This window comes from Impatiens glandulifera, chromosome 2 (assembly GCF_907164915.1).
Source record: "Impatiens glandulifera chromosome 2, dImpGla2.1, whole genome shotgun sequence".
NCBI classification, from domain to species: Eukaryota; Viridiplantae; Streptophyta; class Magnoliopsida; order Ericales; family Balsaminaceae; genus Impatiens; species Impatiens glandulifera.
Window position 1 is genome coordinate 64,618,548 of NC_061863.1, and position 144,179 is coordinate 64,762,726.

Sequence of the window (144,179 nt, forward strand, 5' to 3'; positions counted from 1 at the left end):
GATGACTTTGGATTACTCTTCAGTTTGATATAAGATGTTGTGCTTCAGGAATCGAAACAAATTCATGATTTCAAATTTAATTAAAATGTTCATTTTCATAAAAGAAATTTCTGAATCAAAATCATATTTTTTAATACCTGAAAATTAAATACGATAAGCAACAGTAAAAATGTGAGATAATGAGAAAGTAGAAAACAGGTTCTTTTATTTGTGCACAAAGCAAGATCCAATTACACAAATTATTAAACAATTGAACAATATTCAAGCAAACCCAGAAACTATACACCAATAAATCACTCAAAAACATCATAAACAATAATCTATCATGAAAAATTAACAATTCACTTTTTTTGACTTCTGGGCTTCACTTCTTCATTCATCCTTCTTCCGCTTCATCAATAATATGAGCACAATGTGCAACATTGTCACCACAGAAGTAGGAGCAAATTGGTCCAAACTAAAAGTACTAAGTTTCACATATAAATTGACTAGGACCTTATTGAGAGAACCTAATTTTATTTCTCCATATTTGAACATTCCCTTCACAGAGCCTTCTTTTATTCTTGTTGCTTTGTGATCAACAACTGCAAGTAAGCACAAATATATAATTAAGTTATTAATTCATGGTTGATTATATAGTTTTACATAATCTAATATTAATAAATAAAATACTTACATTGAACATGAGTTGAAGAATCTATACTTAATAATGATATGGGGGTGGTGGAGAACCATATAGGTAAACCGGTGGAGGGGGAGACTTCAAAGGTGGTGGTGGGGAAGAATAGTAGTACGGGGGAGGAGGTGATGGTGATGGAGGAGGAGGAGATTTGTAGTAGTAGGGAGGTGGCGGAGACGGGGATGGTGGTGGGGGAGATTTGTAGTAATAAGGTGGTGGAGGAGATGGGGATGGTGGTGGGGGAGATTTGTAGTAATAGGGTGGTGGGGGAGATGGCGATGGTGGTGGTGGAGATTTGTAATAGTAGGGTGGAGGAGGAGATGGCGATGGAGGTGGGGGTGATTTGTAGTAGTAAGGAGGTGGAGGAGATGGCGATGGAGGTGGGGGAGATTTGTAGTAGTAAGGAGGTGGAGGAGATGGCGATGGTGGTGGGGGAGATTTGTAGTAGTAAGGAGGTGGAGGAGATGGCGATGGTGGTGGGGGAGATTTGTAATAGTATGGAGGTGGAGGAGAAGGCGATGGTGGTGGGGGAGATTTGTAGTAGTAAGGAGGTGGTGGGGATGGGGATGGTGGAGGGGGTGATTTGTAATAGTATGGAGGTGGTGGTGATGGGGATGGTGGAGGAGGAGATTTGTAGTAGTATGGTGGTGGAGGCGATGGCGATGGTGGTGGGGGTGATTTGTAGTAGTATGGTGGGGGTGGAGATGGGGATGGAGGAGGAGGTGACTTGTAGTAGTATGGTGGTGGAGGAGATGGCGATGGTGGTGGGGGAGACTTGTAATAATAGGGTGGTGGAGGAGATGGCGATGGTGGAGGAGGAGACTTGTAGTAGTATGGTGGAGGTGGAGATGGGGATGGTGGAGGAGGTGACTTGTAGTAGTATGGGGGTGGTGGAGATGGCGATGGTGGTGGTGGAGATTTGTAGTAGTATGGTGGGGGTGGGGATGGGGATGGGGATGGTGGTGGAGGAGATTTGTAGTAGTATGGTGGGGGTGGAGATGGGGATGGAGGAGGAGGTGACTTGTAGTAGTATGGTGGTGGAGGAGATGGCGATGGTGGTGGGGGAGACTTGTAATAGTATGGTGGTGGAGGAGATGGCGATGGTGGTGGTGGAGACTTGTAATAGTATGGTGGTGGAGGAGATGGCGATGGTGGTGGTGGAGACTTGTAATAGTATGGTGGTGGAGGAGATGGCGATGGTGGTGGAGGAGATTTGTAGTAGTATGGTGGGGGTGGAGATGGGGATGGAGGAGGAGGTGACTTGTAGTAGTATGGTGGTGGAGGAGATGGCGATGGTGGTGGGGGAGATTTGTAATAGTATGGTGGTGGAGGAGATGGCGATGGTGGTGGGGGAGACTTGTAATAGTACGGTGGTGGTGGAGATGGGGATGGTGGTGGTGGAGATTTGTAATAGTAGGGTGGTGGTGGAGATGGTGATGGTGGTGGAGGAGATTTGTAATAATATGGGGGTGGAGGAGATGGTGATGGTGGTGGGGGAGATTTGTAGTAGTACGGTGGTGGTGGAGATGGTGATGGCGGTGGGGGAGACTTGTAGTAGTACGGTGGTGGTGGAGATGGTGATGGCGGTGGGGGAGACTTATAGTAGTATGGTGGAGGAGGAGATTTCACGGGTGGGGGTGGTGACTTATAATAATAAGGTGGTGGAGGTGATTTATAAGCATAAGTTGGAGGTGGTGGTGGTGATTTGTAATAGTAGACCGGAGGAGGTGGAGGTGGTGATTTGTAATAGTATGGTGTAGGAGTTGGTGGCTTAGGTTTAGGCTTTTCACATTCCTTGTAAGGAGTCTTTGGGGCATAAGCAAATGGCTTGGCAGAGAGCACCACTTCATATCCGGTTTTGGACTTAACCTTCAACTTGGCACCTGTCTTTCCCCAGTGGAGGTTAGTCGGGATGTTGCATGCTGAGCCCTTAGGTGCGGCGTGGAGTTTGGCCTTACATGCCTCGGCTCCATATTTATTGTAATTAAAGCCATCAACGGTTATTGCGAACTTTCCGTTGATCTTGGTTTTACCATAAGCTACAATTTCCTTTTTGCCAATTGTACAGGTAACTTCCACAACAGCACCTATCCATGTGCATAAAACAATAAGAATTACATAAAATAAAAAGAAGACATTTTATAATGTAAATACATCAACCAACAATATTACACATGTCCACTAAAAGAACTAAAACATCATAATTACTTCAACTACTTTCTTAAACAATAAAGTATTTTCTTTATTATTAAAAAAACGTTATAAATAAATTCACTTATTTTAAGATGAATATTTAATTTTAATTGACCTTATAATCATATAATTATTTGGTTACTAAATTAGAAATTCAATTATCAATAATAAAAAATTCATAAATAGACTACATATATATATCACCTTTTTTTCAACTCCTTTCAACTTTATTATAACTAATTTATTGAATTGTACAAATTTTAATCTAGAAAAATATAATTTCAAAAAATTGATTATTTTGTAGGAGTTAATATTATATTTTTGCAAGAAGATAAAGATTGTACCTTTAAGATGTTTCTTGTCATGAGACTTCTTAGGATATGTCCAATCATAACACCTGTAGCAGTAGACTTTCCCGACCACCTTCACAACCAATGGGTGATTAGGGTGAGGAGGATAGTAAGCTGGTGGTGGTGGAGACTTATAGTAGTAAGGAGATGGTGGAGGAGGTGACTTATAAATGTAAGTTGGTGAAGGTGGTGGCGGTGATTTGTAATAGTAGGGAGGTGGTGGAGAAGGTGATGGCGGTGGTGGGGATTTGTAATAGTAGGGAGGTGGTGGAGAAGGTGATGGCGGTGGAGGGGATTTGTAATAGTAGGGAGGCGGTGGAGATGGGGATGGAGGAGGTGGTGACTTGTAGTAGTATGGCGGTGGAGGAGACGGAGATGGAGGAGGTGGTGACTTGTAGTAGTATGGCGGTGGAGGAGACGGAGATGGAGGAGGTGGGGACTTGTAGTAGTATGGCGGTGGAGGAGATGGGGATGGAGGAGGTGGTGACTTGTAATAGTATGGTGGAGGAGGAGATGGAGATGGGGGAGGAGGAGATTTGTAGTAGTATGGAGGAGGCGGTGATGGGGATGGGGGAGGAGGAGATTTGTAGTAGTATGGAGGAGGCGGTGATGGAGAGGGTGGTGGTGGAGACTTATAGTAGTAAGGAGGTGGAGGAGACGGGGATGGAGGAGGTGGTGACTTGTAGTAGTATGGCGGCGGAGGAGACGGGGATGGAGGAGGTGGTGACTTGTAGTAGTATGGCGGCGGAGGAGACGGGGATGGCGGTGGTGGTGATTTGTAATAGTATGGAGGAGGAGGTGAAGGTGATGGTGGCGGTGGGGATTTGTAATAATAAGGTGGTGGTGGAGACGGTGATGGAGGAGGAGGTGATTTGTAGTAGTATGGAGGAGGCGGTGATGGGGAGGGGGGTGGTGGTGATTTATAATAATAGGGTGGCGGTGGAGATGGAGACGGTGGAGGAGGGGATTTGTAATAGTATGGAGGAGGAGGTGAAGGGGAAGGCGGTGGCGGGGACTTGTAGTAGTACGGTGGTGGAGGAGACGGTGAAGGCGGTGGTGGTGACTTGTACACGTAAGGCGGTGGAGGTGACGGAGATGGTGGCGGGGGAGATTTGTACACGTAAGGCGGTGGAGGTGAAGGAGACGGTGGTGGAGGGGATTTATAGACGTAAGGCGGTGGAGGTGAGGGAGAAGGAGGAGGTGGCGATTTGTAGAGATACGGCGGCGGCGGCGATGGAGATGGGGGAGGCGGTGACTTGTATTCGTAAGGAGGAGGTGGGGAAGAATACAAGTAAGGATCAGCAGATACTGAAATGGTGAAAAGGGTCGCTAAAGCCACTCCGATGAATAAATGTGGCAAAAGACGGCCCCTTATGGGACCGCCGCCACGACGATCTCTCATGGCTGGTGCCGGAGGATGGAGAGAAAAAGGATAGAGAAAAGAAAGATGGGGGAAGTTGTCTGGTTTGAATGGGAGTGTGAAGAAAGGTTTTATAGGACAAAAAAGAGATTAAAGTCGTTGAGAGGGAGCTGTCAATTAGGGACCATTTCCTTCCTTCGATGGCTATTGGTTACTATACTACTTGCCAGCTGCTGGAAATAACAATCTTTCTTCCTCAAGGTATTATCCTATGCCCGACTCTACCTGATTATTCCTCCCCTTTTTTTCTTAATTAATTATTATTATTAGTAATAACGTGTTTGACAACTTGTGTTTCTTTTTTCTTTGTTTACTCATATAATATATAGTAATTATATTTATTTTCAAAATTATATATATATATATATATATAAAACTTAACCATAGTTTCTACGTACTTTCTAAAGTTAATAATGAGATTAGCTGATTAATAATACAATCAATCATCTACTAATAATTCACCTGCTACATTTTAAACACAATTAAAAGTATACGGTCATTGAATTAACTTTAATTTTAATTGATATCTCAGTTTCATCAAACCTTATCAATTATTTAATGAATTCTTTATTGATTACACTACTCCAGCACGACACACATTCAATATTTTCCTCAATAACCCATGTTTTCTTTTCACATTCTATCAATTTGTTTGATTAATCAATAGATATGATTAATTAATTAATTAATTAAAAATTACTTAACTTATCAAATACATAAATGTAGTAAATATTCTTTTGTTATATTAATTATAGTTTAATTTACATATGACCGGGCAACTTTGATGAACTACATTGAAAATAGTATGTTTAATTGAATAGGATTAATTTCTAAGTTGGAAACAGCTAATTAACTGATCATCATAATTAAATTTGAATATATACCTATTCATTTGACAATTGACATTGATAATTGTCACAATTATTGAACCAACCATAGTTGAATTTTTGAAAGTTTTTTTTTTTTCTAATTTATTGTGAATCATAATAAATAACTAATTTAGGTTATTTTATTTGGGACGAAAGATAAAGAATGCATGTAGTTGTTTCTAAATGTAGGGGCATAGGATGCTTTAGTTCTATACTTACCTAAAAAACATTATTCCACCTCCCTAGTTTACTTTGTTATCTACAAATAGGAATTAATTAATCAATTTCATCTATATTTAACATATAAATTAATCATCAAGTTATTCTCTTAAAAGATGAAACTTTAATTAAACTTCACCTATAATAATATGATCTTTCTTTCTCTCTATATATATTGATAAGATTTTATTTAAGTAATGAGTTATATATAACAAAATAATTTTTAAATAATACAAAATAACATCGATAAATTAAAATAATTTGAAAATTTATATGTTAAATTGTATGCCTAATTTATAAAAATAAAAATTTCAAATAAAAAATAATCAATAATCAAACAATGTATTAAAGGTGACTTTATAGACAAATTCATTTGAATTTTATAACGGTCCAAATATAATCAACCAACAAATTTATAAACATATTTTCATAATAATAAGAAATTCTTATAAATAATAAAAAGAAACATGAAAAATGGTATACATATAAAAAAATCAATTACAATAACTATTTATTAAATATATAAAAATAATAATCGGAGAATAAATAACATGTTTTTTTTAAATAAGTTGAACTTTTAAATTAGATATTTTCTTTCCTTTTCTGTATTGACAAAATATATATAATATATATATATAAGGAGAGAGAGAGAATGAGGAATGGTATCCCATCCATATGCATTGATGCAACATGATGTTTTGAAAATAACAAAAGTGACAAGTTATTTTCAAATTCTTACTAGCTTTTATTATTATATATATAATAATTAATTCTTTAGTCGCCTTTAATAAAGCATTATAATTCTTTTTAAAATTATAATCCAATATTTCATTTTAATCTATTTATGGGACAACTTGATGTATACTTATAATACTCATCTGAGCAGGAAGGTAAAATAACCCCTTCCTGCATTCCATTTCAATATGTTATTTTCAATAAAAATTTAAACCTAAAAGTAGAGTAGTCATTTTTGTCAAAGTATCTTGATATGTATATATATTTCATTCTTAAGGTTTAATTCAAAGAAAGTAATTAAAACGTTTAAAAAATATCAAATTATGCTTCGGTTTGGGGAATTCAAATGTTCTAAGGACCTAAATTTACAATCCGTCACACCATATTTGACAATTCAAGTGCGTATCAAGTTTTAAAAAAAAAAAAATAGAATCCACTTCAGATAAAATCAAAAGAATAACACACTTATTTTTTATTTTATTTTAAACGTAGGTAGTTGACGCACCATCCATAATTTTTATCTTTTCAACTTATGGTGTTTTATATGAGAATCGAATTTGTAACTTTTATTATTAGTATTTTTTTTTTTAAATGATTAGTGTTAAATAAAATATGACTTCCAATTTCAATAATAGGTGAAACATATATGCATAAAAAAATATAGACTCGATGACTATTCCTTTATAACACATAATTGAATGTGATTTCTCAATAATGAGAAAGTGCCATGTGCAAGCAAGAGGGTTCCAGGCTTTTATGCTTATATTATTTAGGGAATAAATGAGAAAATAAAATATTAGTTTAAGTGGTAAAATTTTAAATAGACCACCAAACTTTAGTTTGGTTCACATATTTAACCAAACTTAAGGAAACAAACTCTAATAGCCCACTTTAATAAGATAATCACGAGGTTATCCGAGAAATTCATAATCCTATAGTAAATACTTAAAACTGTCACACTAATAAACTTAAAACATAAGCTTTGAATAATGTAGTAAAAAAATAATAATCTATTTAAAGTTCAGTACATTATTTGAAATCTTTGTAAAAAAAATATATTTATTTATTTTCCTATTAATTAAATTAAAGTACCATGCATGTTCAAATTTCAAACATTGTCCTTAAAGTCTATTTTGGCCCTCCAATTTAAGGGATTAGGTTGGAAGGACAATTTAAATATGAATTCTATACAGTTATTGAAACATGCACGTACGTGGAAGAATATTCAACAATTTCTTCTTCTAATTAGGATGGCAGAAAAGTCAAATTACACCTCATAAATATATATAATATATATATTTTGTTTGTATATCCTTAATTTAATTTATGGCCCATCCCTCTTAAAAAAAATAGAAATTTGAAAAGATTTGTCGGATTAAGAGAGTAGTTGAGATAATAATATTTTATTTAATAGCTCTCAACGGAAACGTACAGTTTTAATTGTAAAAACATGTGTCAACTATCAATTCATATGAAAATGTGATTTATTTTCTAATTTTAAAACCTAATTAATCAGTTTACAAATTAATATTTAATTATTAATTAGAGGCCTTTATTTAAATATTTCAAGGATTTATTTAAATAACATTATTCCATTGAGTATTTAAAAAATATATAAAGAGATTTAAAGTTATTCATATATAATAAATAAACATTATTTTTTAAATAAAATAAAAATAATTTTCAATATTTAAGTGGTATAATAAATAAGATTATAAATAAAAAATATAATACTTTATTTAAATAATCTGAACATATTAGGGAGTTTACCTATACCTATATATTAAGATATATATAATCTTGAAATATTTTTTTAAGTTGAGTTCAAAGATATTAATTATAATAATTAATATATATCCTCATTTTTATCAATTTGAGTCATTATTTAATTCTTTTAAAAAATAATATTTTTGGAAAATTAAATTGAATTAAATAAAGTTTTTATGTTCTATTTTTATACACAAAATTAATGTTGATATTATGCTAAACTATTTTTTAGAGTAATTAATGAGCAAAATTTGATCATAAATAATAAATATCTTCTTTATATATTCCTATATATATATATATCTCTAAATGCTTATTGTATTTAAGATGGAAATGAAATACTGAATGTATCTAACTTTTTTTTAAAATTAAATATATATCCCCCACTTTTATTTAATGAATATGGAAATTTAATAATAAATAATCAATATTGTTACAATTTTGGCAGACATAAATGGACCTGCATGCTGCTGACATGTGCAAGTCCTGTATCTACTGCCACTAGATAATTTCATTTATTCGAATATTACATACAAAATCCGAAATAAAGTACAGCTGTGACGAGTTTATTATTTGAATTTTTATACAATTAAATTATACATCTCAACTTTTAGTGAGCTTTATTTATTATATACCTTTCATTGTTTATAAAATTATAGATATTTTTATTATTATTATTACAATTTATATCCACCTTCTATAATTAAATCATAATTAGAGATTTAGAATAAGTCAGAGTCTCAAGCCAATTTGTATTCTCATTATAATAAATTTACTGTGGTTTATTTGTGAATAATTAATTACCTTGACAATATTATTTACATGCATGATTGATCTCGAAAACAATGATTAAATATTGCAATTATTGATCTGTAAAGATTGTCTTGTTGTTTCTTTTAGTTTTACAAATAAAAATAATTAAAGGTTTTGCATCATGTGCATTAAAACAAAGTGTTCCCTCAAAGACATACTATAAAAATTATAATGGTCAGGGTCAGTAACAAAATATTATATTGGTTGTTAATTTTAACCTAGATCTCAGGTAGTGTAAATGTTTGATTTAAATGTTACCATTTTATTTTATTGGTCATTGGAAGATTTTGAATTGATTAGCTAAAGACAATATATATTTATTTATTTAATGTCACATAAATCGATGAAGATAAAATTTATACTTTCTAGACATCTATCTATATATATTATATGAGCCTAAAAAGTTAAAGCATCCTTTTGAATTCAACCATAGATAATTTCCAAGTTGATGGATCATATTCATATGTATTGAGTTATTTTTCCTTAACTAAATATAGGCAGCCTTGTATTGACTGACATAAATGACACTTCAGTTTGTCTTCATTCACATTGTAAAAAATTGCCAAACATATATAGGAATGTCATTCGAACCTAGAATATATGGTTTATAGAAACCTTTTTTGACTCTATTTTTAGAGTTAACCCTAAATCGACTCGGGAATGTTGGGAAATGGAGAATTTGATACGATATTTTTCTCTTTTTTTTTTTTTTCCGTAAAGTGTCACAAAATTATACGCTTGTCCATGACTAAAAACATGCAATTGGATTTATATGAGAGCTATCTTCATCAAATGAGTTCGAATTCAATCAACCTTTTTTTTTACTTTAACAAGTTAACACTACCTACTTAAATTTATATTATTTTTAGTGAAATCGAATCTCAGACATTTGATTTCTTAGACAATATTATTTTAATTTAACTTAACGAGTTAACTTGAATTAAATTAGTGTTGATGATGAAGAAATTAATTTTCTAGAGAATGGCATAATCTTCTTTACTATATGTTTTTTTTTTCTTAGAGCATATTATTAGTTCTTTGAACAATATATAGATAGATAGAGTGGTCCTAACTCCTAAATAGTCCAAATAAAATATAGCCTTTAGATTAAGCTTGAAATTTATAAATTGGAAAGTTAATGTATATAGACAATTGGCACAACAAATGTTACTATCAATAAAAAATAAATCATAAATTATTCCAAATTGAATTTTTAATTTTGATTCTTCAATTGCCCACTAATATTTTGTAAATTATAAATGAAGATTATGACGGTGACAATCAATTTTAATTTATTTATTATTTTAATAAAAATGAAGAATCTTATAAAATTCACCGGCCACCAATTGACATAAAAGACTTTGTAATTTCCAAATATTGGGGGTAGATAAAGGTTCCAAATGGATATTCCAAATTAAAGAAGAAGAGTTGGGGTCCAATTTCAATAATTATATAGTTTGCCAAACAGGCCTTAATTAATAATAATGATAATTATTTAAGTCATAGACAAAGTAATGCATGTAGTTCCAAAGGCGATTCTTTGACAGTCTATTGAGGACAGGGAGATAAAAGACATGTGCTAGGCGGCTATTCGATTTTCTATTATTATTATTATTATTATTATTGTGACTAACCCTTCCACCTTTATTATTATTAATTTATTTTACAAATATTTTTTTTTATATAAATCTATCATAAAAAAAATAAAAGAAAAAGAAGTGGTCCATTTAAAATACTTTTAATATAACTTACAAGGGTTCATAATAAATTAATTCAAAATTTTAATGAGAAATTAAAATAGTGATTATTTTCATTCTAAAACACCTCCTTATGGACACATTAAAGGATTTAACCAAAAATACAACTAAATGCAATTTTAGTAAACAAAAGAGTGTTTATTGGAAGACTTAGGGAATGAAATTAAATTATTTCCCAAAATATATTAAAAAAGTGTTTTTAAATTTTGGTTAATATATAAACAAAGGGGAAATTAGCATTTTCTTTTGATAACAGTAGTTCATTCTTTTGAAAATATTAAAAGAAAAACATATACTGTTGCAATCTTTCACTTAAATCAATGAAATAAAAATGTTTTTAATTATAAAAAACATATTTCTACACTTGTATTGTTAGGAGTACTATTTCTAATAATAAAATCCCAACATATCTTTTCTCATTTCCTCAAACATTTGTCATTTTGTTGGTATCATTCTCATACATGCCGCGCAATAATTGATTATAATTCTCATTTATAATATTTTTAAATTCATATAATTATCTCCCTATTTAATGATTGTGCTATTTATTGTTCCTATTTGATATATATATATTCATGATCTATATACATATAAATATAAGTTCATTAAATTTACTATATAAGGATGCTAATAATGAACAAATAAGAACAATAAATAGTTTTAGAAAGATTTTAGAGGTTTTTTTTTTTTTTCTATTAGTCAATAAATAGCTAGGCAAGGAAAAATAACATTCATTATTTCTTTTGGATTGATGATGATATATATATATATATATATATATATATATATATATATGATCTAAGAGATCCTTCAATTTTGAGTTATTTGATTTATCAGAAAAAAGTAATTATTTATCACATCACTTGTCATTTTAATTAAGAAGTCACTCAAACATCAAAATATATTTACTTAATTTTTTTTTATAAAAATAAATATAAAAAATAACATTTTAATTTCATAACCTAATATTTTTCAAATAACTACTTATTAGATATAAGAAAATAATTAAGGGGGGACAAATGATGAATACAAAATAATATTGAATAAACAGGTATTTTTGTGAATTAGATATAATTAATTAATTAATTAAACATGAAACTAGAAAGTTATCTCATTATCATGGAAGCTCAGATAGCCGTGGATTTCATGTCCAATAATATGAATTAATGTGGGCATAATTGATTACAAATTTAATTAATTAAAGTCTAAGGTCGTTTTATTTTGATATATAGTACTACATAGGGTAGGACCCAATAAATAAATAATTTTTTTATCATATATATGTGCATACAGAGCTTCCATGGCCACCATCTTAGTTTGTTCTTTCTTCTTCATCTTCTAATTAATTAGTCCAACTTGAAAGTGACGACCCTGACTCTGTTTAATTTCATTATTAATTGTTTTATATGTTATAGATATAAATGGAGACTATTCTTTTTAGTTTGTTGAAAAAATATATATATATAATTAATGTACAAATATATTAAATATATAATTCAGAGTAACTTGAAGTTAACGGTTCCATTTTCATTTAAAATACTTTAAATTTAAGTGAAAATTATGATGTTACTATAATTAAGACATTCGAATTAATATTTTAAATAAATTTATAAATATGTTTTGGGTCTTAATTTCCAAAATATATATTGAAGAATGATATTGGCTTTAAACAAAATTGAGCGTTTAAGCGGCTGGGGTCACGGGAGATATATATTGAAAAAGATATGAGTGGAATAATAATAATAGATAGAGGTCACTTTAATTAATAGTAATAGATAGATAGATAAATATTATTAATAAATTAACTTTAAAGTTTAAAGGAAAGAACCATATAATATGTTAGCACAAAAGAACAATATATACATAAAAGATGTTGTTTTATATAATTTATTAGGTTAAAGAAAAAGTTTAAAAATTAATTAATTAATTAATTTGTAGGGTCTGGCTAGGCTGCTATCTAGCTTATTAATGAACCTACAACTTGAAGATTATATTATTATTGACCTTAAACTTTGTTTGTGTTCAATTCTGGCCGACTGTCATTATTTTATTTATTTATTTTTATTTTTTTTAGTTGTAGAGAAGTGGAATGATAAGGCAAGTGAATTTTTGTTAGTCAATACTTTCATAGAAAATATTTGTTTTTCAGTTTTTTATTATTAAATATTTTGAATTTTAGTTCAATAATATAGTATATAATAAGTTTAAACATATTTAGTTACACATAAATATGTATTTTAAAACATTATATAATAATAATATATATAATTTTTTTATATTAATTTTTCTAACATTATAAATTAATAAATAAATTTTTTTAATATTAAAATGTATAAATATTCAAAAAAAAAATTATATACTTTTATTTTTAAATATGTATATAAATAACAAGTTTAAAAAAATATTATATAATTTATTTAAAATTATATATCTAAATATATATTTTTTAATTTAAAATGTATATATTTAATTTTATAACACACTATATTATTTAATTAAACAAAGACTCATACTTACTTTATAGTAGATTACGGATTATAGTAGATTACGGAGAATTTTTTGTAATTTATGTCATGGGTTCGAGTTTTGATCATTTATTATCTTTAAAATAAAATTTTATTAATTATTTTAATGTATAATTAATATTATATTGAGATCCTTCAAAATTGTGTTTTTAAATAAATTTATAATATGTATTTTTTTTAATGCATATTCAATTCTTCGCATAGTGTTCCTAAATAAATCTTGTAAATTGTAATATTATTAATAAACACTTTTAAACATAATTAGTTTGAGCAATGCCATTTATTTCACTCATTTTATGTAAAGATTAATAAATTATTATTTAATATTCAGTTTTTAAATTCAGTCAAGTTGGGGGTATATTTAGTTATGACTATATTCAAATTAAGTTCAGTATGAAATCTTAAATAAATTCAAGAATAAAATTGTGTTGTTAGCTTTATTTTGTCCTTTTTCATCTTCTTTAATTTTATATAAGTGCTATTTTTTCTTATTTAAAATGTTTTCATTTTTAATTAAATATGATGAAGTATAAGTTGTCACATGGAGCCACATGACACTATAGTTGTCTCAGATGTAGCCATGTTGTATAGTGTAACATAAATACCTTGATTCTTCTAAATTTTGAAAACTTAACCTTTTAATTTTTTTAAAAGCACACACAATTATGGATATATATTTTTTTTTGGGTTGAAAAAAATTGTAGGGAGCTAACACAAACCTACATCTATTTCAGTATATGTTATGAAAAAAATAATAAACAAAAATATTCAAATCCAATAAAAACATTGTAATAGAGAATAAACACATATAAATATCAAACAATGGGTGAGGGAGAAATAGGCTTGTTCTCTTTGGGTTATTTAAAAAATTCAAACCAAATCAATTTTTCAATCAATCACTTTTCAACAATCACATCACTCATTTCATTAACCAAAATACTAAAATACCCTCTAATTTAAATTATTATTTTATATTTTATTTATATATATCATTATCCTTTAAGTCTTTTTACCAAAAATAATCATTAACTCCTCAAAATCATCACCCATCAATCAATTTTTCTCTCTCTTGGTTTTTAAAAAAACCCATAACCGAACAAAGGCCATACATTATCAAGATTCGATTATCCAAATGAATGCACAATGTGTCGACATTCAAGTCACATAGTTGACTCACCAAGTATCATGCATATCTAGATTGTGGAAGAAGTCAACTCGGGGACATAACCAATATTGAGAAACTATAACAAAAACAATAATGGATGATACAAACAATTGGTACCATAACCATTAAACACCACAAGCAATGTCTGGAATAATGGTCATATTTTTTTTTTGTATTTTTATCAACACATATTGAAGTTCGTGAAGCAAGTATAAATCATCATCATTATAAGAATCTTTCTTTTTTCTTCATTCTATAACAAGCATCTTGTCCCTTTCTTTAACAGAGTATTATTTCTTTAAAGCAATCAATAATTAGTAGATTAATGAAACTTTTATTAGTATTCAAAGACTATACATGTAATACCATCATGCCATGAATTGATAAGCACACAAAGTCTTATCTAGAAGGATAAAAAATAAATAAGTAATAATGGAATAATAATATGAAGGAGAAAGAGACTAGGAAAGAAATATTCATTAATAATTTTATAAAGTTTTATATAATTTGAATTTTAATCCAAAATAATATACATTTATTATATTTAACAAAAAAATAAAATAATTTTAAAAGTAAAATAAATTAAGCATGATTATACCAAACCAACTAAACTAAACAAAACACAATAAATTTTGAATCATGATTTAAAATAAATACAATCTATAAAAATAAATACAATCTATAAAAATAAATATGGGTCATGATAAAAAAAAAAAAACATATTCTCATGCTGAATATAAAAAAAATGACTATCTATAAAAATACAAAAAACTATGACCATTATTCCACACATTACTTGTGAATGTGTCTTCCCCTCTCTTTTTACTTTTCTCCATATATATTTAAATATATATTTCTTTTTATCCTTTAAACATAAATTAAAAAAAAAAAGATATTTATTTGTTCCTTTAAAAAAATTTATATACCTTTGTCATTTAAATACCCTTTTCTCATCCTCTTTTCCATATTTAAATACCAAAAATTTATATATTACATTTTTTTTTCAAACTTCTCTCTAATTTCTTAATAAATCAATCAAAATAATTTAACTTTATTTTTATAAAATTTAAATTTATAAATATAAAAATATATTAAAATAATTCAACCAATTAAAAACACAAATAACTTATATTTTTATTTACTATTTTTTTCTTCTAAAAATTTATTAATTCTAAATAACCCGGCATTAAACAAGTTCTAATAATAATTATTATTTTTTGGGAAAATATAATAGTAATTATTATTATTATTATATAAAAGGTATTTATTATTTTTTATATGGTTACTAATTTAATAAAATGACTAATATTTAACAATTAAATCTAACTAACCATTAATTAAATTGTAAATTGATGGATGAATTTAAAAAAAAAAAAAATTAACAATTTGAATGAATTTTCATACTAAACTAAACTACTTAAGCACTTGTTTGGTTGTGATTATTTAAATAATAAAATATCATTTTACTTCTTTTTATCTATCATATTATTTAATTTATTAATAAAAATTCTAAAATACTTTCTATTCATTTATTCTTTTATCATTATATCTTAATATCATGTAAGTCTTTTTATCAAAATAAAATCAAACTCAATAAAATTATCACCAATGATTAATTTTAAATGAGAAAGTTATTCTCAAATCAAAAAACGCTCTCAATCTATCTTAATAGAGTTAATAAATCTTTTAAGAATATAAGGTTGATGGAGACATGCCCTTGTGATTTCTTTTAATTTTTTAATAATGTGTGATATTGATAATCACCCAATTATTTTAAATAATCTCTTGAAATCAACAAATTGAATAGTGGTTCATTTGTGGTCCATACCTTAGGTTAGGTTATTAGAATAGAAATGAAGATTCCTAACAACTTTAGCATCAAGACTGTTGACTAGCCACTAGCTATATATATAGAGATAGATAGATCAAGGACCAACTTATAATTAGCATATTTATGGTCCATTGCCAAATATTTAAATTGGCCCTTGAACTTATATAAAACTCAAATTCACTATTCTACTTCCAAAACTCCTATACCTTTTTCTATACATATATGATAAATCATTGTGACCCATGAAAATTTTTATCCATCAAAGTTATCTTACATAGTTTTTAATAATACAAACAATGTTTTGAGCATTTGATCCCATGATTGTTTTTATTAAAACAATGTCCAAGTTCCAAGGGCCAACTTATAATTGTATTGTTTTAACTTTAAGCAAGTTTTGTCTTCTACGTCTCCCCTTCCCTCCCATAACTTTGTTTATTTTCTACCAAACTTATAGTTGACATGATTACAATTACTTTATTTAAACATATTTTCTTATAAATTTATTTTATTTGGACCAAATTTAACATAGAATGTGATTAATCACTTACTCATAGTCATTCTTAAACTTGGTATTGAAATCTATATAGGCTATATGGCATGAAAAACAATCCTTTAGTGGCTCCATTTTTTTTAAAATAAATAAATACAAATACAATACTTTGTAACTACATAGACAACGAGAAGAATGAAAATAATCAAGACTTCATTCGAAAACAAATCAATGGTCAGATATCCTCGTCTTCTTCGTCACCAAAAGAGAAAACAGAAGCATCAGCTGCAATTGCCTTGATATCGCTCATTCCTACTCCAGAGTCCAATTTCGCCGCTTGTGAGCTCTCGTTTGAGGAAGGAGGAGGAGGGGTTTTCTCGGGCTGCTGCTTGTGAAGCGACAGTTGTTGAGTACCTTGTGTGAGGACTCCCATTAGTTTAGTGGTGGCGGATTCATTATGTACTAAAGGAGGTTTTGTTTCTGATGTTGTTGCCAGTTCAGATTTCTCGCGGTTCTGAGAAGGCGGGGATTCCTCTCCGTCACTGTCGGTGAAAACATCGTCGTTTTCTTGGTTTTCAATGGCCTTGCTTTTGTTCGGAGTAATAGGTTCTTCTGCCTCCTCATTACTTCTAGAAGGTGTGTTTCTGTCTCTTCCGGAATCATCCATCTTTTTCTTCATTGGAAAAGAACCGTCGTAATCGATCATCACTATCTCAACTTGGAATCCAGGTGAAGGCAATTTCCTCTGAGAGCAACAACAAGAATTGATGTAACAATTGCAAGAGGAATTAAAAAGAAAAATGTCACCATAATCAATAGTGCAAGTATTTATTATATACACCTTGTCGAATCCATCGAGATCAGATTGGTTTAAGATAAGTCTGTTTTCCATCATTGTTGTATTTAGCCAGCTGCAATACAAAAAGCAAAAGTAAAGGAATGAATGAAATAGAAACAAAATTGGACTTATTTATCATCACATTTTATGATTCAAAAATTAATGTATATCTAAAAAATGTCACTATAATTTGTAGATCATGATCTATAAAATAATATGGATCATGATGCAAAATATAATCTTATTCGATTAGAAAAAAAATTACTATTTTAACATTGCAGAGATTGTGACGAAATACCATCTTCTAGATTGGCTCAATATTTGATAAATAAAAGCAGTCCCCACAATACCACAAGACACACTTTATGCCTTTGTCAGTTTCTACCAATGAATATTGCTTCTTCAAAATGTGCTCTGCCCTCAGCAATCATTTACATCAAAAATAAGTAATCAGAAGAAAACTGATAAAGAATCTTTTCTTGTTTAAAGACTGACTGCAGAAAAAAATGATAAAATAGAAACCTCTTTTTTCATTTTTTTTTTCTTTCTGAAATTTGCTTTATCAATCCATACCTTCAGATATTTTAATCTTGACACATAACAGAAAACCTAAAACTAACTCCTAATCGAGTTCACATTTCTAGGGATGGTGATTAATATTAATCTCTTGCAAGAAAATAGCTTTAATTAAGTTGCAGGTACAAATTGTTGGGAGATCTCGATAGAACAAAGAAAAAATTGTTTCCTTATTAGAAAATTATATTTTCCAAGAAATTTGAATTGAATCGATCAAAGGTAATAACAGGTGAAAAAAAAGGTAGTGATAGTGTTTCAAACCAGTAAAAATCTCCTTGCCGGTCATGGAAATAGATCTTAAAGTCCCCCACCACCTCAGTTAGACCAGGTTCTCCAGGCAGAGCAAACACCACAATCCCTTTTCTTGCTGCTCGAAGCCAAAAATCTTCTGGCTAAAGGAATTGAATTACATGTCCTTAAATATATCAGTAGATTTTCACAAGATAATGAAAAGGGAGCATAACTTGTCTTTATAAAAAAGGAGCAAAAAAAATACCATTAAATCTTTAATTTTTGGATGTTTCTTTGTGGAGAACAGAATTCCTGTAAACATAAAAACATTCTCGTTTATTTATTTACTTTTCAGCCAAATACTATTATTCAATTTCTCCTATCTGTATAACATCTATGACAATATAAAGAAGCAGCATTAGAACCATTTATTATTTTCAAACGAACGAACCACTTGTATAATTCGATTGGAAATCCAGAAACCGTGAGCTTCCCAAAGGAACAAGTACAATAAGCATAATTAGAACTATTATTGGAATTTCATGGAAGAAAAAATAATATATTGGAACTTCACGGTTTTACCATTGTGGTCTGATATAGTAATGGAAGGCCGAATCCAGTATGGGCAGTTGTGAAGCCGAAATCCCCTCAGCATGCACCTATAGAAATGCAACCTTAGTAATTCCTATATCAAAAGACACATGAGAAAGAAGCTTTAGATTAATACCTACGTCCAGGTGGAGTCCCACCATTGAAGTCTGTCAAAATGCGTTCAAAGTAGTGCACATATCTCTAACCAAAGATAAAAAAAAAAAAAAAAAAAAAAAAGACCTCATCAGTTGTTAGTTCAAGAAGATGCAACAAAATACCAGTCTTCAATTAATTGACTTAACAATTTGACTTGGAAGAACAAGGCCCTTTCCGTCGATACATCGTTTTTGGTTATAGTAATCAATGCACTCCTTCGCTGTAGGGAAAAACTATCACCAAAGAAAGTAAAATAAAACTCCAATCCAGAGAAACAATACAAGAACACTTCCATTTTTTTACCAAACTGGGTAAATTAATTATATTTCTACCTTCAGGAACAAGATAAGGCTAGTTATCATTAAGCCAGTCCTTGCCATACCAGCTTTACAATGAACAACCACGACATTTTGAATATCTTCCTTTAGCCATGAGTATGCACTTTGGCAAAAGAGAGATATGAGTCCAATTGGGGGGCAGTTATGATCCTCAAACGGGAAGGAAGCCACCTGTAAAGCACTTGAATGAAGATGAGCAATTTATGGTCCCCTAGTAATATATCACCCTAAGAGACAAATAAATAAAAGAAAATCACCTTCCCCTCAAAAAGTGAAGCATCGTACAATCTCTCCAAGCAAAGATTATAAACTTTGTATTTATCCTGTGCATAAAGATATAAATATATAAAATCAGCAAAGCATAAACATTAATTCACATCTTAAGAGGACTGAACAACATTCTTTCATAAGGAAGCAGGTTTTTCCACTTCACACTTCAGTAGATAGCCTGAAAGCTCTGTTGTGGGCATCTATACATGTCTAAAGTGAAAGAAACAGAAACACTGATAGCATGTCATCTTCAGTTGACTACATTAGTTTATTAGAACTTTCTATTAAATTATGCCACCTGTCCTGTTGTGTTTGATACTTTGGACAATTTAGCCACAACTATGATGCCAAGTTTCGTTTAGTTTCTTCCCCATCAAATCAACATCTTCTGTTGTATGAATACGAAAAAGTACTTTGAACTTCTCTAATTAAATAATGACCATGTTGTTATTGACACTCATACATCCGTCAATTTTGTCACAAATATTGCACTCAGCACTTCCATCATATTTTTTGGAAGAACACTTTCTTTAACGAAATTAACTTTAATTTGTATTAATTTACTAAAACCACTTTTAACATAGGACAAAAGGGTAAAAGGCCTTTAAACATTAGCAAACGTGTAAATAAGCCCTTGAGTTTTGAGAAGGTACAAAATAACCCAAATGTTAGTAGAAATGGTATAAATTTTCTCACTGTTAAACAACAATCTCATGGAGAAACCTCCATTTGCACTTTTTTGTTAAAGTACTGCTACCTTAGCCTAGAATTTGCACAGGATAGTTGAGTTAACTAATATATATATTTAAATATGTTAATTTATATTTGAAAGTTTAAGTTAGTTAGGCATTCTTATTGTGACTTATAAATTCTAAAATAAGATTGCAGCGGTTTAAATTGAAGCTACAAATGGAGGAGGCTTTGTGGTGATAGTTGTTTAATGATGGGATCATATGTACCATGTTTATATCGTTTTAGTTTATCCATACCTTTGTAAAGTTCACGAGGTTATTTGTACCTTTAGCCAAATTCCAATAGCTTTGTTGTCACTATGTTCTCTTAAATCTTTTATCCAATTAAATAATGAGGAAATTTATCACAGAAGTTTCTGCCCACACTTATTGTAATATTCAGTAGGAGCATAAGCATCAAATAAATGGGACACAAAATTGGTTAATAACCAATTATACCCAAAATATACTTTGGCCATTTTATTCTTCTTTATTCAATCGCAAATAATGTTTAGATGACTTATACATTATTATTGTGTCAACAATATTGCCTTCTAATTTTCTGATAATTATGTGCAACCCACCCAGTGATAATCAAAAAGGATGCCTTAGAATATCATTATTAAGATGAGGATCAGCATTTATATGCCAAAATATTTTACTCTTTGTCAATACCCAACATAGTGTCATTATTAAATGAAGCATGGACATGATTCAAACTGATGTTACCTTATGATGAGTTTCAAAGAACTTGATCACTTCTTCCATGTGATTTCGATAGAAGCCCTGCATCAAAGAAATTAATTGTCATGGACTTTTTAATAGTATACATGATTAAATATCAGAGTGGTAATCAAATCAAACCTCAAAATATCCGAAGAAACCAGAGCTTAAATCACCAGCAGGAAATCCCATAGCAATTACATTCTCAGTAATATATGTCATATCTAAATCAAATCCCCCTTCCTGGAAGCACAGCAGAAAGTAAAAAAAATGACTATTTTCTTCAGGAGATAATGAAAAAGCATGGATCAGTTACATAAACTTTTATCATCCTAAAGAATAAGAGAAAATAAAATGTTGAAAATGCAACAAGTGAATAGTTTAGGTGTAAATTGTGAGGGATTAAGCCGGCATATGATAAACATAAGTTAACTAAGACAAACATTGTTGATGACTGAAAAATAGCAAGGGTTAGTGCATATCTTTCATCATAATGACCTGGGATTAAATGCTGGTGATTTTCCCTTTTTGTTAGTTCACTACGATTAGTGGTCACCACACAATCATTCAGCGTCAACAACAAATGTGTCAACGGAAGTGCAAGTTTGAGCAACTTTATGAAAGTTTAATATCAATGTTTGGTATTTTCAAAGTTTTATGTCACATTTTTAGCATTCATGCCAAGTTTGTGCAAATATAGGCTTTTATCTGAAAAAAATAGTGCTATTATCGACACACAAAAAAAGTCAGGCCTTGACACTTCATTGACTAACACTTTACAATCACATGCTATTCTGGTTTCTCATGAGCTTTTATGAGTACATGCCCAATTCTCATAGAAAGTGGTTCTCATAATCTTTCATCAGGGATTCCATCTAATCCTATCATCCAGTGTATATAAGTTACAATTTTATCAAGTCCAATTACATTGTCTCTAGTCTTCATTTCAAGTGAGTATTTTCACATGTGGCTCAAGATTTCTGGGCTTCAAGCTCCATCCCCTTTCGATGTCCTCATCTACAGATCATGATCGCTCATATCTATATTAAAAAAATCATATGAACCACCACATCTCTCCTCGACTTTCTTTGATAGTTATTTTAACTGATTTTGTCCATTCTTCTGCTCGACAATATGTTCTTTTCAAATTATTTGATTACTTCTTCCACTTAATTGTCAAATCAAAGTCTCACCTTTATATATACGTTCAAATATGTTACAAACACAGTAAAGTGTTATCATCGTATTATGCTATGCTAATCAATTTTTAAGATTGTTTCATTACCAAATAAATGAAAAAAAAGAAGGTATATATTGTGCTATAACTTAATTTTCTTTGCGCCTATATTGTTAGTGATTAGTCTATGCAAATCTAGCATCACATTGAAAATGAAAATATGTTACCATAACTTAAACAGTAATACCTGGTATCTTCTTTTGTTCTGAGAGACGATATGACGTGCTTTAACCTGCACGGCTTTAACTGCATTTAAAGAGGAGTCAACTAAACCTCTTCTCAATGATCCAAAAACACCCTGTTGCGCATCTGTTGAGGAATCAACAGTTTGTGCAGAAGCTTTTCCTGGTAACTGAAACCCAAACTCGCGGACTAGGCGAGAAAAAGCTGTCCCCCCGGCATCTTCTGTCTGTGAGACATCACCCGGCCCCACTGGTTGTGGAAATTTAAGATGTCTGGCCCAAGATGATATGACAGGAGTAGAAAATGAAGAAGCTGATTCATTTGCAGAAATATCTTGCCTAGTGACATCAGGCACAGTAGCTTTATCACTAGATTCTTGGGTAGGCCCCTTAGATGATGAATCATTAGATTCTGAATCCATTCTGGCATAGAAAAGATTATCACCTTAGAATAGTTTAATGTGGGTTCATATTAAGCCTAAATGGACCATCACTTTTATAAAAGAGCACCATGACTTTATACAAAGGAGATAGAAGAAAGAAATCAAGGTAATTCCAGTTAATTGAGAAAAACCTATTGCTCCATTTTATTGGTTTAATGACTGAAAGTCTCAGTGCATATCTAAACGTAATCTATCTAGTCCCCTCTTAATTTAATGTGAGTTGATATCAATTTTCTCCACATGTCACTTACAACTTTATTGGAGAATAAAATAAAATTGTTCAGGGGTCATTCTAATAATGATAGCTCACAAATTCGCCTGAGCTTAGCTCACAATCCGATAACCCTGGTCTGATGATTTGATGAATACCAGCTAATAACCGATAAAATCCACATATATGATAGTTTGGCACATCAATCAAGAAGGGAATTCAAACTGATACTCAAGGCCAAAATGATCATAATAGATGTGATGACTAGTGTGGAAGATACAATCATTAATTTAAAAAAACAGGTCCCAAGGCACTGGTGAACTCATGTTCGGAGTAGTTACTGGAGAACAACAGTGTGAGATAACTAGCCAACTGGAAGAAATACAATGATTTACAGCTAAAAGAAGAAACAAAATAACTAGTAAAAATGACATATATAAGGAAGGATATGATAGCTAGATCAATAGGCAAAGAGATATTGCAGCCCTGTGGACACTAGATAGTTGTGTAATAAGTTTAGGCTGGCTAGATCATTATTTCAATAAGAATTTAGTCCAAGCAAGATGATTATTGTCACTCCAGAACATAACAGCAATTTAGCTAATGTGTCCAACTAAGATTTCACCATCACTCTCAATATTTTAGCATCTTTGTCACTAAGCTACCCAAGGAGAGTAAGTATTTTCAAATTGCTATCATAATAAATCTCACAAACAAAAAACTTTCAACTGCCAAGGTGATGGGAGAAGTGTAAAATATATCTACACAACATGCATTTTGTTTAACCTCTCTTGTCTATTACATGAGTCACAATATCTAGAGCTTGGTAAGGGATCCTCCCTCCCTGTTGAACCCAAAATTAATGGCATAATTTGGACTAAACCTTATGCATGTATTCTATAGATTTGAATGGAAATGTTTCTCTTTGATAATAAGGTGTATAAGCAGGTATGAGATCAATTGACTACAGTTATCAGGTGTATAAGAGGATTATGAATATGATAATGAAAGTTTATGCAATACATCTTCTGTTAGTTGAAGTGCATCGATTTTTTAAACTCGGAAAGAAGATCAAGACCTGAATTGCAGAAGAAATCATAAAAAGCCAGGCTGCAATCACTAGACGAAAAAAGAAAAAGGAAATTGAAACATATCGAGATCCACAGACGCTGCATCACTCACCGTGTTTAGAATAAGAATGGAGTCGTCTTTGCTGCTTGGTTGAAAATTGCACTGGATGGAAGATCGCTGGATCGATTTTCTTCGAAAGCTGATTCGATTCGTATGAAGAGTAAGAAGGAACGAAATGCAATGGAGGAGAGTACTCGAGATCCGAGGGATTAATTATAAATTAGAACTGGTTAGACTTTAAATAAATACTTTACAAAACACGACTAATAATATTATTCATATATCTGACGCTATAATTCAAAATGGATTCTTATAATATTATTTACAAATTTTGGGCATCATCTTATTTTTATTTTGGTTGATTATTAAGACAGAGCATCTCAGCGTTGAAGTAAAGTAAATTGAATGAACCAATTAATTAGTGTTAAAAATTCTCTAGTAAATATTTTTAATGACAATTAAAACTATCTTTAGGCGAGGGACGGTGAACAACGCCAAAATTGTCATGCTAAGTGAAAATACATATATAGCCGAAAATAGTGTGAAATTTATAAAAAATAATAAGAAAATATATATAAGGGGTCCTTTATACGAAAGATCAAATCTATACAAAATTTTATCGAAAAAATATAAATAACTTCAAATTCAATTTTTCGTCTAATTTATTACTAAGAAATGGATGAAGATAGTCTCGATAAAAAATAATCAACACAATTAGAAGGTATGTATATACACAGTAGAATCTCGATAAATAAATATCTTTGGGACCAAAAGAATATTCATTTGGCGAGATTATTTATTTATCGATTAATGAATATGATATTTATTTATTGATAAATTAATAATAATTAATTTAGATGACATTTTTAGACTTTTTTTTAATTATATTATTTTATATATATTAAATTCAAGCTAGTGTCAATATACAAAATTACCTGGTGCAACATGATTAAAATATTTCAGAAATGGTGCATGTTTTACACAAAATCAAGGATCGTATGCATATTGGGGAGGAATTAAACAATCAAGCATTTTTCGAAAAAATATGACTTATTAATATGCAGGGGCGGAGCCACGCATGGGCTAGGGAGCTCCACCTAAATTAAAATCTTAAAATAAAACATTTTATATATGTTTTTAACATGTAACTTTCAGTGGTTATGTAACCAATCTGTGAAAATGAGGTTAGGTAATCAAACTCTGGCCTCACCTATAATTTATCTATAAACTAATTCATAATTATATTATTTTAATTTTAAATATAATTTTATTAAAATAAATATTATTAATATTTTATTTTATATTAACAATATTTTCTAATATACAAATATTTATAATAATACATAAATTTTAATTAATATATAAATAAGATTTATTTATATAAATAAAGTATAAAAGTTATATATAAAATAATATAAATCATATAATAATATTATTTATTTTAAAATTATATTTATATAATAATTATACATTATTTTTATTTATTTCAATATAATTAATAATACAAATTATTTATAAAGATAAAATATAAAAATTAAAATAATAATAGTGTTTTATATTTTTAATTTTAAACTATTTTAAAAATTTATAAGAAAATATAAATTAATATTAATAAACAAGTTAAAATAGTTACATTGGTTTGATTCGATATTTAGATAAATAATTTGATATCCCTATTCAAAACCTAACAAATCTCCTAGAATTGATGATCTCCTAGAATTGATGTTGATGTAAGTTCTCTTAAACTTGATCCAGTATTACGTATTCCGATATGAAAATATCATTTTAATCAAAGGGATGAAATTAGACGAGCTTATATCAAGATGGGTCATATCAACCTATTAAGGATGAGTACCTGCACACCAAATTTAGAAATCAAAATTGACGGTTCCAAAGTCATTGGTTTAAAAATTTACTTGGTTAGAATACTCTTCTTTGAAAGATGTTGCTTTTTGTTTTCCATGTTTCTTGTTTGAACATAAGCAACCCCAAAAACTACATTTACAATAGATGAATTCAAATATTGAAAACGAGTTACTGATGGGGATAAATGCTCTTTTGTTATGCATATATGATGTAATATTTCACCACACAATATGGCAGTTGAATGCACAATCTTCAGATAAAAAACAAAATAACAGATTACGGCTTACAACAACTATTGAAAGCACTCGGTGACTCACTTTGCAAGCGTGTGCATTGAGAGGGCATGATGAGTCTCCATCTTCTAATAATCGTGGAAATTTTATTGAAAAAAAAGCGGAGCATAGAAAGTTAAATCTGAGATGCAAGTTGGAGTCAGCCCCAAGTAATTTTTCATCCTGGCTCCGCCCCTGTTAATATGTGTTTGGAAATTAGTCATTTGATGAAATGTATCATGATATATTATATACATAAAAATATATTATTTAAAATATATTGATTATTCATTTATATTTACATAGGTCATATAAAGACTTCATTTGTAATTATTCATTAATGCATTAAATGAGGTTATTAGTTAAGCCCATCGGATCAAGTTGGAACCGAGAAAATTTATTCATTAGACGAGGTTATTCATTTATCGAATTAAATTATACTGTATATTTTGTGTTGTGAGTTTATTTTTGAATAACTACCTCGTTAAATCAAAGTTGAACTTTTGTTCATATTAGATTTGTCCACACATTCTTTCTTCTTCTTCTTCCAATAACACTCACTTCAAATAATATGTGTTGACAATCTCTTGGACTTGTCGTGTTGATGTCATTCATTTTCTAAATATAAATAATCATTTGAACAAAAAAACGATAAAGTCAAAACAATACAAAATACTTACTAAGAAAAACAAAACACACAAAATAAGGAATAAGATAATAAGAAACTCGAGACTATCGGTTCCTAATGTTCTCATAGTAAATACATAATGTCACACTACATTTAACACATGGTTTTCTTAACTAAACAAATAAAAACAGCATGAAATTTATCTTTCAAATAATTGAAGGTTAGTTCTTCCTTATTCTCTATATATAATAATTGAAACAAAAAATTAGAAATAAGAAAATTCAAAATAATAGATTGTTTACTTATGAAGAGAGACGTATCAATTTAAAGTTCTATTAAGCTTGAGTCATATATAAGAAAAATTATTACCTACTACATTATAATGTATCTCAAATTTAAAATAAAATAAAATGGTTAGTAAGATAAATTATATATATTTTTATTATTGATACTCAGCGTTCAGAAATATACTAATATATATTTTTTTTGGAAAACATGTACTAATATATTTAATAAACAAATAAAGGGAAAGGATGGCAATGAAAATTCTAATAAATAAAATTTAATTGGAATTAAAGTTACAAGTATTCTAGTAATACATACTCTATAAAAAGGCGTAATTGTAAAATTAAAAAAAGAGAAAAAAAGAAGGTATATTGGCGAAATAAACAAAATGGCGAAAATAATTTGAATCGGATACACCAAACCAATACCGGGTTCGGATGGGTGGGTTCAGGGTTGCATACGGATCGGATCTCTACAAAACAAATACAAAAGTTCTTTTCCTCCTTTTCTAAATCATTGTATGATAATCTCAAAAAGGTAACCGTTGTTTTTGTGGCTGATTCGAACCCTAGTTTATGTGATGCATCTTACGTCGTTTATCTTTGTGAGCACCGTAGGAGTCGCGGTGAAATGAACTGAACTTTTGTTAAGAAGAAATGGTTTCTGTCTTCTTAACCCTAGTTTTCTTCACACTTGCTTTATCAGATCAATTTCTCTTTCTACATGGTCGCTTGAGAGAAATGTTATAATGTTGGTTGTATTTACTTGCATAAGTGACTTTCTCCGAGAAAGTTAATGGAGAAATTGCTTCCTTTAAAGGTAATATTGTTTTCTCCTTTATCAGATCACAACTATACAGCATACAATTGCAGAGATGGAAAGCAGGGCTGCCGCTGAAGGAATGGATAGACCTGCAATAACGAAGGCTACTTTGGTTGGAAGTAGTAGTAGTAGTAAGGCTGAAACACAGCTTCTGATTCTGGAAATGACAGAGAGGTGTTTATAATGAATTTCTGAACAAGAAATTCCATGACTTTTATTGCATTTGTTGATTACTCCCTTAAAATAAAATCTCATGCTTTTAATAACTTGATTCAAATTGTGCAATAATAACAGTGCTGAAAGTGGAAGTGAAGATTCATCCGATACAAACGACAATCTCCAAGAAGTTAGTGTTGCAGTTTTAGTTTTTAAATATATTCCTAGTTTATTATCTATTAACTTGGAAGATATTTACCTGTGTCTCAAGGAAAATGGAATTACCATCACTTCAAAGGGAAGCTTTCACCAAATGTTTGTAGAAGGTAACCTACATTTTTCCTTTTTACTTTAAAGGTTTACACTTCTGTTTAACTGGGTAATAATTTTAACTCCCTTTTTTTACATACTGCAGGAGCCAGTGCAATGAGTATCTATAACCATACGAATACAGTTTCTAGTGTGCCGCCTAATCTCAACATAGGAATGGACTTGTGGAGTGCATCAGCTGCTGCTGGTGGAGCAGTGAAAGTGAGTCCTAACCACCCCATTATAGCACCAGCTGTTGCTCCAAGTCCAGGAGGAGGGATGATGACATCCGATCATTGGGTTCAGGTATTACCTATACAGAGAATATGTATGTGTTTCTAATCAGAAGATGTAACAAAGTTAAACAGAAAATGGTAGTACATAACTGGACAAATCATACATATAGACATGCAAATGATATGGTAAGGATTATTTTGTTCTAAATCACTTGGATGATACAGATAGATCATAATGCAAAATGTTTGTAAAGCACCAATTATTGAAATTCATGAATGATATGACCTGCCATGCCTTAGAAAGTGAGTCGGTTTTGAGCAACAAATGGGGTTTCAATACAAGGTGGCAGAATAATATCTTTGTAGTAGATTGATATCAATAGAATTAAAGAAAATTTTATCTGTGGAAACAGAAACTGAGGCTTATCTCTAAACACCCCCTTTTCTAATTTACATCTCATTTTTACTTCCAAGATATAGGTTATGTTTGGTTCAGGTGGAATTGGGGGTCCAATTTCAAATCATGTGTTTGTTTGATGGCTTAAAATAAGGAATTGGATTTGGAATTATAATTCCAATTCCTGGAATTGAATTTTATATGTTATTTTAAGTTCCGTCAATTTTCCAAACATAATAATTGAATTGTAATTTAATTCCAATTCTTATAAAATTTGAATAATAATAGAAGGAAGTAGATGATAAGGGAGAGAGGGAGACTACCGGTCCCCATTGTCCTCGAGTAAGTAATATGGTCTTGTCACATATGCATGCTCTAGACAATTTAGCCCCTTGTAGTAATTTTCATGGAACAAATAGAAAATAGAGTATGAAATAAGATGTTGAAGAAAACCCTAGACAGAGGTGTTGCCATATGGAGAAGTTTATTTTCTGAATGATTAAAGGTTGTTTTTCGTTACACGTTAAATATAATAATTGAATTCAAAAAACTAGAATTAAGGAATTTCGAAATATTATATCCTAATTAGTCATATTTCCTTTTGATGCATATGTAACTTTTGGAGCTTGAGACTAGGCTAAGCTAGATGAGCTCCAAAAAGGTGGGTTGGAAAGTGGCTTGTGACCTTGGATAGAGCTATGGTAAGGAGTTGAGGGCCCATTCTATTAAATATCTTTAATAAACACTATTAACTAATATAGATTGTGAGTTCGTGTTCAAAATAAATAATAAGGGGATACCAGATTACAATGAAAAGCCTATTAGTCACCTAAATCTATAAATTTTACTTGCATTAAAGTTAAGGTTATATTGTTGTAACAAATGTCATAACGAGATTTAACACCCTGGACTGAAAACCCAATTTTATGAGGCATAATTGTAAAAATTCAACCAAAAAAGTAATAGTTTTTGGTTAGAATTGGAAGCCATGTTCTTTCTTCTTTTATTTATTTTCCATTATCCTTTGGAAGTGGTTAAGTGTTAATGCACTAAACTTACTAATCCTTACGCACAATAACCCACATTAATGATAAAATCCTTTGCCTCTTCAACCTTTTTGTTTTGTTTTTGTGACTCTTAATGCTCCTTGGAGCTCGTTCAATATGGATGTTTTATTTGAAATTGATAGCATCAAATCAATTCAAAGAGTTTAGAGCACTAACTAGAAGATAGATCTTGTATAAGCAAAATTACAAGTAAAAAAAAAGGAAAATGGAAACAAAGCAGTGATAAAGGAGAATGACACTACACAAAATAGTTACCCTCCAAGTTATGATATGATAAACCTCCTTCTCTAATTTTGTTTGGTTAACGGTTGAAGGAAAGCAAGGGAATTTTTGTTTAGGCCAAGTATTTAATACTGGCCAAATAAAAAAATAAAATGGCAAAAATGGAATCAGATACACCCAACCCATACCCGTTATGGGTGGGTTCAGGCCCTCAGCGTTGCATACAGAGGGGCTCTACCATACAAATACAATTCCACCTTTTACATGTAACAACAAATCACTTGCGGAAGTTTTCCACTTTTCCTCCTTTTCTGTCATGTATTGAGCTAAAACCATTTGAATACTTGATGATAATCTCAAAAAGGCACCGTTGTTTTTGTGTCTGGTTAGAATCCTCCTCGCAGAGTGAGTTCATTATCCGGGCTGCTCAATTTTCCCTATTTTATCTGCTGTTAGATCTGAAAGCTACTTTATTTCCGAATAAACCTCATCTCCTTCACTTCAAATTTAACTCATTGCATTCATCCCAAATCTTATTTGTCGTTTTACCCAGGTCAGTTACTTTCTCCCCGACCTCCATCTCCCTCTCTCTTCGCCCCTTATATAACTTTAGTGTTTATTCCTGCTCTCACTGTTCTTGTTTTATTTTTTCAATCATTTTGCAGCCTTTATAAAGTTCGGTGGCCTTTAAATTCACCCATATTGGAATCACAGCTCTATTTGTATTGGTTTACCTAAGATTTTAGGAATCCAGTTCTATATATTGCAATTAAGGAGTTCTACTAGCCGGTCTGCTTTAAATATCTAATATTGTATAAATCCGGTTCTCTTTTTTCTTTCCAATCATTTTGCAGCATTTTTAAAGTTCTTTGGCCTTTAAATTCATCCAAATTGGAATCACAGCTATACTGTTATTTTAATTGCTTAGACTAATTCTGGCAATGAAATGAATTTTCCAGCTTTTTACCTAATTTAGGAATCCGGTTCTATATATTGCAATCAAGGAGTTCTACTAGTCAGTTTTCTCCAGATAATTGAGGTTGGAGTGTAAAGGAAATCACATAAATTTGATTGTTGATCTTCTCAATTCGAAAGAATCCTAACGGATTTTTTCTTTTATGGGAATTAAAGGAGAATTAGAATGACACCCCATAATCATGACCCCCGCTTAAACTCAAACCGCTTCTTAACGGACTTCTTAATTAACCTAATTAGGGCAAAGTCCAATTTAATATTTTTATAAAAGGAAATGAAAATTCATTCATAACCATAGCCAATGCAAAAATTGCTTCAACTATGATTAAAGACGAACCAAATAAGTACAAGTTTGGACTTATGTAGTCATGAATTTGGAAAATACATCAACATTCTCTTTGGCAAGGAACTTCTGTCTCCATTCTTTTGCAAAACCTCTTTATATCAACCGGTGGGCTATAACAACAAACCATCGTTCCTTCTGGAACTTAGTGACATTCGAACACCTTGCTTCTCCCTTGGTGTGTTTGTGGTGACTTTATCTTGTTATAGCTCTGAGTGAACGAAGGTGTCAGAAGATTTGACAGAGACATGGACAGTAACTCTCTCCTCATTGAACCGGCATTGGAAGGGGCAAAATCCACCTGGCCCAGATATAGAAACAATGGCTGAATTTTGGATTGGGAGAGGTTATTCCTCCCAAACAGCCAAAGCGCCAGGACGAGGTGTCTTTCAGATTACGTACCTATCACGTTATCTTGCCGACATGTTCCGTTGTTGAACCCCTTTCCGCATTGAAAACGCTCTTCTAGATAATCCCAATTTCACCTCAATAATCAAGAACGGTTGGGTGCTCCTTTATTTTGGCTCGCAAACAAAAGAATCTTAAAGTGTTTATAAAAGAATGTAGGCACACTTCGATCCGTTGATCCACGACTCTTTCAATCTCACTGTCTCTCAAAACATCGAGGTTAGTGATATTTACTCTTCCCTCAACAACAGTCCCATCTTCTTTTCCTTGGAAGGACTTGTGGAAAATCAAACGGTGGCATCCTTACACAAGATAAACTCAAGAAAAAAGGTTTCCATTTGGAAAACAGATGTGTTCTTTGTGAGAGTTCCAAGGAGACAATCAACCAGACCTTCTCTGACAAAGGGAATTTGGTCTCTTATCCAAAACCTCCTTAATCTCCAATGGGGGATGCCATTAACGGTCGGGGAATGTTGGAAAAAATGGAATGAGCGGAGCACTCCTAACAATATTTGGTACAAGTTGAAAGCCAATCGTCCCAATTATGTTGTGGTCTATGTGGAAAAAATGAATTGTAGAATCTTTCAAGGGAAAAAACATGGCATTACAAAGATCAAAGGCTTCATTCTCCTTACACTCGCATTTATCAAGAAGAAAGGAATATGCAACGGATGCGACTTCTTTGAACTTATTGGAATCTAATTCTCTTTGATTTGGATCCATTTCTTTTAAAGTTCTTTTTGTAGTTTTTGAATGCTTTTCGCATTCACAAAAAATTCTCTTTAATGAAAAGTTCACCCTTTCCAAAAAAATTAATAACGCCTCACTCCTTGCTAATGAATATTTGGACTCTATTTCTTGAAGAAATGGCTCGGGTTATCTTCGTAAACTCGATATTGAAAAGGCTTTTGATCACGTAAATTGGGACTTCCTCCTCTATGTGATGGACATAATGGGCTCTTGTGCCAAATGGAAAAAGTGGATTAGAACTTGTGTGACTTGCTCGCCACCTCGCCAATCGGTCACATCAATTCTCCTAGTCATGAAACAATTTAATAACGCCTCACTCCTTGCTAATGACTATTTGGACTCTATTTCTTGAAGAAAGGGCTCGAGTTATCTTTGTAAACTTGATATTGAAAAGGCTTTTGATCACGTAAATTGGGACTCAATATTGAAAAGACTTTTTATCACGTAAATTGGGACTTCCTCTTCTACGTGAGGGATAGAATGGGCTTTTGTGCCAAATGGAAAACTTCTTCAAGAGCTCGAGGGGGCCTTCATCAAGGCGACCCACTCTCTTCTCTATTGTTCACAATTGTCACAAAATCTTTATCTTGACTTTTTGAACTAGCCTTCACACTCAGACTTTACTCAAGTATTAATGTCGAGACTACGAGGAGGCTTTGCAATACCACACATCTCCTTTTTGCTGACGATACTCTTTGCTTAGCAGATCCCTCAAAAGGATTCTCATACCTTTTGAAGCTGGCTCAAGACTCCACATCAATAGAGATAAATTTGAGGTGTTCTTTGTGGGCAATATTCCTAACACCCAAGAGTTGGCCGACAATTTGGGCTTCAAATTGGATCTATTCCCTCTAAATACCTCACCCTTCCTCACAACGCAAAGATAAAAAATATGGATACTCGGAACTTCATCGTTGAGAAGGTGGAACAAATGTTTGCTTAGAAAAGCAAGCTCCTATCAAAAGGTGGGAGGCTCAGGGGAAGTAGCGACTTCTTCAACAGCTCGAGGGCCTTTGTCAAGGCGACCCTTTCTCTCCCCTATGGTTCACATTCGTCATGGAACCTTTATCTAGACTTTTTGAATGAGCCTCCACGCTCGGACTTTACCCGGGTATTAATGTTGGGACTACAAGGAAGCCTTGCAATACCATTCATCTCCTTTTTGTGAATGATACTCTTTGCTTAGCGGATCCCTCATAAGATAATCTTACTTGCCTAAAAAAAATTCACATACTTTTTGAAGCTTGCTCGGGACACACATCAATATGGATTATGGACAAATCAGAGGTGTTCTTTGTTGCAAAATTGGTGGACACTTTGGGCTTCAAAATTGGTCCATTCCCTATAAATATCTCAGCCTTACTCTCAGCGCAAAGATCAAAAGTGTGGATATTTGGAACCCCATCATTGGGAAGATGGAACAAATGTTAGCCCTTTGGAAGAGCAAGCTTCTATCAAAAGGTGGGAGGCTCACCCTTATTATGAGCACTCTATCGGTTAACCTGTCCTATCGCGACAAAATGATTGAAGACAATTATTTGTAACTTCCTTGGGAGTAGTACTAGCTCTTATTGTTCCTCCCACTTGGTTAACTGGAACGATACTAAGTTGAGTAAGCATGAGGGCGAACTCAGAATCAAGGAACTTAGATCTTTTAACCACACAAACCTTTGCAAGTGGTGGTGGAGATACCATAACGATGATACAGTTTATGGGCCAAAGAAATTTCATCTAAATACGGTAAGAGTCGACTTAAGAGACCAAAAAGTCACGGGGTCGATTCCATTTGGAAGCATGGAAGCGCTTTGAGTTGAAGGGGGTGTCATGTTAGTTCTCCTTAATTCATAAAAAAAGAAAGAGATTAAATCAATGCACGAGGACCCTAAACTTTTAACCTAGGACTGGTGAATCCTGCGATGTTCTTGACACGTGTTAGGGTTAAGTATAGGTTAGTGGGCTTGTTAGCGGGCCTTGTTAGGAACCCAAGTAATATTGTTAGTTGGTACTATAAATAATGACCTAAGCTTCATTTTTATTTTTTTTTGCGAATAGCTAAGCTTCGTTTGTAACGTATTGAATCTGTGAGGTAATTTTACTTCTCTCTCTTAATGGATTCTTCTCATCTATAGATCGAGGTAATTCGCCCTGAGTATGTGTTGCATCTTATGTTGTTTGTCCCTGTGAGCACAGTAGGCGTAGCGTTGAAATGAGCTGAACTTTTGTTAAAAAAATGGTTTCTGTCTTCTTAACCCTAGTTTTCCAGTTACCTTGTAACAGTTATCTACTCCGATAATTTACTTGCATATTTGTTGTTGATTCTTTATGTTCTTGTCATGAGTTTAGGAAAATGGTATATGTAGTGGATATAAGAAACGGATGTGTGGAGGCTACAAGAAACATCTATCCTCAGTGATAGTCTTTTCTTTTGTGCTTTTACAAAATTAATGTTGAATTGTATCCTACTTAACTACATAAAACTAGGTTTATGTAAGCACATTTTGAATAGGTTTCTGTATTTGGATCCAGATCCTAATACAAAAACAGAAGTAAAAAGTGTTTCCAAATGGGTCATTTGTACACTTGACAAACTTGCCAAAATTTACTAGATAGTGTTGGTGTTTTACAACTCTTCCCATATCCAGGATATCTGAGGTTTTGGATTTGTCTGGCTAATCAATTTCAGGATTGTCTAAATCTAACAGCAGAGAGATTTCAGAAATTATAATCAAATAGAGAAGCAATATTGTTTGCAATGAGAACTGGGGAAGATAACAAAACTGAAAAGCCTGTCAAAGCAACATCTTCAACTCAGGTTCTCCCTTTCCCAAAATTTTCTGTCTCTTCTTTCTATTTCCTGTTCAGATTCTCCTGAAATGGTCTGTAAGTCAGTTTTAAGGAGAAACATTGAATTTTCATAGTTTGTCTCATAAAATATGACCATCTCATACAGGAAACCCCAACTGCACCTTCATATCCTGACTGGTCTATGCAGGTTTGTGATGATACAAGCGCATTCATCCTTGTACATTTATAAATATATAATATTTTTAAGGAGAATTTCATTAATACTACAGTAAACAGACCGAACACTCATCCTCTTATATTAATGTCCTAAAATTTTCCATGTAGTCATATTATGGTGCTGCTGCTGGGGCTCCTCCTCCTTTCTTTGCCACAACTGTTGCCTCTCCTGCGACCCATCCTTACTTATGGGGAGGCCAGGTTATATTCTATATGTTCTTCAATGTGTAGTTTTTCTTTGCTTTTTTTCTCTCTTATTTCATGCATAGTGCTTTCATTTTTTGTGAAATTTAGCATGCTATGATACCGCCTTATGGAACACCAGTTCCTTATCCAGCTCTATATCCTCATGGGGGAAGTTATCCACATCCTAGCACAGCTCAGGTAATTGTGCTGTAACAAGCTTTGAAGATTGTATGTGTAATTTTCTTCACATTTTCCTTATCAGATCAATTCCTCTTTCTACATGGTTACTTGAGAGAAATATCTTATGTTGGTTGTATTTTACTTGCATAAATGGCTTCTTCAAGAAAGTTAATGGAGAAATTGCCTCCTTAAAAAGTAATAGTGTTTCTTCCTTTATCAGATCCCATCCATGCAGCAGACAATTGCAGCGATGGAAAGCAGGGCTGCCGCTGAAGGTAAGGATCCAACAACAATAAAGAAGGCCAAGGGAACTTCAGGAGCCACTTTGGTCGGAAGTAGTAGCAAGGCTGGAGAGATAGAAAACACAACTTCTGGAGATGACGGTGTGACAGAGAGGTGTTTATCATGAATTTCCATGGCTTTTATTTGTATTTGTTGATTACCCCCTTAAAATAAAATCTTATGCTTTTAATAACTGGATTCAATTGTGCAATAATAAATCAGTGCTGAAAGTGGAAGTGAAGAGTCATCTGATTCAAACGACAACAATCTCCAAGAAGTTAGTGTTGCATTTTTAGTTTTTAAATATATTCCTATTTTATTATCTCTTATCTTGGAAGATATTTACCTGTCTCAAGGAAAAGGAAACTACCATCAATAAAAAGGGAAGCTTTCACCCAATGCTTGTAGAAGGTAACCTACATTTTCCCTTTTTACCTTAAAGGGTTATACTTTTGTTTAACTGGGTAATAATTTAAACTCCCTTTTGTTTACATACTGCAGGTGCACAGAGTGACTATAACCATGCAAGTGCAGTTGCTAGTGTTCCGCCTAATCTTAGCAAAGGAATAAACTTTTGGAGTGCATCAGCTGTTGCTGGTAGTGGAGCAGTGAAAGGGAGACCTAACCCACCCATTCTAGCACTACCAGCTATTGCTCCAAGTCCAAGAGGAAGGATGATGGCATCTGATCGTGCTCAGGTATTGCCTCTACGGAGAATGTGTAACATAATTAACAGAAATTGGTAATACATAATTTTACTGGACAAAATCATACATATAGACATGAAAATTATATGGTAAGGATTATTTTGTTCTAAATCACTTGGAAAATACAGATAGATCATAATGTTTTTAAAACATCAGTTAGGGTGTGTTTGGTAAGCTTAGAATTGGAGGTCCAATTCCAATTCCTAAGTTTGGTAGACCCTTTAATATTTAGAATTGGAATTAGAATTAGAATTCTAATAGAATTCAATATAGTGTAATTTTATAGTTTTCAATTCCATTCTTTTTAGGTTAGAATTGTAATTTCAATTTTTTTTTTGTATGTTTTTTCAAACAAAATAACTTAATTATTTTATCATTTAAAACACGATTAAAGTTTTCGATCGATAATTTTTTTTTGAATTTAGGATATTAAAATATCGAACCAATGTCTTTTTATTTTTATTTTAGTAAGTTAAGTTAACTTCTTAAATTAATATATATATATATATATATATTAATTTAAGAAGTTAACATGTTGAACCGATATTTTGTTTTTGAATTTAGAAAGTTAAAATGCCGGACCGATATATTTTGTTTTTTAAATCTATGAAGTTAAAAATGTTGAACAGGTATAATTTTTTTAATAAAAATCGAAACTTTGAATTTGAATTTCAATTCTATAGTTTTTCCAAACATAGGAATTGAATTCTCATGGAATTTAAATTAGAATTCCAATGTCAATTCAAATTCAAATTCCACCCATCCAAACATACCCTTATTGAGTTTCATGAATGATATGGCCTGCAGTGCCTTAGAAGTTGAGTTGGTTCTGAGTCCTCCCTTGGTGGCAACAAATGGTGCTCCTATCCCAAGGCAGCAGAATAATATCTTTTTAGTTGGTTGGTATCAATAGAATTAAAGAGGATTTTATCTATGTATGTGGAAACTGGAACTGAGGCTTACTTCCTAACTCCCCTTTTTATAATGTGCGTCTCATTTTTACTTCCAAGGTATATAGATTATGTTTTGTACGGATGGAATTGGGGGTAATTTCAAATCATTTGTTTGTTTGATGGCTTGAAATAAGGAATTGAATTTAGAATTGTAATTCCAGTTCTTATAAAATTTGAATTATAATTCTATTGACAATTTCAGTTCTAATTACACACATCCAAACATAGTCTTCACCAAGTGTCTGCTGATTAGATAAAAGACACAATTGTCCTCATTTGTTTTCTATAGAAAAAAATTTACTATGTCTGAAGTTGATGAATTGATTCAGGGTCACTTAAAGTTGAAATTTGGGACAACATAAAATGGATAAGAGTAATTTTAATTATGATTTAATAACTTTTTTCTGGTTTCTGGGTACTTTTCAGTAGCCTTGATGCATATTTGTTAATGCTTAATCAAGCATGTGATGAAGAATTAATGATTACAACTTTACATAACTTTGAATTGACAGGATGATCGTGAATTGAAGAGACAGAAGAGAAAGCAATCTAACAGGGAGTCGGCTAGGAGATCAAGGTTACGCAAGCAGGTCTGTCTTGGGTTCAACCAACACTTCTGTATTTAATATATTATGGAAGATGAATATTTATAAAAAACATTTGTTGTAGTATCTATAAATTGAATCAATATATGGAAACAATTATGTTATCTATCTCTACAAATGAATGGCTTCGGTGTTTCTTTGTTGATTGCAGATTGAATGTGAAGAACTGCAAGCAAAAGTGGAAGCTCTAACGAGCGAAAATGAGATTTTGAAGGATGAGCTAGGAAGGCTTTCGAAAGAATGCCAGAGGATTGCATCGGAAAACAACTCCATGAAGGTCCCTTTCAGATTGTTGTTCTGTTACACCTTCTGTAATGGCGGACTGTGTTTGATTTTGAATAACTAACGAGAGAGTATCTTTTCTGAAACAGGCTGATTTGATTAAAGTTCGTGGACCTGATGCGAACTCAAAGCTGGAGATTAGCCACAATGCTGAGCCTCGTAGCGATGAAGAAAACAATTAGGCCCTTTGTTCTCCTTACCTTGAACTTTTTAATTTTATCTTTAGAATATTGTTGACAACATAGGGGGGAGTATGTCATGCTCTCCTATCTGTTTTCTTGTTCAGTTTACTTACTTATATGGACAAAGAATTTTCATATCTCTTCATTGGTACAAATTGAAGTAGATGAAGAAACAAACAGAGAATTGAAACTTTATTTATCATATGACATTTACATCTGGTTTTTTTTATAGTCTATCTCTTTAAATTTGGTTTTCTCATGGAACAAGGGATTATTTGAAATAGGTTTGATGCCATTTTGAGGACTCTGGCTGAGGTATGGTCTGGTTCTCCAATCTAGTTTGCTGGGGAGATTGTAGATGTAGTATTTTTTTTTTTTCAATTCCTTACAATTGATTTAGCATAGAATTATGCTCCTTAGGTAGTGGAGGCCACGCCCGAAAGGAAACCGCATGCTTTTTGAAAGTATTTTTTAAAATATCCTTTTCATTTCCATTTGTAACTTTTTTTTTCTTGTCAATTCGATTGAAACATCTTTCTAAATCTTCTTTTGTATATACCAAACCATTTCAATATTTTACAAAGAAATTATCAATGTTTTCCATCTATTAGGTTAATTGTTTTGTTCTTTGATCATTGCTTATAATGCTAAGTAGAACGACAATAATATTTAGACACACCTATGCCAATATATCTTAATACGACACCCATTTGAAACTAGGATTTGATCAATTTTTTTAGATTCTTGTCATTGTTTACATTGGTGAAGAAACTGATTTTCTATGCAAAAAAATATAATCAATTAATTTATCAATTAAAATAGTAAATAAAATTTAATTTAGTTTTTAACAGACAAGTAACCCTTTTTAAAAAAATAATGGTTTTAATTATGAGCTATATATATATATATAAACCTCGATATTAGACTTGAGTGAACTTGACTGGTGCAATGGCTATCCATTGTTGGCTACCTCCTGCAATGGCGAAGTCTCCTTCTTCTTCTCCTCCTCTCTCTGTAACCTCCATCGCTTCCCGCGCAAGGGAGTACAAAATGCGGGTACCATATGAACTGAGTCAGGAACAATCGCGTCTTTTCCATAAGCTTCCTTCTGGTTTGTCCATGGAGGTTATCTCCCAGAAGGGTCATAATAATAATAAGGCACAGAAATCCAAACCACCTCCTCTCGTTTTTCTCCATGGAAGCTATCATGCCGCTTGGTGTTGGGCTGAACATTGGTTACCTTACTTCTCTCAGAAAGGTCATGACTGTTATGCCCTCAGTTTCTTGGGTCAGGTTCTCTCTCCCTCCCTCTCTCCACACTTACATTTTCAGATTATCTGGACGAATTTCAATGTGGGTCATTTGAATTTCTTTGATATCAACAGGGTGAAAGTGATTCACCGGCTGCTGAAGTTTCTGGTTCACTCCAGGTAATGTGAGATTTCTAGTGAAAACACAATATTGCCTCATTAAAAAGCTTGTTTATGAACACTCCAAAATTGCATTAGACGCATGCAGCTGATGTTGCAGACTTCATCCGAGAAGAAATTACAGTGCCGCCTCTCTTGCTTGGTCATTCATTTGGTGCCCTAATTGTACAGTATTACATTTCTAAGATAAGGAGTAGAATTGCAGGTGAATCATCTCAATAACTTGTTCAAGCAAAAAAGATGCACTTTCTAATTTCAATTTGTCTTGAGAATTTTCTCTTAGGAATAACTGTATGCAATCTATTTCATTGGGTTTATTTGAATTTTGTCTTAGATATGGAAAATATACACCCAGATCTTGCTGGAGCTGTCCTCATTTGTTCAGTACCTCCTTCGGGTAATAGGTGAATCCCATAAACATCTTATCTTAACATGAACTCTTTTTATCTTAAGTAGGTAAGCTTGATGAACTCGTGTAATATTTCTTAACTGCAGTGGATTAGTTCGGCGATATATCTTCACCAAGCCTATTGCTGCTTTTAAGGTTTGCCTTACTCTTTTCATTTTTCTTCCTTCTAGATCCTAAATCCATTGTTCTAAAAGGAGATTTTTGTATTTAGTCTTTTAATGACTCCAATATCCCGAAAGATCGTGAGCAGCTTTAGAATATTTGATGTGATTCCTTTTGAAACATAATTGAAAATTGAGCAGGTGACACTAATGTCACGGGCTAAAATTCGACCCGTGCGGCACTAAGCTAAATCGACCCTGATTCTAGCTTAGAAAGCCTTTCTAAACACAATGCAAGAAGAACTCAAACGCAAGAAAGAACTTAGAGAGAGAAAACTCTTGAGAATAAGAATATATTGAAAGAATGCTTGATAATTACAATGGAATACCTTCAGGGTATTTATAGGACTTACACGTATTAAATTAGGAATTACGTCTAATTACAATTTAATTACACTAATTTAGGATATTCCTTCCATAGCAAGAATATCCCTACCTAATTTAGAATATCCCTTGTAATCTCCTCCTTAATTAGAATATATATTATAATCCTTTCCTTGATTAGAATATATTTTCCAATCCCTTCCTTAATTAGATTATCTTCCAATCTCTTCCTTGATTAGAAGATTCGCTGGGCACACGTAGGTAACTGGGCCTCTCCTTGGCTAAGAAGATTAGCGCACTATCAGGCCAAGACTTTAATGAGCCTCGACATCTCCTGGGATTGGGTCGTGACTCTAATGGGCCGTGACATACTCCCCCACCTTAGTCGTGGCCGTCCTCGGTTCGACCTTGGCATGATACTCTTCAACCTCTTCCTTGAAACATTCCCCACACGGTCCCTAGTATCTGTGCACAAGTCCCTTGAGCACAAATTACATAGACTTGCATTCTGGAATATCATGGAAGTACACCTCGTGGCTCGATGTTTGCACCCCATAAAAATGGGACGTGACATACTCCCCCACCTAAGTCGTGGCCGTCCTCGGCACGACCCTAGACCGGTGCATGGTGATCTTCTTTCTGGCGTCCCCTGAGCGCTCTTCCTCCCCCTTTGCACGTCACGGCATTGGGTGCACTTATGGTCGCCAGTCTTAACCGATATAAGACGTTTCCCACACATCTCTCGATTGAACACGGTCCCTTGAATCTGCGCACAAGCCCCTTGAGCACATACCGCATAGACTTTAACAGTTGCGGGGGAAACTTCCCTCTTTCCATCGTCCCCTTCCTTAACTACACACCCTCTTAGATTTGCCCTTATCTTCATATTCTTGGTGTCTCCCTTTGAATATGCCTGAGCACGATCTGCTTCTTTTCCCACGGACTTGGTGCGAGTGAAGGCAGACTGACTTTGGCCCACGTTGCCTGTGGCCAAACCTTGTGGATCTAATGGTTGTGTGTTGTCTTTGGCCTTGAGCCCCTCGAAGGCTTCGACACACGCTATCTGGACTTCCTCGGGTGCTTCTTCTTTTACCTTGGACCCGTCCCCATCATCCATCTTGGCAAAAGTGGCAAATATCTCTTTACCACGTTTGCGACCTCGAACGAATCGCATCGCCGAAAACCTGCTTATTCCCTCTGATTCTCTCCTTGTTGGAATCACGCTAGTCTTCCCGTGATCCAAAATAATTAAGGAATCGGAATAAGGCATTATGCAAGCGCGTACCTGATCGCACCATTCGAGTCCCAACACTACATCGTAGTCTTCCATTGGGACCAAGGTAAATGAGACTGTCCCATTCCAGCCTCCGATCCTGGTGTGCACTCTCCTAGCCTCCCCATTTACCGGCTTGGCTACATCGAAGGACTTCACCGTCCCTCTTGTTGGGCTGATCCGCAGACCCAACGCATTGACTACTCCTTCTCGCATGAAGTTGTGCGTAGCCCCTGTGTCTACTAGTGCCTTGATGCGTTTTTCCCCGATCCAAGCTTCCACGAACAAAGAGCCCCTCCTTGTTCCCTTGTTCGGCTTCACAACACTAGTCTTCACAGCATTGAGCAGTCTTAAGGATCCTATTTGAGTCTCTTCTTCCTCATCAGAGGACTCAGTTCCTTTAACTGCTGCAAACTTTTCCCCCTTAAACGGGCACATAAACTTTATGTGATTATGAGCACCACAAATATAACAGGTTATTGGCTTACCCGAGTCATCGGCTTGCCTCCCTGAGTTTTTATGCTTGATAATTACAATGGAATACCTTCAGGGTATTTATAGGACTTACACGTATTAAATTAGGAATTACGTCTAATTACAATTTAATTACACTAATTTAGGATATTCCTTCCATAGCAAGAATATCCCTACCTAATTTAGAATATCCCTTGTAATCTCCTCCTTAATTAGAATATATATTATAATCCTTTCCTTGATTAGAATATATTTTCCAATCCCTTCCTTAATTAGATTATCTTCCAATCTCTTCCTTGATTAGAAGATTCGCTGGGCACACGTAGGTAACTGGGCCTCTCCTTGGCTAAGAAGATTAGCGCACTATCAGGCCAAGACTTTAATGAGCCTCGACATCTCCTGGGATTGGGTCGTGACTCTAATGGGCCGTGACATACTCCCCCACCTTAGTCGTGGCCGTCCTCGGTTCGACCTTGGCATGATACTCTTCAACCTCTTCCTTGAAACATTCCCCACACGGTCCCTAGTATCTGTGCACAAGTCCCTTGAGCACAAATTACATAGACTTGTATTCTGGAATATCATGGAAGTACACCTCGTGGCTCGATGTTTGCACCCCATAAAAATGGGACGTGACACTAAGCTTGGCTGCCAAAGCTTTTCAAACATCCTTATCTCTTTGCAAAGAAACATTCTTTTCTGCAGAAATGGACGACAGTCTGGTTCAAAAGTATGTCTAGCTAACCTTTTTGTTTTTCTTAATTTGGAAAAGGAATGCAGATGATTTATTTATCCTCCTCCATCCTGTATATCAATTTTCAAGAGTTGTTTATTTCAGGTATCAAGAACTAATGAGAGAAAGTTCAAGATTGCCTCTGTTTGATCTAAGAAAGCTGAATGCATCATTACCCGTTCCATCTGTGCCAAGTTCATCAATTGATATCCTTGTCCTGGGAGCAAAGGATGACTTCATAGTAGTAAGTCTTTCTCTATTTGATCAAGTTGGCAAAAATCTGCAAAAGGAGTCTGCCCCTGATCTTGATCATTGTTAATATTATTATCTAGTTTGTATTGAGTGTGCTTCCTTAGTTCATAATTCAAGCTGCTGGTTCTTGATCTAGTAATTTGAGAATATTATTGCTGATTCCTAATGTGTTTAGGATATGGAAGGCCTCAATGAAACAAGCAGGTTTTATGAGACGACACCCATTTGCATCGAGGGGGTTGCTCATGATATGATGTTGGATTGTTCTTGGGAGAGAGGTGCTGAAGCAATTCTCTCTTGGTTGAGAAGAGAAGAGTAGATAGAACAAGGACATTAAAAGATAATCAATCATTTTAGTGATTCTATGTATTTTAACAAGTTCAGATCCTAAAATAATCATTAGTTTGTTTCCATCTGATTTTTTTTGGAACAAAATATGTATCTAAAACATAATTTGATTATTACTAATTTAATATTTAAAAAGGAAATTATTAAAATTTTAATTTATTTAAGTGTGAAGCTAGCTAGACTTAGTTTAATTTAAAACATTCTAAGAGACATTTGTTTTCTTAAATATCTAATACTATGGATGACAATAAGACAATGAAAGTGTATTTATACTACTATTTTAAAGGGTTTTTTACTACTAATTTTGTCCAGTTTAACTTTGAAGAATCTATAATGGGTAACAAATATATCATATTCTCAATAAAATAAAAAATATTATTATAAAATTATATTAAAAATTATATTGATTATAAATAAATAAACTTAATTTTTAATAAAATTTAAACAAATATATTAGGAATGTTAATATATTTAATTGTGTTTTTATATTTGACGAACAACTCTCATTTGTTATCAAATAATTAAATATATATAATATTATTTGATTAATTTTATTTTTTTCCAAAAATAAATATATAATTGGAAAAATAATAATTCATAAACTGAAATGGGACCAGTGCGGCCCAATAACTATCAGGGCCCAATAAATTATGAAGCCCATTCAGCGGCGTCCAAAGTTTCAAAACTAGGGTAAGAATAAAATCCGATCCTTTTAAGTCATATCAGGGCAAACTCAGTGTCTTCTTTCCCCGCTACGTTTATTTTCGGCGCTAAAGCTTGAAGCTTTCTCTACCTACATCTGCATTGCCATAGCGGTGCTTATCTCCGATTCAAGGTTTTTACATCTACCCAATTTGTTCATTAGTTTATATTCAGATCCCGTTCTTCTTTCTCGTTTGTGTCTATTGAATCATCCTGTGAGTTCTACTTCATGTTTCATTAATCGAAAACTTGTTACCCCACTTTCCCATCTAATTATTTGTATATGTATATAATGAGAAAGAATGAAAAGACGCTATCATGAACAATTAGCATGTACATTATATGTAGGCTGTTATGAATTCTAATTGCAATGTAAACTGTGATTCTTCGAGTTTATTTGACCTGTTTATTTTGGATTTTGTCAAGCGAATCCCTTCCAAATGATGTCCCATCTAAAATTTTGATTTGAAGATGTTAGTTCTTCAACTAATAGGTAAATACGATTTTGACGATCAATGCTCATGTATAACGAAATGCTGTTTAGTTAGATGTATAAAAAATAGTATTTGTACTTCATAATCTAATTAGTTTTTTGGGTTCTTAGGACAAGGGTCACCCATAAAGAATGTGTCATTCTTGTTTGCAATTTTCTTTTTGGCGACTGTTCTAAGCTATTAAGCCTAGAGAGTAAAAGCTACAATATGTTTATTGACGTTTGATTAGAAATCTTATAATATATATTTTATTTTCAATCTCTATTAGTGTATTACCATGGTAATTAACATTTTAGTGTAAGAATCTATGCCAGTATCACTTTATATGTTCTGATTATTATGTCCATCAAATTTTTTTGTGGTTCCACAACTGGAATTATTATTTTTCTACTGTTAAATGTCTTATTATCTTATGCCCAGATGTTCTTATAGCTACCTACTAAATGATGCCAAAACCTTAATATATTTAGAAGTTGCTTCATTTGCTTTACCCTAATATCTTGTATATAAACATTCTGTTTTCTGCAGTCGGTCAAAATGTTCACTTCATTGAAGAAGATCCATAAGGATAAGGGTGCTGAACCCACTGAGTTTGAGGAGACAGTGGCACAAGTATGTTCTTGTCTGTCTATTTGATATAAATAAGTACATATTAAATGAATTAGATGCTCATCATTTTTTATCTTTCCAGGCTCTCTTTGATCTTGAGAACACAAACCCAGAGCTCAAAAGTGATCTTAAGGATCTTTTCATCAACTCAGCACTGTAAGGCTTTTAATTATATCTAAAGATAGATGAACGTTTAATGACTAACTCCGTTGTTTGTAAACTTTGTATGCCTTCTTCAGTCAAGTTGATGTGTCTGGAAGTCGCAAAGCTGTTGTCATCCATGTTCCTTACAGATTGAGGAAAGCTTTCCGCAAGATTCAGCTAAGGCTGGTCAGAGAACTGGAGAAAAAATTCAGTGGCAAAGTAAGACATCGCTTATAATATGTAAAAAAGAATAATATTAGATTGGTTTGAAAATTACATTTTGTGTTTTGATATCTGCTATATAATGGTATTTTGTTTCTTAGGTTATCTACTTGTTAAAGTTCTGCTTTCCTTCCTGGATTACTAAATGCTTAATAATATTGAGATAAACTAATGGAAATATTTATTGTAGGATGTTATTGTTGTTGCTACTAGGAGGATAGTTAGGCCACCAAAGAAGGGCTCTGCTGTCCAGAGACCACGTTCTCGTACTCTCACATCGGTGCATGAAGCTGTTCTCGAGGATATTGTGTATCCTGCTGAGATTGTAGGAAAGCGTACCCGATACAGGGTTGATGGATCCAAAATCATGAAGGTTAGTTTATTTTATTAACTTATATATTTGCACTATTGGTAGGAAACATTAGAAAAAAGAAAGAAAAAATACAATGAATGATCCCCATTAAGACTGCCAAGGTAAAGAGGATTAGTTTCTTGTTGTAAATGCAGGAACAAGTTTTTGGGTTTTTGTTTGTTGTCAATTATAGAAATTTATCAATACTTTTCTTGTTTTTCTCTTAAGCATGATCAATTTGAAATGTAAATGTGGTTATTGTTTGTGGCAGGTGTTTTTGGATGCTAAGGCACGCAATGACACCGAATACAAGCTGGAGTCGTTTTCTGGAGTTTACAGAAAGCTCTCTGGAAGGGATGTCGTATTTGAATACCCAATCACAGAGGCTTAGTTTAATGTTACCACCCTTCAAGGTCTTTTTCGTCCTTTTAATTATTTATCAGTGGTCACTTAATTGTGTGTTTTTTTGGTTAGACTTGGTATAAGGTGTTCTCACAAAGCTTTTTGTCTTGACATATTCATCTCTTTTAGTTGAACTTTTATATGTGAATGAGGAAAGGGCATTTTCTTACACTTTGTGTTTTTCTTAATACATGTTATTTGAAGAGGTTTTGATTTGGTTTAATCCAAAAAAATCATATAAATCAAGTCCTTTAATTATATTAAATTTGATGGTCTACTAGTATTTTATGCAAGTAATGATAGATGAGCTTCAACTACCCTTATCTATGTTTTAATTAGGATGTAAATTGATTTTATCAAACTCTATCATTTTCATCCCCATTTGCTTTACTGAGATGAATAAACTTTCCACTAAATTAGATGATTGTTCTATTTGAAATTTGATTTCATCGAATTGCTCAATATTAGAAAAGAGTTTGTTATGCCCTCAGAATTTTTTATTTTTACATTTTGGCAAATTTTGAGTTAAAATAATTATAATATAAATTTGATTTTTACTTCTTTTTTTTTTGTAATTATCAAATTCAACATTCACTATTTTCTCTTCAATCCAATTGGTAGATCAACAATTTTTTGCTTCATGCTAAATTAGATTTGAAGATTCCTACTTTATTTCTAAAATAATATTAATTTAATACTTTATATAAACATAGTTAAAATTTTGATTTAAATAAGGCTAATGATATTGATTTATATAATTTTTAAATTAGTTAAACTTGTACAATGATCTTAAATTACTTTAATTTTATAATTTTAGAATAAATTGAATTTATATTTATAATTAAAAAAAATTACTTATTTAAATAAACTAAAGTAAAGTAATTCATTTTGTAAGTTCTTAATGTTTATTTTATATATATATATTTAAATTTAATTATATGTATTATAATTTTTTAAAGTAATTTCTTACATTTAAAAAAAAATACATGTTTACAAATGTATAACGATTTTATTTTAGATAAACTCTCGCTTTTGACTTAGTTTTTTCGACTCTATCTTAAACATATATTTAAATGTGAAAATGTATTAGATTTTAAACAGATTAAGAGTTAATCAAAATCTAGAGTCATTTTGTATATATAGTTGGTACAAAACTAGTCTTTAAGCAAGTACAAATTAAACAAACTTTTTTCCTAAATCCTATATTATAGATTCTACATTATAGATTGAATGCAGAAAATGACCCTATTTTGGAAATAAACCATTTGGCTAGCTTTATCACTATTATTATTATTATTGGCTTGAATATGTTTACATTTATTAAACACGAAAAAGAATCCTCCAGATTAATCAACTTATCAAAAATAGAAACTACAACAATGCAAGCAACTATAATTTATCCCATGCCACAACATAATATACTCATAAAAAGCTAACTATAATTTCTTATACGCATCTTCAAATACTTGAGGTTACTCACTTTCTTCAATCTAGATTGATGGAAGAACAATTATATAATCACCAATTGATGTTTGTAGAAGAGAATAGTAACAATAACCACATGATCTTGGGGATGTTAATGCCAAAGTGGATGTGGGAATCGCTACCGCACTTCTATCAGACATGGATGAGGAATTACATTTCTGCAACCATCATTTATCTCGGCTTCGGATTCTTTTTCTACATCTATAGTTATCATCTCCAGCGCAATATCTATTTCGCAAGAGGTAAAAAGCCAAATTTGCATACATTAAATTAAATGTTATGAATACATTATAACAATCACTAACATAATATAAAATTAGTTGTTGAATAATATTATTCATCTAAATTATTTATGGTTGATAAGTGAATTGAATCCACTTTTGTAGAATCTATCCCATCCAACAAGGCAATTTTTTCACAAATAATTGTATCAATGAAGGCCATACCAGCGTACTCGTGTTATGTGACGATTTCCGAGTATGTAATTGAGAACGGTTGGACAAAGTGTTTTTCTAGAGCAAACGACGTCAGCGTGTTAACCTATTTATTATATCTTGTCATTTATCTCCTTATCATCGAGGTTGCAATTTACTGGGTGCATAGATTGTTGCACGATATTAAACCACTTTATAAATACCTTCACTCTTCCCATCATGTATACAACAAAAAAAATATAATTTCTCCATTTGCGGGTAAGAATCCAAATTTCTTTAACATAATATTTTGATAACTCTCGAGATCAATCTATTAATATGTTGTTCGATATGATTGTTAGGTTTAGCTTTCCATCCTATTGACGGAATATTGCAGGCGATGCCACACTTAATGGCCTTATTCATAGTGCCAATGCATTTCTCCATGCACGTTAAGCTAATGTTCATCGAGGGCATATGGACCATACTCATCCACGACCCTATAAACGTGAAAAATATTTGGCCAATGATGGGTTCCACCTATCATACCATTCACCATACAACTTATAAACACAACTATGGCCACTACACAATTTTGATGGATTGGATGTTTGGAACCTTAACACATCCTAAGGAGAACATTGAGGAGATTGAGTAGTTTGTTTAAAAAAATGTTGTTTTAATAATGAAAATTGAGAGTGTTTGTATGTGCTACAAGTTTGATTCTAGTTAATATTAAATTAAAAAACTTTCATATATTCTACATTTATTAAAAATAATTATTATATTTGGCCATTTTTGATTAATTTTATAATTTAATTTGTATTTAAAAAAAAAAATCAGATATACCAAAAAAATTATAATATTAATACTCAGACCTATCACAAAATATTTCAGGTTAAAAACTCTGGTCGATTATTCATGTTTTAGTTATATATATATATATATATATATATATATATATATATATATATATATATATATATATATATATATATATATATATATATATATATATATATATATATATATATATATATATATATATATATATATTTATATAAATTAAATTTATAAAAATAAAGGCAAAAATAAATATACAACCAAAAAAAATAATAAGAGTGTAATTTTAATTTAACATTAATAATATATAAATTTGAATCTTTGTTATAGTAATTTTAGATTTATAGTAAAAAAAATTATAATATAATAATATTATTTTTCCTTCTGGATAAGTTAATTTTTATTTGCAACGATAATTGGTGCGGACAATCTGATCAATTTTACTTTTGAGAAATTTTTTTACTATTATTTTTGTCTCGTTCAAAAAGAATACCTTTTGTATTGTATTCTTGTAAATATTAATTATATAATAAATATCAAAATATATTTATAATTTTATATATTTAATTATATCTACGAAATAAAATTGAGAAGAGATCAAGGCGTTATCCTATACTTCTTGATCAGGCTCGTCTTCTTACTTTTTTTTTTTTTTTCATAAAAAAGGACTTTCACCGGGTTGGGTCGGACCAAAACGAGACACAAATACTCTTCCGCCTATCCTCGTTCAACTACCCGTAAAACCGGAAAAAAACACGGTTTGAACCGAAAAATTAGGTTCGGCTATGGGTCGGTTTTAAATTGCCACCCTAATGCACATTCCGTGCCTGTAGGTTGCCTGACCCGTAACCTTCCGACCCGCGCCCACCTAAAAACCCGTACCATTTTCTCTTTCTGCCTCACTCTCCAGCTCCCCGACTCTCTCTCTCTTTCTCTCCTTCTCCGGCAGGGGCAGCGGCGGCTCTCTAAACTCCGGCTCGCACTCATCCACGACTCTATAGGTTCTTATTGACGAAGAAGAACTTCTTAGTTGTCTTTGACTCTATATACATGAAATTACTGAGGAATGGGTTTTCGTCAACCATCAAATCAGCTTTGAGCTGTTCACCCAACTTCAAGCCAGCCATAAATTTATCGACTTTGGAGGCCAAACTTAGCAAATGTCAAAATCTGAGACAATTTTACCAAATTCTCTCTCAGATGATCTTCACTGGTTTCATCCATGATGCTTATGCGACAAGCAGGCTTGTCAAATTCTCCACAGATTCAACCTTCATTGACATTGATTATGCTCGTGATATTCTCACTCACATTGACAATCCAAACGAGTTCACGTGGAATACGGTTATGAGAGGTTATGTGCAGAGAAATCATCTTGAACAAGCAATCTCTCTTTACAAAGTGATGTTGAATAGATCTGGAGATCCTGATAACTACACATACCCAATTCTCATTCAAGCTACTGCTGTTCGATTTCAAGAATTATTGGGAAAACAGTTGCATGTTCATGTCATGAAGATGGGATTCGATTCAGATGTTTATGTTGTCAACACATTGATAAACATGTATGCTGTTTGTGGGAACATACAAGATGCACGGAAGCTGTTCGATGAAAGTCCTGTAGTGGATATTGTTTCTTGGAATTCAATTTTGGCAGGATATGTTCAACTGGGAATTGTAGAAGAAGCTAAATTTATATACAATAGTATGCCCAGAAGAAGCATAATTGCATCGAACTCCATGATCGTGTTGCTTGGCAGGTCAGGTCATGTAACCGAAGCAACCCAGTTGTTCAATGACATGGACGAAAAGGATACAGTTTCATGGACAGCATTGCTTTCTTGTTACGAGCAAAATGGGATGTATGAAGAAGCGTTGAGAATGTTTAAGCAAATGTATTCAAATGCAGTTAGGCTAGACGAAGTTGTGATTGTGAGTGTTCTTTCAGCATGCGCGCACTTATCAATTGCCAAGGTAGGAAAATTGATTCACGGGGTCTCCGTTAAAATAGGACTTGATAGCTATGTCAACCTTCAAAATGCTCTTATTCACATGCATGCAACTTGTGGAGACATAGTATCTGCCCAAGAACTATTCAACATGAGTAGCCATTTGGATCAGATATCTTGGAATTCAATGATATCGGGATACTTGAAATGTGGATCGATTGAGAAAGCTAGGGAATTGTTTGATGTGATGCCTGTCAGAGATGTTATATCTTGGAGTGCAATGATCTCAGGCTACGCACAACATGATAAATTCTCGATTACATTGGAATTGTTCCAAGAGATGCAGCTTGAAGGTATTAAGCCTGACGAAACCACGTTAGTGAGTGTTCTTTCAGCATGCACCCATTTGGGTGCACTTGAACAGGGGCAATGGATCCATGCATATATAAAAAAGAACAATTTGATTATCAATTTCATTTTGGGAACAACTCTTATAGACATGTACATGAAATGTGGCTATGTTGAAAATGCTGTTGAAGTCTTTGATGGGATGAGCGAAAAGGCTGTCTCCACTTGGAATGCGTTCATTCAGGGAATGGCTTTAAATGGATTAGTTGAAGAGTCTCTTGGAATTTTCTCGGATATGAAAAGATGTGGGGTTATGCCGAATGAGATAACCTTCATGGGCGTTCTTGCTGCTTGTCGACATATGGGTTTAGTTGACGAGGGAAAAAATCATTTCAACTCCATGATTCAGGTAAACAAATATTCTTTTGAAAATATAAAACTTAATAAAAATAAAAATCATAGTCAGCTACAATTGGAAAAACAACCAAATGTCATGACATGTGTGGTCATGTATTCTTTAAGATATATCTGGTTTTCTCATAGTTGACCCTGTATAAATTTGTTTTTGTTCTCTTTTCGATTTCGTCATTTCATTTTTCTTGGATATGGATTTCTCTTTTCTGTTCTGATCCTTTCGGTGTTTTCACTTCAGGTACACAAATTAGAACCTAATGTTAAGCATTATGGGTGCATGGTAGATCTTTTAGGGCGTGCCGGTATGCTAAAGGAGGCAGAGGATCTCATTAACAGTATGCCTATAGAACCGGATGTTGCAACATGGGGTGCATTGCTCGGGGCTTGTAAGAAACACGGAGATAAAGAAATGGGGGAGAGGATCGGAAGGAATCTAATCGAGCTGCATCCCGATCATGATGGCTTTCATGTTTTGCTATCCAATATTTTTGCTTCCAAAGGCAATTGGGATGATGTAGTTGGAATAAGACGTGCAATGATGAAAGATCATATCAATAAGACCCCGGGCTGTAGCATGATTGAAGCCGAAGGTACCATTCATGAATTTACTGCAGGAGATAAATCACATCCTCGGATAAATGAGATAGATGACATGCTGGATGAAATGGGAAAGAGACTCAAGGCAATTGGCTATGCCCCGAATATGGACGAGTTTTTCTTGGAAATTGATGAAGAGGAGAAGGAAACTGCTCTTTTCAGGCATAGTGAGAAGCTTGCAGTTGCCTTTGGACTGATTACTATTGATTCAACAATGCCAATAAGGATTATAAAGAACTTGAGAATTTGTAATGACTGTCATGAAGCAATAAAGCTCGTCTCTCGTAGTTTTAATCGAGAGATTGTGGTGAGGGACAGACATCGTTTTCACCACTTTAAGGAGGGATTTTGTTCTTGCAGAGATTATTGGTGACATTCCATTATTCTTGAAAGGAGATTCTCCATTTTTGCCTTGATGACCCTGAAAAAGCAGAAACCAAAGTGAGAATACAATGCGGTTTATGATTAAAGAAGCGGAGAGTGAGATGTTGTGTAAGAACATGTCTGCCTGTTCAGTCAAGTATATATATCTGACAACATTATAAGGTAAGCTTTTACTGCATTTAGCTAATTCTTTTGGTATTAATTTGGATGCATGATTAAGTCTTGTCTACTAAAACATGAGAGATCCAGTGTGGGTGCTTTTGTGGTTTTGCTGCTTACTCTTAATGGTTTGAACTTTTATCATGCTTTTGATCTCGTCGTGCATGAGAAGGGCTAATCAATGTTTGATTATTATTTTTATTAAATTTGAAGCTATTTCAAATCTTTTGCTATTAACATACCAAAAAGGCCCGACAATGGAATGACTATATTATAATATATTTTCTTAAAAACATTGAATTTGAGGTGTTTTAAAAATCTATTTTTATATAAAACTAAGGTGAATTGAGATGAAAATCAAGCTTATTAGGTCAAATTTGTTAATAACCTGTAAATAAACCACATTGACTTGTGTTGTCAATAGGAAATATAATTCTTTGTTTAATTGATTTTTACAACCATGAATGCTGCAGGCTGAAGGACTCCTACACTAAAGTGAGATTGAGAAAGAAATGAATGGTGATGATAGAATTTTTTTCCTTAACATGTGGGAAACTGATTATCACAATAATCTGTGGAGGATTTAGAAAATATGGCAGAAGGCAGATTTCTTAAATAAGAAAACAAAGTTGATGGAAGAAAGACAATAATGCTTTCAATTTGGCTCATGTCCCTTCTGAGAATATTTTCTGGATTTGAGTTTGATAAATAGTTAGCTGTATTGCTCCTTATACATTTAAAAGTGTTTGAAATAACTCCCATTTTCAGAAACTTTGACATTCCAGAAATTTCAAGTGTTTAAATTGAGATTACTCTTACACTTCATTGCATTGCTCCCTAAACACATCTCTCTACATATATTTAGAGCAGAGACAAAAAGTTGATTGACCGGAGATGATAGATGAATATGATGTCTGATTGTTCATGGAAGAGATGAGCATGTATAACCGCATGATCCTGGGGACGTTGCTCCTGAAATGGAGAGCATTACTCTCCTGCACTTCTGTCAGATATGGCTAAGGAATTACATTTCTGCCACCATCATCTCCCTCGTTTTGGCTTACTTTGTGCTTCTACATTTACCATCTCAAACGCAACATCTATCTCCCTCAAGTTACATATATATGTTTAAAAAATTTAGTTTTAGAGACAAATAGGTTAATTGGATTCATGTCAGATTATTGTTATTCGATTTGAAATATTTAAAGTTTGTATTAAATAAAGTATAAGAGATGAGAAGAAAGGGTGAATGAAAAACTTTTGATACAAGTCAAATATCTTTATAATGTTGAAGATTATGAAGGAGATAACATGAATTATTGAATTCTCCTTGCAGATTGTATGCTTTCACAAGTAATTGTATCGATGAAGGCTATGTCATTGTACTTTTGTTATCCTGCAATTGCGGAGTATATGGTTGAGAAAGGTTCGACAAAGTGTTTCCCTAGAACAACGTGAATGGGCTAGCCTATCTCTTTTATCTTGTGATTTATCTTCTCATTATCGAGGTTACAACTTATCGGGTCCATAGATTGTTGCATGATATTAAACCACTTTATAAGCACCTTCACACCACTCACCATGTCTACAACAATCAAAACACTCTTTCTCCTTTTGCAGGTAAGCTTCCAAATTAGCAACGAAGATCTAATAATATAACACAAGAACGAGATCACGGCAGGCCATGCCAGTGATGCCACAGTTGGTGACCTTATTCATAGTGCCAATACATTTCTACTTGCATGTTAAGCTCATGTTCTTGGAGGCCATATGGACTGCAATGATCCACGATTGCATAAATGCGAAGAATTGGCCCACGATGGGTTCAGCCTACCATACCCTTCATCACACAACTTATAGTCATAATTATGGCCACTACACCATATTTATGGACTGGATCTTTGGAACCCTAAGACATCCAAAGGAGGATTAGTTTTTCTGAAAATATTTTGCTTGTTTGGATATGAAAAACATTATTGTATACATGTTGTGTTATTGTTGGAGATAGTCTTTCTTAATCAATATTTCATTTGTTTAAAGCTTATATCAACTTTGTTATTCAATGATATTGAAAATTACAAGAAATGAATGGAACGTTTTAAGGAAATATATTATCGGTATTTTTTTATGTGGTTAAGAAAATTAATTGAATTAAAAAATCAACCAAATCAAATAACCAACCCTTTTTTAAGCTGCTAAAACAAATCCAACATATATATCAGTTAGTGGTTGTCCAACTACTAAACATTTCTCCAATTAGTTCTTTGATCATTCAATGCTTAAAAATTAAAAAGAATAACGGTTGAAAGTATTTTTTTGTTTGTAAAAAGAAGTATGATTACGCAAAGCCAATTTATATGCAATGTAGAAATAATATTTTGTAAAAAAAAAAAAAAAAAAAAAAGAGTATGTTTACGCTAAACAAGTTTATATGCAATTATTTATTATTGTTATTGATCTTTTTAAAGCAAATTTTAGGTTCAATTTCAAAACGCTTTGAGTTTAAACGAGGGTCATGACGGTGGGGTTTTCATGCTAGCTCTCTTTTATTAAAAAAATAAAAATAAATAAATAATAATAAAGCAAATTTTAGGTATCATATTATTTAACAATTGTTTTTGACAAACAAATAAAACCAACAATTTGATATTTCTAAAACCGACTTCAAAATAGAACACATAAAATGAAAACCAATAAAAAATGTTTTGAAGAGTAGTACTCATATAACAGTGAAAAGGTTTAGGACTGATTTCCTATAGTTATTGACATTTACAAATAAAATAGTATAAATACATAATTACCTTTGTAGGTAAATAGCATTGGAAAGTTCTAAGTTTTAAAAATAAGAATTATTTGAAAAGTTATACTTTGAGCTAGTCGAGTAGATCAGGAATTGGTAAATCTTTCACCATTCTCATATCATCTTCCAGCCTTTCCAACATTTGTGCCATTTCTTCATACTGAAAACATCTCTCATCTTCCACAACAAAAACATGAACATCCCCATTAACTTCCAATGTGCTATAACCAGGAGTTTTCTTCATCTCAACTCTCCTCATTTCCTTTCTAATCCAAGCCACTTCATCCCATTTTCTTGCCATTGCAAAAAAGTTAGAAACCAAAGTATAAACACCCGGTTCCTCGATCTTCATCTTCAAAACTTTTTCAACCGCCACCATTCCAATTCGTATATTCCGATGATTACAACAACCAGACAGAAGAGAAACCCAAGTAGCAACGCCAGGCTCGGTCTTCATCGAAGATATAAGATCAAACGCTTCATTCACCATTCCTGCTCGAGAAAAAAGATCAACCATGCAAGTATAATGATTCTCAGATGGTTCGATTTTAAATTCCTTTACCATAACACTAAACCAATATTTACCCTCTTCAACCAAACCCGAATGACTAAACGCAGACAGAAGAGAAGCAAACGTTATATGGTCTGGTTCTGAATTCGTCTTTATCATCTTCAGAAACAACAAATGAGCTTCCTTTCCATGTCCATGAACTCCATAGCTAGCAATCATAGCATTCCATAAAACTGTGTCTTTACAAACTATCCGATTAAACAAGATGTTCCCTGAGAAAAGAGAACCACATTTCGAATACATATCGATCAACGCGGTTCTAACTTGTTCAAAGTTATAACTAAGCGTTTTTATCACATACCCGTGAACAGAACGACCCAATTTGAAACAACCGAGTTGAGAACAAGCTAAAAGCGACCCAACAAGTGAAACAGGGTCGGGTTCAAAGCCGTTTTCAAGCATCTCTATGAATAACTCGAGTGCATTATTTGCGAAACCGTTTTGAGCATAACCGGAAATCAGAGCACTCCAAGTGACGACACTTTTGGTAGGAATCGTTTGAAATAAGCGATGTGCGAGCTGCAATCGTCCCATCTTGGCGTACATATCGACTAAGCTGGTCTGAACTAATACATCAATCGACAGATCTCTTCTGATCATACTTCCATGGATGGAGAATCCAATTCTTCTGTCTTCAAGATTTGCACAAGCCTGGATCAAACCCAACATCACAACACTATCAAGTTCGAATCCTTCTTCTTGCATCTTCCTGCAGATACTAATAGCTTCAATAGCTTGCCCACTCCGTGCAAAACCCATGATCATTGTTGTCCATGAAACGATATCCTTTTTATGCATAGTTTCAAAAACAGATAATGCAATGTCCATTCTTCCACATTTGGTATAGAAATTCAAAAGGGAAGAGCTAACAAAGAGATCATTTAGATATCCGGATTCAATTACACTTAGACGAACTTCTTCACCCATATCAAAATCTAATAAGCTAGCACAAGCCTTGATAACTAGTGTAAATGTTGAGCTATCAGGTTTAACTCCGTCCCGACACATCGAACGGTAGAGATTAATTACCTCGGAAGGACGATCCTTGCGTGAATAAGCAACGATTAATGAATTCCATGCACCTATCTTTCTCTGGGGCAATTGATCGAACACCTGGCGTGCTAAGTTCAACTGAGATACTCTGGCATAAGAGGATATTAATTGTGGAATGGAATTGTCGTCGTCTTGGATGATACCAGATGTTATCAGGAGAGCATGAACTGTGGCAACTAATGGTGGGTCTGTACAAGCTAAGAGAAGGTGTTTTAAGCCATTGAAGTTTCCCCTCCTCCTCCTCCCCCATGGAAGGAGCCGCATACGTGATCTAGCTCGGAATCAAAAACTCTCCCAGAATTCTCTGGTAGCCATTAATTGTTGATCTTGCTTGCAACCAAGAATTTCCCGCCTTACATCCTAAACAGGAAGGAAGAAGAGATTGTAGGAAAATGTGTTCATCTCTATCAGCGCCTAATATCAAATTAGTCATTAATTATTCTTATTTTATTTTCTTACAAATATAAACAGGTTTTTTTTATACATAAAACACAAATGGAGCTGTGAAAAAAATAAAGTTATATTGTCTCGTCTAAATAAACAAAAAATATTAACAAATGTAAATCGGTCCTGTAACAAATGCAAACTGTCACATGAAGATACATAATAATATATTACTACTAGTGGCAGCTGACTTTATTTTGTTTAATATATATTTAGTCATAATATACAAAAGCAGGTTTTTCTTAATTGTTTATTTCCCCGATTTAAAAATAAGTTTATATATTGGGTCATTAACATTTGAAAATTATATATATATATATATAAATATATACATTTAAAAAAATTTATCAAATAAAATCAATATCAAAATCCAATATATCAGTACTTGAGAGTCAAGAATTTGGTTGAAAAGATTAAAAATTGTACATTTGATTTCTAATAAAAATGATTTAAGTTAAAAGGTAGATTATAATGTGCAAAGTTACTTGGGCTAACTTTTTTAATTAAAAATTTTAAATTAACTTACAATCAAAGTGAACAATAAAATAAGAAAATTCTCACATTTGATGTCCAAAATATTGTTTCTTTAAGAGATTATTTGATTTTAAATAAAATGGTCTTTCTTAGAAATGTTTTTTTTATGAAAAGATGGTATATTTGAGTGACTAAAATGTTTTTAATACTGAAGATTATAAAAATATTTATTATTTAATTGATGATTTAATAAATAAATGATGATGACTGAATATTAATTTATTTATAAATCACATCAGACAAGCTCTTATCTTTTGGGAACAATATACTCCTATATTTTTTCTTTCACAAATTATTCTGATTAAATCTCAAATTTAATTTATTAGAAAACAAATAGATTAATAACATTAATAGCTTTTAAATGTACTAAAAAAATTCAATTTAAAATACTAACTTGTTTAAATAAATAAGTCACAAAAATAAGTATGTTAAATCATAAAAAAATGGAAACAAGGTTATTTGAAAAGTGATATTTAGTCACAATCTATAACACATTTATTATAATATTATTTTTAAAATTCTAATCTAAATTATTTTTTGTATCATATATATTCTTTTATGCATTATATATATATTGTATTTTCATGTTTCTTTCACGTGTCTTTGAGTGTGTGCGATGGAATAGCCCTATACTAATTATTCAAGAAAATTGAAATATTTATTAAAAAAAAGAAAAATCATTTAATAAATTATTCCTTAGTTAGGCTTAAATTATCAAATATTATGTTATATATGTATTGCTTAATCACAAGACACTTTAATACGATGTCCAATCAATTATACTATTTAATTTATAATAAAATTTATTATGTTTGTTCAATTTAATTAAAAATATACAAAGTAAGAAAATTAATTTTCCCTCCTAACGGTGTCCAAACCTTGGGAGACCCTTAATGTGAGATAAGGCGAACTAAGCAAATCCCCCAAGGACCATTCCCTCCTCATGGACCCCAAAATCCCTTTTTCAAATTATTTTTTTTATTTATAAAGATTTAACTTAAAACTCTCTAATAAGTTAATCAACTAATTTTACTATAATGCTATAATACCATATATTTCAAACTTTTAAAAAATATATTAAAATGTTTTAAAATAAAATAATCTATGATACGTACCAAATTGGTTGATGCAATATGTTAATTAATTAGTTGATTTGGAGAATTAATTTGCTTTGGGACCCATGAAGTGGATGAAATCGGATGACTAATTAAATTCAGTGGAGTGGACAATGACGTAGAGATATATAACAAATAAAATATTAAAAATTAAAATAAAAAAGTGGTTTATGGTTTGAAAATAAACAAAAAAAAATATATATATATAGATGGTAAGTAACAAAAAAATATGTATGCAATCTAAACTTTATAACAAACAAAGTTTGAAAAACTCTCTAATTAAATTATTTAAACAATCTTATTTGAAAAGTGACGTTTGATGAAATCTTTTATAAGATTACAAGAATCAAACAGACCTGATCTCCATTCTCCTCTATTATAAATAGAGTATTATAAATAGAGTAGTTCACCATCTCATTTGAGCATCCCTTTCTCATTCAACTAAAAGAGTTTATAAAATATCAAGAATGAAGAGTTTCTCAATCTTTCTTACCGCGGTGGTGGTAGTGGTAGTGGTAGCGGTAGCCTTGGCTGGTGAAGTGGCGGAGGCGAATGTGACGTGTAACCTGTTGGAGCTGAGTCCTTGTTTGGGAGCAATAAACTCGCCGAAAGTAAATCCGACAAAAGAGTGTTGTGCGAAACTGATTGAGCAGCAACTTTGCTTGTGCCGTTTCCCACTGAACCCAGCGTACAAACCTTACATTGATTCTCCAAATGCTAGACCTATCTTCGCTGCCTGCCGCATCCCTTTTCCAAAATGCTTCATACCAAAATCAATAAACTAATTAAAATATTATATATTAATAATTTGATGTCTTTATTTGAGCTGGCGATCATGCATGTGAGTTTGTAATTGTAATCCATTCAAGTTATGATATTATATATGATGGATGCATGGTTGGATCTTACTTAATTTTCTTTTAAATGTTCAAATTCAAATAGAGTTACATCGATCTAATTAATTAAGGTAACAGGCATGATAATCAATCAATCACTTATTGATTCTTAAAAATCAACTAATTAATCAATTTTTAAAATGATATCATTTTTTCCAGATCAGATCTTTTGCTACCGAATCATCTATTTCCCTATTTCGGACAATCATAATGCAGTATTATTATTATATTATTAAATTATATTTTGGGTTGAAATGAAGAGAGATAGACCCAGAACCCGGATATAATTATGAGTCAACTTCATTCATGTAAAATCATGTTTGAGAATCACATCACAAAGGAAGGCACATCAGAAAGTGTTATTTAGTGAGTCTTGCTTCACTCCACTCATGTAAATTCACTTACTAATTAATGTAAAACCATTTATTTCATCTTTAAAATCATTTATATTTTCATGTAAATCTAAAAAACATGAAAATATAATTCACTTGAATATATGCATAATGTATATATTCAATATGCATAAATTTATTTGTAATATATTGAAATATATTTTGACAATTTATTTAAAAATTTATATAATTATATAATTATATATTAAATTTATACATATAACAACATATATATATATAATTATTTTTTAAAAGATATTTAAATTATTTTGTAATATATTTAAATGAATTTGTAAAACAAAATATTCAATTTTTTTATAATATATTTAAATTAATTTGTAAAAAAATTATTTGTAAGATATTTTAAAAAAATTATTTAAATTATTTATATTTTATATAATTATATATTAAATATATATAAATGTTAATGTAAAATGACTAACACATATGTAAAAATATTTATACGTTCATGTAAAAACATTTATGCTTTCATATAAGTCTGTAAAAGAATAAAAAAAAATAAAACAAACGTTACCCGGTGAAGCAAACTTCACCTGAGTATTTACAGCGCTCAAATGAGTGAAACAAACACTACCTGGTGAAGCTTGGTTCATTCAATATTTGCAGCGCTGATAGAAGTGAAGCAAACTTCACTAGGTGTTTACATTTGTAAGATATTTAAATGAATTTACTTTAATTATTTTATATAATTATATATTAAGTATATATTAAGTATACTTAATATATAATTATATAAAATAATTAAAGTAAATTCATTTAAATATCTTACAAATGTAAACACCTAGTGAAATTTGCTTCACTTCTATCAGCGCTGCAAATATTGAGTGAAGTAAGCTTCACCAGGTAGTGCTTGTTTCACTCATTTGAGCGCTGTAAATACCCTTGCTTCACCGGGTAGCTTTTATTTTTTATTATTTTTTTGCAGACTTACATGAAGGTATAAATGCTTTTTGAACGTATAAATGTTTTTATATAAATATGTTAGTGGTTTTACATGAACATTTATATATATATATATTTAATATATAATTATATAAAATATAAAATAATTTAAATAATTCTTTTTAAACATCTTACAAATAAATTTTTAAATATTTTGTTTTACAAATTCATTTAAATATATTAAAAAAATGAATATTTGGTTTTACAAATTCATTTAAATATATTTACAAAATAATTTAAATATCTTTCAAAAATAATAAAAATATGTTGTTATATGTATAAATTTAATATATAACTATATAATTATATAAATTTTTAAATAAATTGTCAAAATAATTATGCATATTGAATATATATACATTATGCATATATTCAAGTGAATTATATTTTCATGTTTTTGTAGATTTACATAAAAATATAAATGATCATTTTAAAGATGAAATAAATGATTTTACATGAATTAGTAAGAATTAGTAAGTGAATTTACCTGAGCGGAGTGAAGTGAAGCAAAACTCACTAAATAATACTTCCTGACGTGCATTCTTTTGTGATGTGATTCTCAAACATGATTTTACACGAACGAAGTTGACCCATAATTATATTCGGGTTCCGGGTCTCTCTTCATTTCAACCAAAAATATAATTTAATAATATAATAATAATACTGCATTATGATTAGTTCGGAATAGGGGAACAGAGGATTCGGTAGAAAATCTAATCTGCCTTTTTTCTCTCCTAAAAATAATAATAAAATGAATAGAAGGTATTTTAAATCAAGAGTTTATATAAATAACTTTTTTTAGTATATATATGTTTTATAGTGTTTTTTTATATGAAATTAAGGACTTAAGAAAAGTAATATATCATAAATTATTTTTAAAAAAATGAAAAAAAATTTGATAAATTAAATGATATATGATTGATAAAAAAATAAAATATACAATTTATTGGAGATAAACCTTAACGAACAAGTCATAAATTAATTAAGAAAACAAAACAAACAAAATGAAATATACAATTTTTTATAATAATAATAATATCTTATTTTTAGTTTCAAGTTTGTTTATCATAGAATAATATAATAAATGTTAGTTCTATTGAAGAGATTTATATGAGTAATGACTAGATTTTAATACTAAGGATTATAAAACTAATTTAAAATATTTTATTATTGATGATTTAATAAATAAATGATGATGACTGAATATTAATTTATTTATAAATCACATCAAACAAGCTCTTATCTTTTGGGGAACAATATATTCATTTTATATTTTTTTTCTTTTACAAATTATTCTGATTAAATATCAAATTTAATTTATTAGAAAACAAATAGATTAATAACATTAATAGCTTATAAATATACTTAAAAAAATTCAATTTAAAATACTAACTTGTTTAAATAAATAAAAGTCAATAAATTAATAAGGATGGTAAATTATTAAAAAAATGGAAACAAGATTATTTGAAAAGTGATATTTAGTTACAATCTATAACACATTTATTATAAGATTATTTTTTAAATTCTGATCTAAATTATTTTTTGTATCATATATATTCTTTTATGCATTATATATGTACATGTTATATTGTCTTATAATGTGTATTTGCGTGTGCGCAATGGAAGAGTCCCTACATTAATTATACAAGAAAATTGGGATATTTATTTAAAAAATATATTTTCATTTAATAAATTACTATTTAGTTCCTAAATCATCAAATATTATGTTATATATGTATTGCTTAATCACAAGACACTTTAATATGATTTTTCAATCAATTATACTATTTAATATTTTTTTTATTGATTTATAATATAAAAATTATTATGTTTGTTCAATTTAATTAAAAATATACAAAGTAAAAAAAATAATTTTCCCACCTAACCTAGCCTATCAGTGTCCAAACCTTGGGAGACCCTTATCGTGGGATAAGGGGAACTAATTAAGCAATTACCAAGGACCATTCCCTTCTCATGGCCACCAAATCCCTTTTCAAATTAAATTTTTTTTATTGTAAGGATTTAACCTAAAACTCTCTAATAAGTTAATTAACTAATTATACTAATCTTACTTTAATGCTATAATACCATATATTTCAAACTTAAAAAAATACAAAAATATATAAAAAATTGTTTTAATATAAAATAATTTATGATACCAAATTGGTTGATTTAATTGGTTGATGCATCATGTATTGATTGTCCATAATATGTTAAAGTTATATTTGGAGAATTAATTTGATTTGGGATCAGATGACTAAATTCAGTGGATAATGAGTAGAGATACAAATAAAATATTATAAAGTAATATATATTTTTTTTATTTTAAAAAAGAGTATGGTTGAAAAAAAAATAGATAGTAAGACAAAAATATGTATGCAAATCTAAACTTTATAACAAACAAAGTTTGAAAAGGTACCAGAATGTATCTAGTCTCTAATTAAATTATTTAAGCAATATTTTTATTTGAAAAGACAAACCTAATCTCCATCCTCCTTCTTTCCTATAAATTAGAGTAGTTTACCATCTCATTAGAGCATATCACATTCTCATTCAACTAAAAAGCTTATAAAATATCAAGAATGAAGAGCTTCTCGACCTTTCTTTTCGCGGTAGTTGCAGTGGTGGTAGTAGTAGCCTTGGCCGGTGAAGTGGCGGAGGCGAAGGTGGTGTGTAACCCGTTGGAGCTGAGTCCTTGTTTGGTAGCAATAAGCTCTCCGACAATAACTCCAATAAAAGAGTGTTGTGCGAAGCTGATTGAGCAGCAACCTTGCTTGTGCGGTTATATAAAGAACCCAACTTACAAACCATATTATGATTCTCCCAATGCTAAACGAGTTGCCATCGACTGCCTCATTCCTATTCCCAAATGCTTCATACCATAATCGAATAAACTAATCAAAATATTATATATTAATAATTTGATGTCATTGCTGATAATGTGCACTATTAGATTGTAATCCATTATGATTATGATATTATATATGATGCATGGTTGACTCTTACTTAATTTGTTTTTAAATGCTCAAATTCAAATAGAGTACATCTAATTAATGTTATCATGATAACCAATTAATCACTTATTGCTTCTTAAGAATCAATTCATACCCCTTTTTTGCTTAAATTTATAAATTTTTATTTTGTTTTAATTTATGTATACTTGTAAACATATTTATCATATATATATATATATATATATATATATATATATTTGAACTTATGAAGAAAAAAAAATGCATTTAGTGTTAATTGAACCCAAGATAATATATATATATACATATAACTTATCTTACAAACAACTTAATAACTAATATAAATTTATTATTATTATTCTTAAAAGATTTTTTAATGTAAAGTTTGACACATAATATATATTTATATATTTTGAATTGGACTCGAGACGATGACGATATAAATTCGTTTATGCTCACGAACCAATTATTTATAACACCACAAATTGCATTTTTTACCCTTTGTTGTTTATTAATGTGAGATGCATTAGTCTATTTGCTCTTGTTAGATCCTTGTCTTTTATTTTTTCCATTAGTCACACTAATTAATTGCGAAATTCTCATTATTATCTGATTAATGTTTGTAAGAATATATAGACTATAAAATATGCAGTTTCTTCCTACAAAATTTTGTTCTTTGGATCAGAGTTCTATATATTATCATCGTAATTATTAAACGTTAGGTTGTAGAAGGGGGATATATATATATATATATATATATATATATATATATATATATATATATATATATATATATATATATATTCAATCTTTAAGGTTAAATGGATGAATTATTTAATGGGCATGATTTATGAATAAATAATACAACATTCTTAAGCAAAAGAAAAAAAATCAATCGCTTATACTGATTTTTTTTTATTAAGTCATAAATGAGATGTTTTGCATTATATTGAGTTTTATGTAAATTATGTGAAATCTACTAACTAAATTTAACTAACTTCAATAATAATGAAATACAAGTAAAATATTGAAAATTGAAAAAATAATAATAAGAAAAAAAATCAAAAGTTTTTTTTTTTTTTTTTTTTTTAAGAAAACGACCTAGTGTCATATAATTAAAAAACTCGAAAAGAACTTAATCTGAGTTTAGAGATTAAGGCAAAACAAACATTTGTCTAAACGGATAATATAATGGACAACAATTAAGAAATAACAAACACAACAAATTGCAAACAATCAATTACATTAAACAATAGAAATTTAAAGCGTATTGAAATTAATAGATTGAGTGACTTCTTTATAGGGATGCACCATCTTTGACATATTAACCAATTTCTTTTTCCAATTTCTTTCGCAAGTGTGTATTCGCCTCCATGTTTGAATCAATGCATTTCCATAAAAAATGATGTCTCTGCAAATATGCTCAACGTCATTTCAAACTCTAGAAAAAACTATAGCATAAAACTATAGCATTCTGCTCCATTCAAATATGATAAATAATAACAACAAAGAAATACTTAAATACGTTTGAAGTGAATACATTACCCTTACCATGATACCAACACTTAAAAATTTAATATTCTAGTGTAAGGTTATTTTAAAAAATTTATTTTATTTATATTTATCTTTTTTTACTTTCAAATATTAAAAAAACTGAAGTGTAAGTTTAAAAGGAGTTAGATAAATGAACGATAATTTTGAATTAAAGTGAGTTAGTTTTACAAAGTAACAAAAGCAAAATTATTAATAATAATAATACATATATATATTTTTAACAATATTATTTGAAAAAAATGAATTGATGAAATTCTTTAAAAGTAAAATAATAAAATAATAAATATATATTATATAATATATATATATATATATATATACCAAAGTTATATATAAGAAAAAATAAAAAAATAAAATTAATAATATAATACTATTAAATATAAAAAATTGGGGAGGATCGGGCTATGCAACTGCATATGTTGTCTAACCCAGAGTCGGCCCTGCATGTATTGAATGTCCATAATATGTTAAAAGTTATATTTGAGAGAGTTTATTAAGCAAATTGCTTTTCCCACCCCCTCTGATATTCCCCCTTCGGTCTCACTCTTCACTTACCTCTAAAATTACTTATTTATCCTATTACTTTAATATATTTATCTTTCTTATTTTATTTATTTTACTTATTTTATTTTATTTAATTATTATGTTTTTTATCATTAAATATAATTAATTAATTTTTAATATTATTTTTTTTAAATTTATTTATTTAATTAAAAATACAAAATTATTATTTTTATATTATAACTGTTTAAAATATATAAAATATTAAAGTGTGTCTAATTTAATAAAATATAAATATTTAATATTTTATTATATTAATTATATATATATATATATTAAAAAATATATATTAAAATACTTATAAAAACAATAGTTGAATAATTCAATTTTCAAATAAGTAATATGAAATATTTTAATAAAAAATATTATTAAAAATATTATGCAATGTTATAATGTTATTGTATATATTATTAAGTAAAATATTATATTTAATTTGACTAATTATTAATATGTAATATATTAAAAACTTTATCTTATTTATTTGATAGATAATTTTATTTATAAAGAACACGTTTTAATATTTAATATTTATAAACAATTATAATATAAAATAATAATATTTTATATTTTAATTAAATAAATAAAGTAGAAAAAATATATTAAAAATATAGAAAAATGATAAGGATAATTGGAGGCGAGTGAGGAGTGGCGCCGAGTGGGTAGGCTCAAACTCAGGAACTTAGGATATTATTCACCTCATAAGTTAGGCTTGAGACGATGATATAAATTATATATATGATTAGTGTCTGATTGGAATGATAAAAAAATGTATGAATTATATATATTTTATAATTTATTGTTTGATGGTTGGTATAAAGAATTAATAAAAAAATAAGAAACTATTTTATTTTTGGATTTATATAAATTATTTTAATATTTAATATTAATTATATTTAACCTAATAAAAATATATTTAATTATCATATAAATATTTTAATAAATAAATAATAATATTATATGATTATATAATATATATATATATATGTGATTTCTCATATTTAAATTCTTATAATTAAATAAATGTTTATCAATAATTAATATTAATACATATATAAGGATAAAATCACAAACAATTTATTGAAAAATTACTTAAGAGAGATGCTATAATAAAAACAAATTATTTTAAAATAAATAATAATAATTATTTTATAATTTAGTTTGAAATATGAAAGATAATATTTTTAAAAAATTTATTAAACTAATAAGTATTTAATAGGAGAGATAATAATTATAATTAATAATATTATTATTATTTTTATGCTACTAATTATAAAACAAACATTAACTTTCTTGTAAAAATAAATAAATTTTAAATTTTAAAATATTTTTTTTTTATAAAATTAAGTTTATTTTAAAAAAAAATTAAGTAATAAATATTCAAATTATAAAATATTTAAAATTTAATAATTAAAATTTAATGAAAGATTATATTATAAACTAATAATATAGGTTAATATTGGAAAAATAGAAAAATATAATTAAGAACAAAAATTAAGAATTTAATACTTTTTGTAACCGGTGTGGCGTAGAGGGTTACTAATGTATACCCTTCTAAGGTATAAGTTATTTCATTAATTTTATAATTGATATAAAATTAATTTAACCAAACACCTATATACTATAAATACCTTATAATATTTTCCTGAAATGGATGAAATCAGATGACTGAAGTTTATTTTTCTTTAATAATGTTTATGGTTGAAAATAAACCAAAGATAGATGGTAAATAATATTATGCTAATCTAAACTTTATAGCAAATAGTGTAACAAACAAGATTACAAGAATATTAGATTATTTAAAAATATTATTTACAAAGTGACATTTATTTAAAAATATTATTTACAAAGTGACATTTGAATGAAAATCTTTTACAAAATTACAAGAATCAAAGAGACATCTACAATAAAATAGAGTAGTTCATCGTCTCATTTGAGCATCCCATTCTCATTCAATTATTCTCTATATAATTTATAAAATATCAAGAATGAAGAACTTCTTGATCTTGCTTACTGTGGTGGTAGTGGTAGCCTTTTCCGGTGAAGTGGCGGAGGCAAAGGTGCCGTGTAACCCGTTGTCCCTGAGTCCTTGTTTGGAAGCAATAAACTCGTCAATAATAACTCCGACAAAAGAGTGTTGTGCAAACCTGATTGTACAACAGCCTTGTTTGTGCATTTTCAAACAAGATCCAGCATTCAAACCTTACGTTGATTCTCCCAATGCTAAACGAGTTGCCACCGCCTGCGGCATTCCTGTTCTAAAATGCATGCTTCATACCATAAACGAATAAACTAATAAATCGAATAAACTAATTAAAATATTATATATTAATAATTTGATGTCATTATTTCGCGACGGTGGGTACCAAATTATAATCTTTCTTGTTATGCAATTATATATGATGCATGTTTGTATCTTATTTAATTTGCTTTTAAATGCTCAAATTCAAATAGAGTTACATAGATCTAATTAATGTTATCACAATAATCAATCAATCACTTGTTGTTTTTTAAGAATCAATTAATCCATAGTTTATATAAATGAATAGATAGACGTTATTTTAAATCAAGAGTTTATATAATTAATTTTGTTTAGTATATATTTATTTTTTTAAAAGTGTTTTTTTTAATGAAATTAATTAATAAAAGTTTTATGTCATAAAATATTTAAAAAATAAAATAAAAAATATTTTAATTGATAAATTAATTATATAAATATATGACCCATAAAAAATGAATAAAAAGATGATAAGTTTATTGGAGATAAACATTAACGAACAATTAAGAAAACAAACAACATAATAAAATAAAACCTTATTTTGAATTTTAAGTGTTTATCATGTAATTACCTCTCCAATTATCAAGTAATATCCCCTATTATATTGATTTTTTTTTTTTATTTTTAATTAATTGAATTTTATCTTGTCTTTAACTAATTATCATTGCTTTGAGTTGCAATAATATATGGAGAAGGCCAAATAGGAGGAGGCAACGTGGTTCTAGGTGATGGACCGGTTCGAGACGGAGAATACATTTATTATCCCGTCCCGTTTTTATTTTGGGGAATTTTTTATTACTATCCTGCTCCGTTCAATTTCGAGAAATCTCTGCGGGGCAACATTTATACTATATTCTAAAAAAAATATATATATATAATTTTATTTTATGAACAGATTGTTTAATATAATATATATTGTGATATATTAAAATTTTATGGTATTATAAAAAGATAAACTTAAGACTCTTACTAACCAATAAATAAATATATTGGTTATTGATGCGGATCGAAACGGGAAGCACAAATACTATTTCCGTCCAATCCCCGATCAACTACAAGTCAAATTGGAGAAAACTGTCCCAAACGGGATAATTCGGTTTGGTTTGGTTACCACCGATCGGTTTCAAATTACACCTTTTACATTTTTATTTTATTCTAATTTTATGTATAGTTGTAAGCATATTTATCCTTCACAATATATATATATATATATATATATATATATATATATATATATATATATATATATATATATATATATATATATATATATATATATATATATATATAAACATAAATGAGATAAAAATTAAAGTTGAAGTCCGTTTAAACTTAATATAATAGTGAATTTGAACATATATATATATATATATATAAAAAAATCAAGAAATAAATATTTATTTAATGAACATATATATATATATATATAAAAATCAAGAAATAAATATTTATTTAATGAGAATTGAACCAACACAATATATATATTTTGATTGGGCTTAAGACTATGATATCTCCTATTTGTTTCTCCTAACAAACCAACTATTTGTAGCACCACAAATTGCATCTTTCACCCTTAATGGTTTGTTAATGTGGAATGTATTGGTCTATTTTTGCTTGTTAGTACTCTTGTATTTTTTCTGCCATTAGTCACGTTACTATTATTCTCAATGTGCTTAATGTTCGTACAATTATGTAGACTAAAATATGCAACTTCTTCCTACAAAATTTTGCACTTTTGATCCGATTTTGATAACAATTATTAAACATTAGTTTGGTTGGTTGAAGAAGTTTATATATATATATATTTTTCACTCTTTAAGGTTACATGGATAGGTATAGACATACATAATCATACTATAGTTCAGAAAGTAATTCTAGGCATACATAATCATACTATATATATATGTTTTTTGTGTAAGTCTATAATTTAAGTGAAATCTACTCACTAACAAACTTAACAAACTTCATTAATGATAATTAGAAACAAGTAAAATATTATAAACTGAAAAAAATAATAATAAGGGAAGGAAAATTAAAAGATTACTTTTATCTTTTTTTCCTCTTAAAATGAAACTTTCAGTTAAAAAACAATATATTTATTATTGCAAAACTTATGTTTCTAAAGTAGAAAAAAAGTGACAAATGTATTTTAAAGTGAAATAAATATTAAAAAAAAGATATAAAAGATTTATAAAATTTACCTTCACAACAAATAAATTAAAAAATTCACAAAAAAATAATATAGTATTCTAGTCTAAGGTTATTTGAAACATGAAAGTGAGTTTAAAAGGAGTTAGACAAATGAATTGATCATTATTATATTGAAGCCAGTTGTTATACAAAGTAACAAAAGTAAAATGGTTAATAATAATATACATTATTTAAACAATATTATTTGAAAAGTGAGATTTGATGAAAATCTGTAACCGAAAGCTATATCACTGAGACACTACGAGAGTATTTATCGCTCTCGGTGAACACTATCACCGAAAGTATTTTGTCTTTCTCCAAGAGTTTTTGCTCTTCTTAAAATTCAATTTTCTGCACTATTTTGACAATTTTCTATCGCTCTGCTTTGGGCCTTGCGTAAACAGGCATTCGACTAAAAAACAATTACGAGTTATGTTACCTTCTTTCGTTGAATGCGAATGTGTGGATAGCTCTTGCTATAGTAAGAGCACACATTGAACGTTTTCATAAACAACTAGAGAGAAAATAAAAATTATTTAATAGTAATTATTAGTGTTTACAAATATTCAATGGAGATCAAATATTCATGGAGATCTTTTCATTAATTGTAGATCTTGTATTAATCATAGATATAATTCTTAAAATTGAATATAAATAATCTAATTAAATGAAATAGTAAATATGAATAGCATATTACATATACATTTTAAGAATGAAGCAGATTTGATGTCATTTAGAGAGTTGTTACCATTTTATTAATTATTTTTTAACTTTATTAATTATTGAAAAGATAATTCTTCATTCAATCAAACGCTACAATATTTCCTCGTCAACTAAATCATTCAAATCATAAATTAAATAAAAAATATCATCTCTGTTTTAATAATTTTTAATTATATATTTATAATCATACATTCTTTTATACATAAACATAAAAGAATTCAAGATTATTTCGATAATTATATATATATATATATATATATAAAAGTTTTTATAAATGATAATTTTACATATTTATTTATTTAAAAATATTTTATACAATTCACTTATATCATGAAATAATTATTAATAATTAACTTTTTTCTATTATATATATATATTATATTATATTATATATTTTCTCTTCATATAAATATATATTCGCTTTTATTAAATTAATTATTTTATAAAAATTTTGTTTATAATTTTCGTATTTTTTTAAACGGTGAGGTGTAGAGGGTTACTAATTTATACGTTCTAAGCTATAAATTTCATCATTAATTTTATATTAATTTTATGAAAATTATAAAATTAATCTAACCACACAGCTATATAAGTTTACCATGAGATAACTGTACCTTATAATATTTTTTTCAGATGACTGCTAAATTCAATGGACAATTACGCGTATAGATAAGAAATAAAATATTAAAACGTAAAAAAAAAATTTGTTTTTCTTTAATAATAGGGGTTTATGGTTGAAAACAAACCAAAGATAGATAAGATGGTAATAATATTATATAAATCTAAACTTTATAACAAATAAAGAAACAGTCAAGATTACAAGAATACTATATTATTTAAAATATTATTTGAAGTGATATTTGATAAAAATCTTTTACAAGATTACAATAATCAAAGAGATTATAAAATAGAGCAGTTCATCATCTCATTTGAGCATCCCATTCTCATTAAATTATTCTCTCTATATAATTTATAAAATATCAAGAATGAAGAATTTCTCGATCTTGCTTACTGGGGTGGTTGCGTTGGTGGTAGTAGTAACCTTTTCTGGTGAAGTGGAGGCGGAGACGTGTAACCCGTTCGACTTGTTTCCTTGTTTGGAATCAATATACTCGTCGACAGCAACTCCGTCAAAAGAGTGTTGTGCGAACCTGAATAAGCTGATTGTGGTGCAGCCTTGCGTGTGCATTTTCATACGCAACCCATCGTACAAACCTTGGCTTGATACTCCCAATGGTAGACGAATTATCACCGCTTGCGGCATCCCTGTTCCGAAATGCATGATTCATACTAATTAAAATATTATATATTAATAATTCACTACAACAAAACAGGGAGAAGAAGAGATTATAGGAAAATGTGTTCATCTCTATCTCTACGCCTAATTTCAAATTAGTCATTAATTATTCTTATTTTATTTTCTTAGAAATTTATACATAAAACACAAATGGAGCTGTGAAAAAATAAAGTTATATTGTCTCGTCTAAATACAATAAAATTTTGAAACAAAAAATATTAACAATAAGAAAATAAAATAAGAAAACTCTCACATTTGACGTACAAAATATTGTTTCTTTAATAAATTGTTTGATTTTAAATAAAATGGTCTTTCATAAAAATATTTTTTATGAAAAGATGGTATATTTGAGTGACTAAAATGTTTATAGTACTGAAGATTAAAAAAATAAATAATTTGTTTTTATTATTTAATTGATGATTTAATAAATAAATGACGAGGATGAATATTAATTTATTTATAAATCACATCAAACAAGATCTTATCTTTTGGGGAACCATATACTCCTTTTATATTATTTATTTCACAAATTACTCTATTAAATCTCAAACTTAATTTATTAGGCATCTCCAACTCAAATACCTATTCTTAAACTCAAAATGCAGTAAATATCCCATCAAACAGTAATTCATCTCCAACCCAAAAACTCAAACTCAAACTCAAAAGATTATTCTCAGAATATTCCTTTTTATAATAATTTTTAATTTTTTTAATATTATCTATATATTTATCTAAAATTACAAATTAAACCCATAACCTTACAACAACTTATTAATTACTTTTAAACTCTAATTATAAATCAATTATTTATACAACTGCATAAAACAAATTAAACATTATTAAATAAACACAAATTACATTTCACAAACAAAAAAAAATACAACAAAACAAACATTTTGGATTATTGTACTTTTTCGGTTTTTCTACGTGTTTTATTTTATTAAAATTATTTTTATTATTTATTATATCAATATTGTTTATTATTATAAATTTATAATACTTAAAAAATATAAAATATAAATATAAACAAATTTAAATATAAATTAATCATATAAACAAATTAAAATTATCATTAATTAAACATATAAATAAAGTAAAGTATAAATAAATTAAAATATAAATAAATTATATAAATAAATTAAAATATAAATAAGTTATGTAAATTAATTAAAAACAAACTAAAAGGACTAAAATAAAAGTTTTGAAAACTTTTAAGTATGTGAACAGTGTAACTGCAAATTTGGGTATGGAGGAGAGAATTTGCAGGAAAACTCAAAATGCAGTTGAGTTCACAGGTGGGTTGGAGGGCTTAAACCTATTATGGAGATGGGTTTGCAGGTGGGTTGGAGATGATCTTAGAAAACAAATAGATTAATAACATTAATAGCTTGTAAATGTACTTAAAAAAAATTCAATTTAAAATACTAACTTGTTTAAATAAATAAAAGTAATAAAAATAAGGATGTTAAATCATAGAAAAATGAAAACAAGGTTAATTGAAAAGTGTTATTTATTCACAATCTATAACACATTTATTATAAGTTTATTTTTTAAATTCTGATCTAAATTTTTTTTTTTTATCATATATATTCATTTATGCATTATATATGTATATTGTATTATCACGTTTCTTTCATGTGCAATGGAATAGTGAATATTAGTCCCTGCTCACTAATTATTCAATAAAATTGGGATATTCTCAAACTGGATATTTATTAAAAAAATAAAAATTCATTTAATAAATTAATCTTTAGTTAGGCCTAAATTATCAAATATTATGTTATATATGTTATGTATTGCTTAATCACTAGACACTTTAATATGATGTTCAATCAATTAAACTATTTAATTTATAATAAAAACTATTATGTTTGTTCAATTTAATTAAAAATATACAAAGTAAAAAAAATAATTTTCCCTCCTAATGGTGTACAAACCTCGTGGGATAAGGCGAACTAAGCAAACTAGCATGAATCCCGTGCATTTGCACGGATGAGAATATATATAAAATATTATTTATTTATAAATATTTTAGATAAAATTAAGTTTCATTTTAAACTTAAGATTAACTTATATTTATCCGTTCGACACTCACTTAACCCCTCAATTGACCATCATCTTGTGACCTCACACTTTCTAATACTCGTCAAATCAACCATTAATTTCAACCTCACACTCGACAAACTACCCACCACCCGACCTCCATCTCGTGACCTCACACATTCAAATGCTCATCACACCAACCTTTAATTCCTACCTCACATTCGACAAACAACCCACCACCCGACCTCCATCTCGTGACCTCAAACTTTCAAATGCTCACCAAACCAACCACTAATTCCGACCTCACACTTTCAGATGCCCAAACCAACCACTAATTCTGACCTCACACTTTCAAATGCTTATCATTTGTTTAAAAGTTGCGCCACCATATATTATAGTCAAGAATACATCGTTGAAAATATAAATTTGCATATTTTGGGATTCGAAAGTTGGTCTTCCACATGAAATGTGAATACTTAAACCGCTAGATTACTTAAGATTGTTGAAATAATTTTATTATTTTGTGTATACATATATATTTTGTATTTAATATTTATTAACAATTAGTTAACCACCACCCGACCTCCATCTCGTGATCTCACACTTTTAAATGCTCGTCAAACCAACCAATAATTATGACTTCACACTCGACAAACCACCCACCACTCGACCTTCATCTTGTGACCTCACACTTTCAAATACTCGTCAACCCAACCACTAATTCCGACATCATACTCGACAAACCACCCACCACCCAATAATTTCGACTTTACACTCGACAAACCACCCACCACCCAATAATTCCGACTTCACACTCGACAAACCATCCACCACCCGACCTTCATCTTATGACCTCACACTTTCAAATGCTCACCAACCCAACCACTAATTCCGATATCACACTTGACAAACCACCCACCACCAAATAATTCCGACTTCACACTCGACAAACCACCCACCACCCAATAATTCTGTTTCACACTCGACAAACCACCCACCACCCGACCTTCATCTTGTGACCTCACACTTTCAAATGCTCGTCACCCAACCACTAATTCCGACATCACACTCAAAAAACCACCCACCACCCAATAATTCCGACTTCACACTCGACAAACCATCCACCACCCGACATTCATCTTGTGACCTCACACTTTCAAATGCTCGCCAACCCAACCACTAATTCCGACATCACACTCGACAAACCACCCACCACCAAATAATTCCGACTTCACACTCGACAAACCACCCACCACCCGACCTTCATCTTGTGACCTCACACTTTCAAATGCTCGCCAACCCAACCACTAATTCCGACATCACACTCGAAAAACCACCCACCACCCGACTTCTATCTCGTGACCTCACACTTTCAAATTCTCTTCAAACCAACCATTAATTCCAACCTCACACTCGACAAACCACTCACCACCCGACCTCCATCTCGTGACCTTACACTTTCAAATGCTTGCCAAACCAACCACTAATTCCGACCTCACACTCGAAAAACCACCCACCACCTGACCTCCATTTCGTGACCTCACAATTTTAAATGCTCGTCATACCAACCACTAATTATGATATCATACTCGACAAACCACTGACCACCCAAACATTTAAAATTTTGCATGTTCTGGGATTCGAACCCTGATCTTTCGCATGAAATATGAACACTTAAACCGCTAGACCACTTATGATTGTTGAAATAATTTTATTATTTTGTGTATGCATATATATTTTGTATTTAATATTTATTACCAATTAGTTAATTTTTATATTAACATAAAAATTATTTATATTATTATATATATGATGAGTGAAAAAATGTATGATAAAAAATAAAATGTATTTATATAAAATTAATGATGAAAACTAATATATATATATATATATATATATATATATATATATATATATATATATATATATATATATATATATATATATATATATATAAAAGGTAACCAATAAATATAAAATTATGAAGGTAGGTGCATTTATAAAAATATAAAAAAAGTTGTTTATATTTATATATAAATAAAATAAATATAAAAATTATGAAGTTAAGATTCATTTATAACCAATTTTTTTTTTATATTTTGAATAAATATTAATATAGATAATGTTTTAGATAATATCTGATAATGAAATATATATTATATATAATATATATAATAATAGAAAAACAAAATTTAATTAAGAAATGAAGAGGAAGGAGAGAGTCGAGAGAAAATATTTAATGATATAGATTATATATGGATTAATGTGGTGCTTGATTTTATAGATTATTATATATATATATATATTGTTATTATTAAATATAAAAATAAATATGTTATATAATATTATATATTTTAATATAACATTATTGATAAAAAAAAATATTTTATATTATTAGTGAAAAAAATATAAATATTTATTTAATAAGAGAGAGTAAAAAATATTTAATAATTAAATTAAGGGAGAAAAATATATATATATTAAAAAAGAAACTTTTATATATATATATATATATATATATATTAAGAGAGAGAAAATAATTAAGATAAATAATTATTAGCAAAGAGAGAAATTATGAAATAAAGAGAAGGAGAGAAGAGAGATAAAATATTTGATAATGTGGATTATATATCTAATGACGATGGATTAATGTGGTGCATGTTGACTTTAAACATTATTATATATATATATTGTTATTATTAAATATAAAAATAAATATGTTATGTAATATTATATATTTTAATATAAAATTATTGATAAAAAATATTTTATATTATTAATGCGAAAAAATATAAATATTTATATGGTAAGAGAGAGTAAAAAATACTCAATAAATAAATTAAGGGAAATATATATATATATATATATATATATATATATATATATATTAGGAAAGAAATTTATATATATATATATATATATATATATATATATATATATATATATATATATATATATATATATATATATATATATATATATATATATATATATATATATAATTATTTGGAAAGAGAAAATAATTAAGATAAATAATTATTAGGAAAGAGAAATTACCTTATTTGTTAATGATGGTGGAGAGAGCGTGTGTTACACCTCCAACATTTTAAATTAAGCGTTATTAGATATATATATATTAGGTGAGAAAAGATATATATATATTATTATTATATATATGATTAATATTTATGAAAGAAAATTGTAATTTTATATGGTAAAATAATTTGTAATTTTATGATGAGAGTACATTAAAAATAGATAATAAAAAAACAATTTATTTGAATTAAAAAATTTAAAAAGTACAATCTAATTAATATATATATATATATATTTTCACTAAACAAAGAATCAAAATAATAAACCGAAAAAAAGTTTCTTATACAAAATTTATTTAGGATCGCCTCTAGAATTGACGCCATCACCAAACCTTCTCCCCTTTCAAAGATGCAACCTTTATCGTTGTTATCTGAAATTTTACGCATTTTCCAATTTAATTGGCCAGAATCGAAGGATTCAATCGTGCTCAACAATCCATGGGGAATCTGAGTTGAATATTCTTGTTGAAGTTGAACTTTGTTGATGTAAGATTATTTATAAGTAGAAAAATATTTGGGTGGAGAAGAAAATGAAAAGTCTGATTTAATTGGTTAAATTGCAAGATTTTATAATTAATATTTAATACTAAATTAATGAGAATTCATGTTGTTGTGGGAGTTTTTATAATTAATATTTTATTATACGTGTTTTTGGAGGTTTTATAATTAATATTTAATGAAAATTTTGAATTAATATTAATATAATTTAATTAAGAAAAATAGAGAAAGAGAATTATAGTGAATTTTTATTGTTAATTTAATAAATTATATTAAACGTTATTATATATAAATATAAATAAATGTTTATTAATATAATAAAAAAATATTTTATATTATTAGTGTGAAAAAAAATAATATAAATATCTATATATATATATATATATATTAAGAGAGAGAAAATAATTAAGATAAATAATTATTAGCAAAGAGAGAAATTATGAAATAAAGAGAAGGAGAGAAGAGAGATAAAATATTTGATAATGTGGATTATATATCTAATGACGATGGATTAATGTGGTGCATGTTGACTTTAAACATTATTATATATATATATATTGTTATTATTAAATATAAAAATAAATATGTTATGTAATATTATATATTTTAATATAAAATTATTGATAAAAAAATATTTTATATTATTAATGCGAAAAAATATAAATATTTATATGGTAAGAGAGAGTAAAAAATACTCAATAAATAAATTAAGGAAAATATATATATATATATATATATATATATATATATATATATATATATATATATATTAGGAAAGAAATTTATATATATATATATATATATATATATATAATTATTTGGAAAGAGAAAATAATTAAGATAAATAATTATTAGGAAAGAGAAATTACCTTATTTGTTAATGATGGTGGAGAGAGCGTGTGTTACACCTCCAACATTTTAAATTAAGCGTTATTAGATATATATAGATTAGGTGAGAAAAGATATATATATATATTATTATTATATATATGATTAATATTTATGAAAGAAAATTGTAATTTTATATGGTAAAATAATTTGTAATTTTATGATGAGAGTACATTAAAAATAGATAATAAAAAAACAATTTATTTGAATTAAAAAATTTAAAAAGTACAATCTAATTAATATATATATATATATATATATATATATTTTCACTAAACAAAGAATCAAAATAATAAACCGAAAAAAAGTTTCTTATACAAAATTTATTTAGGATCGCCTCTAGAATTGACGCCATCACCAAACCTTCTCCCCTTTCAAAGATGCAACCTTTATCGTTGTTATCTGAAATTTTACGCATTTTCCAATGTAATTGGCCAGAATCGAAGGATTCAATCGTGCTCAACAATCCATGGGGACTCTGAGTTGAATATTCTTGTTGAAGTTGAACTTTGTTGATGTAAGATTATTTATAAGTAGAAAAATATTTGGGTGGAGAAGAAAATGAAAAGTCTGATTTAATTGGTTAAATTGCAAGATTTTATAATTAATATTTAATACTAAATTAATGAGAATTCATGTTGTTGTGGGAGTTTTTATAATTAATATTTTATTATACGTTTTTTTTTTGGAGGTTTTATAATTGATATTTAATGAAAATTTTGAATTAATATTAATATAATTTAATTAAGAAAAATAGAGAAAGAGAATTATAGTGAATTTTTATTGTTAATTTAATAAATTATATTAAACGTTATTATATATAAATATAAATAAATGTTTATTAATATAATAAAAAAATATTTTATATTATTAGTGTGAAAAAAAATAATATAAATATCTATATGGTAAAGAGAGAAAAAAAAAATATTGAAATATATATACATATTAGGAAAGAAATTTATATATATATATATTAGGAGAGAGAAACTAATTAAAATAAATAAATTAGGAAAGAGAAATTACCTGATTTGTGAATGATTTTGGAAAGAGCGTGTAATACACCTCAAATATTTTAAATTAAGCGTTATTAGATATATATAGATCCCCAAGGACCAATCCTTCCTCATGGCCCCCCAAATCCCTTTTTCAAATTAATTTATTTTTTTGTAAAAATTTAACCTATAACTCTCTAATAAGTTAATTAACTAATTATACTGTACTAATTTTATTTTAATGAACTTACAAAAATATATTAAAATAAAATAATCTATGTATGATATCAAATTGCATGTTTTGATTGTTCAAATTTTATTTTTTTAAAAATCGGTTAAAACCATTTTATTAAAATTTCAAAAGTGAGAGAGTCAAGAATTAAAGCTAGACAAGTCTTAACTAGGATTATAAGATGACAATCAAACGATCCTAAAGAACCTCATTAGTAGCAATCAAACATAAAAAAAATTGAGATTACAAACTATATCAAATTCTAATTTTTAATTAGTTACTTGAATAATTAATTTACTTTCTGACCATAAAGTGGACTAAATCAGATGACTAAATCCAGTGGTCTATGACGTAGAGATAACAAATATAATATTAAAAATAAAAAGTGGTTTATGGTTGAAAATAAACAAAAAGATAATGATAAGTAACAAAAATATGTATATAAATCTAATTAAACTTTAAAACAAACAAAAAGTTTACAAAGGTACACGAATTAATGTATCTAGTCTCTAATTAAATTATTTAAAAATCTTATTTGAAAATTGACATTTGATGAAATATTTTACAAGATTACAAGAATCAAACAGATCCCTGATCTTTATCTTCTGATCTTTATCTTCTTCTATTATAAATAGGGTAGTTCATCATCTCATTTGAACATTCCATTCTCATTCAACTAAAAGAGCTTATAAAATATCAAGAATGAAGGGCTTCTCGATCTTTCTTACCGTGGTGGTGGTTGCGGTGGTGATGGTAGTGGTAGCCTTGGCCGATGAAGTGGCGGAGGCAAAGTATGAGTGTACCCCCTTGGCACTGATTCCATGTTTGAGAGCAATGCCTCCGAAAGTAACTCCGTCAAAACAGTGTTGTGCGGTTCTGATTAAACTGCAGCCTTGCTTCTGCGGTTTTATGCAGAACCCATCTGTAAAACGTTACGTTTTTATGGCCCCCTACTGCGGCGTCCCTATTCCCAAATGCACATAATCGAATGATCAACTAATTAAAATATTATATATTAATAATTTGATGTCATTATTTCACCTTGCTTGCTTGTAATTTGTAATCCGTTATATATATGGGTATGAAATTAATTTTATATATATATATATATATATATAATAATTATATATATTATGGGTATATAAATAATTTTGTTTGGTATAATTTTGAATAGCTAGAGGCATATATATATATATATATATATATGAAATTAAGGATTTCAAAAAAGTAATTTATAATAAAATATTTTAAAAAAGTAAGAAAAATTAGAATATATTTAAGTATTTTAATTTATAAATTAAGTTTGATATGACTGATAAAAAAATTAATAAAAAGATAATAGGTTTATTGGAGATAAACCTTAAAGAAAACAAACAAGAGACTGAAACAAAACAACAACAAAAAATATCTTATTTTTAGTTTTAAGTTTGTTTATTGCAGTGATTATTATCTCTCCAATTATCAAATAATATCTCATTATATGAACCATTTCCTGTTTTACTCATACTTCAAACAATTTTTTTTCAAACTATCCACTTTTTCATTCACATTCCCAAACTACCCACATTTCTCTCTCTAAATCATTAATCAACATTTTAATTACACATCTTTCACATTAAATTCACTAATTACTTTATTTTATAAATAATAAAAAAAAAATATTTTTTTAATATATAATTAAAATTAAACATTATAAATATAATTCAAATCAATATTATAAACTAAAATAAAATATTATACACTAAAATATATTAAATTACATAAAGTTTTAATATTATATTATTTATTAAAATAAAATAAAATATATATTATATAAATATTAAAATAATACATATATTACATAAATATTAAAATAACACGTATATTTTAAAGTTTATTGTAATTTATTTTATTTTAATTTTTTTTTTAAATTAATACTTTTATAAATATTTTAAGATTTAGGTAATTTATTTTAAGATTTAGTTTATTTTATTTTATTTAAGGTTTATATTATTTATTTAATTTTAGTTTATAATATTTATTTTGATATTTAATTTAGTATGTTTTAGTTTTAATTATATATATTATATTTATAAAATTAAGTAGAAATAAAATATATGTGTTGTTTTAATATTTAACGTAGTATATATGTTATTTTAATATTTATATAATATAATATATTTTATTTTAATATATAATATTAAAGGGTTAGGTGATGATTTTTGTTTTAGTTTATAATATTTATTTGTATTATTTAATTTATAATGTTTTTTTATTATATATATTATAATTATAAAATTAATGTTAGATAAAATCAGACCGGTTCAAATAAACCTAACTTAAATAAATCTTCCATGCAGGAACAAGGAACCGGACCGAACAAACAAAAGAACCGGCTAAGAAAACTAGCCGGTCAAGCCAGTAAACCGACCAAGAATACTTGGAACATGACCGCACAAAGAAAGGATCGGCCAAAGCTTAAAACCGGAAACATCAGATAGCCGACCGGCCACAAGGCAAAGGAATAACCGGAAGAAGTCCGGTTACATCACTCGTACCGGAAGCCATCCGGTTAAGTCAAATGACCGACCTGTACAAGAAGACAATTCGGATATCTGTTGAGAATGATACCAAAGGAACAGACTGAACACTTCCATATCTATACAAGTCTGAGGAAAGGCTGCAGAAGACAGTCCTACCGGATCTTTCCACTTCGGGATAAGTCAGAAAGGAGATCTTCCAAGTACAGACAACTGTCCAATAGACAGTGTCTACATTGAGTAAAAGACAAACCTAGCAGATTTGTCTTACACACCGGAAGAACAGACCGCCAGGTCTGAGACAGAATGCCAGGTCTGAGGTTGACCATCAGGTCTGAGGAAACGACCGCAGGTCTGAATCTCTGAAACACTGAATCACTGCACCTCTGCTCAGCCAATCAGATTCAAGGCAGTGAAATATGACCGTTGGCATATTTCACCTATAAAAGTGGCAGTTGAAGAAGAGTAAATGCGGGACAAGTAAGATACAGTGAAGCAAGTGAGAAATTCTAAGAGCATTTACTCCACAAGTGATAAGATTGTGCTATTCTAGAAAGCCTAAGTGCTAAAGTTAAAGTGTGTGTTTTACAATTTCGGTGTAAATTGTAAAAGTGTTATCGAGCAGGAAATAAGTCTCGATCGGATTGTACTTGTATTCCTTAGTGAATATCCTTCTCGCGGTTTCGAGAGGAAGGGGTGACGTAGGAGTTTTATTTCCGTACATCCATAAAATCTGTCTTGTTATTTACTGTCTGCCGGTTTCATTATCTAACCGATTCATACCGCTATAACCGACTTAACTCTATCCAAGCAACCAAATGTCATGACATCATTTATTCTTTAAGAGATATTGGTTTAGAACACGTTCCTCGCCTCATAGTTGACCCTGTATAAATTTGTTTTTGTTCTCTTTTTGATTTCATCATTTCATTCTTATTGGATATGGATTTCTCTTTTCTGTTCTGATCCTTTCGGTGTCTTCATGTCTTCACTTCAGGTACACAAATTAGAACCTAATGTTAAGCATTATGGGTGCATGGTAGATCTTTTAGGGCGTGCCGGTATGCTAAAGGAGGCAGAGGATCTCATTAACAGTATGCCTATGGAACCGGATGTTGCAACATGGGGGGCATTGCTCGGGGCTTGTAAGAAACACGGAGATAAAGAAATGGGGGAGAGGATCGGAAGGAATCTAATTGAGCTGCACCCCGATCATGATGGATTTCATGTCTTGCTATCCAATATTTTTGCTTCCAAAGGTAATTGGGAGGATGTAGTTGGAATAAGACGCACAATGATGAAAGATCGTATCAATAAGACCCCAGGTTGTAGCATGATTGAAGCCGAAGGTGCCATTCATGAATTTACTGCAGGAGATAAATCACATCGATAAAGGAGATAGATGACATGTTGGATGAAATGGGAAAGAGGCTCAAGGCAATTGGCTATGCCCCGAATATGAACGAGGTTTTCTTGGAAATTGATGAAGAGGAGAAGGAAACTGCACTTTTCAGGCATAGTGAGAAGCTTGCAGTTGCCTTTGGACTGATTACTATTGATTCGACAATGCCAATAAGGATTATAAAGAACTTGAGAATTTGTAATGACTGTCATGAAGCAATAAAGCTCGTCTCTTGTAGTTTTAATCGAGAGATTGTGGTGAGGGACAAACATCGTTTTCACCACTTTAAGGAGGGATTTTGTTCTTGCAGAGATTATTGGTGACATTCCATTATTCTTGAAAGGAGATTCTCCATATTTGCCTTGATGACCCTGAAAAAGCAGAAACCAAGGTGAGAATACAATGCGGTTTATGATTAAAGAAGCTGAGATGTTGTGTAAGAACTTTTCTGCCTGCTCAGACAAGTATATATATCTGACAACATTATAAGGTAAGCTTTTACTGCATTTAGCTAATTCTTTTGGTATTCTATTGGATGCATGATTAAGTCTTGTCTGATAAAACATGAGAGATCCAGTGTGGGTGCTTTGGTGGTTTTGATCTCGTCGTGCATGAGAAGGGCTAATCAATGTTTAATTATTATTTTTATTAAATTTGAAGCTATTTCAAATCTTTTGCTATTAACATACCAAAAAGGCCCGACAATGGAATGACTATATTATAATATATTTTCTTAAAAACATTGAATTTGAGGTGTTTTAAAATTCTGTTTTTACATAAAAACTAAGGTGAATTGAGATGGAAATCAAGCTTATTTAGGTCAAATTGGTTAATAACCTGTAAATAAACCACATTGACTTGTGTTGTCAATAGGAAATATAATTCTTTGTTTAATTGATTTTTCCATCCATGAATGCTGCAGGCTGAAGTACTCCTACACTAAAGTGATATTGAGAAAGAAATGGATGGTGAATTTTTTTCTTAACATGTGGGAAACTGATTATCACAATAATCTGTGGAGGATTTAGAAAATATGGTAGAAGGCAGATTTCTTAAATAAGAACACAAAGTTGATGGAAGAAAGACAATAATGCTTTCAATTTGGCTCATGGCCCTTTTGAGAATGTTTTCTGGATTTGAGTTTGATATATAGCTAGCTACATTGCTCCTTATACATTTAAAAGGGTTTGAAATAACTCCCATTTTCAGAAACTTTGACATGCCAGAAATTTCAAGATTATGAAGGAGATAACATGAATTATTGAATTCTCTTTGCAGATTGTATCCCATCTAAGAACGCGATGCTTTCACAAGTAATTGTATCGATGAAGGCTATGCCATTGTACTCTTGTTATCCTGCAATTGCGGAGTATATAGTTGAGAAAGGTTGTACAAATTGTTTCCCTAGAGCAGCCGACATGAATTGGCTAGCCAATCTATTTTATCTTGTGATTTATCTTCTCATTATCGAGGTTACAACTTATTGGGTTCATAGATTGTTGATATTAAGCCACTTTATAAGCACCTTCACACCACTCACCACGGCTACAACAACCAAAACACTCTTTCTCCTTTTGTGGGTAAACTTCCAAATTAGTAACGATGATCTAATAATGTAACACAAGATCGAGATCAAACTAGTAACTAACACTGGTCTTCGGCAGGCCTAGCTTTCCATCCTATTGACGGAATATTGCAGGCCATGCCACAGTTGGTGACCTTATTCATAGTGCCAATACATTTCTCATTGCACGTTAATCTCATGTTCTTCGAGGCCATATGGACTGCAATGAACCACGACTGCATAAACCCAAAGAATTGGGTTCAGCCTACCATACCCTTCATCACACAACTTATCGTCACAATTATGGCTACTACACTATATTTATGGACTGGATCTTTGGAACCCTCTAAGACATCCAAAGGAGGATTAATTTTTTGAAAATATTTGTTTGTTTGGATGTGAAAAACATTATTGTATACATTTTGTGTTATTGTTGGAGATAGTCTTTTTCAATCGATATTATTTCATTTGTTTAAAGCTTATATTAACTTTGTTATTGAAACTGACAAGAAGTGAATGGATTGTTTTAAGGAAATTTATTATTGTTGTTTTTCTTAAGGTTTTAAGAAACTAATCGAATTTTCTAGACCAATCCGACCAAATTAAATAACCAACTATTTCTTAAACTGCTAAATTGAATCTAACATCTTGATCAGCTTGATTTACCGGTCAGTGTCTGTTGATTAAAACTAACTTTGATAACTAAACATTTCTCATAATAGTTAGCTTCTTCAATCATTCAATGTTTAAAAACTAAAAATAATAAGAAATTTTAGGTATCGATATATTATTTAACAATTATTTTGACAAAATAATAAAACTTAACCGTTAATAAATCTAAAACCGACTTCAAAATAACACATAAAAAATGAAAAACGCATTAAGAATGTTTTGAAGGTACTCATATAATAGTGAAAAGGTTTAGGACTGATTTCCTTTAGTTATTGACATTTACAAATAAAAAATAGTATAAATACATAATTACCCTTTGTAGGTAAATAGCATTGGAAACTTCCAAGTTCTAAGAATAAGAATTATTTGAAAAGTTATACTTTGAGCTAGTCGAGTAGATCAGGAATTGGTAAATCTTTCACCATTCTCATATCATCTTCCAGCCTTTCCAACATTTGTGCCATTTCTTCATACTGAAAACATCTCTCATCTTCCACAACAAAAACATGAACATCCCCATTAACTTCCAATGTGCTATAACCAGGAGTTTTCTTCATCTCAACTCTCCTCATTTCCTTTCTAATCCAAGCCACTTCATCCCATTTTCTTGCCATTGCAAAAAAGTTAGAAACCAAAGTATAAACACCCGGTTCCTCGATCTTCATCTTCAAAACTTTTTCAACCGCCACCATTCCAATTCGTATATTCCGATGATTACAACAACCAGACAGAAGAGAAACCCAAGTAGCAACGCCAGGCTCGGTCTTCATCGAAGATATAAGATCAAACGCTTCATTCACCATTCCTGCTCGAGAAAAAAGATCAACCATGCAAGTATAATGATTCTCAGATGGTTCGATTTTAAATTCCTTTACCATAACACTAAACCAATATTTACCCTCTTCAACCAAACCCGAATGACTAAACGCAGACAGAAGAGAAGCAAACGTTATATGGTCTGGTTCTGAATTCGTCTTTATCATCTTCAGAAACAACAAATGAGCTTCCTTTCCATGTCCATGAACTCCATAGCTAGCAATCATAGCATTCCATAATACTGTGTCTTTACAAACTATCTGATTAAACAAGATGTTCCCTGAGAAAAGAGAACCACATTTCGAATACATATCGATCAACGCGGTTCTAACTTGTTCAAAGTTATAACTAAGCGTTTTTATCACATACCCGTGAACAGAACGACCCAATTTGAAACAACCGAGTTGAGAACAAGCTAAAAGCGACCCAACAAGTGAAACAGGGTCGGGTTCAAAGCCGTTTTCAAGCATCTCTATGAATAACTCGAGTGCATTATTTGCGAAACCGTTTTGAGCATAACCGGAAATCAGAGCACTCCAAGTGACGACACTTTTGGTAGGAATTGTTTGAAATAAGCGATGTGCGAGCTGCAATCATCCCATCTTGGCGTACATATCGACTAAGCTGGTCTGAACTAATACATCAATCGACAGATCTCTTCTGATCATACTTCCATGGATGGAGAATCCAATTCTTCTGTCTTCAAGATTTGCACAAGCCTGGATCAAACCCAACATCACAACACTATCAAGTTCGAATCCTTCTTCTTGCATCTTCCTGCAGATACTAATAGCTTCAATAGCTTGCCCACTCTGTGCAAAACCCGTGATCATTGTTGTCCATGAAACGAGATCCTTTTTATGCATAGTTTCGAAAATAGATAATGCAATGTCCATTCTTCCACATTTGGTATAGAAATTCAAAAGGGAAGAGCTAACAAAGAGATCATTTAGATATCCGGATTCAACTACACTTCGACGAACTTCTTCACCCATATCAAAATCTAATAAGCTAGCACAAGCCTTGATAACTAGTGTAAATGTTGAGCTATCAGGTTTAACTCCGTCCCGACACATCGAACGGTAGAGATTAATTACCTCGGCAGGACGATCCTTGCGTGAATAAGCAACGATTAACGAATTCCATGCGCCTATCTTTCTCTGGGGCAATTGATCGAACACCTGGCGTGCTAAGTTCAACTGACATACTCTGGCATAAGAGGATATTAATTGTGGAATGGAATTGTCGTCGTCTTGGATGATACCAGATGTTATCAGGAGAGCATGAACTGTAGCAACTAATGGTGGGTCTGTACAAGCTAAGAGAAGGTGTTTTAAGCCATTGAAGTTTCCCCTCCTCCCCCATGGAAGGAGCCGCATATGTGATCTAGCTCGGAATCAAAAACTCTCCCAGAATTCTCTGGTAGCCATTAATTGTTGATCTTGCTTGCAACCAAGAATTTCCCGCTTACATCCTAAACAGGAAGGAAGAAGAGATTATAGGAAAATGTGTTCATCTCTCTCAACGCCCGCCTAATTTCAAATTACTCATTAATTATTCTTATTTTATTTTCTTACAAATTTATACAGACTTTCTTTAGGGAAATTGGACGAGGGTGACTTGATAATTTTTATTGATCTGATAACCACTTTATTTTTTTTTTTCTTTTTGACAAAAATACTTTTTTGGAGTAGTGCGAAAGGATTTTTTTTTATATATAAATATTTAAATTTTTTTATTTAGTCATTTTCTTTCTCTCTCTTCCCTCTCTTCTCTTGACGGCACGGCGGCGACGAAACCCTAAACCTAAACCTAAACGAACACATTATACAGATCGACGACGAAAACTCGTTCTAATATTAGGTAATTGGATCGATTTATGTTATTATTTCCATTGTGTTCATCTTTAAACCCTAAATCATGAGATTTTTTTATTGTTTATCTTATTGTTCATTTTATTGTTTATCTTGGTTGTTTATCTTGTCGATGATATGTTTGCAGTTGATGATGCTCTGATTCGGTTCCGTTTCAGGGAAGATTCATTTGATTTTCGCGACTTCACGTTTCGCGAAGGCCTTCACGTTTCGCGAAGGCCCAGACGGTCGATGAGCCATAATTTGTAAGTCAAGAACTTCTTCAGGTCGGTCTCTCTCTCTCCCTCCCTCGATCCGAATTAAGAATCATGTGAATGCTTATTGAATCTTCTTCTTCTAATGATTCATCTTTGATCTCGCCTAGATTATTTTCGGATTAATTTGTCTTATCATAATGTCTTCTTGCTTGCAACTTCAATCCCGTGCATTGCTAGTTAGGGCTAGCATTTCTATACTAGGATCTAATTGATTATTGAAGAATTCTATCCGTATTCGATTTAGATCATAACATAATCTCCTTTGTCATGTGTTTTGTTGGTCTCTCTTTGACAAAAGCAGAAGAAACAAGGTCAATTAGGGCTTGCAAGAGGAAGAAGATGGTGAAAGTATCCACCTTCTTTGGAATGACAATGGGTGCCTTCGTCTTCTGGCAATCCATGCCTTAGTTGGAAAATAAATATTTGGAGACTTAGATTTGCGAGTTTGTGACGGGCGTTATTTTTCAACAATTTCATGCTGTCATTTGACATTATATGAAAAATGTAGATAATGCTATATTTTGACATTATATGAAATTCAATCTTGAAATCCGCCAGATTCAATCAGGATCTCATTTCCATTTCGGAAGATCTTCACACTTTTTAATATATTTATTTTATTTTCTTTCACAATGGTTTATTTGCCGTATTGAAACGACTATTCATTTCATCGACCATCTAAATAATATATATAAATCAAAATCTATAGGAACCCACCACAACGCTTTATTTGAAACTGATATTTGTTACATGCATCTTTAACAGAAATCACAATTTAATAAGAAAATTGTCTAAAATTTCAACAATGATTTTGTAAGTTATTAGAACATACTATATTTGTAAGAGTATACATCTTTTTCTTAAAGATTGTACTCCTAAAAGAATGAAACTAATATACAAAAGAAGTTGTTTCCTTCCTCTCATGCTGGCTCTTCTGGCAACATCTCATGCCTTGAGAGGTGCAAGCTCACCGGCTTGGGATGCAAAGAAGGATTTGTAACCGGGTGAATCAAATGCAAAACCTATATGTTTAGATCCCTCTCGAGGAAGCCGTGCCATTGCAAATCTCCTCGATTCCTCTGGATTGAGCTATGTAGTACCAACCTCCACCAACCCTATACTGCTATTAATAGCTGTTTCATTTGCATGCATTTCCTGAACCATCTGGTGATCATAAGGGAAGGCCAAACATTCTGACAGTTGAGTCAACACTTGTAGAACTGGAAATGACTACAAATTTATAGATCACCAATGATTGATAAACTTAAAACTCAGCCAAGGCCACTACAACTCTCCATTTGAATAAGTATTTCTTATTCCTTCCTTGTACAATTGAGGGTACTGCTTTGAAAAAGATGCACTCACATCCTATTATAAAACACAAACAATTTACTTTTCCAATTCACGATTATCCAAAATAAATAGAATCAGTCAGAGGCGAAGATATACCTTGTCAAAAAGTCCAAGAACTAAAACTGATACTGAAGTGAAGATAAGATTATACAAAGACTAGAACGTGAAGGTCATCGCGAAACGTGAAGCCTTCGCGAAACATGAAGTCGCGAAAATCAAATGAACCAATATGAACCACAATGAAGTAATATGAACAATAAAAACATATTAAATTGATTTAGGTTAGGATTTGATTAAAAACAACATAAATCGTTTGAAATAAAGAATAGACAATAAGAACATAAATTGATTTAGGGTTTTTAGATGGAGATACTGGAAACATTAACATAAATCGATTTGGGTTAGGGTTTGAAATGAAGATATGGAGATAAGAACATAAATCTGTATTATAAACATCGATTGAGGGATAAAGTTTTCTCATCTTTGTAGATTCAGGGCATAGCCGTAATCCACTTAGTCACCGTAGGTTTAGGGTTCCGCCGCCGCCGTGCCGCCGTGCCGCCGTGCCGCCGTGCCGCCGTGCCGCCGTGCCGTCAAGAGAAGAGAGGGAAGAGAGAGAAAGAAAATGACAAAATGAAAAAAATTAAGTATTTACATAAAAAAGAATTCCTTGCGAAACGCGAAGTCCCTTCGGGTTACGCAAAAAGAGTATTTTTGTCCCAAAAAAATAAAGTGGTTATCAGAGCTATAAAAATTATCAGGTCACCACGGATGTAAATATATACTTCTTTAGGATCATTTCATTCAATTTCCCTTCTTTAATACATAAAACAAAAATGTAGCTGAAAAAAAATTTACAAATTATATTTTCTCATCTAAACTCAATAAAATTTTGAAAAAAAAATATTATTTTCAAACTCATATCGGGAGTATGTTTTCACACAATTTGAAAAATACATTCTTCCAAAATATATATATATATATATATATATATATTATATTTTCGTTCAATTTTTTATTATATCCACATTTTTATTCTTATTAAAAACCAATATATATATATATATATATATATATATATATTATATTTTCGTTCAATTTTTTATTATATCCACATTTTTATTCTAATTAAAAACCAACTCTTCTTTAAATTCATAGAATTTTAATTTTATAAATTTAAATATATATATATATATATAATTAAAAATAAATTATAATAAATAAAACAACTAAATATTATTATTAAAATAAAATATATTAAAAATAAATAAAAATATATTACCTAATAAATTCGCTTTTCTACACTATACTTTATTCTTCTAATAAAATACATTTTTAGACATTAAAGAATTTAAAATTCAATACATAAAAAATAAAATGTATTAGATATAAAATAAAATATATCACACTAAGCACAATTACAAAGTTAAAAGTAATATTAAAATTTAAGCTTTTAATTTTTTAAAATTATTTACTTTGAGTTATTTGATATTTTAAGTTATTTAATACACTTTTCAATCAGTTATCTAAATTTATATATATATTAGAATTCTTGAAATCAACTAAAATAATGATCTATTTAATGTCTAATATTTTATTTCAATATTGATGTAATAAATTTTATTTTAATGTAATATATTTTATTTAATTTTAATTATTTTATTTAGTATATTTAATTTTAATATATATATATATAATTAAAAATAAATTATAATAAATAAAACAACTAAATATTATTATTAAAATAAAATATATTAAAAATAAATAAAAATATATTACCTAATAAATTCGCTTTTCTACACTATATACTTTATTCTTCTAATAAAATACATTTTTAGACATTAAAGAATTTAAAATTCAATACATAAAAAATAAAATGTATTAGATATAAAATAAAATATATCACACTAAGCACAATTACAAAGTTAAAAGTAATATTAAAATTTAAGTTTTTAATTTTTTAAAATTATTTACTTTGAGTTATTTGATATTTTAAGTTATTTAATACACTTTTCAATCAGTTATCTAAATTTATATATATATTAGAATTCTTGAAATCAACTAAAATAATCATCTATTTAATGTCTAATATTTTATTTCAATGTTGATGTAATAAATTTTATTTTAATGTAATATATTTTATTTTATTTTAATTATTTTATTTAGTATGTTTAATTTTAATATATATATATATTATTTATAAAATTAAATAATTTAATGTAAGTAATTTTAAAAAAATAAGTATAATGGGAAAATGAATTAGTATACTGTGTATCACTGGAATTGATCCAAATTATAATAATGGTTAAAAATAAAATAATAATTTTATTCTCGCTTACTTACTATCGACTTATTTTTGTTAATCCTGCAACCTATACCTTATTAGTCAACTATCTCTTTTTTACCTAACTTTATCAACTCACTTTCGTTGGCCAACATATTATATATTACCCAACCATTTTCTCTTTACCGAGATTTATCAATTCATTTCGGACAACACAAAAATATTATTTTCACTCACTTCCTTAACTAACCACCAAATTCTTTAATCCTATCTTATAATTAACCCACATTTGCACCGGTAATCCTTTTTAATAACTAACCCACATTTGCATCAGATGAGATTTGAATTATCGATCTTTATTATGTAAAATTAACACTTAACCATTACATCACTGAATATTGTTAATTTGTTTTTATAAATTTATGTATGAATATATAATTGATATTACTAACAATTATATATATATATATATAAATTAGTTAGTTAAAAAGTTAATCTTATATTGTTAAAACGTTCCGTATTTATTAAATTTGGAGTTAAATTAACTTAGCTGGTTAAAAAGTTGTATTTGTTTTGTTAGGTTGCGAGTTCAATACATATTTATATATTTTAAATTTTATTTTTAACCGTTTTAATTTATGAGTAGGTCAATCTATAATCCGACCAAATATTCATTTTACTTTTTTATATATATATATATATCCAAATTAACCACAGTTTTCTCGTCAATCCAAAAACTTTGAAAATTAAGCATCAAAATATATATATGGATGTCATTTGAAAATTAAACATCAATATATATATATATATATATATATATATATATATATATATATATATATATATATATATATATATATATATATATATATATATATATATATAATTTCAACCAAGGGATGACGAAACCAATCAAACCCATAAACTTATATTCAAAGATCACACAAGCACTTGAACTTCAAGAAGATCGAATAGATCCCCAAATTTACGAAATTAGTATGGAATGAGCCACATTTTATATAAAAAGCTATTATTTATGTCAATGTTACATGTAAATTGTAATCCTTTCATCTCAGTTATGCTGGACCTAACTTGCTATGTTTTGACATTCCATCTAATTAATGTCTGTTTTGTACGTTTTTTTCTTCAAATTGACAAATAAAAGTTAAAGTTATATTTGCCAAAAATAAAATAAAATTTATCACAGTTTATATACCACTGCTACAAATAATTTTCACTTTTTAATATGATAATCTTAAATTATGAGGATGGTATCTTTAACTGTGACAAAAATATTATATTTAAAATAATCCAAGCAACACTACAAAAATGATGATACTTTGCAATAGTGTTCTTTTCGACTGAAATAACATTAAAATAAATATTTATCAACTAATTTAGTAACTTTGAGAACAATTCTAATATAATCAGCAATGTTACATAAATCAGATGCGGTTATGAAGTTACAGCGCTCAAATAAGTGAAACAAACACTACCTAGTGAAGCTTGGTTCACTCAATATTTGCAGCGCTGATAGAAGTGAAGCAAATTTCACTAGGTGTTTACATTTGTAAGATATTTAAATGAATTTACTTTAATTATTTTATATAATTATATATTAAGTATATATTAAGTATACTTAATATATAATTATATAAAATAATTAAAGTAAATTCATTTAAATATCTTACAAATGTAAACACCTAGTGAAGTTTGCTTCACTTCTATCAGCGCTGCAAATATTGAGTGAAGTAAGCTTCACCAGGTAGTGCTTGTTTCACTCATTTGAGCGCTGTAAATACCCTTGCTTCACCGGGTAGCTTTTATTTTTTATTTTTTTTTATTTTTTTGCAGACTTACATGAAGGCATAAATGCTTTTTGAACGTATAAATGTTTTTACATAAATGTGTTAGTGGTTTTACATGAACATTTATATATATTTAATATATAATTATATAAAATATAAAATAATTTAAATAATTCTTTTTAAATATCTTACAAATAAATTTTTAAATATTTTGTTTTACAAATTCATTTAAATATATTAAAAAAAATGAATATTTGGTTTTACAAGTTCATTTAAATATATTTACAAAATAATTTAATTATCTTTCAAAAATAATAAAAATATGTTGTTATATGTATAAATTTAATATATAATTATATAATTATATAAATTTTTAAATAAATTGTCAAAATAATTATGCATATTGAATATATATACATTATGCATATATTCAAGTGAATTATATTTTCATATTTTTGTAGATTTACATGAAAATATAAATGATCATTTTAAAGATGAAATAAATGGTTTTACATGAATTAGTAAGTGAATTTACATAAGCGGAGTGAAGTGAAGCAAAACTCACTAAATAACACTTCCTGACGTGCCTTCTTTTGTGATGTGATTCTCAAACATGATTTTACACGAATAAAGTTGACCCATAATTATATTCGGGTTCCGGGTCTATCTCTCTTCATTTTAACCAAAAATATAATTTAATAATATAATAATAATACTACATTATGATTAGTCCGGAATAGGGGAATAGAGGATTCGGTAGAAAATCTGATCTGCCTTTTTTCTCTCCTAAAAAGAATAATGAAATGAATAGAATGTATTTTAAATCAAGAGTTTATATAAATAACTTTTTTTTAGTATATATATGTTTTATAGTGTTTTTTTATATGAAATTAAGGACTTAAGAAAAGTAATATATCATAAATTATTTAAAAAAAAATAAATTTTTTTTGATAAATTAAGTGATATATGATTGATAAAAAAATAAAATATACAATTTATTGGAGATAAACCTTAACAAAACAAACAAAATGAAATATACAATTTTTTATAATAATAATAATATCTTATTTTTAGTTTCAAGTTTGTTTATGAATAATATAATAAACGTTAGTTCTATTGAAGAGATTTATATGAGTAATGACTAAAATGATTTTAATACTAAGGATTATAAAACTAATTTAAAATATTTTATTATTGATGATTTAATAAATAAATGATGATGACTGAATATTAATTTATTTATAAATCACATCAAACAAGCTCTTATCTTTTGGGGAACAATATATTCATTTTATATTTTTTTTCTTTTACAAATTATTCTGATTAAATATCAAATTTAATTTATTAGAAAACAAATAGATTAATAATATTAATAGCTTATAAATGTACTTAAAAAAATTCAATTTAAAATACTAACTTGTTTAAATAAATAAAAGTCAATAAATTAATAAGGATGGTATATTATTAAAAAAATGGAAACAAGATTATTTGAAAAGTGATATTTAGTTACAATCTATCACACATTTATGATAAGATTATTTTTTAAATTCTAATCTAAATTATTTTTTGTATCATATATATTATTTTATGCATTATATTGTCTTATAATGTGTATTTGTCGTGTGCGCAATGGAAGAGTCCCTACATTAATTATACAAGAAAATTGGGATATTTATTTTTAAAAAATATTTTCATTTTATAAATTACTATTTAGTTCTTAAATCATCAAATATTATGTTATATATGTATTGCTTAATCACAAGACACTTTAATATGATTTTTCAATCAATTATACTATTTAATATTTTTTTATTGATTTATAATATAAAAATTATTATGTTTGTTCAATTTAATTAAAAATATACAAAGTAAAAAAAAAAAAAATTTCCCACCTAACCTAGCCTATCAGTGTCCAAACCTTGGGAGACCCTTATCGTGGGATAAGGGGAACTAAGCAATTACCAAGGACCATTCCCTTCTCATGGCCACCAAATCCCTTTTAAAATTAATTTTTTTTTTATCGTAAGGATTTAACCTAAAACTCTCTAATAAGTTAATTAACTAATTATACTATACTAATCTTACTTTAATGCTATAATACCATATATTTCAAACTTTAAAAAATACAAAAATATATAAAAAATTGTTTTAATATAAAATAATTTATGATACCAAATTGGTTGATCCATCATGTATTGATTGTCCATAATATGTTAAAGTTATATTTGGAGAATTAATTTGATTTGGGATCAGATGACTAAATTCAGTGGATAATGAGTAGAGATACAAATAAAATATTATAATGTAATATATATATTTTTTTATTTTAAAAAAGAGTATGGTTGAAAAAAAAAATAGATAGTAAGACAAAAATATGTATGCAAATCTAAACTTTATAACAAACAAAGTTTGAAAAGTACCAGAATGTATCTAGTCTCTAATTAAATTATTTAAGCAATATTTTTATTTGAAAAGACAAACTTAATCTCCATCCTCCTTCTTTCCTATAAATTAGAGTAGTTTACCATCTCATTAGAGCATATCACATTCTCATTCAACTAAAAAGCTTATAAAATATCAAGAATGAAGAGCTTCTCGACCTTTCTTTCCACGGTAGTTGCAGTGGTGGTAGTGGTAGCCTTGGCCGGTGAAGTGGCGGAGGCGAAGGTGGTGTGTAACCCGTTGGAGCTGAGTCCTTGTTTGGTAGCAATAAGCTCTCCGACAATAACTCCAATAAAAGAGTGTTGTGCGAAGCTGATTGAGCAGCAACCTTGCTTGTGCGGTTATATAAAGAACCCAAGTTACAAACCTTATTATGATTCTCCCAATGCTAAACGAGTTGCCATCGACTGCCTCATTCCTATTCCCAAATGCTTCGTACCATAATCGAATAAACTAATTAAAATATTATATATTAATAATTTGATGTCATTGCTGATAATGTGCACTATTAAATTGTAATCCATTATGATTATGATATTATATATGACTCTTACTTAAATTGTTTTTAAATGCTCAAATTCAAATAGAGTACATCTAATTAATGTTATCATGATAACCAATTAATCACTTATTGCTTCTTAAGAATCAATTCATACCCTTTTTTGCTTAAATTTATAAATTTTTATTTTGTTTTAATTTATGTATACTTGTAAACATATTTATCAATGATGGACTTAAACTTAATATAAGGGTGAATTTGAACATATGAAGAAAAAAATAATGCATTTAGTGATAATTATATATATATATATATATAATTTATCTTACAAACAACTTAATAACTAATATAAATTTATTATTATTATTATTATTATTTTTAAAAGATTTTTTAATGTAAAGTTTGACACATAATATATATTTATATATTTTGAATTGGGCTCGAGACGATGACGATATAAATTCTTTTCGCCTCACGTACCAATTATTTATAACACCACAAATTGCATTTTTTACCCTTTGTTGTTTACTAATGTGAGATGCATTAGTCTATTTGCTCTTGTTAGATCCTTGTCTTTTATTTTTTCCATTAGTCACACTAATTAATTGCGAAATTCTCATTATTATCTGATTAATGTTTGTAAGAATATATAGACTATAAAATATGCAGTTTCTTCCTACAAAATTTTGTTCTTTGGATCAGAGTTCTATATATTATCATCGTAATTATTAAACGTTAGGTTGTAGAAGGGGGCTTTTATATATATATATATATATATATATATATATATATATATATATATATATATATATATATTCAATCTTTAAGGTTAAATGGATGAATTATTTAATGGGCATGATTTATGAATAAATAATACAACATTCTTAAGCAAAAGAAAAAAATCAATCGCTTATACTGAATTTTTTTTATTAAGTCATAAATGAGATGTTTTGCATTATATTGAGTTTTATGTAAATTATGTGAAATCTACTAACTAAATTTAACTAACTTCAATAATAATGAAATACAAGTAAAATATTGAAAATTGAAAAAATAATAATAAGAAAAAAAATCAAAAGTTTTTTTTTTTTAAGAAAACGACCTAGTGTCGTCTAATTAAAAAACTCGAAAAGAACTTAATCTGAGTTTAGAGATTAAGGCAAAACAAACATTTGTCTAGACGGATAATATAATAGACAACAATTAAGAAATAACAAACCCAACAAATTGCAAACAATCAATTACATTAAACAATAGAAATTTAAAGCGCATTGAAATCAATAGATTGAGTGACTTCTTTATAGGGATGCACCATCTATGACATATTAACCAATTTCTTTTTCCAATTTCTTTCGCAAGTGTGTATTCGCCTCCATGTTTGAATCAATGCATTTCCATAAAAAATGATGTCCCTGCAAATATGCTCAACGTCATTTCAAACTCTAGAAAAAACTATAGCATTCTGCTCCATTCAAATATGATAAATAATAACGACAAAGAAATACTTAAATATGTTTGAAGTGAATACATTTCCCTTGACCATGATACCAACACTTAAAAATTTAGTATTCTAGTGTAAGGTTATTTTAAAAATTTATTTTATTTATATTTATCTTTTTTTACTTTCAAATGTTAAAAAAACTTAAGAGTAAGTTTAAAAGGAGTTAGATAATTGAACGATAATTTTGAATTAAAGTGAGTTAGTTTTACGAAGTAACAAAAGCAAAATTATTAATAATAATAATACATATATATTTTTTAACAATATTATTTGAAAAAAAATGAATTGATGAAATTCTTTAAAAGTAAAATAATAAAATAATAAATATATATTATATAATAAATATATATATATATCAAAGTTATATATAAGAAAAAAGGAAAAAAATAAAATTAATAATATAATACTATTAAATTTAAAAAATTGGGGAGGATGGAGCTATGCAACTACATATATTGTCTAACCCAACCCAGAGTCCCTGCATGTATTGAATGTCCATAATATGTTAAAAGTTATATTTGAGAGAATTTATTAAGCAAATTGCTTTTCCCACTCTCTCTGATATTCCCCCTTCGTCTCACTCTTCACTTACCTCTAAAATTACTTATTTATCCCTATTACTTTAATATATTTATTTTTCTTAATTTTATTTATTTTACTTATTTTATTTTATTTTATTTAATTATTATGTTTTTTTATCATTAAATATAATTAATTAATTTTTAATATTATTTTTTTTAAATTTATTTATTTAATTAAAAATACAAAATTATTATTATTTTTATATTATAACTGTTTAAAATATATAAAATATTAAAGTGTGTCTAATTTAATAAAATATAAATATTCAATATTTTATTATATTAATTATATATATATATATTAAAATATATATATTAAAATACTTATAAAAACAATGGTTGAATAATTCAATTTTCAAATAAGTAATATGAATATAAAAACAATGGTTGAATAATTCAATTTTCAAATAAGTAATATGAAATATTTTAATAAAAAAATATTATTAAAAATATTATGCAATGTTATTGTATATATTATTAAGTAAAACATTATATTTAATTTGACTAATTATTAATATATAATATATTAAAGACTTTATCTTATTTATTTGATAGATAATTTTATTTATAAAGAACACGTTTCAATATTTAATATTTATAAACAATTATAATATAAAATAATAATATTTTATATTTTTAATTAAATAAATAAAGTAGAAAAAAATATATTAAAAATATAGAAAAGTGATAAGGATAATTGGAGGTGAGTGAGGAGTGGCGTCGAGTGGGTAGGCTCAGGAACTTAGGATATTATTGTTTGAGATGATGGTATAAATTATATATATGATTAGTGTCTGATTGGAATGATAAAAAAATGTATGAATTATATATATTTTATAATTTATTGTTTGATGGTTGGTATAAAGAATTAATAAAAAAATAAGAAATTATTTTATTCTTGGATTTATATAAATTATTTTAATATTTAATATTAATTATATTTAACCTAATAAAATATATTTAATTATTATATAAATATTTTAATAAATAAATAATAATATTATATGATTATATATAATATATATATATATATGATTTCTTATATTTAAATTCTTATAATTAAATAAATATTTATCAATAATTAATATTAATACATATATAAGGATAAAATCACAAACAATTTATTGAAAAATTGCTTAAGATAGATGCTATAATAAAAACAAATTATTTTAAAATAAATAATAATAATAATTTCATAATTTAGTTTGAAATATGAAAGATAATATTTTTAAAAAAATTATTAAACTAATAAGTATTTAATAGGAGAGATAATAATTATAATTAATAATAATATTATTATTTTTATGCTGCTAATTATAAAACAAACATTAACTTTCTTGTAAAAATAAATAAATTTTAAATTTTAAATTTTAAAATAATTTTTTTTATAAAATTAAGTTTATTTAAAAAAAAATTAAGTAATAAATATTCAAATTATAAAATATTTAAAATTTAATAATTAAAATTTAATGAAAGATTATATTATAAACTAATAATATAGGTTAATATTGGAAAAATAGGAAAATATAATTAAGAACAATGTATACCCTTCTAAGGTATAAGTTATTTCATTAATTTTATAATTGATATAAAATTAATCTAACCACACACCTGTATACTATAAATACCTTATAATATTTTCCTGAAATGGATGAAATCAGATGACTGAAGTTTATTTTTCTTTAATAATGTTTATGGTTGAAAATAAACCAAAGATAGATGGTAAATAATATTATGCTAATCTAAACTTTATAGCAAATAGTGTAACAAACAAGATTACAAGAATATTAGATTATTTAAAAATATTATTTACAAAGTGACATTTATTTAAAAATATTATTTACAAAGTGACATTTGAATGAAAATCTTTTACAAAATTACAAGAATCAAAGAGACATCTATTATAAAATAGAGTAGTTCATCGTCTCATTTGAGCATCCCATTCTCATTCAATTATTCTCTATATAATTTATAAAATATCAAGAATGAAGAACTTCTTGATCTTGCTTACTGTGGTGGTAGTGGTAGCCTTTTCCGGTGAAGTGACGGAGGCAAAGGTGCCGTGTAACCCATTGTCCCTGAGTCCTTGTTTGGAAGCAATAAACTCGTCGATAATAACTCCGACAAAAGAGTGTTGTGCAAACCTGATTGTGCAACAACCTTGTTTGTGCATTTTCAAACACGATCCAGCATTCAAACCTTACGTTGATTCTCCCAATGCTAAACGAGTTGCCACCGCCCTGCGGCATTCCTATTCTAAAATGCATGCTTCGTACCATAAACGAATAAACTAATTAAAATATTATATATTAATAATTTGATGTCATTATTTCAGCCGACTGTGGGTACCAAATTGTAATCTTTCTTGTTATGTAATTATATATGATGCATGTTTGTATCTTACTTAATTTGCTTTTAAATGCTCAAATTCAAATAGAGTTACATAGATCTAATTAATGTTATCACATTAATAGTCAATCAATCAATCACTTGTTGTTTTTTAAGAATCAATTAATCCATAGTTTATATAAATGAATAGATAGTATTTTAAATCAAGAGTTTATATAAGTAATTTTGTTTAGTATATATTTATTTTTTTTAAAGTGTTTTTTTAATGAAATTAATTAATAAAAGTTTTATATCATAAAATATTTAAAAAATAGAATGAAAAAATATTTTAATTGATAAATTAATTATATATATATATATATGATCGATAAAAAAAATGAATAAAAAGATGATAAGTTTATTGGAGATAAATATTAACGAACAATTAAGAAAACAAATAACATAATAAAATAAAACCTTATTTTAATTTTTAAAATATCTTATTATATTGATTTTATTTTTATTTTTAATTAATTGAATTTTATCTTGTCTTTAACTAACTATCATTGCTTCGAGACAGAGAATACATTTACTATCCCGTCCCGTTTTTATTTTGGAGAATTTTTTATTACTATCCCGCTCCGTTCGATTTCGAGGAATCTCTGCGGGACACCGTTTATACCATATTCTCAAAAAAAAAAATATTTTATGAACAGATTGTTTAATATAATATATATATATATATTGTGATCATATATTAAATTTTTATGTTATTATAAAAAGATAAACTTAAAGACTCTTACTAACCAATAAATAAATATATTGATTATTTTATATTTAATTGTGTATATTGTTCGGGGCAGAATCGATGCGGGTCGGAACGAGAAACACGAATACTATCTCCGTCCCATCCCCGGTCAACTACAAGTCAAATTGGAGAAAACTGTCCCAAATGAGATAATTCGGTTTGATTTTGGTTACCACCGATCGGTTTCAAATTACACCTTTTACATTTTTATTTTATTCTAATTTTATGTATAGTTGTAAGCATATTTATCCTTCATAGTATATATATATAAATGAGATAAAAATCAAAGTTGAAGTCCGTTTAAACTTAATATAATAGTGAATTTGAACATATATAAAAAAAATCAAGAAATAAATATTTATTTAATGAGAATTGAACCCAACACAGTATATATATAATGGGAAGAATGTCAATTTTATCATTGAACTATAACGGAATATTCACGTATATCACTGAACTATTTTTTGTTTATTCATACCACTGTAGTTGAGTTTAATGTTCATCTATGTCACTCCTAGACAAAAACATCAAATTCTGTTAAGTTTTTCGTTAGATTATGACACATGTGATTGAGATGTTATTTTTTAAAAAAATAATATATATTATATTTTTATTTTTATTTTTATTCATAATTTTTAAATAATAAAACTTTTATATTTTTAGAGGTATTAACCAAACAATATAGACATTTTGAGAGACACTAACAATAATTTATTTTTTTTTGAAAAATATTTATTTTTATTAACGTTATTATTTAGAAATGTTAATAAAAATAAATGTTGAAAATACATTAATTAAAATAAAATGAATTATTGTTAATGCTTTTCAAAATATATAATTTATTTGATTAATACCTTTGAAAATGTAAATTAAGTTTTATTATTTAAAATAGTGAATAAAAATATAATATATATTAATTTTAAAAAAAATGACATATCAATCACACGTGTCATCATTTAACGAAAACTTAACGGATTTGGATGTTTTTGTCCAGTAGTGACATAGATGAACATTAAACTCAACTACAGTGATATGAACGAACAAAAATTAGTTCAGTGATATACGTGAATATTCCGTTATAGTTCGATGGTAAAATTGACATTATTCCCTGTATATAATTTATCTTACAAACAACTTAGATAACTAATATAAACGTAATATTTTTTTTAAATATATATCTTTTGATTGGGCTTAAGACTATGATATCTCCTAACAAACCAACTATTTGTAGCACCACAATTTGCATCTTTCACCCTTCATGGTTTGTTAATGGGGAATGTATTGGTCTATTTTTGCTTGTTAGTCTTGTATTTTTTCTGTCATTAGTCACGTTACTATTATTCTCATTATTATTATTATGTGCTTAATGTTCGTGCAATTATGTAGACTAAAATATGCAACTTCTTACTACAAAATTTTGCACCTTTGATCCGATTTTGATAACAATTATTAAACATTAGTTTGGTTGGTTGAAGAAGTTTATATATATTTTTCACTCTTTAAGGTTACATGGATAGGTATAGACATACATAATCATACTATAGTTCAGAAAGTAATTCTAGGCATACATAATCATACTATATATGTTTTTTGTGTAAGTCTATAATTTAAGTGAAATCTACTCACTAACAAACTTAACAAACTTCATTAATGATAATTAGAAACAAGTAAAATATTATAAACTGAAAAAAATAATAATAAGGGAAGGAAAATTAAAAGATTACTTTTATCTTTTTTTCCTCTTAAAATGAAACTTTCAGTTAAAAAATAATATATTTATTATGCAAAACTTATGTTTCTAAAGTAGAAAAAAAAGTGACAAATATTTTTAAAGTGAACTAAATATTAAAAAAAAGATATAAAAGATTTATAAAATTTACCTTCACAACAAATAAATTATAAAATTCACAAAAAAATAATATAGTATTCTAGTCTAAGGTTATTTGAAACATAAAAGTGAATTGATCATTATTAAATTAAAGCCAGTTGTTATACAAAGTAACAAAAGTAAAATAGTTAATAATAATATATATTATTTAAACAATATTATTTGAAAAGTGAGATTTGATGAAAATCTGTAACCGAAAGCTATATTCTTGAGACACTACGTGAGTATTTATTGTTCTAGGTGATTGTTTGGTGTTCTTTGTCATTGCGGGCGGGTTTTAAATTTCGGGTAAACGGGTCAGGCATTTCTTTTATGAAAACGGGTTAGAGTATAAATACTTTTTTTGGGTATTTTTCTCATAACAGAGCAAATAGAGAGAGAGTGAATTACAGATCTAAGGTTTTCTGGTTTCCTTCTTCTTCTTGTTCTTTGGCTGATCCAGAGTGAGAGATTGGGGGAGCTTTTGATTGTGGAGTAGTCCAATCATTCCTAGTGTAATCACTTCTTTCATTTGAGAGCAGTGCATGTAAGTTTCTACTATTGACATTTGTTTGATTTAGTGAAACTTATCCCTCCCGTGGACGTAGGTCGATTTTGACCGAACCACGTATATTGTGTTGTCGTTTATTACTTTGTGCTATTTCAGTTCTTGGTAATCTGTTTATCGTCATAGACGATTTGGAATCTGATTTGCTACAGGTTTTGATTTCTAAGAAGATCCATAGTTTTGCTATTGCAAAACCCAACAGTGGTATCAGAGCAGTATTAATTGGTTATTTATTTTAACATTGGAGCAGAGTGCTCTGCTGATTATTTGGCGAAATTCATAGAAGAGATCAACTGGTTTCTTTGGTGGTGTTTTTGTCAGTTGTTAAGGCAGTAATAATGGGGAAATCTAGACCTGATATGGTGAGTCTGAATGGTACAAACTACAGGCAATGGAAACTGATGATCAGTGATCTGTTAGTTTCAGATGACTTGAATGAAGCAATTGAAAATGAGGGTGTTAGACCTGAGACTACAAAAGAGGCTGATTGGAAAAAGATAGATAGAAAGGCCTGCAACTTTATTCGTTCCTGGGTTGGTGTAAATGTTGTGCACCATGTTGAGAATGAGACTACATCGTATGGTGTGTGGAGCAAACTTGAAGCTCTCTATGATGGGAGGTCAGCAGGGAATAAAGCAGCACTGGTACGAAGGCTGGTGAATCTGAAGTACATTGATAATAAATCAATTGCTGAGCACTTGAATGAATTTCAAAATATTTTGAATCAGTTGAGTAGTATGAAGATAAACTTTGATGATGAGGTGCAAGCACTTTTAGTCCTTGGATCTTTTCCTGCAAGTTGGGAGACACTTATTATCACTCTCAGCAACTCAGCACCAAATGGTAAAGTCAACATGGCATTTGTCACCAGTCCCTTACTTGATGAGGAGAATCGAAAGGGGGATAAACTCTCTAAGTCTGATATGTTGGTGGCTGATAGAGGAATATCAAAAGATAATAGAAGTGGTTCGAGCAGGGGAAAGTCTAGCGCTCCAAAGAAGGATGGTGCTTGCCATTACTGTGGTAAAATGGGTCACTGGAAAAATGAGTGCTGGAAATTTAAAAATGATAAAGCGAAGGGTATAGTGAAGCCTAGAGAAAAGAAAGAACAAACTGCAGATACATCTGCTTATGCTTCAGATGGTGAACTGACATATGCTTATAACTGTCAAGACTCCTGTCTTAGCACATCTTCAAATGAAACAGCATGGATTGTTGACACAGGTGCCTCATTCCATATAACTCCACACAAAGGTTACTTCCAGTCCTACAAAGCTGGTGATTATGGTGAGATTCGCATGAGTAACAGTGGTGTGTCCAAGATAGTTGGTCTGGGTGATGTTAGAATTGAGACAAACATGGTCTGCTTCCTGACATTGAGAGATGTAAGACATGTTCCTGATTTGAGAATGAATTTGATTTCAGCAGGTAAGCTCGATGATGGAGGTTACCATAATGTTTTCAGTGGTGGAGCATGAAAGCTAAGCAAGGGTTCATTGGTTATTGCACGAGGTAAGAAATGTTGTTCCTTATACAAGACAAATTTGAAAATTGTCTATGATGCGGCATATTCTGTTTTAATGGAGTCATCCTCTGAGTTGTGGCACAAGAGATTAGGTCACATTAGTGAAAAGGGGCTGAATGTTTTGATCAAGAGGAATAAGTTGCTGAATCTCAAGGATGCTCATCTTGAAAATTGTGAGCATTGCTTGAAGGGTAAGCAGAACAGAGTCTCCTTCAGTAAGTCAAAAGTTGAACTGAAAAAGAATGTCTTTGAATTGGTCCATACAGATGTTTGTGGTCCTATGAAGATTAAATCCATAGGCGGTGCTTCCTATTTTGTAACCTTCATAGACGATGCATCCAGGAAGGTTTGGGCTTATGCTATAAAGTCCAAGGATGAGGTTGCAGCAAGGTTTGAGGTCTTTCACAAGTTGGTTGAAAGAGAGACAGGAAGAAAACTGATGAGGGTGCGGTCAAATAATGGGGGAGAGTACATAGGCTCATTTGATGATTATTGCAAAGAGCAGGGTATTCGACATGAACAGACTGTGCCCAAAACTCCACAACAAAATGGTGTGGCAGAGAGGATGAACAGAACAATGTTGGAACGGATGAGGAGTATGCTCTCCCATGCCAGGTTGGCTAAGCATTTCTGGGCTGAAGCCATGAGCACTGCAGTGTATGTGATCAACCGTTCTCCCTCCAAGCCATTGAATAATAAGTGTGCAGAAAACGTCTGGTCAGGTAAAGATGTTAATTATGACTATTTACGTGTTTTTGGTTGCAGAGATTTTGTGCATGTTCCAAAAGATGAGAGGTCTAAGCTAGATGCAAAAACCAGACAATGCATATTTTGGGGGTATGATGATGAAAAGTGGGGATACAGGTGTTATGACCCAGTTGATAAGAAGGTTTTGAGAAGCCGGGATGTGGTATTCCTTGAAGATCAGACTATTGAGAATTTTGAAGATTGTGAAAAGCTTGATGCATACATACGTGACCTTTCTGGTCTTGAGTTGTCTCATGATGTTGAGGAGACAAGGACACATGTAGCTTCAGACTCAGATAGTGATGATGATGTTCCTCAGGGTCAAGCTGTAGGCCATGAAAATGATACTAATACTGAAACTGATCTTGGTGATAATGTTGAGGTTGATTTTGAAGTTCAACAAGAAGATGGAAATCAACAGAATCAACAAACAGAGGTACTTCGGAGGTCTACTAGGGAGAAAAGATCAAGTTCTAAGTATCCTGCTACAGAGTATGTTCTTCTAACTGATTGTGGGGAGCCTATATGCTATAAGGAGGCTCTTGAGGATGCTCATAAGAAAGAATGGCTAGCTGCCATGGATAAAGAGATGAAGTCATTGCTGAAAAATGACACATATGATCTAGTTGAAAGACCAGAGAACAGAAAAGTATTACAAAATAAATGGGTGTACAAGATCAAGCAAGAAGGTGATGATAGCAAGACAAGATACAAGGCTAGGCTGGTTGTCAAAGATTTTGGCCAGAGGCATGGAATCGATTATGATGAGATTTTCTCACCGGTAGTGAAGATGACTTCTATCCGGGTGGTGTTAAGTCTAGCTGCTTGTATGGATCTTGAGGTTGAACAACTTGATGTCAAGACTGCATTTCTCCATGGTGATTTGGATGAAGATGTTTATATGGAGCAACATGAAGGTTATAATAAGAAAGGTGTGCAAACTTGTCAAAAGTCTGTACGGTTTGAAGCAAGCACCAAGACAGTGGTATCTTAAGTTTGAGTCGTTCATGACCATCCATGGGTACATGAAGACGTCTACAGATCACTGTGTTTTTGTGCAAAAGTTTGCTTCTAATGATTTTATTATACTTCTCCTATATGTTGATGACATACTGATTGTTGGGAGAGACAAGCTCAAGATTGCCAAGTTGAAAAAGGATTTGTCTAAGTCTTTTGAGATGAAAGACTTGGGTCAAGCAAGACAAATTCTTGGAATGCAGGTCATTCGTGATCGGGTAAAGAAAAGGCTATGGTTATCTCAAGAGAGATATATTGAGAAGATTCTAAAACGATTCTGTATGGACAAGGCAAAGTCAGTTGCTTGTCCATTGGCTACACACTTGAAAATAAACAAGACAATGTCTCCCAAGGATGAAGAGGAAAGACAAGAAATGTGCAGTGTTCCATATGCTTCAGTAATATACAGTCTGATGTATGCAATGGTCTGTACAAGACCGGATATAGCTCATGCGGTTGGAGTACTTAGTCGTTTTCTTTTAAATCCTGGTAAGGCACACTGGGAAGCGATTAAGTGGCTAATGAGATATCTTCGAGGTACCTCCAAATACGCTTTGTGTTATGATACTGGAAAGTCACATGATGAAGAGTTTTCTAATTCAGATATGAGTGGTGATATTGACACAATGAGATCAACTTCAGGGTATTTGTTTACTTTTGGAGGAGGAGTTATATCGTGACAGTCTCGTCTACAGAAATGTGTTGCTTTGTCTACTACAGAAGCTGAATATATTGCCATTACTGAATATTGTAAAGAAATGAGATGGATGAAAGAATTGTTGAAAGAAATTGACATTGCACAAGACAGGTTTGTGGTGTTTAGTGACTCACAGAGTGCTATACATGTGAGCAAGAATCCAAGTTTCCATTCACGTTCAAAACACATCCAAAGAAGGTACCATTGGATCCGTGAAGTGCTTGAGAAGAAGGAGTTATACTTGGAGAAAGTGCACACAGATGAGAACGGGTCAGATATGATGACAAATGGCTTCTCAAGAGGAAAGCATGAGATATGTTGTGCCAAAGCCGGAATGGTTCTGGCAGAAGCGTCACGATGATGAATGTTTATAGCAACATTCACCCATGGCTCAGAAGGGGGAGAATTGTTGGTGTTCCTTGCCATTGCGGGCGGGTTTTAAATTCCGGGTAAACGGGTTAGGGTTTTCTTTTATGAAAACGGGTTAGAGTATAAATAATTTTTTTGGGTATTTTTCTCATAACAGAGCAAATAGAGAGAGAGTGAATTACAGATCTAGGGTTTTCTGATTTCCTTCTTCTTCTTGTTCTTTGGCTGATCCAGAGTGAGAAATTGGGGGAGCTTTTGATTGTGGAGTAGTCCAATCATTCCTAGTGTAATCACTTCTTTCATTTGAGAGCAGGGCATGTAAGTTTCTACTATTGACATTTGTTTGATTTAGTAAAACTTATTCCTCCCGTGGACGTATGTCGATTTTGACCGAACCACGTATATTGTGTTGTCGTTTATTACTTTGTGCTATTTCAGTTCTTGGTAATATGTTTATCGTCATAGACGATTTGGAATCTGATTTGTTACATGTTTTGATTTCTAAGAAGATCCATAGTTTTGCTGTTACAAAACCCAACAGTAAATACTATCACCGAAGGCATTTTTTCTTTTTCCGGAAGTTTTTGTTCTCTTTAAAAATCAATTTTCTATCACTGTTTTGACAATTATATATATATATATATATATTAATTAAATATATTCTAAATTAATATATATTTTTTATTTAGCTCTTGCAAAATAAAATGTCGATTCAAGGAAAGAAGACAAGGGCCTTGGGCCTTGCGTAAAAGTGTATTCAGCTACAAAAATTATGAGCTTTGTTACCTGCTTTCATTGAATGAGAATGTGTGGTTAGCTCTTGTTATGATAAGAGCACACATCGAACATTTTCATAAAAATATCATAAACAATGAAAGAGAAAATAAAGATTAGTTAATAATAATTATTACTATTTACAAATATTAAGTGGAGATCTTTTAATTAATTTTATGTTTAAGATCATATATTAATCAGATATATTAATTCTTAAAATGGAATATAAATATTCTAATTAAATGAAATAGTAAATATGAATATCATATTACATACACATTTTAAGAATTAAGTAAATTTGATGTCATTTAAAGAGCCGTTACCATTTTATTAATTATATTTTAATTTTATTAATTATTAAAAATATAATTCTTCATTCAATCATACATCTCCTCGTCAACTAAATCATTCAAATCATAAATTAAATAAAAAATATCATCTCTGTTTTAATAATTTTTAATTATATATTTATAATCATACATAATTATTTATATATAAGTTTTTATAAATGATAATTTTACATATTTATTTATTTAAAAATAATTTATAAAATTCACTTATATTATGAAATAATTATTAATAATTAATAATTAATTTTTTTTTATTTTTTTCTCTATTTATATATATATTATATTATATTATATTATATTATATTATATTATATTATATATTTTCTCTTTCATATAAATATCTTTTTTTTATTAAATTTATTATTTAATAAAAACTTTGTTTATATATTTTCGTACTTTTTTAAAGGGTGAAGTGTAGAGGGTTACTAATTTATACCCTTCTAAACTATAAATTTCATCAATAATTTTATGAAAATTATAAAATTAATCTAACCACACAACTATATAATTTTACTATGAGATAATTGTACCTTATAATATTTTTTTTTTTAGATTACTGCTAAATTCAGTGTACAATGACGCGTATAGATAAGAAATAAAATATTAAAACGTAAAAAAAAAATTTGTTTTTCTTTAATAATAGGGGTTTATGGTTGAAAACAAACCAAAGATAGATAAGATGGTAATAATATTATATAAATCTAAACTTTATAACAAATAAAGAAACAGTCAAGATTACAAGAATACTATATTATTTAAAATATTATTTGAAGTGATATTTGATAAAAATCTTTTACAAGATTACAATAATCAAAGAGATTATAAAATAGAGCAGTTCATCATCTCATTTGAGCATCCCATTCTCATTAAATTATTCTCTCTATATAATTTATAAAATATCAAGAATGAAGAATTTCTCGATCTTGCTTACTGGGGTGGTTGCGTTGGTGGTAGTAGTAACCTTTTCTGGTGAAGTGGAGGCGGAGACGTGTAACCCGTTCGACTTGTTTCCTTGTTTGGAATCAATATACTCGTCGACAGCAACTCCGTCAAAAGAGTGTTGTGCGAACCTGAATAAGCTGATTGTGGTGCAGCCTTGCGTGTGCATTTTCATACGCAACCCATCGTACAAACCTTGGCTTGATACTCCCAATGGTAGACGAATTATCACCGCTTGCGGCATCCCTGTTCCGAAATGCATGATTCATACTAATTAAAATATTATATATTAATAATTCACTACAACAAAACAGGGAGAAGAAGAGATTATAGGAAAATGTGTTCATCTCTATCTCTACGCCTAATTTCAAATTAGTCATTAATTATTCTTATTTTATTTTCTTAGAAATTTATACATAAAACACAAATGGAGCTGTGAAAAAATAAAGTTATATTGTCTCGTCTAAATACAATAAAATTTTGAAACAAAAAATATTAACAATAAGAAAATTCTCACATTTGACGTACAAAATATTGTTTCTTTAATAAATTGTTTGATTTTAAATAAAATGGTCTTTCATAAAAATATTTTTTATGAAAAGATGGTATATTTGAGTGACTAAAATGTTTATAGTACTGAAGATTAAAAAAATAAATAATTTGTTTTTATTATTTAATTGATGATTTAATAAATAAATGACGAGGATGAATATTAATTTATTTATAAATCACATCAAACAAGATCTTATCTTTTGGGGAACAATATATTCCTTTTATATTATTTCTTTCACAAATTATTCTATTAAATCTCAAACTTAATTTATTAGAAAACAAATAGATTAATAACATTAATAGCTTGTAAATGTACTAAAAATAATTCAATTTAAAATACTAACTTGTTTAAATAAATAAAAGTAATAAAAATAAGGATGTTAAATCATAGAAAAATGAAAACAAGGTTAATTGAAAAGTGTTATTTATTCACAATCTATAACACATTTATTATAAGATTATTTTTTAAATTCTGATCTAAATTATTTTTTGTATCATATATATTCATTTATGCATTATATATGTATATTGTATTATCACGTTTCTTTCATGTGCAATGGAATAGTGAATAGTCCCTGCTCCCTACACTTATTATTCAATAAAATTGGGATATTCTCAAACTGGATATTTATTAAAAAAAAAAAATTAGGCCTAAATTATCAAATATTATGTTATGTTATGTATTGCTTAATCACTAGACACTTTAATATGATGTTCAATCAATTAAACTATTTAATTTATAATAAAAACTATTATGTTTGTTCAATTTAATTAAAAATATACAAAGTAAAAAAAATAATTTTCCCTCCTAACGGTGTCCAAACCTTGTGGGATAAGGCGACCTAAGCAAATCCCCAAGGACCAATCCTTCCTCATTGCCCCCCAAATCCCTTTTTCAAATTATTATTATTTTTTTTTTTATAAAAACTTAACCTATAACTCTCTAATAAGTTAATTAACTAATTATACTATACTAATTTTATTTTAATGAACTTACAAAAATATATTAAAATAAAATAATCTATGTTTTGATTGTCCAAATTTTATTTTTTTGGAAAACGGTTAAAACCATTTTATTAAAATTTCAAAAGTGAGAGAGTCAAGAATTAAAGCTAGACAAGTCTTAACTATGATTATAAGATGACAATCAAACGATCCTAAAGAACCTCATTAGTAACAATCAAACATAAAAAAAAAAAATAGAGATTACAAACTATATCAAATTCTAATTTTTAATTAGTTACTTGAATAATTAATTTACTTTCTGACCATAAAGTGGACGAAATCAGATGACTAAATCCAGTGGTCTATGACGTATATGACGTAGAGATAACAAATATAATATTAAAAATAAAAAGTGGTTTATGGTTGAAAATAAACAAAAAAAGATAATGATAAGTAACAAAAATATGTATGTAAATCTAATTAAACTTTAAAACAAAAGGTACACGAATTAATGTATCTAGTCTCTAATTAAAATATTTACACAATCTTATTTGAAAATTGACATTTAATGAAAATATTTTACAAGATTACAAGAATCAAACAGACCTGATCTTCATCTTCTTATATAAATAGAGTAGTTCATCGTCTCATTTGAACATTCCATTCTCATTCGAACATTCCATTCTCATTCAACTAAAAGAGCTTATAAAATATCAAGAATGAAGGGCTTCTCGATCTTTCTTACCATGGTGGTGGTTGCGGTGGTGATGGTAGTGGTAGCCTTGGCCGATGAAGTGGCGGAGGCAAAGTATGAGTGTACCCCCTTGGCACTGATTCCATGTTTGAGAGCAATGCCTCCGAAAGTAACTCCGTCAAAACAGTGTTGTGCGGTTCTGATTAAACTGCAGCCTTGCTTCTGCGGTTTTATGCAGAACCCATCTGTAAAACGTTACGTTTTTATGGCCTCCTACTGCGGCGTCCCTATTCCCAAATGCACATAATCGAATGATCAACTAATTAAAATATTATATATTAATAATTTGATGTCATTATTTCACCTTGCTTGCTTGTAATTTGTAATCCGTTATATATATGGGTATGAAATTAATTTTTTTTATATATATATATATATATATATATATATAATAATAATAATTATATATATTATGGGTATATAAATAATTTTGTTTGGTATAATTTTGAATAGCTAGAGGCATATATATATATATATATATATATATGAAATTAAGGATTTCAAAAAAGTAATTTATAATAAAATATTTTAAAAAAGTAAGAAAAATTAGAATATATTTAAGTATTTTAATTCATAAATTAAGTTTGATATGACTGATAAAAAAATTAATAAAAAGATAATAGGTTTATTGGAGATAAACCTTAAAGAAAACAAACAAGAGACTGAAACAAAACAACAACAAAAAATATCTTATTTTTAGTTTTAAGTTTGTTTATTGCAGTGATTATTATCTCTCCAATTATCAAATAATATCTCATTATATGAACCATTTCCTGTTTTACCCATATTTCAAACAAATTTTTCCAAACTATCTACTTTTTCATTCACATTCTCAAACTACCCACATTTCTCTATCTAAATCATTAATCAACATTTTAATTAGACATCTTTCACATTAAATTCACTAATTACTTTATTTTATAAATAATAATAAAAAATATATATTTTTTAATATATAATTAAAATTAAACATTATAAATATAATTCAAATCAATATTATAAACTAAAATAAAATATTATACACTAAAATAAATTAAATTACATAAAGTTTTAATATTATATTATTTATTAAAATAAAATAAAATATATATTATATAAATATTAAAATAATACATATATTACATAAATATTAAAATAACACGTATATTTTAAAGTTTATTGTAATTTATTTTATTTTAAGTTTTTTTTAAATTAATACTTTTATAAATATTTTAAGATTTAGATAAATTATTTTAAAATTTAGTTTATTTTATTTTATTTAAGGTTTATGTTATTTATTTAATTTTAGTTTATAATATTTATTTTGATATTTAATTTAGTATGTTTTAGTTTTAATTATATATATTATATTTATAAAATTAAGTAGAAATAATATATATGTGTTGTTTTAATATTTAAAGTAGTATATATATGTTATTTTAATATTTATATAATATAATATATTTTATTTTAATATATAATATTAAAGGGTTAAGTGATGATTTTTGTTTTAGTTTATAATATTTTTTTGTATTATTTAATTTATAATGTTTTTTTATTATATATATTATAATTATAAAATTAAGTAAAAATAAAATATATGTGTTATTTTAATATTTATGTAATATAATTTATTTAATATATATTATTAATTTTAATTATATATATTTGTATTTATAAAATAAAGTAATTAGTGAATTTAATGTGAAAGATTGTAATTAAAAGGTTGATTAATGATTTAGAGAGAAAAATGTAGTTAGTTTGGGAATGTGAATGAAAAAGTGGGTAATTTGAGAAAAATTGTTTGAAAGACGGGTAGAACCTGGTTCTCATTATATTTCATTTTTTTATTGATAACTGATTAATCTTATTTTATCAAGTTGATAGTCTTCATTTGACATAGCCAGCCTCGAGTTTTGGACTGCACAAACCCAAATGAAAAAAGTTCCATATTTCTTTAAGTCGAATTTAAAAAAATTAATAAAAAAAATAGTTTTTTTTTTTTTTAAGATTTTAATCAATAACCAAATATTTTTTTAATTTATTATCTTAAACTAATAAATTACAACATTTTACGTTTAAAATTACAATATCTCCTAGAACCGGACCTACATTAGAGTTGCATAATATATATATATATATATATATATATATATATATATATATATATATATATATATATATATATATATATATATATATATATATATATATATATATATATATATATATATATAAGGTTAAATGGATGAATGATTTAATGGGCATGATTTATAAAAAATAATACAACCTTCTTAATTAAACAAAAGGAAAAAAAAATCAATAGCTTATACTGAATTATTTTTCTATTAAATCATAAATCATGAGACATATTTTGCATTATATCTCAGGTGAAGTTTACTGATTAATAAATTTAACAAACTTCAACCATAATGAGAAACAAGTAAAATATTAAAAATTAAAAAAAATAATAAGAAAAGGAAAACCAAAGATTACTTTTATGTTCTTTTTTTTTTATTAAAATGAAACTTTCGGTTAAAAAATAATATATTTATTATGCAAAACTTATGTTTATAAAATAAAAAATAAAAAAGTGACAAATATATTTTAAAGTGTAAAAAATATTAGAAAAAGATATAAAAGATTTATAAAATTTAACTTTACAACAAATAAATTGAAAAAAAATCACAAAAATTAATATAGTATTCTAGTACTCTAACTTTATTTGAAACATGAAAGTGAGTTTAAAAGGAGTTATGATCATTCTTAAATTAAAGCCAGCTGTTAAACAAAGTAACAAAAGTAATATTGTTAATAATAATATATATTATTTAAACAATATTATTTGAAAAGTGAGACTTGATGAAAATCTGAAACAAGATTACAACTAAAATGATTATTTTGGTGAGATTAAAAGAAAATCAAACATACTTCTCCTATAAATAAAATAGTTCACCATCTCATTCAACTATTCACTCTTTAAAATTTATAAAATATCAAGAATGAAGAGTTTGATCTCAACCTTGCTTACCACGGTGGTTGCGGTGATGGTACTGGTGGCCTTGACCGATGAACTGCCGTTGGCGGAGGCGTGCAACCCATTGGAGCTGAGTCCTTGTTTGGCAGCAATAAAATCGTCGACAACAACTCCGACAAAAGAATGTTGTGCGAAGCTAATTGAACAGAAACCATGCTTGAAAGGTTACATAAAAAACCCATTTTACAAAACTTATGTTGATTCTCCCAATGTTAAACGGGTCGCCCTATTCTGTGGCGTCGTCCCTCCTCCAACAAGCACCGGCTCTAAGATTTGGGGTGAACTAAGCGAAAATATAAATTTATTCTTATTCTTATTTTTTATTTTATTTTATATTTTTTAAGTCTTAAGTTTATTAAATATAATATAGTTTCGTATTATAGTTAAAAAGAAAAACAATTTATTTAGTTAAATGTTATATTAATAAATATATATATATATTAGTTGGTTGTAAATACAAACCTCGGCAGAGTATTTTATTTTTTCCTTTAGGACCTTCGTGAAGCTAACCTTAACCTATAGGTGGTCTCCAATATGACATGTTTGCTACCGTAATCAGTTATAATAAAGTAAAATATTAATAATTTGATTATATTATTTCAGCTGATTAGGGTAATCTATTTCTTCGAGTTTTTGGTTATTTGAGTTCCAATTTTATTTATTTATAACTAATTTGGTAATTCGGAAAGCGAATCGAATTCAAATTTAACTTTTAGTTTGAATTTTAATAAATTCGATATTTTATTATTTTATTATTAAATCAATATTGAATTCGAATTTAATTTTAATATATATTTATTAATTATATTTAAAAATTATATAATATATAAATAAAATAAATAATAATAATAAATTCGGAATTTGTTTTTTAATATTTTAAAAAATTATTATTTTTTCAATGAAATTAATATATATATATTCTCAAACCAACTATACAGACACACTGAATCTATATATAAGTGTTGAATTCCATCCAATTTTGTTATTAATTTATTTTAGTGGTTATATATCATTTTACTTCCTTCAAATTCGTTAAATCAATAAATTTATTAACAAAAATATTAAAATACTTTATTTTAATTTATTATTATTTATTTTATTTATATATATCAATAACTAAGTATTTTTACAAAAAGAAAATTATTATTTTCTTAAAATAATCAATAATAATCATTTTTTTCTTCTTTCAGATAATTAAAATAACATGGACCAAACAAGGTTTTCGTGTTTTTTCACTAATTAATTGCATTATTATTATTATTATTATTATTATTATTATTATGTGATTATTGTTCGTACCAGCATTTACTAAAATATGCACATTTCTCTCTAAAGATTTTGCAACTATTGGATGTTAGGTCGGTTTTTCAAGACCTGTTTATTTTTTTTATGTTTTCTTCTTCACTCGGTAATGTTAAAGGATGAATTCTTTTAGACCATGATTTAAGAATTCTTTTAGACATGTTTTGGGTTATATTGAATGTTTTATTTGTTTTGGGATAATTAAGTAAAATTACGGTCTCCTTTACATGGGTTCTTAATTAAAATCAAATAACAGAAATTTTATAAACAAAGTAATATTTATTTTTATTTGAGAAATCACCCTACTAAATTCAAATTTAGGTGAAATCATTCTAATGAATTCAACAAACTTCAATAATAATGAGAAGCAAGTAATTAAAAGATTAAAAATCGATAGAAAAAAAATCAAATGATTACTTTTATCCTTTTATTTTCTTTTAAATTGAAACTTTCGGTTAAAAAATAATATATTGATTGGGTAAGAATTAGGTTTGTAATGTAAAAAGTAAGAACATTATAAATATATTTTAAACGGAAATTAGATAAGAAAATTATCTAAGGAATTATGCAATTTACCTTTACAACAAATTAATCTAAAAGGTCACACTAATCAATTGCATAATTCTCTTTATTATGGATTAATGTTCGTATAAACACATACATTAAAATATGCCGTTTCTTCCCACAAAATTTTGCACTTCCGATCAAAATCTATATATAGCTTATATTATTATTGCAATTATTGAACGTTTTTTTTTGTTCAATATATCTATATATATTTTTTATGATTTTTTTGGCTCTTTAAAGTATATGGATGAATTATGGACGGGTATGATTTATGAATAAATAATATAAAACTTTTTAACTAAAAATAATTCAATCACCTCTACTTAATTAATTTTTCTATTAAGGCATAAATGATACATGATTTGAATTATTATATTGAGATTTTTTTTTTTATCTGTTTCTGGTGTAAGTAGAAGTTGGGGAAAATCACTTCACTAAATTCAATTTCTAATAGAAATTATTATATTGAGATTTTTTTTATTTGTTTTTGGTGTAAGTAGAAGTTAGGGAAAACCACTCCACTAAATTCAATTTCTAATAGAAATTAAATATACAATTCATGTTCGGAAGCTTGGCTTGGTGAACGAACCTCTAAGTTTCTAAAAATTAATTGAAGAAATTAAATTTTATTATTCTGTATGTAAATTAAATAAATAAATCAATTCCAATTGGAAAGAAAAAAAAAACAACACTTAAAACAATATCTGAAATATCCTGTTTTCAGAAAATCTCTAGTTTAATATTAAGTTAATTACAAGATTCTCGAATCACAATGTACAACCCATTAAATCTAAGTAGTGAATTGGATATGGTTTAACACATCTTTAAAATTTGGAAGTTAATTAAAATAAAAATATTAAATTATAAATGATACATAGGTCTTGAACTTAAAATCTATAATTATATGTGAACACTCTAACTAATTAATTTCAATAAAAATGTGAAACAAATAAAAATAAAAAAAGAATAATTTTTATTTTTTTATTTATTTTTTAATTTTTTTTCTTTTAAAACGAGACTTTCAGTTAAGACATTACTATATTTATTGTGTAAATTAGGTTTGTACTAAAAAAAAAAAAACCGACACATGTATTTTAAATTGAAATTAAAGATGAAACATATATAAAATATTTATGCAATTTACCTTTAAAACAATTCAACTGAAAAAATCACAGAAATTAATATAGTCTAGGGATATTTTGAATTTTTATTTTATATTTTTACTCAAATGTTAAAAAGATTTGAGGTGAATTTTAAAAAAATCATAAAATAATTTGAATGAGATCACAAAATATATATATATATATATATATATATATATAATATAGTAAGAACAAATTATCATATTTAGAGTCAAAGGTAGTTGGTAAAGAAAGTTTTAAATAAAAATATATTAATTGAAAAGTAACGTTTTGATGAAAATCTTTTATAAGATTACTAGAATCAAACATACATGATTTTCCTATAAATAAAGTATTTCACCGTCCCATTTGAGTATATTTCATTCTCATTCAACTAAAAGAGCTTATAAAATATCGAGAATGAAGAACTTCTCGATCTTTCTTACCTTTGTGGTCGGGGCGGTGGTAGTGGTAGCCTTGGGCGGTGAAATGGCAGAGGCGGTGATTTGTAACCCTTTAGAGCTGAGTCCATGTTTGGGTGCAATAAACTCCCCGACAGCAACTCCTACGAAAGAGTGTTGTGCGAAGCTGAAAGAGCAGCAGTCTTGTTTGTGCGGTTACATGATGAATCCATTCTTCAAACCTTACGTTGATTCTCCCAATAGTAAACGTGTCGCCCTCGTCTGCGGCGTCCCTTCTCCGACATGCTAGCTATCTAATTAGCCATGTTTGTAATCCCTTTAATTTGGTTATGATTAGCTTTATTTTCTAAATATGCATGGTAATAATTGGTTGGATCTTACTTTGTTTTTAAATGGTCAAATTAAAATAGGGTTACATTTAAATCTAATTAATTTTATCATAACCAATCATTTAATCACTTGTTACAACTTCAAAATCAATTAATCAATTCTTACTTTTTTTTTTTCTTTTTTCTTCATAAACAATAATGAAATAAATAGAGGGTATTTTAAATTAAGAATTTATATAAATAATATTATGTAGTAGTTTTTTTTTTTTTTTTGTAAAGTTTTTTTTTTTATGAGAGGGCTTAAAAATCATCATTATAGAATAAAATATTTAAAAAATAGATTAAAAAAAATTAAGTGGTATATGATGAGTTATTGGAGATAAACATTAACTAATTAACAAATCGGAGAGAATTGGAGACCAAGAAAACAAATAAGAAATAAAAATGGCTGATTTTAATTTAAGTTTGTTTATCATCAATCATATTATATTATATTATATTATATTTTATATATATATATATATATATATATATATATATATATATTTCGAAATAATACCATGTTTAGGGTATTGATTAAATTTAATCTCAGTTTTGACGTTATATCTACACGTTTGACATATGTCAGCTTATTTAATCGTTAAGTTTGAGTATCTTTCACTCTGTTTTCATCAACAACTAGTTCAACTTGATTTAGTTGTGATTCTTCAACTATCTTTTCAATATGATTATATATGTTGAGTTTTACCTCCTTCTTCGTACATAATTTTTTTAACTTTTATTTCATGTTCTTTAACCACATTTTGCTCTATTATTATAGGCACCTCTGTTTCATTTTCTTGCATATTCACTTTTTGACCTTTATAAATTTTTTAATCTCCTTCCTTAGTTAAATCACATTTTGGGCTTGCATGTTAGAAGGTATTGCAGAAAGAGCATTTGTCTGGCCTCCACTCATAAGTGATTTCTATGACAGTAGATTTTCTTTTTTTGTCTACTACTGTCATACTTTTCGGCAATGTGCTTCTTAGATTCACCTCAATGCTAATTCTAGCAAATGATAGGTCCTCTCCTCATTCAGTAATTGGGTCCATGCATAGTGATCTATCCAATAAACTTGCAAAATGACTAAGACTTCAAAATTGTACATTTGTGCATGTATATTCCAGAGTTAAAACCATATTTATGCAGTTTCTTTTGGATTACTCTATAAGTTCAAGTCTTAAAACCATTTTTCCAACTTCATACAGTTGGATCCTATATATGTATGACTATTTTTTTTAGAATTTCCTCCAAATTAGATCCCTTCTTGATTTTAAGGAAATATAAATCAAAGATATTTACTTAAATCTTTTCCATCCATTTTCCTTCACATTGCTTCAACAGTGCCTCTTTAGTAATTAAAATGGATACTATGTTTTTCCCTATGTAGTTTCCCACAACTATATTTTCTCTTTATTTTGTACCGTTTCCTCTACTCCAGTAGGCAATTTAAATTCAAATGGAGAATTCAGTATCTCCATTTTTGTTTATGTATTGATCAAATATATTTTCCCTTTATAAGCATGATTTTTTGATTTTTTTGCATTGTTCTTTTTCTAGACTTGATTAGTTTTCTATGTCGAGTTGCTCATAATATAGTATATTAATTAGATTTGGGAGCTTTCGTCATTTCCTTCATTGTAGCAATTGACCATTGAACAATTTTTTCATATTTTTCTTTTTTAAGCAGATTCCAGTTTTAAAGATATTGTATGTTGAGTTGAATTGTAATCTGTTGTGATTTCTCCTTATTAATGATAATTTCTCCATTTTTGTCATGCATAATGAGCTTTGTAATCTGATTCTTGTGCCCAAACAGATTAACTCTTTCATTATAGCGTATCTTACAAGATCCTTCATTATCCCCCGTTTTCCTACATTACTTTCAACAGGAATTTTCTCAGCAGTAGTTATAGCAGATTGCTTACTTGTGCTGGTATCTTAGTGTTCTTTGATGACTTCTTCTGCAATTCCAATTTCTTTGACTATTGCTTCCTTAATTCTTTCCCGCATAAAGTCTCTAACTTCTTTAAATTTATTATTTTTGTTCTTCCCCTTCCCCATAACGACAGAAATAAAGTAATTGCAGAAACTCTAAAAGATGATCACAAATAAACCGCAATCGAGAGAAAATTCCAGCGACGCTTATAAATGCACAATAAACTCTAGACTAGCGAAACTTATTGAACGACACAAGACAATACCGGGTCGCCCGTGTCGATCGTGCAATGCCTCTTGTCTTTATCGTGCCTCCCGTGCCGATTGTGTCGTGCCCTTTGTGCCGATCATGCTATTTTGATTAATGGTGATTTCAGCGCTGATTTGATGACTTACGACGTAGGACAATATCGTGTTGCCCGTGCCGATTATGCCTTTTTTTCTGTGCCTATCGTGTCGATCGTGTCGTGCCGCCTGTGCTAATCACACTTTTTTTTAAATATCTAGGATAACCGTTGCATCTTGATGAATACTCATTATGATATTATTTCTAAAATCAACTATTTGAAGACACTAAAATTGCATATTTCACCCTTTAGGCTTTATTAATGTGATTGTATTAGTCTATTTTTTCTTGTTATTATTTGATTAATTAATATTAGTAGAAACATATAAGCTAAAATATGCAACTTCTTCTTACATAATTTTGAACTTTGTACTTTCGGGTGAGAATTCAACAAGGAGATATTATCATCGCAATTATTGAACTTTAGGTCGGTTAAATTAAACGTTTATATTTCTTATGTGTTTTTTTTACTTAAATTTTTAAAGTTTCACGGATGAATTATTTTGAGTGTGATTTATACAAATTTTGTAAAAATAAAAATAAATCACTTCTACTTTATTTTTTTATTTTTAAGGCATTAATGAGACATATTTTGGATCATATTGAGAGTTTTTATTTAATTTTTATGCATGTGGAATTTAGGTAAAATCACCTAACTAAATTCAAAAAATATCAAAGAAAAAAATGAAAAAAAGAATTGTTTTTTGTTGTTGTTAAGTGATTGATCTTTTTTTTTTTATCATATTGTTAATTGCCAATAAAATCCTTTGTTTCATTTAAATGAATAAGAAGAGGAGGCAAGGTGGTTCTCTATTCTGTTTTTGTTTTAATTTGATGTATAGTTGTGAACTTACTTATTGTTCATATAGTCGCAAACAAAATATTTGTAGAAATACAAATTGCATCTTCAACCTTAGTTCTTTGTTATTGTAAAATTTATTAGTCTAATTTCAATGGTTTAATTTTTTTTTTTTTTTTTTTTGTCATCAATCACAATAATTAATTCTAAATTTATTATTATGTGATTAATGTTTGTACAACACTTATAGAAGCGCAAAACTTGTCACCTGAGAAATATCCACCTCTTGTTACCGTTAAATTAGAAGAAACTTATATTTTCTTTTATGAGTTTTTAACTCTTTAAAGTTACATGGATGAATTATATAGGGACATTATAAATGAATAAATATACAACATTTTAACAGAATTTTTTAAAATCAATTTTACATAATTATTTATTTAGGATTGAATGATAAATATTTTGGATTATATTGAGAGTTTTTATTTATTTTTAATGTAAATGAAATTGTCGTGAAATCACTCTACTAAGTTCAACAAATCTATATATATATAATGATGCTTAATTTTTAAAGTGTCCGGATTGCCGGGTCGAGAGCTGTGGTTAATTTGGATATATATGTGAGAGTAAATGGATACTTGGGTCGAATTGTGGGTTGACCCGTCCATAAATTTAAAACGGTTAAAAATAAAATTAAAAATGTTATAGGTATGGTTCGAACTTGCAACCTAATAAAACAAGTACAACCTTTTAAACAACTAAGCTAATAACACTTTATATTTTAAATTCAACCCAAAATTTGATAAACGCGTGACATTTTAACAATATAAGTTCAACTTTTTAGCTAACTAATTTATATATATATACATATATATATATATATATATATATACATATATATATATATATATATATATATATATATATATATATATATATATATATATATAAAATGATGCTTAATTTTTAAAGTGTCCGGATTGCCGGGTCGAGAGCTGTGGTTAATTTGGATATATGTGAAAGTAAATGAATACTTTGGTCGGATTGTGGGTTGACCCGCCCATAAATTTTTTACCGTAATATTTTTTTCACGGATTTTTATATTATTATTACACGTGCAAATGCACGGAATACATGCTAGTTTCAATAATAATAATATTAATAATAATAAGAAAAAATAAGTAAAATATTAAAAATATTATTTTTTATTTTTTTTAAATTAAAATGAAACTTGAGTACTTAAAAATTATAAATTTATTGAACAACACTTAAGTCTGTAACGTAAAAATAAAAACTGTGACAAAATATATAATTTTAACGTGGAATAAAAGATAGGATTTTACTTTATTTTCAAATGTTAAGAGAATTAAAATGGAATAGATTAAAATTTTCGATTAAAAAAAATATTCTGTAAGACTTAATTTGTAAAAAGTAAAATATGATAAATATATTTTAAGGTAAAAGGTAAGAAAAAAAAGTATAAAGTAATTATATTATTTATCTTTCTAACAAATAAATTCCAAAAATTCATTTAGTTTATAGGTATTTTGAAAATTTTATTTTCAAATATTAAAAAGACTTAATGGTGAATTCAAAAAGTGTCTAAACAAGAAAATCAAAAGGAAGTTGGTATACAAATTAAAAAAAAAATAAAGATGTTAAATAATAATATATTAATTGAAAAGTGAGATTGATGAAAATCTTTAACAAGATAACAATAATCAAAGATATCTCTCCCTTGCTCCTCCTCACTTTAAATAGAGTAGTTCACTATCTCATTTGATCATTTCATTCTCATTAAACAACTATCTCTTTAGAATTTATAAAATATTAAGAATGAAGAGCTTCTCCATTTTGTTTATCGCGGTGGTAGTGGTAGTGGTAGCATTGACAGGTGAATCGGCAGAGGCAGTGACGTGTAACCCAGTGACGTGTAACCCGATGAAGCTGAATCCTTGTTTGGGAGCAATAAGCTCGCCGACAGTAACTCCGACAAAAGAGTGTTGCACAAATCTGATTAAGCAGAAGTCATGCTTGTGTTGTTACATGAAGAACCCAGCCTACAAACATTACGTTGATTCTCCTAATGCTAGACGTGTCTCCGTCATTTGCGGCATCTTTTCTCCGATGTGCTTATTAGGCTAGCTAGTTGATAATGTGCACTTGTTATTCATTATGATATTATATATGTGATTAGTTTTAATTCTCTAAACATGCATGGTTGGATCTAATTGCTTTGAATATAATTGATAAAATGATGAATGAAAAGATTGATTTATTTTTGGAGATTCAACTTAATGAAAAAGAGAAGAACAAAACAAATAGATAAGAGACTAAATAAGGGAAATTTGACGAAATAACCCTGATAATTGGATTATTTCCAAATTTGGCATAGGCCACATAATATTTGCAAAGGTAACATTTTTGCCAGGGTTAAAAGACCCTTTTACCCCTCAAAATAAAATAAAAATAAAAAATGGGTTCCTTTTCAGTTTCCCCATTTTCTTTTCCTTTTCCCTTCCTCTCCCTCTCCCCGTTTCAGTTTCTCCCCATCCCTTTCTTTCATTTCGGTTTCTCCTCCCGACCCGATAATCTAAGCGAAAAAACGAAGGAAGGAAGTCGATCGATCAACTCCCCAAGGCAATGCCGGAACGCCTTCATCATTCATGTGAGTTATGTCCGTTTTCTGTCATTTTCTTTGCATGCATGCTGAAATGGAGAATGATTTAGGGTATTAGAGATTGGTTTAGGGTTTTAGGGGTGGCTGAATGGTTTTAGGGGTGGCTGAATGGTTAAGGGTATAATATACATCTGTCGCAAGCGTCGTAGGCAAAAATGCATCTATTGTCTGCGAATATGCATCTGTCGTCTACGAAAATGCATCTGTCGTTTGCGAATATGCATCTGTCGCAGGCGAATATGCATCTGTTGCCTGCGAAAATTTCATCTGTCGCCTGCGAAAATTGTATTTGCATGTGTTGGGTTTTGTTGTTGAGCAAAAATGAGGTAAAATGTTATTGCTTTTGAGTTTTATAATATAAAGTATCATTTTTTCTTCTTTGTTTGGCCAGATAGACTAAATAATAGTGAGTTTGAATAATGATGGACGAATCCATGAATGGTGGTAACAACAACAACAACCCTTATTATCCTCATCAAATGCATTTAGTCTTTTTGCTAGAGAGCAGTTTAACAACCATTCTTCCTCTTCTAGGAATGCTCATTAGTTGGAGAATGATTCAAGCAGCAATATTTAGGATTTGTGTATTAATTATTGTGTGGTCTCCTCCTTTCCCTCCTCTTATAGCTTCCTTTTAGTTTGTAGATGGTTATCAGGTTTAAGAACTGCCACACTTTGTATTTTGCCTTTTTATTTATAAATTGCATGCTTCTATCTTATTCTATCTTTGAATTCAAATAAGAATAATATCTCATTTTTGATAAATTTGTACTTCAACAAAATATGTTTAAGTAAAACAAATAAATGCATCCACACTTTATTACAATAAATATGAACATAGCATGAAGAAAGATGATTTAAAAGCAGCAAGAAGTAATTGTTAGTCTATCTGTTGCTGCCCCTGCTGGCCTGTCCACAAGAACTATCCCAGAAGGGTTTGGTTAAGACAAAGTGTTAGGATCTAGGTAGCCGCTGGAGGACCGGGGGTTGAACCGGTTAGCGGTTCTCACTCGAAGGGTGGTGGTTAATCCGGTTAGAGATTAATACCGGGGTTTCAATACTACACAACCTGTCACAAACCCTTGAACTAGGTTCAAGCACGGAAGAGGTTTGCTTTCAGGTTGAAGCTGCACACTTGTGTGATGGACAAGGCCGGTTTCGGATGATGGAGGTTTGAAAATGGTGGGTCGGTTTCGGTAATCTGGAAATTCGGTATGGATAATATAGAGTCAGTTTAGGGCGGTGTAGTTAAGTTAATCGGTTAGACAATGGAGCCGGTAGAAAGTAAATAGCAAGACAGATTTTATGGATGTTCGGAGATAAAACTCCTACGTCACCCCTTCCTCTCGAAACCGCGAGAAGGATATTCACTAAGGAATACAAGTACAATTCGATCGAGACTTATTTCCTGCTCGATAACACTCTTACAATTTACACCGAAATTGTAAAACACACTTTAACTTTAGCACTTAGGCTTTCTTAGAACAACACAGTCTTATCACTTGTAGAATAAATGCTCTTAGAGTTTCTCACTTGTCCCACTATGTCGCGCATTTACTCTTCTTCAACTGCCCCTTTTATAGGTGAAATATGCCAACGGTCATATTTCACTGCCTTGAATCTGATTGGCTGAGCAAAGGTGCATTGATTCAGTGTTTCAGAGATTCAGATCTGCGGTCGTTTCCTCAGACCTGACGGTCAACCTCAGACTTGGCAGTCTGTTCTTCCGGTATGTAGGACAGACCTGCTAGGTTTGTCTTTTACCTAATGTAAACACTGTCTGTTGGACAGTTGTTGGTACTTGGAAATCTTCTTTCTGACTTATCCCGAAGTGGAAAGATCCGGTGGTACTGTTTTCTACAGTCTGCAGTCTTTCCTCAGACTTGTATGGATATGGAAGTGTTCAGTCTGTTCCTTTGGTATCATTCTCAGCAGATACCCGAATTGTCTTCTTGTACTGGTCGGTCATTTGACTTAACCGAATGGCTTTTGGTATGAGTGATGTAACCGGACTTCTTCCGGTTATTCCTTTGCTTTGTGGCCGGTCGGCTGTCTGATGTTTCCGTTTTTAAGCTTTGACCGATCCTTTCTTTGTGCGGTCATGTTCCAAGTATTCTTGGTCGGTTTAGTAGCTTGACCGGCTAGTTTTCTTAGCCGGTTCTTTTGTTTATCCGGTCCGGTTCCTTATTCCTACATGAAAAGTTTATTTAAGTTAGGTTTATTTGAACCAGTCTAATTTTATCTAACAATTTCTCCCTTTTTGATTATTTTATTTAAAATTATCAAAATCATGTAAGTTTGCAACCGTAGGCCGGTTGTTTTGTTTGTCCGGATTTTTGAAACTGACTTAGGAGAATTTTTCGAAAAATTTTGAGAAAAATTTTGGAAGAGACTTTATCTTTTATCTTATCAATTTCTCCCTTTTTGATTATTTTATTTAAAATTATCAAAACTAAGTAGAGATGCAAGAGATGGCCGGTTTCAAAAATAGCTCTATATATATGACCGAGAATGTTAGATTGAGTAAAACAAACATTGATGAGAAAACTTAAAAGTTTGTCAACGGAGAGTGATTAATTAAGATCATGCCGAAATATGTAATAGAATCTTTAAGACCGCAAATTTCTTTTACAAAGGGTGAGTCAAAATCAAAAGTCATAATCGAATGATTAAGTATGGTAGGAATTGAGAATAATTAAGGTTAATAATGCATCATTGAAAGATAATTTAGATGATATATATGGGTGCAAGAGATTTTAAATATGCATTTTTTTTCTTTTTAGTATTAATTTTTTTTATTTATATATATAAACATACAAAAATACATAAAATATAATAAATTTTTGTTATTTTAATTTATAATGTTCTTTTATATATATATATATATATTAAAAAATATATAAATTAGAAAAGAAATTTAACTAAATATCTCCATCCATGGAGGGTGATCTAAAGTCTAACTTAATGCTGAAAAATGTAATCGAATGTTGATAATGTCAGTTTTACTAAATCAAATATTTGTGAGAAAACTTAAAGGTTTGTCAACGGAGAGTAATTCAGGATCTTACTGCAAAATTCTTTCACTTATGGTGAGTCAAAGCTAAAAGGAATAATTCAATGCTCAAGTATGATAAAAATTGAGAATGATTAGGGTTAATAATGCATAAATGAAAGAAAATTTAGATGTTATATATTGGTGTAATAGATTTTAATAATATTTTTTCTTTTTAATATTAAAATTATAATATTAATTATAAATATATAAATTATAAAAAGAAAATTAATTATATATTTAACTAAATACGTTAAGTTTTTAAAGTAATTGAATTTTTTTTATTTATTATTTAAAAAAACAAAATAAGACTTAAAATATTTTAGATTTGACAAAAATTTAAATATATATATATATATATATATATATATATAATATTAATTATTAAGACGGAAAGAAAAGAAATAAAAAATATTTCTTAAAAAAAAAAATAAAAATAAAAACAAAAACTATAAAATAAATTAATAAAAAATTATTTAAATTAAAAATATAATTAATTAAACATGTTAAGTTTTAAATTTATTGATAAATGTATTTGAGACTTATTTATTATTATAAAAAAAATTTAAGATACTTGAAAGAATTATTTTTTTATTATCACATATTTTTTTATTACCACATATTTTTTATTTAATTATATATATAATATATATTAATTATAAATAGTTTTTAATAATTTATTATTATAAAAAATAATTAAGAAATTATATAAATAATTGTTTATTAGCACATATTTTTTATTTAATTATTATATTAATTTAATTAATTTTTTATATTTGTAAAATAATATATTATAATAATTGTATTTATTATAAAAAAGAAACTATATACAAATAAATTTATTATCACATATTTTTTAATTATTTATATATTTATATATATTAATTTTAAAAATTTTATTTTTGTCCAAGTATCTATTATATTAATTAATTTATTTATAAATTAATTTATTATATTTAATTAATTTATTTTTACTGTTTTTTATAAATGTCAATTCTTATTAAATTTATTTATTAAATAATTAAAATTATTATAAATATAAAATATAAAAAACTTAAATGAATAAGTTATATAATTTTTAATATTTTTTATTTTTTCAAATAAATATATAGCATTAAAAAAATATATTAAATCCAAAAAACCTTTATATAATCAATATATATAATTTAATTAATAATTTAATCTAAAATTTAATTCATGATAAAAATAAAATTTAAACTTTAATTAGTGGAATCAATCACCATATATATGATGGAATTATTTATAACCTAATAATATTCCAATCAATTAATTAATTATTTTAACTTTTTAAGACATAAATGATATACATGTTTTAAATTATATTGAGTTTTTTAATCGCTAACTAAATTCAATAAATTTTAATAATAATAAAAAATATTAAATATTAAAAATTAGAAAAACAAAATAAATAAATAAATAAAACTCTTTAATCAACTAAACTAATAAAACTTTATATTATAAATTCTATTCAAAATTTGTTAACATCCCACCTCCATAACAATATATAATATATATATATATAATAATAATAAGAATAATTTTTATCATCATTAATTTTATATAAATATTATATTATTTTATTATATTTATATTTAAATAAAAGTTTAACCTATTAAATCAGAATATTATATATGCGCATATAAATTAAAAATAAAAATAAAGAATATATATTTATAAAATCAAAAGTAAAAATTTAATATTTTTTTTAAAATAGTTAGGAAAAACATGATATAAATATTTATATATAAAATTAAATAAAAAAAAAAGAGAATTAAGAAAGTTATAATAAAAATAAAAAAAGAAAAATAAAGATGTTAAATAATAATATAATAATTGAAAAATTAGATTTGATGAAATCTTTAACAAGATTACAAGAAAAAAATAAATTTCACTTTGCTCCTCCTCTATTATAAATAGACTAGTTCACCATCTCATTTCATCATCTCATTCTCATTAAACAAATCTCTCTTTAGAATTGATAAGATATCAAGAATGAAGAACTTCTCCATCTTGTTTATGGCGGTGGTAGTGATAGCCTTGACCGGTGAATTGGCGGAGGCAGTGACTTGTAACCCGTTGGAGCTGAGTATTTGTTTGGGACCAATAAGCTCGCTGCTAACTCCGACGGAAGAGTGTTGCGCAAAGCTGATCGAGCATAAGTCATGTTTGTGCGGTTACATGAAGAACCCAGCCTATAAACCTTACGTTGATTCTCCCAATGTTAAACGTATCGCTGTTGTCTGCGGCATCCTTTCTCCTATATGCTTATAATTAGCCGACTGATAATGTGCGCTTGTAATTCATTATGTTTAATAATTATGATATTATATATAATCAGTTTTAATTCTCCAAATATGCATGGTTGGATCTAATTTTTCATGGATTTATTATTGGAGATTCAACTTAATAAACAAAAAGGAGAACAATCAAAACAGATAAGAGACTAAATAAAAATATATATAGTATATACTTTTAGGTTATCATCATGAGTGCATGTTTCTCATAGTTGATTTGTTGTTGATAAAAGAAGGCCAAAGAGGAGGAGGGGGCAAAGGACTTCTCCTTATCATAGTTTTTTTTTTTTTAAAACAATTTTATTATTTTTTGTTGTTAAATGATTGATTTGCTTTATCATATTGTTAATAGTGTTTATAAGTTAAATGAAGAAGAAGACCAAAGAGGATGAGGCATGATGCTTCCTCACTTTCAAATATATATACTTTTTCCTTAAATATATACTTTTTCCTTAAATTTCACCATTTCTGTTTTGTTTTAATTTTATGTACAGTTGTAAACTTATTTATCATTCATATATAGAGTCGCAAACAAACTATTTTCAGAAATACAAATTGCATCTTCAATCATGGCTCTTTGTTATTGCAAAACTCTTTAAGGTTAGATGGATAAATTATACGGATACTCGAAAATGATACAACCTCTTAAGAAAAAAAATCAATCAATTCTACGTAATTAATTTTTTAGGAATAAATGAGAAATGTTTTGGATTATATTAAGAGTTTTTATTTATTTTTAATGTAAATAAAATTTATGTGAAATCACTCTACTAATTTCAACAAATTTCAATAATAATAATAATAATAATAATAATAATAATAATAATAATAATAATAATGAGAAACAAGTAAAATATAAAAATTTGAAAAAACATATTAAAGAAAAAAAATTAAAAATTATTTATCATTTTTCTTTTTATTTAAAATGACTTTCGATTAAAAACAATAAATTTATTGCTCAATACTTAAATATATAACGTAATAATAAAAACATGAAATAAAATATAATATTTTAATTTATTTTTAAATGTTAAAAAGGGCTTACTAGTCTTGAAAAAGAGAGTTAGAGTGGAATGAAAATACCATATAGAGCATGATTTATGAATAAATATAATGCAACCATCTTAACCAAACAATAATCCAATCACTTATACTTAATTAATTTTACATTTAAGAAAATATATTTGTTTTAAATTATATTATGAGTTTTTTAAACCGCCTAACTAAATTCAATCAATTTTAATAATAATAAAAAACACATAAAATATTAAAAATTTAAAAAAAATATCAAAGGAAAAGTAAAAGAACTATTTTATCTTTTTTTCATTTTAAAATGAACTTTCAACTAAAAAATACTTAGTATGGAAGAATTAATTTATAAAAAGTAAAAGATTTATACGTATATTCTTGTACAACAAGACTTATAAAAGAACGTTTAGACAAATAGACTCATTTATCATATAGGTCGGTAAACAAAAGTTAATTTTTATTTTTTAATTTATATATTTATTAATTAAATATTAATTTATTTTCTCTGTCCTTCTTTTTTATTAAATAAATCATTTAAATTTATCTCATTTCTAAAATTTTTATTATTTTTATATTAGTTTCTTTTTTTTTTTTATCTTACTCTTTTATTCGTTTTTATTTCTTTTAATTATTAAATTCTCATTTTTGAAAAGATTTTAGTAATTTATTAATGAATTTGTTCTACTTTAATATTTTTGTGAAATGTTTCTTTTCTTATTTTATTTAATATGAACATAAATTAAATTAATTATTATTTTTTATTCATAACTTATAAATAATAATATTATTTTGTCTAATATTTGATTATTATTTTTTTGTTATTTAATGAATAAATTTTTATTATTATTAAATTATTGATTATTATTATTATTATTATTATTATTATATATATAATTAAAATAATCAATAAAAAAATATATGAAAAAGATAAGGAGAGAGTTATTAATTAATGAAAATGAAAAGGAGAAAAAATATATTAATATTTAATTAATAAATATATAAATAAAAAAATAAAAATTAACGTTATTAAAATAGACTAAATAGCTTGTATATGTTTAAATTATGTTTTATTAGTTCATACTATTTGTATAAGTGAGTTTTATTCTAAATTTATATTATTTATCTTCCACTAAATAAATTCCAAATTTTATTTAGTGTAAAGGGTTATTTTGAAATTTTTTAATTTTTTTTATTTTCAAATGTTAAAAAGACTTAAAAATTAGTTCAAAACGTGTTGAAAAAGAGAGTAAAAAAAATTGGTACAGAAATAAATAAATAATTAAAAAAGTAAAGATGTTAAATAATAATATATTATTTAAAACTGACATCTCATGAAAATCTGTAACATGATTATAGGAATCTTCGTTGCTCTTCCTATGCTATAAATAGAGTAGTTCACCATTCCATTTTAGCATCACATCCTCATTAAAAAACTCTCTCTTTAAATTTATAAAATATAAAAAAATGAAGAACTTCTCCATCTTGTTTATCGCGGTGGTAGTGGTAGCCCTGACCGGTGAATTAGCGGAGGCGTTGACGTGTAACCCGAAGGAGCTGAGTCCTTGTTTGGGAGCAATAAACTCGTCCTCAGAAACTCCAACGAAAGAGTGTTGCGCGAAGGTGATGGAGCTTGTTGGGCCATGTTATTGCGATGAAATTCATCAACGAGAATACAGAGCTTACGTTAATTCTCCCAAGGTTATGCGTGTCGCGCTCGCCTGCCGCATGCCTACTAAATGCACTGTTTAATTAATTATGATATTATGATCAGTTTAATTTTCTAAATATGCATGCATGGTTGGATCTATAAAAAACAGATAAGAGACTAAATAAATAAATATATATTATTTTTAATTTTAAGATTTTGTTATGAAGTAATCTTCAACTCTATTTAAATTTATTTTTGTTAACTAATCAATCTCAATTTATTTTATCTACTAAATCATTTGTTTTAGTTGGAAGAATAGTTGAAGGAGGAAAGCCAATTGTAGGCTTTTAACTTGTTTCTGTAAGTTTTTCTCTTATAAACCTATCATATTTTCATTCATCTATTTACCATATTTACCAACCTTATCTACTTAATTTATTAATTAAAATACTATAATATTTTTATTTTTTTATTTTTTAAAATATTTTATTAGACAAATTACTTGGACGGCCCTCTAATTACTATGATCAATCACTTTTAGCCCTAAAATTAATTTTTGAAACAAATCGCCCTTTCAACTTTTAGAAAGGTCACCAAGAGCCATTTGTCAACTTTTTGATTAAACATAACGGTTAAATTTAAAATATTATTATTTTTATATATTATCATTAATCTTATTTTTTATATTTATATATAATCATTAAATCGCTTAGGTATATTATCATCATTAATTTTAATATTTATATAATTATTAAATCTCTTATATATATATTATTTATTGTTATCTATATATATATATATATATATATATATTTCTATATCTATAAAACAAAGTTTAAAAATAGTTTTTATATATTATCTTTACTCATTAATTATATATATATATATAATATGTATTTTTTAAAATAATTTAAGGGTTAAAAATTGTAACCTTTCAACTACTCAATTCCTTTTTAATCTCAAATTATTTTTTAAAATATATATTATATATAAATTAATGATTAAAGATAATATATATAAATTATATATATATATATATTATATAGGAAAAAAAGCTCACTTACTTGTACAACTAGCTAACTTAAATATATGTACTAACAAAAAAAAATTAAACATATTAACTATCAAAAATTGTCTCATTTAGCCTCTTTTAGTAAATCATAGTTACTTTTATTTTTTAATTTATATATTTTTTAATTAAATATTAATATATTTTCTCTATATTTCTTTTTAATTAATAAATGAACCTTTTATTTTTATCTTTTTTATAAAGTTATTATTATTTCTATATGAGTATTTATTATTGATTATTTTCATAATCAAGAATTGAATAATAATATCAAGTCATTCAAGTTTCAACAAAACTAAAAGAGTAATAATCAAATATTATACAAAAAAAAAAATGTTCTTCCAATAAAAATTAAATAAAAAATAATTAATTTCATTTTTGTTCATATTAAAATAATAAGAAATAAATCCTTCAAAAAATATTTAAAAAATATTATAGTAAAACATAAAATTCATAAATAAGTTGCTAAGTTTTTTTTCAAAAATAAAAATTTAAAATTATGAAAAATAAAAACTGATATAAAAAGAAAGATGAAATAAAAAAGAGAAACTAATATAAAAAAAAAATTAAGAATAAAATAAATGATCTATTTATAGCTTCTTCATATGACTCTGTCTCTCCCCCATCGGTTACAAAAACATATTCATTAATAGAATATTTCGTAGAATGTTGTCTATCTCTTGTTGATCTTCTAGATGAAATTGTAAATAATTCCTCTTGTTCGTTACTAATATTCTCCATTTGAACTTCATGTTCATCTTGAGAATCATCCTCTTGCAGCTGATTTTCTGTTGAACTAGGTGAAACAGATAATTAAACTAGATCTGAATCTATCCACTCACATTTTTCCTTCAACTCACCACTTTTAGCTTTATCAATGTTTTCAATAGTCTCATCTTCATAAAAGATGACATCACGACTTCTGACAAGCTTCTTTGCAACTGGATCGTATAATCTGTAACCAAATTCATCTTGGCCATAACCCAAGAAAATGCATTCTCGACTCTTCACATCCAACTTTGATCTTTCATCATTTGGAATATGAACAGAGCACCTGCATTCAAATACTCGCAAATGATCATACGAAATATTTTTACAAGTCCATACCTTATTTGGAACTTCACCATCCAAAACGACTGTAGAACTCAAATTAATAACATGTACTACTGTGAGTAATGTTTCACCCCAAAATGTTTGAGATAACTTTGCTTCTGAAAGCTAACATCTAATCCTCTCAACAATTTTTTTGTTCATCCTTTCTGCAAGGCCATTTAACTAAGGAGTCTTTGGAGGTGTTTTCTGCCAGGTTTTGATCAAAACCGTTTCGGTCATCAACCCGATTTTTTTGGTGTACTTTTGTCCGACTGGTTTAACCGGTTAAACCACTAGTTTAATCACATTTTTTTTAAAAAATATTAAAAATAAATTTAAATATATTAATACATAAATTGTATATATAAATTAGTTAGGCATATAAAAAATAACTAAATAAATTTTAATTTAACTTAATAATTGTCAATTAAATTTATATTATACCAAATATCCATAATTCCCTACAATTAAAATAGCAATCACACTAAATACCTATAATTCCTTACAATCAAAACAACAATAACACCAAATTTTCATAATTCCCTACAATCAAAATAACAATCACAGGTTGCATCCGACTTATATCTGACATTTGGAATAGCGCTTGATTGTGTTGTTGAAGTTTCAGCTTCTGATTCAGGACGAGTAGCTCCCGAGTTAGACATTTCTAATAAATTAAACAATTACCTATTTATAATTAAACAAACAAATTAATAAATAATTAACCTATATTAAAGTTTTGAAAAATAGTTAATAGATAATTAATAATTAATCAATTGAAGCCAATAATTAATCTTCTTTAGTTTGCCTTCAGGTTGGAGAAACAGTAAGATCTTACTAACAGTAAGATTTTCAGGTTAGACACACAATCCTCTCTTGCGGACAATGCCATTTTTCAGTCTTTCCGGCTTGAAATAGGATTTATCATTTAGATTACTAAATTGAAACAATCAACCGTCAGCAAATCGTAAACAGTAAGCAAATTAACAAACCTACACATTTTATTTAAAAACCCTAATTATACAATATCTAAATTAAAAAATCATAATTTAAGAATCTTAATTCTTAACACTTATTCTCTTCTAAACCCAAACACATCAGTCATATATTGATTTGTTTGTTGCTCATAAAAGATAAACCAACACATTATCGAAAATACTACGAAAATTGATAAACTTATCGACGAGTTTCAGCTGAAGAACAACCGTAAATTTGACGAACAACCGTAAATCTGAAGAATAATCGTGATATGAAGAAAGTCGTCTTTCTTCTTTAGTCTTCAAACTTCTCTTTTGTCTTCAGCTTCTATTTCTAAAATGAAAGAAAGAAGGTGTATATTTACTGTAAAAGCAAAAGTAATAAAAGAAATAATTAAATAATATTATAATAATAGTTTATATAATTACCTTTCCAACCAGAAAAAACCGGTTTGTTTTTTCGGTTAAACCAGACAGTCGGACCAAATTTTGACCGGTTCAAAAGGTGGCCGTTTTGAAGATAAAATTCGGACCGCTCAATAAATTGATTCGCGATCGGACCAACCTTGGTTTTCTGATGTCTGATCCCTTATTGTCTGTAGTATGCATCAAATGGACCACAATATTCACCACTATTATCACTACGAATGCATTTGATATTTTTCCCAGTCTCTCTTTCAACAAGAGCATGGAACTCTTTGAACTTGTCTAAAACTTCATCTTTGACTTCAAAACATATACCCAAAGTTTCCTGGAATGATCATCAATAAATGTTATAAAATAAAGAGCACCTCTAATAGTTCGTACCTTTAAAGAACCACAAAACGTCTGAATGCACCAGCTCTAAGACTTTTGAATTTCTTGGAGGAAGATTATACTTGAACGATACTCTAGTTTGTTTTCCATCCACGCAATGAGAACATTTCTCCAACTCGGTCTCACTTAAACTAGAAATAACATTTTTCTTAACCAACAGATTCGATCCCTTTTCACTGATGTGACCAAGTCTTCGGTGCCATAATTTGGAAGCGTCTTTACTCCGTACAACATTCACATTATCCTTGCATATCGAAGTTTGCATCAAATATAAATTAGAATATTTCTCTCCTCGAGCTATAATCATGTTACCTTTAGAAAGTTTACATTTTCCAGAACCAAAACTACTCGTGAAATCATCATCAACAAGTTTCCAGTTGATATCAAATTGAACCTAATATCTGAAACATGTCGAACATCATTAAGTAATAATATTGACCCATTACCAGAATCTAAGCAAACGTCACAAATACCAATAACTTTACTTAAGTCGTCGTTACCTATCTTCAATACTCCAAAATCACCTGAAGTATAAGACGTAAAATAGTATAAGATATTAAAAATATATTTAAAACACAAAAAATTATTTAGTGTTTAAAAATAAATAGTTCAGGAAAATATGATATAAATATTTATATATAAAATTAAATAAATAAATATGTAACATTATATAATTATCATATATTGAAAAAATAATAAGAGACAATTTTTTTTAATTATTATAATATATATATATATAAGAGAAAAAAAATAAAATTAAAAAATAAAATTTAAATAAATTAGTTAAATAATTTTTAATATTTTTATTTTTCAAATAAATATATAATATTAAAAAAAATATTATACCCAAATATATTTTATATAATTTAGTCTAAAATTAATGTTTGATAATTTTGTTGAAAGTAAAGTTAAAATGGAGTCGAATCAATATAAATATATATATATATATATATATATATATATATATATATATATATATATATATATATATATATATATATATATATATATATATATATATATATATATATATATATATTAGCAAAGAATAATACAATCACTTATAATTAATTATTTTTATTTTTTAAACTAAATTCAATAAATTTTATGTACAGTTATAAACTTATTTATCATTCATATATATATATATATATATATATATATATATATATATATATATATATATATATATATATATATATATATATATATATATATTCGCATACAAACTAGTTTTAGAAATATAAATTGCATTTTCAACTATCGTGCTTTGTTATTGTAAAATTTAGTAGTCTATTTTTGACTGATTAAGTCTTGTCTTTTTTCGTCATCAATCACAATAATTAATTCTAAAATTATTATTATGTGATTAATATTCGTATAAACAAACTCACTAGAATATGCATGCAGCTTATTTATACAAAAATTTAAACTTTCAGATAAAGTTTTGTTAAGATATTATTATCGCAATTCGATTGAAAAACTTATGAGTTTTTTTTTAAATATTTAAGGTTAGATGGATGAATTATATGGGTACACCAATAAATGATACAACTTTTTAAGAAAAAAAATCAATCAATTCTACATAATTAATTTTTTATGAATAAATGAGAAATGTTTTAGATTATATTGAGAGTTTTTATTTATAATGTAAATAAAATTTATGTGAAATCACTCTACAAAGTCCAACAAATTTCAATAATAATAATAATGAGGAACAAGTAAAATATAAAAATTTGAAAAAACATATCAAAGAAAAAAAAATTATTTATTATTTTTCTTTTTATTTTAAATGACTTTCGGTTAAAATCAATAAATTTATTGCCTAATACTTAAGTTTGTAATGATTTTTCTTAGAGCCGTTACTGATATAGTATAGTAACGGCCTTATAAAACTGTTATTGATATCAAATATCTATAACGACTCTATAAGGTCGTTATTGATATCTAGTATTTGTAACGACCCTTTAAGGCCGTTATTGACATTTGTTACAGATGGCCTTTTTCTACTAGTATTAGTGATTAAAATGTTAACATTTTATACTTTAAATCAGGGCTTAAATCCCTCTAAAAGTAGTTATTATATTAGGGTACACGAACATTGGTAAATGAATTTGAAGCGAGAATGTCGGTTTGAGTAACACAAACAATGGTGAGGAAAACCTAAGAGTTCTTCTACAGATGATTGATTAAAACAAACATTTGTGAAAAAAACTTAAAAGTTCGTCCACGGAGGTGATTCAGAGCCTAAGTTAATGACGAAAAGTGTAATCGAATGTTGAGAATGTTAGATTGAGTAAAACAAACATGGATGAGAAAACTTAAAAGTTTGTCAACGGAGAGTGATTAATTAAGATCATGCCGAAATATGTAATAGAATCTTTAAGAACGTACTCTTGAAGACCGCAAAGTTCTTTCACAAAGGGTGAGTCATAGTCAAAAGTCATAATTGAATGCTTATCTATGGTAGGAATTGAGAATGATTAAGGCTAATAATGCATCATTGAAAGATAATTTAGATAATATATATGAGTGCAAGAGATTTTAAATATGCATTTTTTTTCTTTTTAGTATTAAATTTTTTTTTATTTATATATATAAACATACAAAAATACATAAAATATAATAAATTTTTGTTATTTTAATTTATAATGTTCTTTTATATATATATATATTAAAAAATATATAAATTAGAAAAGAAATTTAACTAAATATCTCCATCCACGGAGGGTGATCCAAAGTCTAACTTAATGTCGAAAAATGTAATCGAATGTTGGTAATGTCAGCTTGACTAAATCAAACATTGGTGAGAAAACCTAAAGATTCGTCAACGGAGAATAATTCAGGGTATAAGATCATGCCGAAATATGTAATCGAATGTTTAAAAAAACACTCTTGAAGACAGCAAAAGTTCTTTCACTTATGGTGAGTTAAAGCTAAAAGGATTATATGAATAATCCAATGCTTAAGTGTCGTAAAAATTGAGAATGATTAGGGTTAATAATGCATAAATGAAAGATTATTTATATGTTATATATTGGTACAATAGATTTTAATAATATTTTTTTCTTTTAATTTAAATATATATATATATAATATTATTAATTATAAAGACGGAGAGAAAAGAAATAAAAAATATTTCTTAAAAATAAAAATTAAAAAAAAAACTGTAAAATAAATTAATAAAAAAAAT

At 28.5% G+C, this 144,179-nt stretch overlaps 12 protein-coding genes and 1 pseudogene across 16 annotated transcripts; 8 read left to right on the forward strand and 5 right to left on the reverse strand.

The window, feature by feature from the left end:
- Window positions 1-379: 379 nt before the first annotated feature.
- Window positions 380-4,662, reverse strand: LOC124926393 (extensin-2-like). The gene is made up of 3 exons (XM_047466607.1): window positions 3,217-4,662; window positions 677-2,766; window positions 380-584 (listed from the first exon to the last, which is right to left on the reverse strand). The coding sequence occupies exons 1-2, from the start codon at window positions 4,622-4,624 to the stop codon at window positions 704-706; spliced, it is 3,471 nt and encodes a 1,156-aa protein (XP_047322563.1). The 5' UTR covers window positions 4,625-4,662; the 3' UTR covers window positions 380-584; window positions 677-703.
- A 12,260-nt stretch (window positions 4,663-16,922) lies between these two features.
- Window positions 16,923-24,682, reverse strand: LOC124925678 (phosphatidylinositol 3,4,5-trisphosphate 3-phosphatase and protein-tyrosine-phosphatase PTEN2A-like). Its single transcript, XM_047465750.1, has 13 exons — window positions 24,523-24,682; window positions 22,692-23,109; window positions 21,409-21,510; window positions 21,274-21,330; window positions 19,801-19,866; window positions 19,538-19,714; window positions 19,352-19,438; window positions 19,186-19,250; window positions 19,041-19,117; window positions 18,724-18,770; window positions 18,489-18,619; window positions 17,655-17,724; window positions 16,923-17,558 (listed from the first exon to the last, which is right to left on the reverse strand). Exons 2-13 carry the CDS (start codon window positions 23,106-23,108, stop codon window positions 17,049-17,051), a joined length of 1,806 nt encoding a protein of 601 aa, XP_047321706.1. The 5' UTR covers window position 23,109; window positions 24,523-24,682; the 3' UTR covers window positions 16,923-17,048.
- A 4,298-nt stretch (window positions 24,683-28,980) lies between these two features.
- LOC124927207 (G-box-binding factor 1) lies at window positions 28,981-39,834 on the forward strand. 2 transcript variants are annotated; one of them, XM_047467578.1, is made up of 12 exons: window positions 28,981-29,115; window positions 35,891-36,019; window positions 36,158-36,199; window positions 36,337-36,429; window positions 36,523-36,612; window positions 36,815-36,990; window positions 37,099-37,153; window positions 37,233-37,287; window positions 37,378-37,574; window positions 39,049-39,126; window positions 39,293-39,418; window positions 39,513-39,834. In XM_047467578.1, exons 2-12 carry the CDS (start codon window positions 35,960-35,962, stop codon window positions 39,603-39,605), a joined length of 1,065 nt encoding a protein of 354 aa, XP_047323534.1. In that variant the 5' UTR covers window positions 28,981-29,115; window positions 35,891-35,959; the 3' UTR covers window positions 39,606-39,834. The 2 variants fall into 2 exon arrangements, with proteins under 2 accessions (XP_047323534.1, XP_047323533.1); XM_047467577.1 differs by lacking the exon at window positions 28,981-29,115 and adding an exon at window positions 30,063-30,143.
- Window positions 39,835-40,535: 701 nt separating this feature from the next.
- Window positions 40,536-45,086, forward strand: LOC124926607. Of its 4 annotated transcripts, XM_047466861.1 has the most exons (8): window positions 40,536-40,898; window positions 40,991-41,035; window positions 41,114-41,240; window positions 41,370-41,439; window positions 41,531-41,579; window positions 44,309-44,406; window positions 44,515-44,653; window positions 44,837-45,086. In XM_047466861.1, exons 1-8 carry the CDS (start codon window positions 40,554-40,556, stop codon window positions 44,978-44,980), a joined length of 1,017 nt encoding a protein of 338 aa, XP_047322817.1. In that variant the 5' UTR covers window positions 40,536-40,553; the 3' UTR covers window positions 44,981-45,086. The 4 variants fall into 4 exon arrangements, 3 of the variants coding, with proteins under 3 accessions (XP_047322817.1, XP_047322815.1, XP_047322816.1); XR_007098346.1 differs by lacking the exon at window positions 44,309-44,406 and having other exon boundaries at window positions 44,837-44,976; XM_047466859.1 differs by lacking the exons at window positions 44,309-44,406; window positions 44,515-44,653; window positions 44,837-45,086 and adding an exon at window positions 42,169-43,695.
- Window positions 45,087-45,691: 605 nt separating this feature from the next.
- On the forward strand, window positions 45,692-48,103 carry LOC124926543 (40S ribosomal protein S7-like). Its single transcript, XM_047466792.1, has 6 exons — window positions 45,692-45,844; window positions 46,734-46,817; window positions 46,897-46,970; window positions 47,054-47,177; window positions 47,371-47,553; window positions 47,804-48,103. The coding sequence occupies exons 2-6, from the start codon at window positions 46,743-46,745 to the stop codon at window positions 47,921-47,923; spliced, it is 576 nt and encodes a 191-aa protein (XP_047322748.1). The 5' UTR covers window positions 45,692-45,844; window positions 46,734-46,742; the 3' UTR covers window positions 47,924-48,103.
- A 1,342-nt stretch (window positions 48,104-49,445) lies between these two features.
- Window positions 49,446-53,060, forward strand: LOC124926303 (delta(7)-sterol-C5(6)-desaturase-like). The gene is made up of 4 exons (XM_047466499.1): window positions 49,446-49,661; window positions 49,806-50,111; window positions 50,195-50,468; window positions 52,870-53,060. Exons 1-4 carry the CDS (start codon window positions 49,463-49,465, stop codon window positions 52,928-52,930), a joined length of 840 nt encoding a protein of 279 aa, XP_047322455.1. The 5' UTR covers window positions 49,446-49,462; the 3' UTR covers window positions 52,931-53,060.
- On the forward strand, window positions 52,965-54,356 carry LOC124925210 (putative pentatricopeptide repeat-containing protein At5g40405). The gene is made up of 2 exons (XM_047465181.1): window positions 52,965-53,381; window positions 53,625-54,356. Exons 1-2 carry the CDS (start codon window positions 52,965-52,967, stop codon window positions 54,354-54,356), a joined length of 1,149 nt encoding a protein of 382 aa, XP_047321137.1.
- A 2,843-nt stretch (window positions 54,357-57,199) lies between these two features.
- Window positions 57,200-59,375, reverse strand: LOC124926404 (putative pentatricopeptide repeat-containing protein At3g25060, mitochondrial). Its single transcript, XM_047466628.1, has 2 exons — window positions 57,912-59,375; window positions 57,200-57,818 (listed from the first exon to the last, which is right to left on the reverse strand). The coding sequence occupies exons 1-2, from the start codon at window positions 59,212-59,214 to the stop codon at window positions 57,400-57,402; spliced, it is 1,722 nt and encodes a 573-aa protein (XP_047322584.1). The 5' UTR covers window positions 59,215-59,375; the 3' UTR covers window positions 57,200-57,399.
- Window positions 59,376-61,510: 2,135 nt separating this feature from the next.
- On the forward strand, window positions 61,511-61,828 carry LOC124925211 (non-specific lipid-transfer protein 2-like). The gene has a single exon (XM_047465182.1). The coding sequence runs from the start codon at window positions 61,511-61,513 to the stop codon at window positions 61,826-61,828; it is 318 nt and encodes a 105-aa protein (XP_047321138.1).
- Window positions 61,829-87,817: 25,989 nt separating this feature from the next.
- On the forward strand, window positions 87,818-88,449 carry LOC124926407 (annotated as a pseudogene).
- Window positions 88,450-88,946: 497 nt separating this feature from the next.
- Window positions 88,947-90,057, reverse strand: LOC124926405 (putative pentatricopeptide repeat-containing protein At3g25060, mitochondrial). Its single transcript, XM_047466629.1, has 2 exons — window positions 89,670-90,057; window positions 88,947-89,576 (listed from the first exon to the last, which is right to left on the reverse strand). The coding sequence occupies exons 1-2, from the start codon at window positions 90,055-90,057 to the stop codon at window positions 89,158-89,160; spliced, it is 807 nt and encodes a 268-aa protein (XP_047322585.1). The 3' UTR covers window positions 88,947-89,157.
- Window positions 88,947-90,966, reverse strand: LOC124926406 (putative pentatricopeptide repeat-containing protein At3g25060, mitochondrial). Its single transcript, XM_047466630.1, has 2 exons — window positions 89,957-90,966; window positions 88,947-89,867 (listed from the first exon to the last, which is right to left on the reverse strand). Exon 1 carries the CDS (start codon window positions 90,964-90,966, stop codon window positions 90,181-90,183), a length of 786 nt encoding a protein of 261 aa, XP_047322586.1. The 3' UTR covers window positions 88,947-89,867; window positions 89,957-90,180.
- Window positions 90,967-128,144: 37,178 nt separating this feature from the next.
- LOC124925212 (non-specific lipid-transfer protein 2-like) lies at window positions 128,145-128,453 on the forward strand. The gene has a single exon (XM_047465183.1). It carries the CDS (start codon window positions 128,145-128,147, stop codon window positions 128,451-128,453), a length of 309 nt encoding a protein of 102 aa, XP_047321139.1.
- The last annotated feature ends 15,726 nt before the right edge of the window (window positions 128,454-144,179 follow it).

Coding starts and splice junctions, on each gene's coding strand:
- LOC124926393 (XM_047466607.1), bottom strand. CDS start 4,624: ATGAGAGATCGTCGTGGCGGCGGTCCCATAAGGGGCCGTCTTTTGCCA. Junction 2,767..3,216: donor TGACAAGAAACATCTTAAAG/GTACAATCTTTA, acceptor GCACATGGATAG/GTGCTGTTGTGGAAGTTACC.
- LOC124926607 (XM_047466859.1), top strand. CDS start 40,554: ATGGCTATCCATTGTTGGCTACCTCCTGCAATGGCGAAGTCTCCTTCT. Junction 40,899..40,990: donor CCCTCAGTTTCTTGGGTCAG/GTTCTCTCTCCC, acceptor TGATATCAACAG/GGTGAAAGTGATTCACCGGC. Junction 41,580..42,168: donor AGCCTATTGCTGCTTTTAAG/GTTTGCCTTACT, acceptor TTCCTTGATTAG/AAGATTCGCTGGGCACACGT.
- LOC124925678 (XM_047465750.1), bottom strand. CDS start 23,108: ATGGATTCAGAATCTAATGATTCATCATCTAAGGGGCCTACCCAAGAA. Junction 19,118..19,185: donor GGGACTCCACCTGGACGTAG/GTATTAATCTAA, acceptor GCATTTCTATAG/GTGCATGCTGAGGGGATTTC. Junction 18,771..19,040: donor TACTATATCAGACCACAATG/GTAAAACCGTGA, acceptor TTATGTTTACAG/GAATTCTGTTCTCCACAAAG.
- LOC124925211 (XM_047465182.1), top strand. CDS start 61,511: ATGAAGAGTTTCTCAATCTTTCTTACCGCGGTGGTGGTAGTGGTAGTG.
- LOC124926543 (XM_047466792.1), top strand. CDS start 46,743: ATGTTCACTTCATTGAAGAAGATCCATAAGGATAAGGGTGCTGAACCC. Junction 46,971..47,053: donor CTTTTCATCAACTCAGCACT/GTAAGGCTTTTA, acceptor TGCCTTCTTCAG/TCAAGTTGATGTGTCTGGAA. Junction 47,178..47,370: donor AGAAAAAATTCAGTGGCAAA/GTAAGACATCGC, acceptor TATTTATTGTAG/GATGTTATTGTTGTTGCTAC.
- LOC124925210 (XM_047465181.1), top strand. CDS start 52,965: ATGCAGCTTGAAGGTATTAAGCCTGACGAAACCACGTTAGTGAGTGTT. Junction 53,382..53,624: donor ATTTCAACTCCATGATTCAG/GTAAACAAATAT, acceptor TTTTCACTTCAG/GTACACAAATTAGAACCTAA.
- LOC124925212 (XM_047465183.1), top strand. CDS start 128,145: ATGAAGAGCTTCTCCATTTTGTTTATCGCGGTGGTAGTGGTAGTGGTA.
- LOC124926404 (XM_047466628.1), bottom strand. CDS start 59,214: ATGCGGCTCCTTCCATGGGGGAGGAGGAGGAGGGGAAACTTCAATGGC. Junction 57,819..57,911: donor TTCGGGTTTGGTTGAAGAGG/GTAAATATTGGT, acceptor TTTCTCGAGCAG/GAATGGTGAATGAAGCGTTT.
- LOC124927207 (XM_047467578.1), top strand. CDS start 35,960: ATGAGAACTGGGGAAGATAACAAAACTGAAAAGCCTGTCAAAGCAACA. Junction 36,200..36,336: donor ATCCTGACTGGTCTATGCAG/GTTTGTGATGAT, acceptor TTTTCCATGTAG/TCATATTATGGTGCTGCTGC. Junction 39,127..39,292: donor GATCAAGGTTACGCAAGCAG/GTCTGTCTTGGG, acceptor TGTTGATTGCAG/ATTGAATGTGAAGAACTGCA.
- LOC124926406 (XM_047466630.1), bottom strand. CDS start 90,966: ATGCGGCTCCTTCCATGGGGGAGGAGGGGAAACTTCAATGGCTTAAAA.
- LOC124926303 (XM_047466499.1), top strand. CDS start 49,463: ATGTTTGTAGAAGAGAATAGTAACAATAACCACATGATCTTGGGGATG. Junction 50,112..50,194: donor TATAATTTCTCCATTTGCGG/GTAAGAATCCAA, acceptor TATGATTGTTAG/GTTTAGCTTTCCATCCTATT. Junction 50,469..52,869: donor ACCTTAACACATCCTAAGGA/GAACATTGAGGA, acceptor AATTGTTTGATG/TGATGCCTGTCAGAGATGTT.
- LOC124926405 (XM_047466629.1), bottom strand. CDS start 90,057: ATGCTTGAAAACGGCTTTGAACCCGACCCTGTTTCACTTGTTGGGTCG. Junction 89,577..89,669: donor TTCGGGTTTGGTTGAAGAGG/GTAAATATTGGT, acceptor TTTCTCGAGCAG/GAATGGTGAATGAAGCGTTT.